General features: G+C 54.6%; 7 protein-coding genes, 1 long non-coding RNA gene and 1 pseudogene across 25 annotated transcripts in view; 6 read left to right on the top strand and 3 right to left on the bottom strand.

Moving 5' to 3' along the window:
• The first annotated feature begins 31,500 nt into the window (after positions 1–31,500).
• Positions 31,501–34,490, top strand: LOC138847622 (translationally-controlled tumor protein-like; annotated as a pseudogene).
• A 457-nt stretch (positions 34,491–34,947) lies between these two features.
• IKBKG (inhibitor of nuclear factor kappa B kinase regulatory subunit gamma) lies at positions 34,948–59,695 on the bottom strand. Of its 7 annotated transcripts, none has more exons than XM_051837452.2 (10): positions 59,548–59,695; positions 55,399–55,597; positions 51,970–52,181; positions 49,324–49,442; positions 48,407–48,559; positions 45,777–45,873; positions 43,940–44,074; positions 43,546–43,688; positions 42,868–42,929; positions 34,948–42,588 (listed from the first exon to the last, which is right to left on the bottom strand). In XM_051837452.2, exons 2-10 carry the CDS (start codon positions 55,583–55,585, stop codon positions 42,446–42,448), a joined length of 1,251 nt encoding a protein of 416 aa, XP_051693412.1. In that variant the 5' UTR covers positions 55,586–55,597; positions 59,548–59,695; the 3' UTR covers positions 34,948–42,445. The 7 variants fall into 7 exon arrangements, with proteins under 7 accessions (XP_051693412.1, XP_051693410.1, XP_051693411.1 ...); XM_051837450.2 differs by having other exon boundaries at positions 43,940–44,083; positions 59,548–59,693; XM_051837451.2 differs by having other exon boundaries at positions 43,940–44,083; positions 49,324–49,439; positions 59,548–59,693.
• Positions 59,696–59,708: 13 nt separating this feature from the next.
• On the top strand, positions 59,709–73,457 carry G6PD (glucose-6-phosphate dehydrogenase). Of its 4 annotated transcripts, none has more exons than XM_008250287.4 (13): positions 59,709–59,772; positions 61,155–61,285; positions 69,113–69,150; positions 69,227–69,335; positions 69,979–70,196; positions 70,963–71,121; positions 71,245–71,370; positions 71,463–71,556; positions 71,653–71,839; positions 71,963–72,198; positions 72,278–72,354; positions 72,482–72,574; positions 72,680–73,457. In XM_008250287.4, exons 2-13 carry the CDS (start codon positions 61,166–61,168, stop codon positions 72,768–72,770), a joined length of 1,548 nt encoding a protein of 515 aa, XP_008248509.2. In that variant the 5' UTR covers positions 59,709–59,772; positions 61,155–61,165; the 3' UTR covers positions 72,771–73,457. The 4 variants fall into 4 exon arrangements, with proteins under 4 accessions (XP_008248509.2, XP_008248507.3, XP_008248508.3 ...); XM_008250285.4 differs by lacking the exon at positions 59,709–59,772 and adding an exon at positions 59,980–60,287; XM_008250286.4 differs by lacking the exon at positions 59,709–59,772 and adding an exon at positions 60,413–60,570.
• On the bottom strand, positions 61,262–64,164 carry LOC127488381 (uncharacterized). The gene is made up of 3 exons (XR_007916079.2): positions 64,062–64,164; positions 63,889–63,943; positions 61,262–61,309 (listed from the first exon to the last, which is right to left on the bottom strand). It is a non-coding gene; the product is annotated as an uncharacterized lncRNA (long non-coding RNA).
• A 10,718-nt stretch (positions 73,458–84,175) lies between the features above and the next one.
• FAM3A (FAM3 metabolism regulating signaling molecule A) lies at positions 84,176–91,839 on the top strand. Of its 4 annotated transcripts, none has more exons than XM_008250290.4 (10): positions 84,176–84,345; positions 84,646–84,718; positions 86,751–86,864; positions 87,420–87,443; positions 89,147–89,345; positions 89,447–89,505; positions 89,881–89,931; positions 90,183–90,267; positions 90,343–90,469; positions 91,158–91,839. In XM_008250290.4, the coding sequence occupies exons 2-10, from the start codon at positions 84,706–84,708 to the stop codon at positions 91,251–91,253; spliced, it is 768 nt and encodes a 255-aa protein (XP_008248512.2). In that variant the 5' UTR covers positions 84,176–84,345; positions 84,646–84,705; the 3' UTR covers positions 91,254–91,839. The 4 variants fall into 4 exon arrangements, with proteins under 4 accessions (XP_008248512.2, XP_002722693.1, XP_002722694.1 ...); XM_002722647.5 differs by having other exon boundaries at positions 84,177–84,345; positions 89,222–89,345; XM_002722648.5 differs by lacking the exon at positions 86,751–86,864 and having other exon boundaries at positions 84,190–84,345; positions 89,222–89,345.
• Positions 91,840–91,857: 18 nt separating this feature from the next.
• SLC10A3 (solute carrier family 10 member 3) lies at positions 91,858–99,051 on the top strand. 5 transcript variants are annotated; one of them, XM_070066863.1, is made up of 4 exons: positions 91,931–92,123; positions 94,066–95,289; positions 95,709–96,092; positions 97,298–99,051. In XM_070066863.1, the coding sequence occupies exon 4, from the start codon at positions 97,436–97,438 to the stop codon at positions 98,822–98,824; it is 1,389 nt and encodes a 462-aa protein (XP_069922964.1). In that variant the 5' UTR covers positions 91,931–92,123; positions 94,066–95,289; positions 95,709–96,092; positions 97,298–97,435; the 3' UTR covers positions 98,825–99,051. The 5 variants fall into 5 exon arrangements, with proteins under 5 accessions (XP_008248517.2, XP_069922964.1, XP_008248514.2 ...); XM_051837498.2 differs by lacking the exons at positions 91,931–92,123; positions 94,066–95,289 and adding an exon at positions 95,371–95,459 and having other exon boundaries at positions 95,709–95,860; XM_070066864.1 differs by lacking the exons at positions 91,931–92,123; positions 94,066–95,289 and adding an exon at positions 95,371–95,459.
• Positions 99,052–99,853: 802 nt separating this feature from the next.
• On the top strand, positions 99,854–100,867 carry UBL4A (ubiquitin like 4A). The gene is made up of 4 exons (NM_001171381.1): positions 99,854–99,901; positions 100,103–100,208; positions 100,426–100,634; positions 100,757–100,867. Exons 1-4 carry the CDS (start codon positions 99,854–99,856, stop codon positions 100,865–100,867), a joined length of 474 nt encoding a protein of 157 aa, NP_001164852.1.
• A 12,470-nt stretch (positions 100,868–113,337) lies between these two features.
• Positions 113,338–114,630, top strand: LAGE3 (L antigen family member 3). The gene is made up of 3 exons (XM_002722635.3): positions 113,338–113,633; positions 113,906–114,034; positions 114,315–114,630. Exons 1-3 carry the CDS (start codon positions 113,425–113,427, stop codon positions 114,427–114,429), a joined length of 453 nt encoding a protein of 150 aa, XP_002722681.1. The 5' UTR covers positions 113,338–113,424; the 3' UTR covers positions 114,430–114,630.
• A 6,570-nt stretch (positions 114,631–121,200) lies between these two features.
• PLXNA3 (plexin A3) overlaps positions 121,201–135,797 on the bottom strand; it is a 15,195-nt gene continuing 598 nt past the window's right edge. Inside the window, exons 2-33 of one of the 2 annotated variants that reach the window (XM_008250284.4) lie at positions 133,934–134,556; positions 133,124–133,663; positions 132,557–132,739; positions 131,107–131,235; positions 130,934–131,034; positions 130,506–130,629; positions 130,268–130,424; positions 130,077–130,176; positions 129,786–129,900; positions 129,495–129,695; positions 129,229–129,325; positions 128,933–129,123; positions 128,711–128,856; positions 128,523–128,643; positions 128,298–128,434; positions 128,022–128,192; positions 127,796–127,889; positions 127,476–127,715; positions 127,252–127,395; positions 126,938–127,172; positions 126,697–126,839; positions 126,360–126,616; positions 126,189–126,255; positions 125,945–126,091; positions 125,706–125,865; positions 125,437–125,540; positions 125,137–125,233; positions 124,689–124,879; positions 124,302–124,471; positions 123,654–123,866; positions 123,404–123,554; positions 121,201–122,199 (exon numbers count right to left, since the gene is read on the bottom strand). In XM_008250284.4, coding sequence (XP_008248506.1) covers positions 122,104–122,199; positions 123,404–123,554; positions 123,654–123,866; positions 124,302–124,471; positions 124,689–124,879; positions 125,137–125,233; positions 125,437–125,540; positions 125,706–125,865; positions 125,945–126,091; positions 126,189–126,255; positions 126,360–126,616; positions 126,697–126,839; positions 126,938–127,172; positions 127,252–127,395; positions 127,476–127,715; positions 127,796–127,889; positions 128,022–128,192; positions 128,298–128,434; positions 128,523–128,643; positions 128,711–128,856; positions 128,933–129,123; positions 129,229–129,325; positions 129,495–129,695; positions 129,786–129,900; positions 130,077–130,176; positions 130,268–130,424; positions 130,506–130,629; positions 130,934–131,034; positions 131,107–131,235; positions 132,557–132,739; positions 133,124–133,663; positions 133,934–134,530 — 5,619 coding nt within the window. In that variant the 5' untranslated portion in view covers positions 134,531–134,556 and the 3' untranslated portion in view covers positions 121,201–122,103. Of the gene's footprint in view, positions 122,200–123,403; positions 123,555–123,653; positions 123,867–124,301; positions 124,472–124,688; positions 124,880–125,136; positions 125,234–125,436; positions 125,541–125,705; positions 125,866–125,944; positions 126,092–126,188; positions 126,256–126,359; positions 126,617–126,696; positions 126,840–126,937; positions 127,173–127,251; positions 127,396–127,475; positions 127,716–127,795; positions 127,890–128,021; positions 128,193–128,297; positions 128,435–128,522; positions 128,644–128,710; positions 128,857–128,932; positions 129,124–129,228; positions 129,326–129,494; positions 129,696–129,785; positions 129,901–130,076; positions 130,177–130,267; positions 130,425–130,505; positions 130,630–130,933; positions 131,035–131,106; positions 131,236–132,556; positions 132,740–133,123; positions 133,664–133,933; positions 134,557–135,797 lie in introns of those variants that run through there. The other variant, NM_001171380.1, reaches the window with a different exon arrangement.

The raw sequence follows: 135,797 nt of genomic DNA, 5'->3' as shown, positions 1-135,797 counted from the left end.
GAGTGTGGCATACTCCAGGGGTTGCAGCACCAACAGTGACAATCCCAGAATTCAGTGTACAGAGGGGACTGTCCCCAGGTGCTTCAGGACATGCAAGGGTGATGCTGGGGCCTGTGCCCTGGCCACCCAGCACCTTGTGCTAGAGCTGCAGAAGGGGCGTCCTTGGAGCTGATCCTCCAGGACTGTGTATAGGCTACTGCTGGCCCAGAGCCTCAAGAAGCCCAGGGGAACGTCCCTAGATCATGAGTGAGCAAGTGTAGCTCCCTGGAGCTTGTGCCCAGTAGTGTCACAGCTGCAGGACTCGGGGCAGCCTGCTCAGTTCCCTGGGAAGAGCCCTAGCTCCAGCTGTGTGGCCTCTGTTGTTGAAGGGGGCCTCCTACGCTTGCCTAAAGCACAAGGTAGTTCAGAAGCCCAGGTCTGGGGCCTTGTGGGTGGAGGGAGGCAAGGTAGGTTCCTTTCTTGGAGCAAAGCAAATTAGATTAAAAGTCAGGGATCCCTGGGAGATTCTCATGGAGCTGGGGCTGCTGGTCTGTGGAGGTGTTGGTGGTGGGGGTAGGACCCAGGAACTTTCTGCTTACTTTTCCTGGCAGCGGGCAGCCCCCTAGCCAAGAAGGAGCCAGGCAGAGTCGATGCTGCAGCATGTTCTCTCTCTCTCTCTCTCTCCCCCACCCTCCCTCTCTCCCTCTCTCTCTCTCTCTCTCTCTCTCTCCACCTCTCCCTCCTCCCCCCCTTCCAGCTCCCTCTCCCTCTCCCCATCCCCCTTCCAACTGTGTATCTCTATCCTGCTCCCTCCCCCTTCCCCTCTCCTCTCTCCCCCTCCTCCCTCCCCCTCCCTCTTTCTCCCTCTGCCTCTCCCTCTCTCTGTACCCGCCCCCTCCCCCATCTGCCTTCCCCCCTCTCCCTCTCCACCTCTCCATCCTCCACCCCGTCTCTCCAGCTCCCTCTCTCTCTCACTCTCCCCCTTCCACCTCTGTATCTCTATCCTTCTCCCTCCCCCTCCCCCTCCCCTTCTCCTCTCTCCCCCTCCCCCCTCTTCTCTCCTCCCCTCTCCCCCTCCCTCTTTCTCTTTCTCCCTCCCCCTCTCCTCTCTCCTCCTCCCCACTCCCCCTCCCCCACCCTCTTTCTCTTTCTCCCTCTGCCTCTCCCTCTCCCTGTACCCGCCCCCTCCCCCGTCTGCCTTCCCCCCACTCCCTCTTTCTCCCTCTCCCTCCTGCCCCCCTCTGTCTCTCTCTCCCTCTCTCTCTCTCTCTCCCTTTCTCCCCCTCCTCTCTCTCTCTCCCTCCTCCCCTCCCGTTTCTCTCTCTCTCTCCCTCTCTTTCTCCCTCTCCCTCTCCACCTCTCCCTCCTCCTCCCCCTCCTCTCTCTCTCTCTCTCTCTCTCTCTCTCTCTCCCTCTCTCCTGGATCCTCCCTTCCGGTCCTTCTGGTCATCTTCTGTGGCCGAGGTAAGTGCAGTTCCCGTCTATTCAGCCATCTTTCTCGGCTCTCAGACATTGTTTACATGCTGCTCCACAAACCTGCACCATACATTTCCCCTTCTGGGTTCTGGCACTCTCATCCCCAGTGTCTTCCCGCTACCCCCTTCCCAGCCATGCCTCCCGGCCCATTTCCTAGCAACACCAAAGCCTTTCCTGCTGGCTGGCAGGTAAAAGAGTCCAGGGAAAGCCGTCTTCTGTGCCCAGCCTTACCCAGTCCATCTCTCCCAGTCCGCCTCCCCCAGGTCTGCTGGCTCCCAGCCCTACAGGCCTCACCTTCCTCCCTTCTCCCACACCCACCTCTCCTTCCTCCTCCCCACCAGAAGAGAGCTTACAAAAATACAGACACATCGCTTTAGAGCCCTCTGACTTTATTGACATCATGGGTATGAGAGTGAGTCTTCGGGGCTAGCAACGTCTCCAGAGCTGCCTCCGGAGACACGGGCCAGTTGCATCTCTTCAGTATTTCTGATGCACAAGGCATTGCTTGGAGAGACCCACTTACACAGGCCTTCGGGTTCCTGGTCTGCCTTCGGTCCCTGCTTCTTCTTAAGCCCCCTGCGGTAGATGACGATTATTTGAGACTTGGGCGCCGTTTTGGGTCTTGGGCTGTGTTGCAGGGCAAGCTTCACTTTCTTCATGATTCTTTTCAACTGTAAAGAAACAGAGGGAGCACAGACGGGATGTTAGTTCAGAGGCAGCGTGTGGGGCAAGACAGGAACAGGTGAACGGGAAGGATGGTTTTCTAAAAAGAGGTGCGGGCCGAGGAAGGGCTTTGTGCCAAACGAGGAGAGGCTGGGGAGTTTTGGGTGGCGGGGTGGGGGTGGGGGTCAGTGGTGAGATAGAGGGCCACGGGAAGTATTCTGACCTTTTCAGCCTCTTCGATGTTGGGATCAAGAGGAATACTCTCTTCCGTCCCTTCCGTGATGCTTAGCCTTGATGGGCTGGCAACTGCAGCCATTGGTTCCTCATCACTGAGAGCTTCCTCTGGCTGCTGTGCCTCAAGCTCATCCAGCTCAGCCATGGCTACCAAGAGTGGTCTGCACTAGGGCTCTGGACCTCTCTAAATATATGCTCCGCACAACAATGAAGAGCCAACAACCTCAGCTTTCATTGGTCAGCAGGGTGTGCCCCCCAGCCAATGGGAGTCTTCAGATGCCTCAGACATCATAATGTACAACTGACACTTCTGATGGGTGGGGGAGGAGGAGGCCAAGGAGGCCCAACTCTTGCAGTTAGAGGAAGCGGGGGGGGGGGCATTTCCCCAGCTCCCCTCAAGGAGCACTTCCTAAAGAACTTTTCTCCTCTTTTAATTTCCTCTGGTTCAGTTGTGCTTCTGCGTCACATGGCAGACAGCAGGTGTCTCCTCCAACACTTTCCCGTGGCCACTCTTTCCACTGGCTCATTCACTTCTTTCCCACCAGGCATCACTGTTACTGCACATCATATCTAAATCTCCTCCAAGCTAAGGAGGCTGTGTTGAAGCCTCGCGGAAGATCTACATTGCCCCACTTCCCTCTTAAAGGCCTTTCACTACTTGAATACCATCAGGCATTTTCACTGCGTGTGTGTGTGTGTGTGTGTGCCCAAGCATGCATGCGTTACTTGGAAAGGGACTCTAGACTCTGCTTATGTGTAAAAGTGTCCTTTTCTAGAAAGCCTCAGATCAGTATCGTCAGTGTTACAAACCTCCGATGGCAATAGCTGACTTAATCCCTGGGCTGTGCTACAGGGGTGCCAATGGAAGGAAGATCAAGATCATTTTTGCAGACAGAGCCATAGACAGCAGCAGAAGCACTTCTCTAAGGTCCTAGTAAGACATCTAATTTTAGGAAAGAAACCATGGGAGGAGCCTCTATAATGCACAAGTTTATCAAAATTTTTCCCTGAGCTCTGTATACAACAGTCTAAAGCACAAATGATGAGGAAATATAAATGGGAATATGTCAAAATGTTAAACTTTTTAATTATTTTTTGTTTGAAAGACAGAGTTACAGAGAGAGGTAGAGACAGAGAGAGAGGTCTTGCATCCACTGGTTCAGTCCCCAAATGTTCACAATGGCTTCAGAAGCTAGAGCCAGAAGCCTCTTCCGGGTCTCCCACATGGGTGCAGGGGCACAAGGGCTTGGGACATCCTCCACTGCTTTCCCAGTCACATAAGCAGGGAGCTGGATTGGGAGTGGAGCAGCCGGGACCGGAACTGGCACCCTTACGGGACTCCAGGGCTGCAGGCTGGGGCTCTTTAACAGGTTGTACCACAGCACCGGTCCCAAAATGTTAAACGTTTGCTCTGTACACAGTGCTGTGAGGAAGGTGAGAAGCCGAGATGTATGTTAAAATTCGGGGGGCGGGGGGAGCAGTGCAAGAGGGCAACAAAGGAAGACCCACTTCTGCACAGAGACAACCACTTGAACAAAAACTCACAGTGATCCCAGGTCACCATCACTAAGAGAGCTGAGGAAGCCAGGTGAGAGACGATAGTGTCTGCTTCTTATCATAGTAAGAGGAGACATATTGAAGAAAGCAGGAAAGAAGGGTGCCACATCAACCCTCTCCCATCCCAAGAAGCACAGCATGGAGAGAGGTAGCTCACTTCCGACTCAGGGGAGGCAGAGGTACCTAAGATCATAGATTTGACACCCGTGCCCAGCCTGCTCTGGTGCAGCACAGTGCCACGCTCCGGGTATGTACCTGAAAGACGATCCTTTGGGCTCTCCTTAGCCAGATGGCCAAGGGATCGCCTCAACCACCCCTCCCCCAGTCTTTGCTAGATAGCAGGGAGAGACTCCAGTTGCTGGGAAGTAGGCAGGAAAGTGATCTCAGGACATTGATTTGGGGCTCAGTACCAGGCCTGCCACGGTGACACACCACATGAAGCTCAAAGGCGGCCTCTATCCTCAGGCTACTGCTCAGAGACGGAGCCTCTAGACGGGCCCCAGACTCAGGTGGGTAGATCTGCTATGGTGGGACAGACCTATTTCCGTGGATACCGTTGTCATCTTGACAAACAAACCCAACCAACTAGGACTGAACGTTTCAAATGCTCAGATGAAGGTCCCAAAATAGCTATTTCAGGGGAAATTAATGTACATCAAGAGAACACAGGGAAATGATTTAATAGTCTATCAGAGGCTTAGAGAGATAGAAGTTTGGAAGTACTTTGAAATAAAATCCAACAGAAATCCTTGAGCTGAAAAGTACACTAAGTGAAATTAAAAGTGTGATAGAAAGTGTCAATAGTGGAATAAATCAAACAGCAGCAAGGATTAGGGGGCTTGAAGACAACCTATTTAAAAATACACAGGATGTGCTTACAGGAAACTCACTTCACCTTTAAGGACACACACACTCTGAAAGTGAAAGGATGGAATAAAATGTCCTTGTCAATGAGGTCCAAAAGAAATCAAGACTAGCTATACTTAGAGTGGATAAAATGTTTTTAAAATGAAAAAGCAGCAAAAGGAAGACCATTATATAATGATAAAGGGTTCAGTTCAGCAAGAGGAAATAGCAATTCTCAGTATATGTACACCCAATATTGGAGCGCCCAAATACTTCATGAAAATACTAACATGACCAAAAGCGAGAGAGAGACTCCAGTACAATAATATCGGGGTCCATAACACACCACTTTCAGCAGTGGACAGATTATCCAGACAGAAGAAACAGAACTTAAACCACACCCTAGACCTCATGGACGTGTACAGATCATTCAACGTCTACAGAATACACTTCCTCTACTACAGCACGTGAGATAGTCTTCAGTATTAGATCATGGGGTAGGCCACACGAAACCACTCTCTACTAACTTTTGTTCTTATTTGAAAAAAAGATTTATTTATTTGAAAGGCAGAGAGAGAGAGAGACAAAGAGATCTTCCATCCGCTGGCTCACTCTCCAAATGGCTGCAGCAACCAGGGCTAGGCCAGGCAGCCAGGAGCCAGCAGCTTCTTCCAGGTCTCCCATGTGGGCGCAGGGGCCCAAGCACTCGAGCCATCCTCCACTGCTATCCCAGGCACATTGGCAGGGAGCTGCACTGCAAGTAGAGCAGCCAGGCGTGAGCTGTGCCCATGTGGGATGCTTAACATTCTATGCCACAGCGTCAGCCCCTCAACTAATTTTAGAAAGGCAGAATGATCTCAAAGAAGCATACTATCCCTGTATTTTAACTAAGTAGAAAAACAAGAGCAAACAACCCCCCACATGATATCGTCCCTGCTCAGAGATGACATGATCTTATATATAGAACCCCCAAATTCTCCACCAGAAACTGCTAAAATTAATAAACAAATTCTGCAAAGTTGCCGTATACAGAGTCAATGTACAAACACTAGTAGTGGCATCATTGCACACTAACAGCGGCTCTTCTGAAAAAAATAAAAAAGCCTATCCCATTTCTAATAGCTAAAGAAACCTACAAATTTACCCAGAAAGGAGTAAAAGAAATCTACATTGAAAAGTACAAAATATGGATTAAAGAATTTGAAGGTGACCCAAAACGTGGGAAGACATCCTGTTTACATAGAGGGCAAGAATCAGTATCATTAATATGTACAATATATGATGTGCAACTTGGTGCAATCTAAATCACAATACCTATGGCATTTGCCACAGAAGTAGGCAAACTGCTACTAAGATTTGTATGGAATCACAAAAGATTCCAAATAACCATAGCATTATTCATCAAGAAAGGATAAAGCAAGAGGCATTACGCTACCAGATTTTGAAATGCACTAGGAAGGCACAGCAATGAAGACAGCATGGTATTAGCGTGAAAACAGAAACACAGACCAATGGAGCAGAATACAACACACACTTCTCCAGCCAACGGGTCTTTGACAAAGGTGCTGAGAACATACATTGGAGGAAAGACAGTCTTTCCAACAATTGATGCTGTGAAAATTGGATGGCCACAGGCAGAAGAATGAAACCAGAACCTATCTCTCACCATGTATCATAATGCCACACAAAGTGGATCAAAGAGCCAAATGTAAGACATGAAACCATAAAATTACTAGAAGTAAAATGGGGGAAGTGCTGGCCCTTTAGTGTAGTGGGTGAGGCCGCCTCGTGTGGCACCAGCATCCCCTATGGATGCCAGTTCAAATCCTAGCTCCTCCACTTCCAGTTCTGCTCCCTACTAACACACCAGAGGAATGCGGTAGAAAATAGCCCAAGTACTTGGGCCCCTGCACCCACATGGGAGGCTTGGAGGAAGCTCCTGGCTCCTGCCTTCAGAATGGCCCAGCTCTGGCCATTGCGGCCATTTGTGTAGTGAACCAACTGATGACAGACTGATTTTTTTCTCACTCTGTCTCTGTCTCTGTCTTTCTTGTCTTGTCTTTCTGTAACTCTGCCGTTCCAATAAAGAAATAAATGTGTAAAAGAGAAACAAAAACATAGGGAAATAGCTTCAGGACATTACAATGGGTAAGGCTTTTTTTTTTTTTTTTTTTTTGGATCAGATCCCACAAGCACAGGAAACAAAAACAAAACTAGATAAGAGATTTCTTCAAACTAAAAAGCTTTTATGCAGCCAAAGCATCAATCAATAGAGTGAAGAGACAACTTACAGAGTGGGAGAAAATATTTACCAGCTATACATCTGACAAGGGAATAATATTCAGAAAATTTAAGGAATTCAAACAAATCAATGGCAAAGAAGAAAAAAAAAATCTGTCCAAATAATTCAATCAAGTAACAAACATTCTCCAAAACAAAGACGTGGAAATGGTTAACAAGTAAAAATGTTGAACATGGGGCCAGCACTATGGCAAGAAGGTTAAGCCTCCACCTGCAGTGTCAGCATACCATATGGGCATGGGTTCGAGTCCAGGCTGCTCCACTTCCAATCCAGCTCCCTGCACATGTGCCTGGGAAAGCAGCAGCAGATGACCCCAAGCGCTTGGGTCCCTGACATCCACGTGGGAGATCTAGGTTCCTGGCTTCAGCCTGGCCCAGCCCCGGCCATTGCAGCCGTTTGGGGAGTGTACCAGCGGATGGATGGTCTCTCTCTCTCTCTGTAAATCTTTCAAATCGGTAATTCAATAAATAAAACAATAAATAAATAAGTGGATTCTCTCAACAGGTGAAGGGGAGAGAAGCGCGCTGGTGCTGGGGCGCTAGCTCATGTGGGCTCCCGAGAGCTGAGTGTTCAATTGTCCGAAACTTGGGCGCTGCTACCATTACGGACACTTTTAATCACATACACTCATGTGTACATGAATCACCTCAAACTCTAGGACTACAACACCTGGTCATTTTCTAGGACTGTTACCTAGGCTCTTGGGGTTTCCGTGCCTGCACCTGGGTGGCACGGGCAGCTACTGCTACATAAGGTACGTGACTCGGCATGAAGAGACTGACAGTGAGACCCCCGCCCACACCCAGAAGGGATGCTCACGACCCTTTCCCACTGGTCCTCCCCTCAACAGGCCCTTGCCACGGCTCCCCGCAGGCTGCCTTATCTGGTCTAGCCAGTCCAGGCCGCGAAGGCCTCCTGCTCTTCTCCTGTCATTGTCTCTCTTGCCCATGCCCCTCCACTCAGCGCCAGGGAGTGTCCAGTGCGGCCCACAAGACCCGTGCCCAGCCTGCCCGTTCCCAGTCTGTCCCTGGCCTTGTGCAGACGCCCAATCCCCGCTCCAGCGGCCGCCTCCCCAAAATCGCTGTGCGGGCTGCGTGTCTCCCGGGTGCCCCCTGGAGTCGGGGGCAGGGCGCACGGGGTCCAGGAAAGGAGAGTTCAAGGAAGGCGGGTGACAGGCGCTGAGGCGAGGCCGGCACGAGCCCAGCCTCGTGGCGGGCTTGCAGGGAACCAACCCTGTTCCGAGAGGCCACTCGGCCGGGCCTGGTGGCGCAGGCACCCTGGGCAGCCCAGCTGGTGTCAGGGACCAAGGGCCGGGCTTCGCCAGGAGCCGAGGCCCCTCCGGAACCCAAGGGATCTCCAGGCCCAGCAGGCCGCAGCGCGGGCTCAGCACGCCCGGAACACGTGGGGGCGCCTTCCCAGGGGACAGCAGGCCGCAGTGCGGGCTCAGCAAGTCCGGAACACCTGGGGGCGTGTGGAAGTGCATTCGTTCTGAGAGGAGGAGCGTGATGCGGGCAAGAGGCACGGGGTCTGTCACCACACAGACCCGGGAGTCGCGTGAAAGCGGGCCAGAGGCTAGCAGCCCGCAGACGCGTTTATTTCAGTCGGTTCAGCAGCTTAAATAGCCGAGGCAGCCAATCTGGTCAAGGGGCGGTCTGTGCCCCAACCAATCACAGCCTGTTGCCAGGCAGTATCCGAAGCCATCCAATCACAGCCTGTTGCCAGGCTGGCTCCGTCGCCAGGTGGGTTTCCAAGCCATTCCTGAGTAACTGGCGCTGGCTCGCCAGCGGCCATCTTGGCATGGCCTTCTCATTCCACCACAGGGGCGCCTTCCCAGGGGCCTCCCGGCGCAGGCGCGGGGCTCACCCCTGTGGCGTTCTGTGGAAGGGCCGGAGCTGGGCGCCAAGCTCGCCCCAGAGCCCCAGTCCCTCAGCGGACTCTAGCAGGCGGGAAGCCTTTGCCGTGGGCGTCAGGAGGCAGCAGAGCCTCGATGCATGCCCCCGACAGGGGCTCGGACGATGCCGGGGACGCAGGCGGCCGGGAATGGGCCAGCAGCTGGACCGGCCCAGAAGCAGCGGGCCCTGCTGAGGGGGCGGGCGCTCCTCCAGCCGAGGGCTGTCGCAGGCCGCAGGGCAAGGTGGCGAGGCCTCTGCCTCAGCCCAGGCGTCCACCGCGGCAGGGCGCCAGGTGCAGGAGTGGTATCCTTTCCAAGGCGCACCCCAGGGCGGAGGGACGGGGCCGAGGGACGGGGCTGAGGGTGGCCTCGGGCAGGCAAGGAGCGCCCTGGGGGCAGAGGACAGAGAGAGGAGTCGGGGAGCCGACGGTGGCTGGAGGAGGCAGTCTGAGAGCACCGGCCCAAATGGCGGGAGCGGGTGCTGTGGGCGAGCGTGGCGCCAGGAGACGGTGAGGAGCCTCGGCTAGCCCGGGAGGCCAGAGGCTCGAGCGCAAAGTTGCCTCAGCTGAATCCCCACCAGCCGACTTTCGGCGTCATTCGTGTCTGCCACGGAGGCAGAGGTTGCCCTCAGATGCCTGGCTCCAGGTGCCCGGCCCTTCAGAGGGGCGGTCCGCAGGGCGCTCACAGTGATTGGCAGCCAGCTGCTCGTGTACGTTCTAGAAGGGGCAGGCGGCGGCCCGGGTCGGGGGTGGGGGTCGGTACAGGCAGGCAGGCACGCAGCCGGGGACGGCGCTAGTCTCTGGCAGAGGGCGCCCTCTGGTGGACACCTGGAGACATTTCAGTGTGAAGTCGAAGGAGGGGACCTGGTCACTGCCACACCTGACTACTGAGGCCTGCTGAGCTGCACACTGGAGGGTTAGGCCCAAGGACTGCAGGGGGCCGCGGCAGGGCGGGGAGGGGGGCCGCGGCAGGACTCAGGGCCCTGGGCGTGAACTTAGCCCCTCTCACGTGACTTCTCTTTCCCTTCCCTTTTAGCCGAATAGCTGCCGAAAACTCTGGTCTGCTTCAGATTTCCATAGCCTCCTTGTTCAACCAGCTGTCCTTGGTGGCGCAGGCCATGCAGCGCTTTGTGCCTCCAGGGACGTCTCACCGTGGCACAAGGGTGTGGGGCCCAATCCTGAGTCTGGCCCTAGGCTGAGCAACTTTCTCTAGGGCAGAGACTCCTGGCATTTGGAGAGAGAACCAGTGGGTAAGGGACTCGCTCAGGCTCTTTCTCCCCCACCCCACCCCTGCTCCCTCTCTCAGAAAACTCGCCTGCCATCCAGAAAAGGTCTCCACAAAGCTAGAAATCATTTTTAGTGATTAATATGCATAGCAGCAGAATGGGATGTGTTATCACAGGCAGTCAGTCCACTCAGAGACCATAAAGACAGAAAGAAACTTCATCCTAGCAGAGCAGATACAAACCATTGCATTGATGTTCTCAGGACCATCAATAGCTCGTCCTCCTGTAAGTTGACCGCACCCTCTCTCACACATAGTTCATGATGCATTTGTATCATGACAGCTGACAGTTGTGGTAAATAAATCTTAAAAAAAAAAAAAACATAAATAACATGTGGAATTCCCTTTAAGAAAGGAAAGGTATAATCTACTTCCCAAATAGTGGGTGCTAATGGTCCTTTTCTACTCAAATTACAGAACGATTTAGACTGGGCATAAAATTTTACAATGTTTCAGGGCCAGCACTGTGGCATAGCGGATAAAGCTGCAACCTGCAGTGCCAGCATTCTGTATGGGAGCCAATTCAAGTACTTGCTGCTATATTTCCAATCCAGCTCCCTGCTAATACGCCTGGAAAAGCAGCAGAGAATGGCCCAAGTCCTTGGGTCCCTGCATCCATGTGAGGGACCCAGAAGTTCTGGCTTTGGATCAGCCTAGCTCTGGCCATTGCAGCCATTTGGGAAGTGAACCAGCAGATGGAATACCTCCCAACCAACCAACCTCCCTCCCTCCCTCCCTCCCTTCCTTTCTCCCTCCCTCCCTCTGCCTCTCTGTAACTCTGCCTTTCAGATAAATAAATCTTTTTTAAAAAATGCAAGTACAGGGGCTGGCGCTGTGGCACAGTGGGTTAAAGCCCTGGCCTGAAGCACCAGCATCCTATATGGGCGCCAGTTCGAGACCCGGCTGCTCCACTTCCAATCCAGCTCTCTGCTATGGCCTGGGAAATCAGTAGAAAATGGCCCAAGTCATTTGGGCCCCTGCACCCACGTGGGAGACCCAGAAGAAGCTCCTGGCTCCTGGCTTCAGATCGGCGCAGCTCTAGCCATTGCAGCCAATTGGGGAGTGAACCAGCGGATGGAAGACCGATCTCTCTCTCTCTCTCTCTCTCTCTCTGCCTCCTCTTCTCTCTCTGTGTAACTCTGACTTTTAAATAAATAAATAAAACTTTAAAAAATGAAAGCTAAGACCAGCCATCAGAGTTTTTCTCAAACCCTGAAGCTCCAGTGCCCCAAGTATTCTTGGTGGCTTACACCACTGTACCTTAGATATTCAACCCCTAAGGAGCCTTAAACTCCATGATGGAGTCTATGTTCTGGGGTAGTGCTAACATTCAAGCATCTCCAGATGTTGAAACTGAGAAATCTCAGTGTTCCTATTTCTCTAAGCTGACCTCTGCAGTGAGGAAGGGGTTGACTATTTCTGAACTATTGGGTCCCACTGGCCAGACGAAACAATATTCACACACCAGGAACCAAAAGCCAGCTGCATTTTAAACCTGCTTTCCTCACAGCTACTACTTTTCCTAGAGCAGGGAGGTTGCGACAGCCGTCAAGTCCTAACTAAACTGCTAAGCAGGCCAGCTGCCACTCAAACATGGCTGGCACTGTCCACTTCCTGGAAAGGGAGGCTCTCCTTCCCTACTTCCTGTAAAGAAGAAAGGCTCACGTCGTCAGCAGCAGGACACAGATAGCAGGAAATGGCTCTTCCTGCTTCCCTCTGCCAAGAAGCAAAGGGGAGGGGCAGGGAGCTATGCAATGAACAGAAAGCAATATGGAGAACAAAGCCAGATGTTACAAGTGTTATCCAGCAATTACTGCTCAGTGCTAAGAGCCCATCTGTTCCACACCAAGAACTAGTTCTAAAAATACATTGTCTCTGAAAGACACCCCACTCCAGCACCATGACTGGTAAGGGACAATATTTTTAACGATGTTTCCAGCTTGAGCCTGAGGCTTGCCTCCAACTCTGACCAATGCAAAAAACAAGACTATAAACACTTGCATCTCAGAAGCTCCCCTCAAGACTCCAAGAACAAAGAAAAAAGGAAAAAAAATCTTTATACTGCCCAAGCAGTTTTTCCAAAACACACACAAAAGCGCAACCAAAGTTTATTCACCCACTGCTGTTTTGGAGTTACACATGCCTGGCTATAATAGGCTCACCATTATGATGTGGGCAATGAACTGATTAATATTTCATCCAGGCTCTTGTCTCCCACATAGAATACTAAGTGGAGACTTGTATTGTGTGCAAGCATGAACAGGTTATCTGGTAGTGAGGGGAAAAAACATACATTTATGTACAAGTATGAACCACACTACATGAAGAAACATACACAACGTGAGTGTGCCAAAGGCTGGCCCACAGACCAGGGAGGCAAGGGAAACAAAAACTGGACCTGCAATAGGAGAGTCTGTCCAGGAATAGAAAGGCAGGAGAGAAGATTTTCCATTTAAACTGATGCTCATGTGCTGACAGAAAAAGAAAAAAAGATGAGCGCCAGATGGACAGCTACAGTGGCTTAAAATGAGATCTGTGGTGAAAAGAGGCCACTGTCTCATCTTCCACTTCTTTTATAACCTCTGCACACAAGTCTGGATGTAAAGTGCACTACAGGAGGGCAGGTGCTGTGGCGTAGTAGTTTAAGCCTCCCACCTGCGGGTTCCAGTTCAAGTCCCAGCTGTTTCACTTCCAATACAGCTTTCTGCTAAGGACCTAGGAAAGTAGAAGATGGCCCAAGTGCTTGGGCCTCTGCACCCACATGGGAGAACTGGAAGAAGCTCCTGGCTCCTGGCTTTGGATCAGCCCAGCTCTGGCCATTGTGGTCATTTGGAGAGTGAACCAGCAATGGAAGATAATTTCTCACTCTTTGTCTGTAACTCTACCTCTCAAATAAACAAATAAATCTTTTCTTTAAAAAATAAAGGTGCACTACAGGAAAGTGGATGTTTTGATTGACAGGGGAGGGGGTTTCTTGCTCCACTCCATTCTGAGGGAAGCAGTGCTGACCCCAGCCCAGAACCTGTACCAAGGGGGTGGGGCAGGACTGAGCCAGGCCACGTCCCCATCCAGATCCCACATAATAGTCAGTTGGCACAGACAGAATCAGCCAGATAGCAAAAGGACAGAGAACAGGGGACATGTGTGATTTATTAAGATTTCATTTGAAAGGCAGAGTTACACAGAGAAAGAGGGAAAGAGAGAGAGAGAGAGAGAGATTGATTTCATCTGCTGGCTCAGTCTCCAAATGGCTGCAAAGGTCAGGTCTCGGCAAGGCAGAATCCTGGATCCAGGAACTCCATCCTAGTCTACCACATGGGTGGCAAGGACCCAGTCACTTAGGCCATCTTATTATGCTGCTTTCCCAGGCACATTAGCAAAGAGCTGGATCAGAAGTGGAGCAATCAGGACTCAAACTGGCACTCACAGGCAGTAGCTTAACCTGCTGCACCACGACACTAAAGATCACCGTTGTGATCTCAAGAAACTAAGCCAATGGGCAGAAAAGTAAGACAATTTTTACCTTCAAAAGAGAAAAAACTCGGAAATAAGTGAGATATGGGGCTGACACTGTGGCATAGTGGCTGGAGCCACTGCCTGTGATGCCAGCATCCTGTATGGGCACCGGTTCGTGTCCTGGCTGCTCCACTTCCCATCCAGCTCCCTGCTGGTATGGCAGAGACCTTTGTCTTTTAATTAAACTTGTTTCTAACTGCCATGATCAAAGTTGTAGTAGAGGCCTTCCCAAGGTCAGAAGAGGAAAAAGGCAGGCATCTGTCCTGAGAATGAAATGTGGTTGCTGTCTGCTTGCCTAGGAATGGGGTAACTGCAGTCCCTATCTGCTTTTGTGTAACCATTTCAGGCTCTGCTCCTTAGTACAGAGCAATGATGTTAACCCTTGCTAGACAGCTTACAGCTCAGGATATGTGTACAAAATCTTCAGTAACTGTTCCGCGTGCACAGTATTGTATCAGTCCTGTGGCCACCATGTAACATTAGAATATCCAATCAAATGTATGCAAATAACCATAAAGGGGAGACAAAGAAGCTAAAGCCATATATAAGAGAAAACTGTTCTCTGTTCAGGGCTCAGGATTTGGGATAAGAAATTGCACCTGGCCCTTACGCCGGCATAATAAAAGACTACATCCTGTTAAGAGGCCTTGGTGTCTTGTCTCGGTACAAGAATCCTACTCCACAATGACCCACCTCAGGCTGTCGTGGAGCTCTGAGCCTCTGACAGCAGATACAGTGATAGCCCAGAGACCAGCTATATCCCACACCCTACTGTGCAGTCACAGAGTCTCCAGAGTCCCAGTTCACAAGGCTGCCACAGTCACAGGATACAGAGAATCCCGTCTGCCCTGCGAGCCTGCCCCATCCGTGATGAGAGCAGCAATGTTCCCAGAGCCAACTGCCTGTGGGTGCTCTACCTTGGCCATCTGAGCCTCAGAGCCTGTGATAGATTGAGAGGATGGGGACACCTCACAATCCTAAGTGGCTGCCCAGCCCCCTGTCAACCCTTCCAGCCAGACTCCACATCAGTGGGAAAGGGGGATTTTTCCCTCTGGTAAAATCCCCTGATCAGGTGCACAAAAGCTGCCATAGCCTCTACTGGTGTCAAGATGGCATCTTCTCCCTGCCGGCTGCTGGGCGCCCTTGTGGGGGGATGGGAGAAAGAAATGTGGTTTTCCTTCACTGGATTAGGTGGGTACCCTGCCCCTCACTAGGGATCCAGCCCAGACTCAAATTCAGTATGGTCCCCAAGGACCTCCTCATGCAATATCACCAGTGGCACAGGCTGTCACAGTGCTCCTTCACCTCATTCTCAGAGGCTGCTGTCTCCTCCAAGCTCCCAGCTGCAGGAGTTGTGTGTGGTGTCCCCGTTCATCGCTGTGTCCATTACTTCCACGCTGCTCCACAGTGTCCATCTTCTTTCTGTAGAATTTCCACTGCAAACATCTCTCAAACTCTCCCCTGGGAATACACTTCGTCTGTTTTTCTTCTGCTATTTCCCTCGTCCAAATCAGCATGTCTTTTCCCTATTCAGCTGTCTTGCAATCTCTCTCCAGACTTCCTTTTCATCCTCTCCATCAGGTCCTCCCCCAGGCTGAGGTGGTTTCCTGGTGGGCTTATCCTCATCAGCGGTCTACTAAATGCTTGAGTGGGGCCTGCTGGGGATGTCCAGGCTTCTCGCCCTCTGCAGAGTTCTGCCGTCTGCCCCTCTGCATTGCAGACACCAGCTCCTCGTGCTCGCTGACCCAGCGTCTCACCAGGCTCCACCAGGGGTTTTGTCTCTGGATGGAAAGCTGGGCCAATAGCAGAGATTTTACATTCTGCGCTTCCCAGTTCCCATAGGTCACAATCCCTCCCCGCCAGGTAACCAGTTTCTATTCTGACGTCTTACTTGTTTTGTATGTTTTGGGAGTCTTTTCAAGTGATCCCTCTTAGGCCATACAAAATCTCCCTTTGCACAACCTGAAGAGCTCTACCTTCATGGGCTAGAGGGACAGGGAGGCCATTGCTGGTGATGGTGCTAAAGGTTGTAATGACGATGATGGTTTAAGAAAATGCTTTATGAGGGAGAGAACGATCCAACATGGGAAGCAGGATACACAGCAGACTCATAGAATGGCAGATGTCCTAAACAGCACTCTGGCCTCAGAATCAGCCCTTAATGCAGTCGGATCTGGCTGAAGAGCCCACGAGAGTATTTTAGGCATGGAAAACCAAGACAATATGGCAAAAAAAAAGACCTAAATGAAAGATCTCTGCGAGTGAGATCCCAGTGGAAAGAACAGGGCCATCAAAGAAGGAGGTACCTTTCTCTAAAGGGAGGAGAGAACTTCCACTTTGACTATGACCTTGTCTAAATAAGATCAAAATCAGAGAACTCAAAAGGCTTCCATAGCCTTGGCAATTCATGACTAGAGCCTAGGGAGATTACTGACGCCATAAACAAGAGTGTCAAATCGTTAAGTCAACAACAGGAGTCACTGTGCACTTACTCCTCATGTGGGATCTGTCCTTAATGTGTTGTCCAATGCGAAGTAATGCTATAACTAGTACTGAAACAGTATTTTACACTTTGTGTTTCTGTGTGGGTGAAACTGATGAAATCTTTACTTAATATATACTAAATTGATCTTCTGTATATAAAGATAATTGAAAATGAATCTTGATATGAATGGAATGGGAGAGGGAGTGGGAGATGGGAGGGGTGCAAGTGGGAGGGAAGTTTTGGGGGAGGAAAGCCATTGTAATCCATAAACTGTACTTTGGAAATTTTTATTTACTAAATAAAAGTTTAAAAAATGCTTTATGGTTTATTTTTGAAAAGCCTGACCAGCCTCCTTCCAGCCATAACATAGACCTCCAGCTGCATGTACTATAGTATTAAAAAAAAATGAGACTATAACAAATCTTAACAGCTTCAACAAGTATTCCCATACAAGGTCTCTGCACAGTCCAAACTAATATCCATCCCCTTGCTGTTTGCCCAGCAACTGGTCTGGGCGCCCAATCACATGCCCCACCTTAGGGTGACGTCCAGGAAGATTGTGACTTTCAAACTACTCAGCCATTGAGGAACTGGGGGAAGGGACCTGCGCAGTAGGAAATAAAAGGGTACTTGGTTCCTGTCTAGGGTGTGCCTGCCACCAGACACCACCTTGCAAGCTCGTGAACAAAGCCTCATTTCTCGCTGCAGTAGGTGGTCTCAGGTGGGCTTATTTCCCACAATAGGAACTGTGATGAAGAACTTCAGGCTATAGCAAGGAAGATGAATTGTTGCTATAGGGCTTCCTGGCCTCCCACCCTCACGCCCACACCCCCCTTCTCTTTCCTGTCAGTCTTTATTTAACCAGCTATTTCACATCACTATCCACTTGGCTTCCTAGCCCCATTCTCCCAATACAGACAGTACCATCATATCATACTTATTTAATTTCATTTTTAAAAAAGATTTTTAGGGGATGGCACCATGGCATGGCAGATAAAGCTGCCACCTGCAGTGCTGGCATCCCATATGGGCATCACTTGGAGTCTCAGCTGCTCCACTTCCAATCCAGCTCTCTGTAATGGACTCTACAGCTGCGTGGGACACCTGGAAGAAGCTCCTGGCTCCTGGCTTTGGATCAGTGCAGCTCTGGCCATTGCGGCCATCTGGGGAGTGAACCAGAGGATGGAAGACCTCTCTCCCTCTGTTTGCCTCTGCCTCTCTGTAATTCTGCCTTTCAAATAAATAATATATTTTTAAATAATATTTTTATTCACCTACCATAAAGAGCTACAGAGACAGAAGGAGAGACAGAGAGATCCTCCATCTGCTAGCCCACTTCCTAGAAAACTGAATGGCCAGGGCTGAGCCAGGCCAAAGCCAGAAGCTGGGAGATTCATCCAGGTCTCCCACATGGGCACAAGGACCCAAACACCTGGCCTGTCCTCTGCTACACTCCCAGGCCAAAAGTGTAGCAGGATTTGCATTCCAAGACAAGACACCAAGGTCTCTTACAGGATGTAGTCTTTTATTATGCAGACATAAGGCCCAGGTGGCCCATCACTCCCAGGGTGAGGGAGAAAACTGCAGAGGAAACTCCATGAAAATTGGGGGATTTCAGGCATGGAAAGCCAAGACATAGTAGCAAAAACGGTTCTGCATGAAAGATCTCTGTGAGTGAGACCCCAGTGGAAAGAAAGGGCCATCAAAGAAGGAGGTACCTTTCTCTGAAGGGAGGAGAGAACTTCCACTTTGCACATGGCCCTGTCTAAAAACCAATGGACTTTGTGAACTCAAAAGGCTTCCATAGCCTTGGCAACTCATGTCAAGAGCCTCGGGTGATCACTGACGTCATAATAAGAGTGTCAGTTGTTACATCAGCAACAGGAGTCGCTGTGCACTTACTCCCCATGTAGGATCTCTGTCCTTAATGTGTTGTACTATGAGAATTAACAGTAAAACTTGTTTTCAAACTGTACTTTATATTTTGTGTGTCTGTGTGGGTATAAATAGTTGAAATCTCTCCTTAGTAAAAAGTTGGTCTTCTGTATATAAAGTCAATTAAAAATGAATCTTAATAGAAAATGCAATGGGAGAGGGAGTGGGAGGTACGATGGTAGTGGGGGTGGGAGGGTGGGAATGAGGGGGAAGAAACACTATATCCCTAAAAGCTGTACATATGAAAATGTGTATTCACTAAATAAAAACCTTCAAAAAAAAAGAAAAAGAAAATTGTGGGGACATGGTGGACCTACACGGAAGGTCTGGATGTGCACAACTTGGGAGCCCAGCAGCCGAGAGCTTCACCACCAGCTTGGGAATGAGATGAGACCACATTGCAGCTGCTTGGGGCCACCGCTGTGGCGGAGCAGGTAAAGCCACCACCTGCAGTGCTGGCATCCCATATGGGCACCGGTTTGAGTCCCAGCTGCTCCACTTCCAATCCAGCTCTCTGCTGTGGCCTGGGACAGCAGTAGAAGATGGCCCAAGTGCTTGGGCCCCTGCACCCATGTGGGAGACCCGGAAGAAGCTCCTGGCTCCTGGCTTCGGATCGGGGCAGCTCCGGCCACTGTGGCCAACTGGGAAGTGAACCAGAGGATGGAAGGCTCTCTCTCTCACTCTCTCTCTCTCTCTCTCTGCCTCTCCTTCTCTCTGTGTAACTCTGACTTTCAAATAAATAAATAAATCTTAAAAAAAAAAAAGACTGCAGCTGTCAAAGCCACTGGCAATAAAGCTGCAGGAACAGCCTGGCAGGAGTCTGCCTTGGAGCCCTGTGGAGGACACTATACCTGCCAACCTAGAAGGAAAAAATGAAGGGCACGTTTGTCTCTCCACAAACACCCAGCACTGGTGTCCTGTAACTAGCTGAGAGAGGATGGGTGCCATTTTGGACATACGTAACAGTTGTGCAAGCTCATGTCTGCATGTCCAGCAACCATCCAAAAGGAGACACCTGAGTCTGGCTGGGAGAATGGACAGGGGTCTGGGTGCTCGTGACCCTGGGAACCTCATAATGGCATCGGCTCGAGTCCCAGCTGCTCCACTTCCAATCCAGCTCTCTGCTATCGCCTGGGAATGCAGTGGAAGATGGCCCAAGTCCTTCGGCCCCTGCACCCACATGAGAGACCCAGCTCCTGGTTTCGGATCAGCCCAGCTCTGCCCATTGTGGCCAACTGGGGAGTTAACCAGCAGATGGAAGATCTCTCTCTCTCTTTCTCTCTCTCTCTCTCTCTCTCTCTCTCTCTCTCTCTCCTTCTCTGTAACTCTGTCTTTCAAATAAATGAATGAATCTCTTAAAAATGAATTAAAGACCTAAGTCTATGACCCAATAACATCAAATTATTACAGAACATTGGAGAAACCCTGCAAGACCTTGGCATAGGCGAAGAATTCTTGGAAAAGACCCCAGAGGCAGAGGCAATCAAAGCCAAAATTGACAAATGAGATTACATCAAATTTAGAAGCTTCTGCAGTGCAAAATAAACAGTAAAATGAAGAGGCAACTGACAGAATGGGAGAAATTATTTGCAAACTATGCAACTGATAAAGGATTAATAACCAGTATATATAAAGAGATCAAGAAACTTAACAACAACAAAACAAACAACCCAGTTAGGAAATGAGCAAAGGACTTAAACAGGCATTTTTTAAGAGAGGACATCCAAATGGCCAGCAGACACATTAAAAATGCTCAGGATCACTAGCCATCAGAGAAATGCGAATCAAAACCACAATGAGATGGGGGCCGGCACTGTGGTGTAGCCAGTAAAGCCACTGCCTACAGTGCGGCATCCCATATAGGCGCTGGTTCAAGACCCGGCTGCTCCACTTCTGATCCAGCTTTCTGCTATGGCCTGGGAAAGCAGTAGAAGATGGCACAAGTCCTTGGGCTCCTGTACCCATGTGGGAGACCTGAAAGAGGCTCCTGGCTTCAAATCGGCGCAGCTCCAGCCATTCCAGCCATCTGGGGAGTGAACCATCAGATGGAAGAGCACTCGCTCTCTCTTTCTCTGCCACTCCTTCTCTCTGTGTGTAACTCTTTCAAATAAATGAATAAATCTTTAAAAAAAAACACAATGAGGTTTCACCTCACCCCTGATAAAATGGCTTTCATACAGAAATCAACAAACAACAAATGCAGGCAAGGATGTGGGGAAAAAGGTTCCCTAATCCACTGTTGGTAGGAAGGTAAACTGGTACAGCCACTGTGGAAAACAGTATGGAGATACTTCAGAAATCCAAATATAGACCTACCATATGCCCCAGCCATCCCACTCCCGGGAATTTACCCAAGGGAAATGAAATCAGCATATGAAAGAGTTATCTGTACTCAGGTTTATCATGTACCCATGTTTACTGCAGCTCAATTCACAATAACTTAGATATGGAATCAACCCAAAAGCTCATCAACTGAAGACTAGATAAAGAAATTATGGGATATGTACACTGTGGAACACTATACAGTGTTAAAAAATGAAATCCAGTCATTTGCAATAAAATGGATAAAATTGGAAAACATCATACTTAATGAAATAAGCAGTCCCAAAAGGACATATACCATATGTTCTCCTGATCTTTGATAACTAATAGAGCCACCTAAAAGATAATCTAGGAAGTGAAATTAACAAAGGGCTACAAACTGGAAAGTAGGAAGGTCAAATATGCCTGCTTGCAGATAATAGGATTCAGCATATACGGGAACCCAAAAGACTGTACTAAGAGAATACTGGAACTCATAAAAATGATTTTGTAGGGGCTGGTGCTGTGGTGTACCAGGTAAAGCTGCAACCTACAGTGCCAGCATCCCATATGGGTACCGGTTCAAGTCCCGGCTGCTCCACTTCCAATCCAGCGCTCTGCTATGGCCTGGGAAAGCAGTGGAGGATGGTCCAAGTCCTTGGGCCCCTGCACCTGCATGGGAGACCAGGAGAAGCTCTCGGTTCCTGGCTTCGAATTAGCCCAACTCCATCCATCGTGGCCATTTGGGGAGTGAATCAGCAAATGGAAGACCTCTCCCCTCTCCCTCTCTCTCTCTGTAACTCTTTCAAATAAAATAAATTTTAAAAAATCTTTGAGGCTGGCGCTGTGGAATAGTGGATAAAGCCACTGCCTGCAGTGCCAGCATCCCATATGGGCACTGGTTCAAGTCCCGGCTACTCCACTTCCAATCCAGCTCTCTGCTGTGGCCTGGGAAAGCAGTGGAAGATGGCCCAATTCCTTGGGCCCCTGCACCCACGTGGGAGACCCAAAAGAAACTCCTGGCTCCTGGCTTTGGATCAGTGCATTTCTGGCCATTTTGGCGAATTGGGGAGTGAAGCAGCAGATGGAAAACCTCTCTCTCTCTCTCTCTCTCTGCCTCTCCGTCTCTCTGTGTGTAACTCTCTCAAATAAATGAATAAATCTTTAAAAAAAGAGAGAGGCCAAAGATATGAAAGATCTTTACGATGAAAATTACAAAGCATTAAATAAAGAAATAGAAAAAGTACAAAAAAAGTAAAAAAAAAAAAATCCATGTTTGTGGACTGGAAGAATTAATATAATCAAAATGTTCATATTACCAAAAGCAATTTACAGATTCAATGCAATTTCAAATAAAATATCAATGACATTCTTCTCAGATCTACAAAAAAATGCTGAAATTCATATGGAAACACAAGAGACCACCAAATAGCTAAAGTAATCTTAAATAACAAAACCAAAGTTGGAGGCATCACAATACCAGATTTCATGACATAGTACAGGGGACCAGCGCCATGGTGCACTAGGTTAATCCTCTGCCTGTGGCGCCAGCATCCCATATGGGTGCCAGGTTCTAGTCCCAGTTGCTCCTCTTCCAGTCCAGCTCTCTGCTATGGCCTGGGAAGGCAGTGGAGGATGGCCCAAGTGCTTGTCCCCTGCACCCGCATGGGAGATCAGGTAGAAGCACCTGGCTCCTGGCTTCAGATCGGTGTAGCTCCAGCCGTTGTGGCCATTCGGAGAGTGAACCATCGGATGGAAGACCTTTTTCTCTGTCTCTCTCTCTCTACCTCTATCTCTAGCTGTCAAATAAATAAATTTTAAAAATTTAAAATAAAGACATAGTACAGGGCAATTATAATCAAAAAGCCTGGTACTGGCACAAAAATAGACATGTAGACAAATGGAACACAATAGAATCTACAGAAATCAATCTATGAATCTACAACCAACTTATCTTTGACAAATGAGCTAAAATCAATCCCTGGAGAAAGGATAGTCTTTTTAACAAATGGTGAGGAGAAAATTGGATCTCAGTGTGCAGAAGACCCCCACCTTACACCTTATACAAAAATCAACTCTAAATGGATTAAGGATTTAAATCTACAACCTGATACCATCAAATTATTAGAGGAGAACACTGGGGGAAACCCTGCAATACATTGTCATAGTCAAAGACTTCTTAGAAAAGACCCCAAAATCACAGGCAATCAAAGCCTAAATAGACAATGGGATTGCATCCAGGTAAGAAGCTTCTGCACTGCAAAGGAAATACTCAGCAAAGTAGAGGCAACCAACAAAATGGAAGAAAATATTTTCAAACTTTGCAACTGATAAAGGATTTATATACAGACTCCATAAAGAGCTCAAGAAACTCAAAAAAAAAAACAAATCAAACCAGTTAAGAAATAGGAAAAGGGCCGGCGCCGCGGCTCACTAGGCTGATCCTCCGCCTAGCGGCGCCGGCACACCGGGTTCTAGTCCCGGTCGGGGCGCCGGATTCTGTCCCGGTTGCCCCTCTTCCAGGCCAGCTCTCTGCTGTGGCCAGGGAGTGCAGTGGAGGATGGCCCAGGTGCTTGGGCCCTGCACCCCATGGGAGACCAGGAAAAGCACCTGGCTCCTGGCTCCTGCCATCGGATCAGCGCGGTGCGCTGGCCGCAGCGCGCCGGCCTTGGCGGCCATTGGAGGGTGAACCAACGGCAAAAGGAAGACCTTTCTCTCTGTCTCTCTCTCTCTCATTGTCCACTCTGCCTGTCAAAAAAAAAGAAATAGGAAAAGAACCTGAACAGGCATTTTTCAAAAGAGGAAATTTAAATGGCCAAGACACATGACAAAAATGCTCAGGATCACTACCCATCAGGGAAATGCAAGACAAAACCAAAATGAGGCTTCACCTCATCCCAGTTAGAATGGCTCTTATATATAAATAAAAAAAAAATAATAAACACTAGTGAAGATGTAGGGGAAAAGTTCCCTAATCCACTGTTGGTGGGAATGCAAACTAGTATAGTTATTATGGAAGACAATATGCAGCATCCCATATGGGCACGGGTTTGAGGCCTGGCTACTCCACTTCTGATCCAGCTCTCTGCTATGGCCTAGGAATGCAGTAAAAGATGGCTCAAGTCCTTGGGCCCTGCACATGCTTGGGAGACCCAGAAGCAGCTCCTGGCTCCTGGCTTTGGATTGGCCCAACTCCAGCTATTTGAAGCCACTTAGGGAATGAACCAGTGGATGGAAGACCAACCAACCCCCCCCTCTCTCTCTCTATCTCTGCCTCTACCTATCTGTAACTCTGCCTTTCAAATAAATAAATCTTTTTTAAAAAGTTATTAGAACTAATTAGTAAGTTTAGTAAAATTCTAGAACTCAAGCTCTCTCCACCCCAAACACTTAACCAACTACTCCCATGCTATCCTTCACTAGCCTGAAAGAAAACCAGTAAACCACAAAGTTTTTTTAAAGATTTATTTATTTGAAAGAGTTACACAAAGAGAAGGAGAGACAGAGACAAAGAGAGAGAGTGAGAGAGAGAGATCCTCCATCCATTGGCCCACTCCCCAAATGGCCGGCCGTAACAGCCGGAGCCACGCCAATGTGAAGCCAGGAGCCAGGAATTTCCTCCAGGTTTCCCATGCAGGTGCAGGCACCCAAGGACTTGGGCCATCCTCCACTGTTTCCCAGGCCACAGCAGAGAGCCAGATCGGAAGTGGAGCAGCCAGGACTCGAACCAAGCCCATATAGAATGCCAGCACTGCAGGCGGCGGCTTTACCTATTACAGCACAGCACCGGCCCCCACAAAATTCTTATCTGGTGTTTCTGTGTCATTTACTCTGATCCAGCTTCCTGTTAATGTGCCTGGGAAAGAAGCAATAGATGGCCCAAAAGCTTAGGCCCCTGACACCTTTGTGGAAGACCCGAATGGCGTTCCAGGCTCCTGACTTCAGCCTTGCCCAGTCCCAGTCATTGCAGCCATTTGGGAAGTGAACCAGGAGACAGAAGAGCTCTCACTCAAACACATAACAATTGCTCAGTTTTATTTTCTGCAGAAACAGTTAACACCCACTCCTCCAGCAACAAACAGGGAAACAAGCTGGCTGAGGTAAGAAGGCCGGCACACAGGAAAAAACTTAGAACTCCATAATACAGTGGCAATTACCCCAAATATAAATGCCTATCACTTGCCTAGTAGGGGAAAAAAGGTCAGAACTGGGGACCCTTCCCCCTTCCTTGTTTTGGCAGAGTCAGGGACCCAAGGCGTCGGATGTTCCGGATCACCAGGGAAAGCCGATCAAGGAAGCAGTTGATAGAAATTTGCAAGGGAACAGGATCTTCAGCAGTCCATCTACTAAAAGAGAGGGAAAAGGGAAAGCTGGCTAAAGTAGGTCGAGGATGCCACACCTCCCGCTTACCACCCAGTAAATGTCACTCACCCCACCCCAGATTCTTCAAGAACTCACACAGTCAGGTCACTGCCTTTCACCGCAAACTCCTCCAGAATCACTCCTTGGTGGCGTCTGGCAGCTGGATCCAGGGACCTGCGGGCCATTTCTGCTTCCAGAGGCGATCGGAAAGGCACAGTTAGAGTCCTGGGGGAACGTACGGTTAAGGCACAATCCACTACTGAGTTTGCTTGCGCCTCAAGCCTCCTTACACTTCAGGGGCCAGCCTTCACTCCAGGCCTCGGAAGCTATGCCTCTTGCCAGCTCAGACCAGCCCGAGCTGCTTGCCTGCCATTCAAGCTCTCTCCCCATCCCCCAGGTGGTTCCGGGACAATTTTCTGTCCTTCCAAGATGCCTGCTCCTGCCGCCCCTGGCTGTCTCCTTGCAGAGTCTTCCGTCAGTTTCCAAGCTGCCACATACCTCCCTGGAAACCTCTCCCCGAAGTTTTGCCTGACCTGTACCTCCTCCCCCGGGGCCTCCTTAAAAAGGATACATCTCCAGCGGTTGGCCTCCAGGCCCTCCAGCCGGGACCGCTGTGTCTCCACTGGGTCCTGCAGCGTGTGGTGCTGGATCACCCCGCGGAGGAGCAACCGCTGCTTCAGCCGCTGCTGCTGCCACACCAGGGCTACCTTGGTCGTCAGGGCCACTGGGCGCTTCCTGTCCGCGGGGACCGGCCGGCCGCGCACCATTTCCTGGAGCACTCAAGGGATTCAGTGTGCTCTGGTCACCCTTGCCTTCAGTGCCGCCTGAGCTAACCTGACTGGCAGGGTCTCCGAGGCTCCGCTGGCCACCCCGGCCTTCTGAGCTACCCGTTCCGCCATCTGCGCTGCCATCCGGAGCCTGCATTGGCTTCTCTGCCTTCACCCTCAGGCGTCACCGGCACTCTAACCACCCAACAGTTCACGACGGTTTGCGACTGAGGGAATGAAGCCCCAGAAAAAAGCCCCACCTCTTCGCTCGCAATGCAACTTGGGATGCACACTGCGCCTGTGCAAGCAACCCACCTACATTCCTACCCAACAGCACTTCCGGTGAACCCTGGAGGCCCTCATCAGTTGCCAAGTGAACAACACTCGGAAACTCTTCTGCAGACAGGACACCACCCCAGGGCACTTGCATAAATGCCCCCCAAGTGATTAGTTCCCTGAACACTGACCCAGCCTCAAGGCTCAGGGAGCCCCTCTGCTGTAGAGACAAGTTTCAGGAAGCTTGGCATGTGACTAAATGGTGGGCTCAAGAGCCTTGCAAAGAGACTCTGCTACATGTCCCTTGAGACACTGGCAAGGCTGCCAGGCACGTGACTGGTTCTCGCCAAGCCTGCCCTGCGCGCAAACCTTGGCGCCCTGTGCCACCGCAGTGCGGCTGCGCAAACAGACGCTGTGTCGTCTCCCGCCCTGACTGGGTCCCCGAGACCCCGTGAGGTCTCGAGGAGGCCACGCACGTGCCCGGTTCCCGCCAACAAACCCCGTGGGCCCGGAAGGCTGTACCCCGTCGGCAGGGCCACCCTGACTTGTGACCAGGCTGCCGGCCTGTGCCCTCGCTCGTCAGGAGCCTCTGGGCCCAACTCCTCGGGTCAGGTGCTGTCCTGTGCTGTCCCTCTGCCCCCGCGCCTTGCTCAGCCCTGGGACATGACATGGCGAAAGTCCCGCAATGCCGTACGTTTTCAAAAGTCACTCCTGGGCCCTGCCAGTCCTCGAGGAGTGCCCCACGCCAGTCCGGGTGGCTGAGGTCAGCCTTCGTTTGTCACTGTCCCGTCTGTGATGTTTGCCCCGTGAGGGAGCAGGGCTGCGTGTGCGCGTGTGTGTCTGGGGGGTGCAGTGTCTGTGTATGTGTGTGTGTGTGTGCGGGGGTGTGCGGTGTGTCAGGTGTGCAGTGTGTGTGCAGTGTGTGCATGGGGGGCAGTGTGTGTGTGCAGTGTGTGTGGGGTGTCGGGGGGTACAGTGTGTGTGCAGTGGGGGGGGGTGTGTCTGTGGGGGGGTGCAGTATGTGTGTGTGCGGTGTGCAGCATGTGCAGGATGTGGGAGGTGCAATGTGTGGGGAGATGTGTGTGGTGTCGGGTGTGCAGCATGTGTGCGGTGTGTGTCTGGGGGTGCAGTGTGTGTATGCAGTGTGTGTGGGTGAGTGTGCAGTGTGTCAGGTGTGCAGTGTGGTGGGGTGTCTGGGGGTACAGTGTGTGTGTACAGTGTGGGGGTAGTGTGTGTGCAGGGGGGTGCAGTGTGTGTGTGTGTGTAGTGTGCAGCATGTGCGGGTGTGGGAGGTGCAGTGTGTGTGCAGCGGTGTGTTGGGTGTGCAGCAAGTGTGGGGTGTGTGTCTGTGGGGAGGTGCAGTGTGTGTGTGTGTGTGCGGGGGTGTGCAGTGTGTCGGGTGAGCAGTGTGTGGGGTGGCAGGGGTACAGTGTGTGTGAGCAGTGTGTGTGTTCGGTGTGCAGCATGTGCAGGGTGTGGGAGGTGCAGTGTGGGGGGGTGTGCGGTGTGTCGGGTGTGCAGCATGTGTGGGGTGTGTGTCTGGGGGGTGCAGTGTGTGTGTATGCAGTGTGTGCGGGTTAGTGTGTGGTGTGTCGGGTGTGCAGTGTGGGGGGGTGTCTGGGCGTACAGTGTGTGTGTGTGCAGTGTGGGGGTACAGTGTCGTGCAGGGGGTGCAGTGTGTGTGTGTGTGCAGTGTGCAGCATGTGCGGGGTGTGGGAGGTACAGTGTGTGTGCGGTGTATTGGGTGTGCAGCATGTGTGGGGTGTGTGTCTGTGGGGAGGTGCAGTGTGTGTATGTGTGTGTGTGTGTGCGGAGGTGTGCAGTGTGTTGAGTGAGCAGTGTGGGGGGTATCAGGGGATACAGTGTGTGTGTGCAGTATGTACAGGATGTGGGAGGTGCAGGGTGGGGGAGGTGCAGTGTTTGTGTGTACAGTGTGGGGGGTGTGTGCAGTGTGTCAGATGTGCAGCATGTGTGGGGTGTGTTCTGTGGGGGGTGCAGTGTGTGTGTATGCAGTGTGTGCAGGTGAGTGTGTGGTGTGTCAGGTGTGCGGTGTGGGGAGGGGTGTCTGGGGGTACAGTGTGTGTGTGCAGTGTGGGGGTAGTGTGTGTGCAGGGGGTGCAGTGTGTGTGTGTGCGGTGTGCAGCATGTGCGAGGTGTGGGAGGTGCAGTGTGTGTGCGGGGGTGTGTGCGGTGTGTTGGGTGTGCAGTGTGTGTGGAGTGTGTGTCTGTGGGGAGGTGCAGTGTGTATGTGTGTGTGTGCGGGGGTGTGCAGTGTGTCGGGTGAGCAGTGTGTGGGGTGCCAGGGGGTACAGTGTGTGTGTGCAGTGTGTGTGTGTTCGGTGTGCAGCATGTGCAGGGTGAGGGGGGTGCAGTGTGTGTGTGTGTACAATGGGGGGGGTGTGGTGTGTCAGGTGAGCAGCATGTGTGGGGTGTGTGTCTGTGAGGGGTGCAGTGTGTGTATGCAGTGTGGCGTGTCGGGCACACAGTGTGTGTGGGGTGCAGTGTGTATGTGTGTGAGTGTGTATGCACGAGGGTGTGTGGTGTGTTGGGTATGCAGCATGTGTGTGTGCAGTGTGGGGGGGCAGTGTATGTGTGTGCAGTGTGTGTGCATGTGCAATGTGTGCAGGGGTGTGTGGTATGTTGGGTATGCAGCATGTGTGGGGTGTGTGTCTGGGGGGGTACAGTGTGTGTGTGTGCGGGGGTGTGCGGGGGTGTGCAGTGTGTCAGGTGTGCAGTGTGTCGGGTGTGCAGTGTGTGCATGGGGGACAGTGTGTGTGTGTACAGTGTGTGTGCGATGTGTCGGGTGTGCAGCATGTATGGGGTGTGTGTCTGTGGGGGGTGCAGTGGGGGGGTGTGGTGTGTTGGGTGTGCAGTGTGTGCACGGGGAGCAGTGCAATGTGTTGGGTGTGCAGTGTGTGTTGGGGGGTTTCTGTGGGGGTGCATTGTTGGGGGGGATGTGTGTATGGGGGGTTGTGCAGTGTGGGGAGTATCTGGGGGGTGCAGTGAGTGTGGGTTGTGGTGTGGGTGTACAGCATGTGTGGAGGGTGTATCTGTGGGGGGGTAGTATGTGGCTGTGGGGTGTGGAATGTGGGTGGGGCGCAGTGGGGGGGTGTGGGGGAGTGTTTCAGGAGTGTGTCCTGGGGCCTGGGCTGCAGGGGAATAGAGCCGTGACCCCTCGGGGCAGACCCCAGTCAGCCCACCTGTGCTCTCCCTCTCCTAGGAACAAAGTGTTGCGGCTCTCAGGGGGGCTGGAGGTGCCGGGGGCCCTCAATTGGGCGGTGACCCTGTGTCTGCTGGCCTGCTGGGTGCTGGTCTACTTCTGTGTCTGGAAAGGGGTGAAATCGACGGGAAAGGTACGCTGGGCTCAGGCAGGGGAGGGGGCGGGTCTGGCCCGGAGGTGTGTGTCTCTGCAAGCCAGGGACACTGCTGTAGCAGGAGGGGACCGGAGCTGGGGCTAGGGCGGAGCAGGGGAGAGGAACTTAAGCATGTTAAATGACAATGGAGTCTAGGGACTTGCAGTCAGGTGTTGAGGAATGAAAAGAAACAAATCCTGCAGGATCTGGATGCCCTTTTCTTTTTTGTTACATGAAGTGAGATCTGTGGTGGACAAGAAACATCTCTGTCAAAAACGTTTTGGGGGCCAGAGCTGTGGCGTAGCAGGTAAAGCTGCCACCTGCAGTGCCGGCATCCCATATGGGTGCCGGTCCTAGTCCCAGCTGTTCCACTTCCCATCCAGCTCTCTGCTGTGGCCTGGGAAAGCAGTACAAGATGATCCAAGTCCTTGGGCCCTGCACCCGCGGGGGAGACCCAGAGGAAGCTCCAGAGGAAGCTCCTGGCTTTGGGTTCCGCAGCTCCAGCCATTGTGGCCATTTGCAAGTGAGCCGGCATATGGAAGACCTCTCTCTCTCTCTCTCTCTCTCTCTGCCTCTCTCTGCCTCTCTGTAACTCTGCCTTTCAAAAAAAATAAATCTTCAAGAAAAGTTTTCAACAGAATTCTCACCATCACCATTCTATCACTCCCCTCCCTGCCATGTTTACACTCTGTCCCTGTCACCTTTTTCTCACTTTTTTGGCCCAAACTGCACCACTGCATTTCACATCACATTGGTTAGCTGCTTACTTGACAGATTTTATCCTAGAATTTTTCCACCTGGACCACCGCATCAGCTGCTGTTTCTCCAGTTGACTTGGGGCATCTCCCACATTGACAGCAGGACATGTCCTGGACTAGTATGGTGCTCAGGGCATGGAAGGGAATGGCCGGAGAACTCGCTAGAGGACCGGCATCCTTTATTCTCTGTTTCTGAGAGAGTGACCTGGATCTGCCTATGCCATGTCTCGCCCCCTTAAGAGCACTGGGAGACGGTGACTGCAGCATCTGGGCTAGGCTTCTGCCATCCTCTGGACTCACTTCTAGTCCACCAATCTCTGTGCCACTACCACTGCTCTGATAACTATAGCATTGTAATACATTTTGAAATCAGGAAGTGTGTGTTCTCCAACTTGATTGTTTCAGGACTGTTTTAACCTGTCCAGCAGCCATGCTGATGGGGGAACAAATCATGATGCACTTTCTCCAACACTTCTCATCTAGCTACCTTGAACTTTGATGCAATACACTCTCCCTACCTACACATACTATCAGTATCTTCCTACATGAGATGGGAGCTGTCAAAAGCTCGGATGAAATCTACACTCGAAATTAGTTTACTCAGTGTTAAGTTCTGCTAGTTTATGTTCAGGAACTAAATTATCCACCCCTTGTTAACTAATTCAAGTTCAGTGATTATCTGTGGATAAACTCTTTTTCCAAATTTATCTTTTTCACCAAAAAACATGAAGATATCACTTCTTAGGTTAAGAGCTGTTTGAATTTTTCTAAAAATTTGTTTCAAAAGAGTGACAGGGAGACAGGGAGAGACAGAGATGTTCCATCAGCTGGTTCACTTCTCAGATGGTTGCACTGGCCAGGACTGGGCCAGGCCAGGCCAAAGCCAGGAACTTCTTCCGGATCTCCCACGTGGGCAGGGGCCCAAGCACTTGGGCCATCTACTGCTCTTCCTAGGCCATTAGCAGGGAACTGGGTTGGAAGCAGAGCAGCCAGGACACAAACCAGCACCCACAGAGATGCTGGCATTGCTGGCAGCGGCCTTACCTGCTATGCCACAATGGCCAGCCCCTACTTGAATCTTTTGACATAAGTTTAAGTGTACTTGCGAAAAAATTATCATTCAAAATTTTATTCACTCTCAGTTTCATATCTTAAATCTCAAAATTAGGTTTATGAAAACAGCTATGACACTCATTAAGAAAACTAAGTTAACACAAAGAAATATATACATCTGTTTTCATAGTTTATAAACTACTCAAGCATAAGAATATGTCTGATCTTTATTATATCCCCTCAAAAATATACTGAGAACTTTGCAGTAACATTCTCTACCCCCAAGGCCTGCTCCAGCTGCACCGGCACCGGCTCACTCCAAGTTCCGGGCTTCTGCTAAGCCAGCACTAACATCATTTCCTTCCAGCCGCCACCTTGATTATCTACCAGGACCTCATCAGTTACGAAGAGCCGTTCTCTGACATTGTCAAGATCTAGGAGATCAAGGGCGGGGTATGCCTGGAGGTGGAGGGGAGGATGGCCAGTAGGACCAAGGGTAACACCTATGATTCACTCATTGGTGGAAATGCGTCCACTGAAGTCCTGCAGGATGAAAATCCTGAAACACAGTAATAAGTAACGTTGGGGTCATCACGAACTGTCACCTATAGCATGCCAGTTTCACAAAAGAAGCCTACAAGTACAGCAAAAAGAGGAAGGAATAGGGACTTACAATACAATGGGTGTGGAGTTTCAGTCTTGTAAGACGAGAAGTGTTGTGAAGATGGGTTGCACAGCAGTGAGAATGCACCTGGCACTGCTCAAGGGTACCCTGGAGAACAGTTAGGATGGAAATATTTTATGTTCTCTAACTTTTACCACAATTAAAAGGGAAAAAAGTGTGGTAGGTACTGTGGTGCAGTGCGTAAAACCACCACCTAAAGCGCCGGCAATCCCATATGGGTGCCAGTTTGAAACCCGGCTGCTCCACTTCTGATCCTGGGAAAGCAGAGGATGGCCCAAGTGCTTGGGCCCCTGCACCCACGTGGGAGACCCAGAAGAAGCTCCTGGCTCCTGACTTCGGATCGGCGCAGCTCCGGCCATTGCGGCCACTTGAGGAGTGAACCAGCAGATGGAAGATACCTCTCTGCCTCTCTGTAACTTTTTTTTTAATTTTTTTTTTTATTTTTGACAGGCAGAGTGGACAGTGAGAGAGAGAGATAGAGAGAAAGGTCTTCCTTTGCCGTTGGTTCACCCTCCAATGGCCGCCAAGGCCGGCGCGCTGTGGCCGGCGCACCGCGCTGATCCGATGGCAGGAGCCAGGTGCTTCTCCTGCTCTCCCATGGGGTGCAGGGTCCAAGCACCTGGGCCATCCTCCACTGCACTCCCTGGCCACAGCAGAGAGCTGGCCTGGAAGAGGGGCAACCAGGACAGAATCCGGCGCCCCGACCGGGACTAGAACCCGGTGTGCCGGCGCCGCAAGGCGGAGGATTAGTCTAGTGAGCCACAGCGCTGGCCAACTCTTTCAAATAAATAAATAAATCTAAAAAAAAGGTAAAAAGTTTACCAAGATTAATGGAAAACATTTTATATATTTTAAACGGTTTTCTTGTAATCTATGTGTTTGGTAGATAACTCACACAAGGTCCATCATTTCTTTTGACTTCTGAGGCATCTCAATCTGAAAGAGGCATGCTACCTCCTGTGACTGTTGTGGCTTTATCTATTTCTATTTACATGACTAACGCATCCTTTACTATTTTATGTTATAGTTCAATACCTTCTCATTTTGTCCATAGGTGTTAGTGCCTTCTCCTTGCTTGTTTGTAGCATTGACTCTATCAGCTCTTAATGACTTTTGTGCCTGCCAGCTATAGCTCTATTGTTTATCCTTCCAAATAACCTGTAATCTTCCTTTACAGTACCTCTTCAAAAAAGCATGGAGCAGGTCTTTGGCAAAGCAGTTAAGCTGCTGCTTAGTACCCCCATATCCCACATAGGAGTGCCTGGTTTGTGTCCCTGCTCTACTTTCTCTTTTTTTTTTTTTTTTTTTTTTTGACAGGCAGAGTTAGACACTGAGAGAGACAGAAAGGTCTTCCTTCCGTTGGTTCACCCCCCAAATGGCCTCTAAGGCCAGCGCGCAGTACCGATCCGAAGCCAGGAGCCAGGTGCCTCCTCCTGGTCTCCCATGCAGGTGCAGGGCCCAAGCACTTGGGCCATCCTTCACTGCCTTCCCAGGCCACAGCAGAGTTGGACTGGAAGAGGGGCAACCGGGACAGAACTGGTGCCCCAACTGGGACTAGAACCCAGGGTGCTGGCGCCACAGGCAGAGGATTAGCCTAGTAAGCCGTGGCACCGGCCCCATACTCCACTTTCTGATTTCAGCTTCCTGCTAATGTGTACCCTGGCTGAAGAGTTGGAACCCTGCCACTTATGTGAGAGACCTGGCTTTTGTTCCTGGCTCCTGGCTTTAGAGTGGCCAACCCTAAGTATGACAGGCATTTGGGAAGTTAAATGGCAGATAAAAGATCTTTCAAATAAATTTTTAAAAATTAAATTTTATATATGTCAAATTTGTTTTCTTGCCTACCAGGCGAATTCTGTCATTTAATAGAGAATATCAGGGCTGGTGCTGTGGTGTGGCGTGTAAAACCACCACCTGCAGTGCCGGCATCCCATACAGGCACTGGTTCCAGTCCCAGCTGCTCCACTTCTGATCCAGCTCTCTGCTATGGCCTGGGAAAGCAGTGGAAGATGGCCCAAGTCCTTGGGCCCCTGCCAGAAGAGGCTCCTGGCTCCTGGCTTCAGATTGGTGCAGCTCCAGCCATTGCGGCCAACAGGGGGTGACGCAGCAGATGGGAGACCTCTCTCTCTCTCTCTCCCCCTCCCCCTCTCCCCCTCCCCCTCCCTCTCCCCCTCTCCCTCTTCTCTGTCTCTCTCTGCCTCTCCTCTGTGTAACTCTTTCAAATAAATAATCTTTTTTAAAAACAGAGAATGTCTAGACTTAAATGTGTATTTTCAGAATCGCTATGCTTTATCACTTTTAATGTAAGAGTACAGCAAAAGACTTGTGTAAAAATGGAATTAAAAATAAGGTTTTTTTGATATACTAAAATCTGTAATCCACACATACAATGGGCCTTCAAGGTGTTCCTGTAAAATTTGCATCATGAAAAAACTAGGCATTTGTTTTGCACTTAATAAGAAAAAAAGTAGTACATCAAAGATGACATGAAATCAATCACAGGCAAACTAGAAGAACAGAGACCAGAAAGAGTAAAACCTTTCATGACGGGGCTGCAGAACAAATCAGGCACACACTTGCTAATTCGAAAAACTGATTCTATGTGGGTAAACACATAAATCCAGATGGCAGGCTGCTCTGACGGAGAACCATGAGGATGGTGTGACCCCGTTTGTGATTGTGTTTAAGCCTGGCTTAGACATGGAAAAATGTTAAGAGACCCGGCAGTGTCTTTGTATCTGTCACCGCTCATCAGAAACAGTTGCTGCATGTCATCCACACACCACCAGGGCTTCACAAAAGGAAAATCTCAATAATGCTTGAACACTGATTACATACTGAAATGAACATTTTTATACTGGGGTCAATGAAAAGTTTTAAAAAAACTTTTAAGACTGCTTTGGCTATTCAAAGCCCCTAATAATTCCACATGAATTTGAGGATTGACATTTTGGGGTGAGGGCACTGGGATTGTGATAGGAATGGGGCTTGAATCTTTAGATCACGTTGCCATCTTAGTAGTGTTGCCATCTTAGCAACATGAAGTTGTCCAATTCAGAGATTCCAGAAATAAGCCCATACATCCACGGCTAATCGATTTCCAACATGAGTGCTAAAACTATTCAATGGAGCTAGGACAACTAGATATCAACATGCAAAAGAATGAAGCTGGACCCCTCTACTCCACATTATATACAAAAATCGACTCAGAACAATGACATAAATAGGATGCCTTTCCATTTATTAGTAAGCAGATTGTTTATTGCTGGTACATAGAAAAACAAGTGATTTTTACATGTTGACCTTGTAACCTTGGGGCTTTCCAAATACAGGATCATGTCATCTGCAAATACAGATCATTTTACTTTTTATCTCCAATTTAGGGTTTGTTTTTTTTTTTGCTGTTTTGTTTTTTTTTTCTAGGTGCTCTGGCTAAAAAGCCAGTTTATGCTAAATACAAGTGATAAAAATGGGCATCATTCCCAACAATTGTACGACATTAGCAAAAGGTTTTTCACAAACGTCCATTATCATGGTTAGGAAGTTCTCTTACATATCTAGTTTGCTGAGTTTTTTCATCACAGAAGAGGGGGGCAGTGTGGCACAGCCACTGCCTGCAATGCCAGCATCCTCTATGGGCACCAGTTCATGTCCCTGCTTCTCCAAATGCTGGAGACCCTGCCACTCATGTGGGGGACCTGCATGAAGCTCCTCACTTCAGCCTGGCCCGGGTGCATTATCAGGGAGCTGGATTCAAAGTGGAGCAGCTAGGACTCAAACCAGTGTTCCAATATGGGATGTCAGCATTGCAAGCATGGCTTAACCCAGTATGTCACATTACCAGCCCCCTTTTCTTTTTTCATAAGGACACAACTCATGTTGATTTAGGGACCACCCTGCTCCAGTTTTATTTCATCTTGATTATATATGGAAAGGTATCATTTCCAAACAAAGTTACATTCACAAGTACCAGGAGTTAGGACCTGAACATATGGGGGGGGGGGGGGGGTGTCACACTTCAACCCACAACAGTGGATCTCACTCAGCTGTTCTCAGCTCTTCAGAAAAGAAGACAAAAATCACACACTCTCTCTCTCTCTCTGCCTCTTTAACTTTGCCTTCCAAATAAGTAAATTTTTTAAAGAAATCACAGGATGATCTCCATGGACACAGAGAAAGCACTGTGACCGTTGTCCTCAACTCAAACCTTGACTCTGGCAGAAAACCTAGGTATGTACCACAGTAAACACCTCTTGCTCAGTCACAGGGTATTCGGCAGGTCTTCGATTGAAAACTTCTGCAACCAAAAACAGCCGTAACCGCACGGGAGGAAAGCTTTGAGTTTGTTCACAAACTCTCGCTCCTGATTCTTCCTTTGCATTTCTGTCAGGTCAGTAGCAAACTTAGCAATCTGAGTGCTCTCTCATTTTTCCTTAGTCCGACCGTGTCCCTGTTATCCTCTGAGCACGTCCTTATTTTTCTAAGACAAGATGCTCCAGCTCATCCCGTGCCTTCTCCGCCCTCACCCTAGCCTCAGTCATCTCTCTAGCAAGTCCAATTCTGTGTTTTGAAATTCAAACGCAGGGGTTGGCGGGCTCACTGCTGTTGAGATGTCATCAATCCACGCCTCTGAAGTGATGGCGCTGGGAAACATGTGTACACATAGACCATACCCAATGTGTCCACTCAGCCCTGTTAGGGTTGTTTTCTCTACCTGCCTGTATATTGAAAACCATGAGTTCATACCGATAACTCCAATTCCAATTGCCTTCTCCATTTCCATAAACTCCTTTTCCCAACAGCAAGAAATATGGGTCTCATTTTCATTTCCATATTTACCACAAAGACAATGTCTCAAGCCCATCAGGCTATTACCCAACTTTTCATGTTTCTTGCCAGGGACCCTTACCCCACCCAAGGACACTGCCACCCTCACTGAGTATGCCTTCCTCATACATGTCTCTGACTCTCTCAACAATTTTGTTGCACATGACATTGCTGTACTCAATAGGGACATTCTTCACACTGATCCCCAAATCCCTTCCACTGCCTTTGCCAGATGTCCCCCTCCTTGAGAGGGCTCCAATGCCAAGGGCTTTTGGGAAAAAAGTGGAAGAAGGGCAGGCAAGGGATGGAGGTAGGAAGGCAGGCCAGCAAGGAAGCCAGCAGGAAGTATCATTATTTCTCTTTAATTCAAAAGGTAGAGAGAGAGGGAAGGAGGAAGAGAGAAAATATCTTCCATCTACTGCTTTACTTTCCAATTGCCCACAACAGCTAGGGCTGGGCCAGGACAAAGCCAGGAGCCAAGAACGCAATCCAGGTCACCTATACAGGTGGCAGGCACTCAAGTACCTGAACTTTCACCTGCTGCCTCCCAGGACATGCATCAGCAGGAAGCTGGAATCAGAAGTGGGGGTGTGACTCAAACTCACTGATAGGAGATGCGGTTGTCCCCAGTCAACTTAACCTGTGTGCCAAACACCCACCCCTCTGCTAACAGTTTTATTGCTTGGATGTAAGTCCCTTTCTGTAACTTATTGCCTTTTTGAGCCTTTTCTCTTCAAATTTTTTTCAGGGCAGTTGTCCTGACATCTCTGTGTAATGGCTCAGTGTCTGAAATTTCTATCTAATGGAAGCTTCCCTACTCTGGATACCTAGGGTCACTGTGCTTACTTAGTCTTCACTGGATACTGCTTGTTCTGCCATGCTTTCCAGGGTGGACAAACAGACCTTTAAGCTGGCCACTGCCACCTGGATGCAGGCAGAGGCCTTACTTCCCAGGAAGCAGCATTTGTCTACTATAGCTCTGCCAGACAGAAGTCAGAACCCAGCTCCAGGTTGTAACACTAGGAACCAATGGAATCAATGGAATTCCTCAAAAGCTGCTCTCCCTGTCTCCCAGCTTCCTGACTCACCAGCATCTCCCACCCCGGTCCACTGCATTCTGTTCCTCCAGGGATGCAAGGAACCAGCGGCTGTCCACCCCTCAGGGGGTGCGGAGACTGTAAAGAAAGCAAGCTCAGCACAGCTGAGGGGCTGCTGCCGATCTCTGTGGTTGTTATCAATGCTGAGCTGTGTGGAAAGTCCAGAGTGGGCTCAGCCTGCTTCATGCCACACGGTCAGTCACCCATTCTCCCCTGTACAGGAGCATCCGAGGTCACCTGTCAAATATAGCTTGGGGGGAGGATGTAAATGTTCCTCATTTCTCATGTTTACATCTGCACTTTCATGAGCTATTACAGGAGGCTGCACAGGGCCTGTTAAACAACATCTTTTAAAATAACAGCTTTATGGAGACTGAATTCACACACTGCACAATTCACCCATGTGAAGTAGGAGTCAGTGGCTTGTATGTTCACAGACACGTTCAACCATCACCACGACCAATTTCTCATCACCCGTCAGCACTTGCTCCCTAGTACCCTCAGCTCCTCCAGCCCTAGGCAACCACCAGCTTTCCTTAGCCAACACCTGAAGCCCTCAACATAATTACAACCCACTGGGAACTCGAGGTTTGTGCCTGGTCTAAACCAGTGCTTTCTACCATTGCCCCTTCTCTCTGGGGCTAGGCACTGCTTGAATTGCTTGAGATCCATCATCACATCAAGAACTTTAGATGGCATTCTGCCCATTTTACAGACAAGGAAACTAAGGCTCAGAGAGATTAACTAAGGGGTACATTAGGACTGCTCTGTGTGGCCATGTCTGTGGTCATCTATATTTTATAAGCCAACATGATATACCCACACAAATTCTGAAAAAATTAAAGACAAAAAGCTTCTAAGACGTCTTCCCAAGTTGGTCACCCTACAGTCCCTAGAAAAAGGCTTCCATGTTATCATCTCTAACACATACAGTGGTTTCTACCGAGCATGATTTATGGTGACAAGATGATGTCTGCGAAAATAAGAGTGACAGAGGGGCCAGCACTGTGGTATAGCGGGTAAAGCCACTGCCTGCAGGTGCCAGCACTCCATATGGGCGCAGTTCATGTCCCGGCTGCTCCACTTCTGATCCGGCTCTCTGCTATGGCCTGGGAAAGCAGTAGACGATGGCCCAAGTCCTTGGGTCCCTGCACCCACATGGGAGACCTCGAAGAAGCTCCTGGCTCCTGGCTTCAGATCGGCTCAGCTCCAGCTGTTGTGGCCAATTGAGAGAAGCAGTGGATGGAAGACCTCTCTCTATCTCTATCTTTTTCTTTCTCTCTCTCTCTCTCTCTCTCTCCTGGCTTCAGATTGGCTCAGCTCCGGCTGTTGTGGCCAATTGAGAGAAGCAGTGGATGGAAGACCGATCTCTCTCTCTCTCTCTAAACTTTGACCTTCAAATAAATAAATAATTTAAAAAAAAAAAGAGTGACAGAAATCCTGATGGAGCTTCAAGATAAGCCTGTGCCACTCTGTGCTGAGCATTCATTGTCCCAGGGATTCTGCCTGACCAGGACAAATAGGCCTCTGCTCTCCCTCTAGTGGAGAAAGAGAAAACAAAACAAAACAGAATGGTCATTTCAACTGCCAGGCAAGGAATTAGAACGGGGCAACGGGATTGAAGACAAACACTACGTTTAGATGAAGGAAGTGCTGTTTAAACTTAGACTGGGGTGACAGAAAGAAATCAGCCACACAAAGATTCGTGGAAAGAACCTTCCAGGCAGAGGGGACAATCAGGACAAAGACTTAAGACAAGTGGTACATGTTGGAGGGAAAGTCCAGTGTCACGTGGCTGGCCCAGCAGGCTGGCAGAAGGACAGGAAACAGGGCTCAGCAGCCCAAAGGTTCTGTGAGCCAGGCTTGCGTGGGCCTTCGGTTTCAAGAATGACAGAAAGCCACTGAAGGGCTTGAAGCACAGTAGAAACAGCAGCCAGCTGGCCCAGATGGAGACTAGATGGCCCCACACCTGCAAAGGCTGAACCCATACAAAACTCTGCAGCCTGGTGGCCATCAGCAACCTAAGCAGAGTCCCTCTGGCAGAACTGCCGGACTTAAAAAATCGAAGGCACGTGCCTTCAGTCTGCACTTGCCATAACATGTGGGCCCTGGAACGTAATACCCCATTCTACGGTAAGCAAGGGCCCCAGAAACACACACACATCCAAACCCTGAAGCTGTGAACATGACCTTATTTGTGTAAAGGGTCATGGCACATGCGATGAAGGTAAGGATCCTGACTGCCTAGGTGGGCCCTACATCCAATAACAGAAGAGAATACACAGATAAAAGTAGTAGAGAAGGCCATGTGGTCAGAGAGGCAGAGACCTGCAAGAGGGGTCAACAAGCTGAGAACACCAGTGAGTGCCAGCAACCACCAGACGCTAGGAAGGCAGGCCCAGATTGAATCTCTCAGAGCCTGCAGAAGCAAATACCACTGATGACTAGACGTCCAATTTCTAGCTTCCAAACCCATAGAAGAAAGGGGTTTTCTTGTATGAAGTCACCAAGTTTGCGCTGATTTTTACAGCAGCCACAGGAAGCCCACACACACACACACACTCATACACTCCCCTACAAGTGATGTTGTAGGGACTGGTGTTGTACAGAGGGTTAAGCCACTGCCTGCAATGCCAGGATCCCATATAGGCACAACTTTGAGTCTCAGCTGCTCCACTTCTGATCCAGCTCCCTACTAATGCACCTGAGAAAGCAGCAGCAGATGGCCCAAGTACTCCCTGCCACCCACACGGGAGAGCAGGATGAAGTTCCAGGCTTCTGACTTCAGCCAAGCACAGCCCTGGCCACTGTGGCCATTTGGGGAGTGAACCAGCAGATGAAAGATTGAAAGATTGAAAGATCTCGATCTCTCTCTCTCTCTCTCTCTGTATGACTTTGCCTTTCAAATACATTTTTTTAAACGTGCCCTTATAACAAAACCATAGTGCCCACAGAGAACCTGTCTGCCTTTAACACTTCCCCAAGTACATTGGGGCCATTCCTCCAGGGCAGGCGCTGAGAAAGCCCCCAGCCCAGGCTTTGTTTCAGAAAGCCTTTAAGCTAATTGCAGTCAGCCACATCACTGTCAAGCAACAGGAAAGCCTGTGCAAAAGATCAGGGGTAGATTCACAACACCCCAATCCCAGCTCAAGGAGCTTGGCGGAGGTGGGAAGAGGATCCAGGCACTGAGGAGTCAGCAGTGCGAACACGTCACACTCTTTCTCACTTCCAACCTGTCTTCCTTTACTAGATTTACAGAGCTAACACTCATGGCTGTAAGCACTCGTGCTGGTCAGGAAAACTCATTCTTTAAAAAAAAAAAAACATTAGATTTATTTAATAGGCTATCCCGTTATGCATTTGTATAGGAAACATATCAAATAAAGCATGTCTAGCAAATGACATCAACAGAACTGATAGACAAAGTCCGACTTAAAGTGTAGTAGGTGGGGATTAACACAATCTATATACTATTCATGGGAACTTCAGAAGTGTAAATTGTAGAATGACATACTTGCTTAATTTATTCATTAGCTTTCTTTTGACAATAGAATTCTACATAAACACACACATAAAATTATAGAGTGGCCTCAGCACCCTCCTAGTTAGCATTTCTTTGAGTTAGATTACAAGAATAAAACAATTCAAAAGACATATACTCCCTGTGTACCTCACACACCAACCCAAGTGGTACCCTACTCCTTGTAAGACAGACAATTCATCTGATTCTAGATAGATTCAGCATAAGTAAAAAAAAATCTTATGAACATTAGCATGTTTTCAACACATCATGGAAATACATTCAGAGAGAGGGAGTACTCAGTGTGGTCAGTAAGGCTCTTTGCACGCACAAGAACAGATTTCTGTGTTAGAAAAAGCCAAGTAGACACGTGTGAAGCAGCCTCTGTCAAAGCACGCATGGTCACAGCAACTCCAAGCCCAAAGCAGTGAGAACAAACGGATCAATGTGACGACGTAAAGGTAAACAAATTCAACGTCAAAAATCACTAGCAGCAAAGTCAATGTGGGAAAAGATACTTGCAATTGCTATCACAGACAAAAGCTAACCGTGCTAATGACCAACCACCTTCTAGAAACCAAGGAACAAAACTTAATGACTGAATAGGAAAATGTATAAAAGGTACGAACAGCCCATTCCCAACAGAGGAACTGAAAAGGGCCTTCAACTCTGAAGACACTTAACGCCATTAGCTGATAGCAAAACACAACAGGTTCACCCTCCTGCTCCTTGGCACGGGTACAGACAAACCATGGGAGCAGAAAACCAAGCTCCAGGGAGGCGGGGGTTGCAGTGCTGCTGCCAAGACACGTGAATAATGCACAAGGATGTTTTCTGACAACAAAAGACTGCAAGCAGCACCAACACTGTTAAATACAATGTGGCCTGGTCACACGGTGGACACCACACAGCCCAAGAGGAGAGGCTGAGTCAGTGCTGGCAGGAAGATCTCCCTGAGGGCCCCAGCCTCCACTCTTGACTTGGGCAGGGAGTGGGGGTGGGAGACTGGGGAGGAGGAGAGGGAAGAGGAGGAAAGATCAGCCCCAGAGGCAAGTGGTTCAAGCGGAGGGATGGGTACAAAAAGAGTAGAGCATCAGGCCTAACGGCGGCTCCAGGCACCACGTGAGATGTGACCCGGCAGACCCAAGGGCTGGAGTGCAGGCCCTCGGCCCGCTCCAGGGGACTGACGCAGCAGCCACTCTTTCTCACGAGTCCTTAGCTCTGGGCAAGGTACAGTCCTGGGCGTGGCGTCTGCAGCGGCCTTTGAGTGCGCTGGCCCTACTCGATGCACTCCATGACGTGTATCTGCAGGGTGTCCATATCGGGAGCCTGATATTGGCACTTAGGACAACAGAAGTCAGGCGGCTCCTCTGGGGGGCTTCTCCTCTGGTTGCTCAGCGTCAGATAGAAGGAGTGGTGGGCTGGGAAAAAGAACAGGTGTGGCTGTGAAGGCTTTGTGCTTAGCTCCAGTACAGATCGGAGGGGAGGGTGGACAGGCACTGAGACGTGACCCATGTGTGGCCAGCAGCCACCACCACAGGACTTTCCTCCCTTAGCCTTCGGCCAACACAGCTCCCACTCAACTCCCACCCCGACCCCCGACAGGCTCTGGAGAGCAACAAGGAGGCCAAGACTTGACACTCTTCGGCTCGCAACCTGCCTCCCCCACCTCCTCCCGTAGCCCGTGTATTCTCCCTCACCTGGGGCAGGGGGCAGAGGGGGCTGGGAGACCTCTACATGCCGCTTCCTCAGATCCTCAATCCTGTGAAAACAGAAGTCATTGGATCGGATGAGTAGCTGGTTTTACAAAGCTCCTAGCTGAATTAGCAAGAAAAGCTGTGGGCAGAACACGGGGGCGGGGGGGGGGGGGAGGGGAAGAGAGGGGAGGGGAGGGGAAGAGAGGGGAGGGGAGGGGGAGGGGGGAGGGGAAGGGAGGGGAGAGGGGAAAGGAGGGGAGAGGGAGAGAGGGGGAGGGGAAGGGGAGAGGAGGGGGAGGGGAGAGGAGGGGGAGGGGAAGGGGAGAGGAGGGGGAGAGGGAGGGGGAGGGGAGAGGAGGGGGAGGGGAGAGGAGGGGGAGAGGAGGGAGGGGGAGAGGAGGGAGGGGGAGGGGGAGAGGAGGGAGGGGGAGGGGGAGGGGAGAGGAGGGGGAGAGGAGGGAGGGGGAGGGGAGAGGAGGGGGAGGGGAGAGGAGGGGGAGAGGAGGGAGGGGGAGGGGAGAGGAGGGGGAGGGGGAGAGGAGGGAGGGGAAGGGGAGGGGGAGAGGAGGGAGGGGAGGGGAAGGAGGAGAGGGAGGGGAGGGGAGGCGGGGAGGGCAGTGGCTCCTAACCCGCACGGTTCCCACAGGTGCTGCGCTCGTGCTGGCGCCCCCAGAGGCCCACCTGGCTGACTCCTGACAGCTGGCCTTCAGCTTGCTGTACTCCCTCTGCAGCTGCTCCAGCTGCTCCTGCAGCAGCTCCTTCTTTTCAGCCAGCTTCTCCCGGGCCTGCCTCTCAGCCTGGAAGTCTGCCTTGTAGATATCCGCCTGCCAACGCGAGACAGGGACGTGCTCGCCACCTATCGGCCTCTCTGGGGGCACACTAGGTGGGGCACTAGGGATGGAAGCCGAGCCCGCTCCTGCCCTCCCTGACCCCACATCAGCATGGACCACAGAGAGCTCAAGGAGCGAGGCAGGGGCTCAGGAGTCTCCAAGCGGCCACCAGAGACAAGGCCAGGCTGCGGTGCCAGGGTGGGCCCAACTCGTCACGTGCCACTCCGGCCAGAGGAGAACCTCACCTGGGCCTTCAGGACTGGCACGGTCTCCATCACCATCTTGTGCTGCTCGGCCTCCTCCTTCAACTTGTCAATCACTTCTTGCTTGGCCACCAGGGCCTCCTCGGCCTGCCGGAGCTGCTGCTTCAGATCCTCCAGCTGCATCCCCTAGAGACGGGTGAGCGACACTGACCAGGCCTCCCAGGCCAGCACTACTCCAGTGAGGAGAACTGACAGGGACAAGAGTGGCCCTGGCTGGCCCCAGCCCCTTGCATTTGAAGGCCGATCACAAGAGCTCAGTATGGGCAGCGAAGGCGGCATTTTGTCACAACACAAGAGGGCAGAAGAAATGCTCAAGGTTTTCTTGGGACGTGTTAAGAATCGCAGGACTGCCGGCGCCGCGGCTCACTAGGCTAATCCTCAGCCTTGCGGCGCCGGCACACCGGGTTCTAGTCCCGGTCGGGGCACCGGATTCTGTCCCAGTTGCCCCTCTTCCAGGCCAGCTCTCTGCTGCGGCCAGGGAATGCAGTGGAGGATGGCCCAAGTACTTGGACCCTGCACCCCATGGGAGACCAGGAGAAGTACCTGGCTCCTGCCATCGGATCAGTGCGCTGCGGCCGGCGCACCGCACCAGCCATGGCGGCCACTGGAGGGTGAACCAACAGCAAAGGAAGACCTTTCTCTCTATCTCTCTCTCTCACTGTCCACTCTGCCTGTCAAAAAAAAAAAAAAAGAATCGCAGGACTGAGGGGACCTTGGAGGTTATCCCACAGAATCTCCCACCTGGGCAGCTGTTCACCTCACAGAATCCAGCAGGCCAGGCCTCCTCCTCAAAGGACAGGAGCCATGTGCCTTCCTGAGACTGCCCACTCTGCAGTGAGCCAGTCCCACACACTAACACTCCACTGACTGCATGCCTGCCCACACACAGCCAGAGGTCTACTCAGCCCATCTGGATATCACACCCCTACACACACAGATACATACATTCACAGGCACGCACACACGTGTGCACGCATGTACACACACCACACCACAGCAAGACCTCTCTCTGAAGATTTTCTTTATTTTTATTTTTTTTTATTTGACAGGTAGAGTTATAGACAGTGAGAGAGAGAGAGACAGAGAGAAAGGGCTTCCTTCTGTTGGTTCACTCCCCAAATGGCCACCACGGCCGGCGCTGCACCAATCCGAAGCCAGGAGCCAGGTGCCTCCTCCTGGTCTCTCATGCAGGTGCAGGGGCCCAAGCACTTGGGCCATCCTCCACTGACTTTCTGGGCCACAGCAGAGAGCTAGACTGGAAGAGGAGCAACCGGGACTAGAACCCGGTGCCCACATTGGTTGCCGGCGCCGCAGGCGGAAGATTAACCAAGTGAGCCAGGCGCCGACCCCTCTCTGAAGATTAAGTAGCCATTTTTGTAACTAGCTCTTCCTCGTGTGACCTGGTTTCAGCCTTAATCCTTATAAATCTCCTCTGAGTACAGCCACAGTTGACAATTAGGTCAACTTGAGCCAGCTTAGGGCTGATGAGAACAAACAGAAAAGGGCCCCCATCCATTATCGGGGCGTACCTCAGGTCAAGGAATCCAAGTCAGGAGACTGGCAGAGAATGTCTGGAGGGAGCGAACAGCCAAGGGCACAAGCATGCCCCCAGCTCCACAGAGCTCATCACAAGGCCCTGGGCCAGCACAATGGGACGCCGGGGCAGCCTGCTGACGGGCCAAGGCTGATGTACAACAAGGCCCAAGGCTCCCCATATTCTGTGCTCACAACTGGAACCCTGATAAAGGTCTAGGGCAAGTCAAGTGTCCCTCCCAAAAGCTAATTCTAAGGAGAGGGAGACAAGGCCAGCCCTACTTACCCGCTTCCGCTCACCGCTCACCATGCTGTTCTTGATGTGGTTGTCATAGTCCTGGAAGAGCTGGTGATATGCCACCTGCAACTGGGCCAGCTTCCGCCTGAAAAAAAGGAGCTTTACTGGAGAAATTGCATCGTCCGAGGCCAGCCACAGCTTAGTCTGCCTCCAACTCTATCCTCTTCATTCATACCTTGTCATAGACCCGGAAAAGGAGCTTTCAAGAATGCCTTTGAGGGGCTGGCACTGTGGCACAGCAGGTAAAGCCACTGCCTGCAGTGCTGGCATCCCATATAGGCGCTGGTTTGAGTCCTGGCTGCTCCACTTCCGATCCAGCTCTCTGCTATGGCCTGGGAAAGGACAGCCCAAATCCTTGGGCCACTGCACCCACGAGGGAGACCCAGAAGAAGCTCCTGGCTCCTGGCTTTGGACTTTGGATCAGCATAACTCTGGCCATTGCAGCCAACTGGCCAATTGGGGAGTGAACCAGCGGATGCAAGACATATCTCTCTCTCTCTCTGTCTCTCTCTCTCCTTCTGTCTCTGGGTAACTCTTTCAGATAAATAAATAAATCTTTTAAAAAAGAATGCCTTTGAATGCCTCAGGCTCAATTCTGAGGCAACCCTAGCTGACTACAAGTCTTACTGAACCTCAATTGCTTCCAAAATAGTAAAGATTACTTTCCTTAACACTTAACATTGTTTTTTGACAGGCAGAGTTAGACAGTGAGAGAGAGAGACAGAGAGAAAGGTCTTCCTTCCGTTGGTTCACCCCCCAAATGGCCGCTATGGCTGGTGCACTGTGCGGATCTGAAGCCAGAAGCCAGGTGCTCCTCCTGGTCTCCCATGCGGGTGCAGGGCCCAAGCACTTGGGCCATCCTCCACTGCTTTCCCGGGCCATAGCAGAGAGCTGGACTGGAAGAGGAGCAACCGGGACAGAATCCGGCGCCCCGACTGGGACTAGAACCCGGAGTACTGGTGCCACAGGCGGAGGATTAGCCTAGTGAGCCGTGGCACCTGCCGACACTAACATTTTTAAATGTTTACAGTAAAATGGAACTATCCTGCACTCTTTTTTTAAAGACTAATTTATTTTTTTATTTGAAAGTCAGAATTAGAAAGAAAGAGTGCACTATCATCCATTCACTGGTTTACTCCCCAAATGGCCACAACAGCCAGGGCTGGGCCAGGTTGAAATCAGGAGCCAGGAGCCTTAGTGGGGTCTCCCAGGTGAGTGCAGGGCACCAAGTACTTTCCCAGGCACATTAGCAGGGGGCTGGATCGGAAGTGGAGTAGCCAGGACTCGAAGCCAGCACTGAGGGTAACGGCTTAAGCTTCTATGCCACAGCACCAGCCCCTATCCTGCATTCTTCAAATATGTCAACTTCAGGAGTAAGCATTTGGCCTAGCAGTTAAAACACCTACATCGCACATCAGAGTGCCTAGGTTCAATTCCCAGCTCTGCCACCAATTCCAGCTCCCTGCCAATGCAGACCCTACGAAGCAGCAGTGAGGAATGAATTAGCTGTGTCCTTGCCACCCATATGGGAGACCAGGGGCCACTGGCAGCTTCTGTGGAGTGAACCAGTAAGTGAGAGTGCTCTTAGCTTGCTCATTCTCTCTCTGCTTCTCAAATAAGTAAAACAAGTTTTCAAAAAATTTTAGAAAGATTTCAACCTCACGAAAAACACAAACCAGGGAATTGTTCTAGACACGACACTCAAAAAGCACACCAAGTGGCCGGCACTGTGGCATAACAGGTAAAGCCACCACCCCTGACGCCAGCATCCCATATGGACACCAGTTCGAAGTCCTGGCTGCTCTAATTCCAAACCAGCTCCCTGCTCATGTGCCTGGGAAAGCAGCAGAGGATGTCCCAAGCCCTTGGGCCCCTGAACCCACATAGGAGACCTGGAAGAAACTCTGGGCTCCTGACTCCTGGTTCTGGACCAGCCCAGCTTTAGCCATTCTGGCCATTTGGGAAGTGAACCAGCAAACAGAAGATCGCTGTCTCTCTCTCTCTCTCTCTCTCTCTCTCTCTCTAACTCTGCTTTTCAAAGAAATAAATAAATGTTTAAAAACAAAAACATGCCAAGGAAAGAAACTCAGGGTCCTGGGCAGGATGCTAGTAGAAGGCTTCCAAGAACACGTATAAGACACATGATTGGGGCCGGCACTGTGGCATAGCAGGTTAAGCCTCCACCTGCAGTGCTGGCATCCCAGATGGGCGCCGGTTCAAGTCCCAGCTGTTCCACTTCCAATCCAGCTCTCTGCTATGGCCTGGGACAGCAGTTGAGGATGGCCCAAGTGCTTGGGCCCCTGCACCTAGATGGGAGACCTGGAGGAAGCTCCTGGCTCCTGGCTTCGGCTTGGCTCAGCTCCAGCCATTGTGGCTATTTGGGGACTGAACCCGTGGATGGAAGACCTTTCTCTCTCTCTCTATAACTCTGCTTCTCAAATAAATAAATAAATCTTTAAAAAGAAAAAAAAAAGATGCATGGTTGACTCCACCTCAGCAAGTCTGACGGAGAGTTGGCCCTCACACATAAGCGGTCACCATAAGGGGGCCCAGGAAGTAGGAAAAAAATCCTAGGCCCTCTGGTCACTGCCCCCACCCCACTCTTCCCGCCGACTCACTTTTCCTCTGAGGCAGCCTGGCGCTCCATGCGCAGGGCGGCCTCCACGCTCTGGCTCTGCATGCGCAGCTGGTCCACCTGCACGCTGTGCTGCTGCTGCAGCGCCTCCCGCTCACTCTCCAGCTGCCTGGCCTGCTCACTGGCTGCCCGGGCCCTGACAAAGGGAAGGGAAAGATTGAGGACAGAGGAAAGACCAGCAGCAGGGGCTGTAAGCCAGCAGCAGGCCGAAGGGGTCAGCTTCCGAGCATTTTGTGACCAAAGATGGGAGCAACGGCAGGGGCCAGCACGTAAGCAGCTCTGTAGGGGCCCAGCAGGCCCGCAAAATCACGGCAGGTGGGACTCCAAGCGTGTTCAAAACATCTCTAGCAGGCTCGTTTGTAAGTGGATCGTTTTATACAGCCCACAAGTGATGTTGTAAGTGTCCAAATGGCCCTTGGCAGGAAAAAGGGTCCCCAAGCCTGAAAGCCCTCACTGTCTGCCCCGGGAGTTCTCATTCGCAAGTAGACGTCTCCAAGCTGCTGCTGTCCCTGAGCAGAGTCCCGGTGGGAAGCCTTTTGGGCTGTGCCCCTCCCAGTGGGAGGAGCCTGAGGAGGGGCTTCCCCAGTCCCCATGTGCAGCTGCTGCCCTTTACTTGATCAACCACAGCTGTGGTCTTGGGGAGTGCCTTGAAACACCTCCTAAGGGAATTATCCAAACTCCAGCCCAAGGTCAGAGCCCAAAATCACTAGCTAGGACCCAGGTCCCGCATGCCTGGTCCAGAGCTCTCCCAAACGTGTCCTGATGAGATGGGGGTGTTTCAGGCAGTGACCTCCAGTCCATCCTCTCACAGAGGAGCCCCACAAGCGGCACTGAGGCCCACCCTCTTCTTCTACGGATCCTGGAAGTGGCCTCCAGAGTACACTAGCCCTCCCCACTCACCTGCCCTCCAAAGCCTCTCGCTCCTTAGTGGCAGCCTCCAAGCGACTCTGGCTCTCCTGGAGCTCCCCAAGCAAGGATGTCACCTGAGCTTTCACAGAGGCCTTGTCCTCGGCCATCTGCTGCAGGAGAAAAAGGCAATTCCTGTTAGCCAAGTAGCTGAGGCTTCTCTCCAGCCTCAGCACCCCCAAACCCAGTACCCTGGGATCCCATCAGCCCACAGCCACTTGACCCTCCCCGATCCCCTACCATCACCATCTGCTAATGGTTGAGGCACATTTTTCCCATGGCTTCCTTCCACTTCTCATAGTACCCTCCCCTCCTGATCCCACCATGGCAACTGAGGCAGTGGAAAAGGATGGAGTTCCGAGAGGCCACACTTCCGAGCCCCTTCCCCATCCATCAGACCCCAAAGGGCTGCAGGAGCACAGAGGCCCTCAGTCACAAGACGCTACTAAGGTTGGCCACTGCCCCAGCAAGCAGGCTGTAACAGTTGTGAAAGGAGAAGAGACATAAAGGCAATAAAGAAAATACATGCTCTGCTCCACCCGCCCAGGACACTAGAAGCTGAGAGCCTTTGCAAAGCAAGAGTGGATACTGGATTTTGTTAAATACTGAGAACTGGGGACAGGCATTTGGCATAGTGGCTGAGCAAACACTTGGGACATCCACATTCCATATCACAGTGCCTCGGTTTGAGTCCAAGCTCCTCTTGGGATTCCAGTTTCCTCCTAACGTACACCCTAGGAGGCCACAGGTCACGGCTCAAGTAGCTGGGTCCCTGCCACACAGATGAGGACACAGACTGAACTCCTGGCTCTTGGCTTCAGCTTGGCCCTGCTCTGGCTGTTGCAGGCATCTGGGGAGTGAAGCAGCCTCCCTACTTCCCTCCCTCTCTCCCCCCACCTCTCTCTCTCCCCCACCTCTCTCTCTCCCCCACGTCTGTCTGTCTGTCTGTCTGTCTCTCTCTCTCTCTCTCTCTCATAAATAAAAACAAACCACTGCTCCGAGAGACCTGACCAGACTCTAACAGGCTTCCAGCAGCCTAGGGCCGCATCCTGGGAGACCTCAGCCCCTTTTTCAGCTCCTGTCTGGAAACCCTCAGGGCCATCAGCACAACGTACTGCTCTTCCTGCCCAACACCTGAGCCAGGCCCCAGCCCTCTCTCCTGGGGTATTTTCTAAAAAGGACCCAGCACTGTGACTCCGGCTTCTGTCCCTTTGGCACGTCTGCATCTCTCCCACAGCCCGGAAGTGCCTTCCTCCAGGACCCGAGAGCCATTCCTGTAACAGCGGTCTCCAGGAAGGACGATGGCCGCAGGCTCCCAGGGTCCCTGGGCACAGAATCCTGACTTCCACGGTTGGCAGCTCACAGACACGCTGGCCTCGTTGCATTGACACGGGGCGCCCCCTGTCGCTTTCACTTGAGCCCCTTCCCCTCCTGATCCCCCACCCCCGACCCTCCCTCGCAAACGCCTCTGCAGCCTGGGACGGCCACTGCTCAGTCTGTCCTCTACTGGTGGGAGTGAGTGGAGAGGCTGTTCCCAACATGTGCTTTATCTGTCTCTCACCTGGTGTCCTCATAGAGAGAGAAGAGACACAGAGGCTCATAGGGAGAAGGCCACATGACAGAGACAGGAAGGATGTAGCGAGGGCTGAGGACGCCAGTTTCCCAGCAGCACTAGGAGCTGCGGAGGGACAGAGCACGTTTTCCTCACGGCCCTGGAAGGAGTCTGCCCTGCCACACCCTGGTCTCCGGCTTCAGGCTTCCGGCTTCTGGCTTCCAGAACTGGGAGACAACAAATCTCTGGTGTTTAAGCCCCTGGCCTGGGGCACTCTGTTCCAGCAGCCACGGGAAACTCATAGTATCCCCAAATACACAATAAATACCTTGAGCAGGCACTCCCAGCAGTGAGTCATGCTGGCCCCATGGGACTCGCCTCAAGGGATGGGAGCCCGGCAGCAGCCAGTCTCCTGTGCCTGTGCCTACTTTGACTCTCCCAGCTGTCACAGGGATACTGGGACCAGCCGAGTTCTGACACAAGGGCCCGATACGCCCTCATCAGTACACACCAAGCACACTTGGGGGTCTCACAGTGCAGAACCTGGGGCCACAGGCCCTGTGCCTCCTAGACCCAGGTCTGGCCTGGCCCAGCCACTAGGGCATAACCTCCAACCCCAGAAAACACTGCCTGACAAGGGTACCCAGGTTTACCCAGGGCCTAGGACCCTGTCAGGAGGCCTATGCTAGCAACACAGTGGACAGTGCAGGTCTGCCCTCGGTGCTGCCTGTCCACAGCACCTACAGTCCAGCCTGGTGAGCTTCCCTGGGTGACAATGCCCCATGCCTGGGGGCCCACCTCACTTGAGCGAGAATCAGGCACTGTCTGCACAACACCCTGGGGATGGGGGGAAGACACTGGCAGGCTGGCACCTGTTCTCTCCTGGACCGTGGCCTTTCCCTGTAATAAACCATACTGTGAGTACGGCGGCTCTTCTGAGTGCCATGAGTCCTCCCAGAGAATCACTGGGCCAGAGGGTGCCCTTGAAGACCCCTGAGTTACGCACTCCCCATGGGAACACCAGCATCCCTGAGGGGCCCACAGGCGGGACTAGAGCGCCCGGTTCCCGGGGACAGCCCCCCCACTACCTGCTGGCATCTCTTCAGGTGCTCCACCTCCTGCAGGGCCTGCTCTCTCTGCCTCTTCAGGTCGAGCTTCTCCAGGTTCAGTCTCTCCACCAGTTTCCTGGCCTCCTGGAACTTGCACAGGAGGAACTCCTTCTCCTCCCTCTGGCTGACCTGGAAACGCAGCAGCTCCTCACAGCGCTCCCGCAGCATCTGGTTGCTCTGCCGGATGGCATCTGGCGCAGGAGACACAGCAGGAGGGAAGTGAGCACCAGCAGCCGGGCAGCCTGGCCAACCAGCCCTGCCCATGGCCAAACGTGCCTGAGGCAGGGCCACCCATCACAGCCTCCTGCCCGTAATACCAGGCTTCTCAAAGGAACTTCTCAAAGGAACTGGTAACTTTCAAGTGCTCCCTGTTAGATATTTGCTTAAATGCCTCTGAAGTCTCTCCAACGAAACAGTAAACATATCAGCTTCACTGGAAAGTATGTGCCAAACGTTACTTTCTTTGTGAGCAGCTAGCTCTCTAAGTCACCCGGCTTCTGGTTCAGTCCAAAACACGCCTGCCCTGAGCTCCTCAGTTCGGTCCTCCCCCGCCTACATCTCTGGTGTCTTCAGGATCAAGGGGTCCTAACACAGCTGCATACTCGGGATGGCCACGAAAGCAGACTTCACTGTGGCCTTGCTGGCTTTGATGGGGCAAGGTAGGTGCCTGTCTAAGCTTCAGTGCCTGCCTCTGCGTATTCGACAGGGACAAGAACACCTGCCCTCTAAGCAGCAGCAGCAGACACAGTGTTTGTGCAGAAACTCAAAAAAGAGCAGTCTTTGGCCGGCGCCGCGGCTCACTAGGCTAATCCTCCGCCTAGCGGCGCCGGCACACCGGGTTCTAGTCCCGGTCGGGGCGCCGGATTCTGTCCCAGTTGCCCCTCTTCCAGGCCAGCCCTCTGCTGTGGCCAGGGAGTGCAGTGGAGGATGGCCCAGGTGCTTGGGCCCTGCACCCCATGGGGAGACCAGGAAAAGCACCTGGCTCCTGGCTCCTGCCATCGGATCAGCGCGGTGCGCCGGCCGCAGCGCACCGGCCGTGGCGGCCATTGGAGGGTGAACCAACGGCAAAAGGAAGACCTTTCTCTCTGTCTCTCTCTCTCTCACTATCCACTCTGCCTGTCAATAAATAAATAAATAAATAAATAAATAAATAAGAGCAGTCTTCTTCTCGCCAGACTAAGCCATGAGCATATATCAGTGCCAGCGGCAGGTGGCTGGCAGAGGCCAGAGGAGAGGAAAGCCACATACCCAGCGACCACCCCAGGTAGAGGAAGAAGCATCTGACAAAAGCGATCAGTGACGTGCAAGGTTCTAGGGCAACCACAGAACCGTATCCAACAGAGGTAGACAGTAGTTTCACATCACTGAATGTTCCAAACCCTTGGCCATCACTGCTGCCTGCCCACTCAACCCGAGTCTCAACTTGTGTGCAATGTCTTTTAAATTTCTTTTTAGTGACGTAAAAATTCATGTAACATCAAATTCACCATTTTAACTATTTTAAAGTATAGTCATCCAGTGGTTTTTAGCTAATGAAGCTGTAAGATCATGCAACCATCAGCACTACCTAATTCCAGAACATTCCCAGCACCCCAGAAAGAAACCCCAAACCCAGCAGCATTCTCTCCCGTAGGCCCCCTGCCCGCACTCCTGGCGTCCACTCAACTGCTTTCTGTCTCTGAGACATGTCACGTGAATACAGGCAAGCTCTTCCGGGAAGTTTCTTCATAAACGTTCTGAGCAAACACTGTACCCTCCCTTGTTTGGTTTCACAGCCTACCTATAGACACAATCATGAGCACCTTGGGGGACAATCACCTTCAGGGCCCCGGGGGTCTCACATGCTGCCCCCCAAGCTTTATCCAGCTTCCCAGTTGGAGGCAATATAGCCTCAAGTCTCCACTTGCTGCCAGAGACTTAGCAAAGCTGTTGTGCTGAACACACAGTCTAGGAGGCAGAAGAGCCGAGCCACCACAGGCCATGGCATGAGCCCTGCACAACTGCTCTGAAATGCTCTGGGCCCCTAGGGATGAGCAGAGGCCCCGATCTGGCTGCCAGCTCTATGTGCATGACTTGTTCTGAAGACCCCAGCACAGTGGGTCCCACTCAAGGACAACTGTGACTCCCAGGGGACTGGAGGGGCACTATTGGCACCTGTGAGTAGAAGCCAGGGATACTGCTCACCATGCCACAATGGCTAGGACAGCCCTCACCACAGAGAATTAGCTGGCCCCAGAGGTCAACAGAACTGAGGTAGAAGACACTGCTGCTCTGTGCTCAAGACAGGGCCTCGGGGCCAGCGCCGTGGCATAGTGGGTAAAGCCGCCGTCTGCAGTGCCACCATCCCATATGGGCGCTGGTTCTAGACCCACTGCTCCACTTCCGATCTAGCTCTCTGCTATGGCCTGGGAAAGCAGAAGATGGCCCAAGTCCTCAGGCCCCTGCACCCGCATAGGAGACCCAGAAGAAGCTCCTGGCTCCCAGCTTGGGATCAGCACAGCTCTGGCCGTTGAGGCCATCTGCAGAGTGAACAAGCGGATGGAAGGCCTCTCTTTCTCTGTATGCCTCTGCCTCTCTGTAATTCTGCCTTTCAGATAAATAAATCTAAAAAAAAAAAAAAAAGGCGGGGCCTCTCCAATGCAACCTTCAAGGAAACCAAGCAGTCTCTTGGTGGCTAGCTGTCTCCTAGGAAGAGGACACACATTCCAGACCCAGGTCTGCTCCCTGCGTGCATGGCATCTGCCAGCACCACTCCCTGAGGCCACAGAGCACGTGACTCATCAGCAAAAGACCCTACATCACATCCAACACTCACTTAAGGAGGTGGGGAATGGGACTACAACTGTGGCAAGAGCCACTGGCCAACTAGGACATGAATGGCCAACTAAAGACACAACTGAGGCATCAGCTACCCCACTGCAGCAGGGGTCATGCCTCTCATGCTGGTCAACACCACCTCCTCTCAGGGTGGGCCACACCCACTTCCCAGGACAGGCCACAGCACCCCCCTCTCAAACAAGACCGCAACCCACCCCAGGAAAGTCTGAGTCCCCTCCCAGGGAAGAGGTCCTCTGAGGCTGGGCCACGCTGGTCCAGCCTGGAAGTGTCAGTCCAGCCCCAGAGTCCCTGGGGGTCAGCCAAGGCAGCCCACTTCTGCTGCCCACCCCTGCTTTCTCCCATCTCCTTCCCTTCTCTGCCTCAGTACTGACCCTGCCATGCACCTCGGTCTGCTCCCAGGGAACCCCGCCTGGAACCAGGAGGCAAGGTAGCTACGCTGGAAGCACAAGCTGGCTCTCGGGGTGCCCTCGCCCCACACCCAGCAGACGCAGAGGTGCACGAGAGAAGCCTTGCCTTCAGCAGGACCAGATCCCCTGACTTTGTGCCCCACCTACTTGCTGTCCACCTCACCTCGGAGCTCTTGGTTCTCCTCCAGACAGCGCTGGAGAGCGTCAGGAGCACCCTGCTCTGCGGGCAGATGCAGCATGGCCGGCTTCCCCAGAGAAGACTCTTCAGGCAGCACGTCCTGGTCCCCGGCCGGGCCGCCGCTGGGCTGCACCATCTCACACAGCTGGTTCTTCCAGGGCTGCCTGCTCATCCAAGGCACGCTCTTCGAGAAAGGCAGCAAAGGCATCCCATGAGACCCAGGGGAATTCTCATCCCCAGCAGGATAAGTACACTCTGTGCAGGAGCTCTGGGGCCATGAAGGCAAAATGCTGATCCCTCTGGCCGAAATGGGGTTTCGATCTAAGAGGTCACAAACACCCTCATTCCGAAGGAAGATGCTGAACCACCTCTGTGAGACTTGCACAGGCCATGGCTTAGCACTGGTTACGGACTCTGTACCAGCACCCATCTTCAGGATGCACACCTAAGGCAGGAACTTTGCCAGAGGCAGAAAACTAAGGATTATTGTAGCAGGAGACATCGGTGTGCGCTGGGACCCCTACCCTTACACAGACCCTCAAGCCGGAGGGGATGTTCCCTCCCAAGTACTGTAGGCTGCATGGTAGCCCCAAAACCTATAAATGCAACTTTATTTGGGAAAAGTATCTTTGCAGATGTAAACTAAGGGCCTTGATCAAAATGAGAGCTTGCTGGGTTATTCAGGTGGGCCTTAAATCCATTAACAAGTGTCTTTATAAAAGACAAAAGACAGAGGAAAACATGCAAGGAAGAAAGCCAGGTGAAAACAGTCAGAAGGGGCCAGCATTGTGGTGTAACGGGTTAAGCCACCATCCCATATAGGCACTGGTTCAAGGCCTGATTACTCCACTTCCAATCCAGCTCCCTGCTAATGCACCCAGGAAAGCAGCGGAAGATGGCTCAAGTGCTTGGGTCCCTGTACCCAAGTGCGAGACCCAAATGAAGTTCCTGGCTCCTGGTTTCAGCCTGGCCTGGCCCTGGCCATTGCAGCCATCTGGGGAGTGAAACGGCAGACAGAACATCTCTCTCTCTCCATCCTACCCTCTCTATCTGCCTTTCAAATAAATAAATCTTTTTTTAAAAAAAATGAAGCAGATAGTGGCCAGGGAGTGCAGTGGAGGATGGCCCAAGTCCTTGGGCCCTGCACCCCATGGGAGACCAGGAGAAGTACCTGGCTCCTGCCATCGGATCAGCGCGGTGCACCGGCCGCAGTGCGCCGGCCGCAGCGGCCATTGGAGGGTGAACCAACGGCAAAGGAAGACCTTTCTCTCTCTCTCTCTCTCTCTCACTGTGCACTCTGCCTGTCAAAAAAAAAAAGAAGCAGATAATAAAGAGATGTGGCCACATGCCAAGGAAAAATCAGAGCCACCAGAAGCTGGAAGAGACGAGAGAGAACCCTCTCCTCTCAGCCTCTGGGGCTGCAGTCCTGTCGACTTTTTGCTTTCCAACTACTGTCCTCCAGAACCACGAGATTACATTTCGGGTGCTTTAAGCCACCAAGCTTGTGGTCACTGCCTACAGCAGTCCTCACAGACCTAGCAAGAGGGGCTCTGAGTCCACTAACAGTCTAACAAGTGTAGCCCCTGGAGTCAGATATGCGCTGAGGAATCTTCAAAGTGGGAGCTGGCCTGACACAGTTGAGGAAGAAGACAGGCTGAGCCGCCTGTGTTTTCTTAGAAACCAGAGCTGGTGCGTGGGGAACAGCACCAACCCCAGGACCTTTTAAATCCTGCCAAGAAGACCGAGCACCAGGAGGAAGTGGCCAACCCCAATGCAAGTCTCCAGAAGCAGGCTTGACATGAAGGAATGTCACTTTAACACCAAATAAACTTGGCCACTTGGACTATAACACTGATCTTGTCCCAGTGAATATCCGCTGACCTAACCCTCTTCCTCCACACAGTTTCCTTCCCTGGCTTCCAGAACAGCCAGCCCATTCTCCCAGTTTCCTGTCTACCTTACTGGCCGCTCCTACTCAGGCTGCTTCTCTGGGATGCCACCCCCTTCATCTTGGGATGCTCCACGACTCTGTCCTGGGCACTTCTGCTCTTCCTGAACTCCATTCTTTCCCAGGCAACTTTCCATGAGGCCTCTTGGTTTTAACCTCTAGTTAAATGCTGATAATGTCCAAAATTAGATCTCTATCCTGAACTCCAGGCATGGATCAAACTCCACGTCTACTCAGATACCTAGTAGTCTTGTCAAAACTAACTTCTCTAAAATTCCAGACACTCTACAAACACCAGTTCCACCCAAAGCCTTCCTTATCAGTTGGTGGCAAACCTAACCTCCATTTATCACAAGAAACTTAGAGGAGTCCTTTGCTACTCCTTTGTCTTGCAGTTCACATCTAACCCATCAGGAAATGCTGCCAAAACATATCCCAGGATTCATCTGGTGACTCTAGGCAATTAACCTATTTTAGGTGCCATAGTATTATGCTTATGGTCCTTAAAGTCCTTTCTTAGCAAGATGTATAGTGAAATATTAACAGAGGATATCTGAAATTCACTTCAAAATGAAGAGGGAACTCCTGGATACATAGCCAATAAAAATGAAAACACAAGTCCACATATGAATGCATGAGGGATTACTCATAACAGTCAGAGTGGAAACAACCCAAATGTCCATCAACTCACTAATAAATTAGATGTAGTACATCCACACGCTATCATATGAACCAATCTTGCAACTATTGTGCTGAGAGGAAGAAACAAGTCACAGAAGAGCTCATATGGTATAATCCCACGTGTATGAGCTGCCCAGAATATGCAAATTCATACAGACAGAAAGTAAATTAGTGGCTGCTTAGGAGTGGTAGGGAGGTAAGGTGCGTGGTGGTGACAGTAGCTAACAACACAGGGTTTCTTCAGGAGGACGGGGGTTGTACACTTTAAATGGGTGAATTGCGTGGCATGTGAAGTACTTCATTAAAGCTCTTATTGAAAATAATTCTGGGGGCTGGCGCTGTAGCGCAGCGGGTTAATGCCCTGGCCTGAAGCACCGGCATCCTCAATGGGTGCCAGTTCTAGTCCTGGCCGCTCCACTTCTGACCCAGCTCTCTGCTGTGGCCTGGGAAAGCAGTACAAGATGGCCCAACTCCTTGGGCCCCTGCACCCGCGTGGGAGACCCAGAAGAAGCTCCTGGCTCCTGGCTTCAGATTGGCGCAGCTCTGGCCATTGCAGCCAATTGGGGAGTGAACCATCGGATGGAAGGAAGACCTCTCTCTCTCTCTCTCTCTCTCTCTCTGCTTCTCCTCTCTCTGTGTAACTCTGACTTTCAAATAAAATAAAACAAATAAATCTTTAAAAAAATAATTCTGATTATGGTAAGTCTAAATTAAATTGTGCATCAATTGATCCTTGGAGATGGGTACATTGGATTTAATTAGGCTTATCTTTGCACTTTTGCATATTTTTTAAATTTTCAATAAAAATGATCAAAGCATCATCATCGTTCACCTGGATTGAGGCAATAATCGCTTAATGGGCACGCTGCTTCTATCCTTGCCCCTACAGTCTACTGTCTCTCCCCACCGCGGCCACAGCAATCAGTATAAAAGAAAAGTCCCATCACATCGCTCCTCTGAGAACCGTACCATGGCTCCCTATCACTTTCAGACTAAATAGCCAGTGCCTACAACGGCCTACAAAAAGACCCTGTATCACCCTAGTCCCCCATTTCTTCCTTTCCAACTGTTCTCACCTCCCTCCCTTGGTCTCCTTGCTGTTGCTCAAATGTGCTAGGACGGCCCGTTCATGAAGATCGCAGAAACGATATTAAGATCAGGGAGATAGTAAGTTTTTTTGCAAAACAAGCAAACTGAGGCCCATGGGGTAAGATAGTTTGCTGGCAGACTATAACTGGCCGCCTTTTTTAAAAATCTCAAGCGCTCACAAGTTTGCTTATCAGAAAATGTCTCCAAACTAGAAAGAGTCCTCACCCTAGGGGCATGGTTAGGCTCCGTGGCTCCGGTACCGCCCAAACAACCCGGCCCGCCTTGGCCCGTGCTCAACAAGTGCGGCAGCACCGGCTGGGGACCCAAGAGGAGGGGGAGCCTGGACGTCCGGGGCAGTCTCGAGGGCAGTGCCGCGCCCACCCAAGGGATCCGGTCTTGGCGGAAGAGAACCTCACCTGTCAGCAGAGTTGGTTAGAGTGAGCAGGACAGGAGCAGAAGGCTCCGAGAGCTCTGAGGACCCCGGCGTTCTAAGAAGGTCCGGGTTCGGCAGTCGCCCTTCCCTTCCCCGCTGTTTAACCCCCCGCTTCCGGCTTCCGGTGTCGTAGCCAAGGGAACCGGAAGTAAAACATATGAGCAGGGTCCCGGAGAACACCGGAGACTGGGAGAGGTGCGAGGCCACGGTAAGACTGCATCCTGCTGCAGAGGGAAACACGAGTTCCCCAGCTTTGGCCTGCCCACGGGACGCTCCCCAGTGATAAGCACCACCCGCGTCTTTTCAGGGCTTCAAGACCCACACTGCCCCTCATCTCTCCGGCGACGGCATCCACCCTCGGGGACTCCCCACGGCCCCGCCCCTGCCGCGGGAGGAGCCGGGACGAGGCTGCACCAATAGGGCCACTTTGACTAGAGGACAAGTGTCGGTTCCTCTGGGGAGCAAGGAGGGCTTTAAACGGCCCTGCCATGAGCAAAAGGGAACCCAAGGGAGGCGTGGCCACGCTGCCGACGGAAGTGGAGCCCACTGCTAGGGCGCGGGGGTCCCCCAGGGCGAGCGGGAAATCCGACCATCTGGGCGAGGCCAGCCTAGCGATGAGGACACGGGAGAACTGCGGGGAGCTGCACCCGTGCCCGCAAGGCATTGCGGACGCTCAGCAGCAGCAGAGACCCCAAGGAGTCCAGGAATTGGCCACCGGCGCAGGTGCCCAGGCGCTGGCGGGACTGGGCGGATCGGGCGCAACGCAAACCCGGCCTGCGCGCGCAGCTGCCCTCGCTTCGCCCCGCCCCACCCCACCCCGCCCCGCCCGCGCGAGAGAGCCTGGCTGAAGCCCCGCCCCTCGCGCCTCTCCTGAGGTCGGTCAGCTCAGCCGAGGCACCCGCCCCCGCCGGTTAAATGGGCTGGCGGGGCTCAGCCCCCGGAAACGACCGTGCAGTCCGGGGCAGTGCGCGCGGCGGGCGGCGGCGGCGGCGGCAGCGAGGCGCAGGTAACGGGGTGGGCGGGCGCCGCTCCAGCCGAAGGGAGTGCTTCCCGCGCGCAGCCCTTCCTGCACGCTACTTGCCACGCTTGGGAAACGCGACATAATCCATGGGGTCTTACTGATTCCCTTTGTACCACGCACCGCTCTCACTGGGCCTCTAAGGACGAGACACTGAGAGTGGCGGGGACCTGCTGAGGGCTCCCCAGGGGGACGGGGGAGGGCGGGAGCCAAACTCCGTCATCCACTCACCCTGGTTTCTGCCGGAGCTCAGAGTGAGATGCCCTAGGCACGCGGTGCAGGTGTTCACTCTAGTTAGACTTGATGCTCTAACTGGGATCTTGTGGTGCTCAGGGCGATTTTATAATGCGCTCTCTGGAAGAAGTGAGCCGCGAAGCACGGCCAAAGGCCAGAGCCTGCAGTTTCTGACTCACCGAGCCTACTCTCCCACCCACCCCCAGTCCCCGCCCGTCCCAGCCATCAGGAGGTGGTCAGCCGAGTGAGGACCTAAAGGCTCCCTGATGGGAGATGGGGGCCAACTTCTCAATGGTCTTCTGTTCTCCCATCTTGTCAACAAGCCTTTCCTCCCACAGACAGCAACATCATGGCAGAGCAAGTGGCCCTGAGCAGGACCCAAGTGTGCGGGATCCTACGAGAAGAGCTCTATCAAGGCAATGCCTTCCACCAGGCGGATACTCACATATTCATCATCATGGGTGCATCGGTAAGTCTCCCCAGGCCCCGGATCCTAAAATTGAAAATGTGAATGTGACATTGTGCAAGGCGCTTCCCACTCTGTGCAAAAGCTTTTCCAGCCAATTGTGGGGCCACATGGGCCCTTCCTGTTGCTTCCACCCATGTCCTAGTATCAAGCCCACACTACATAATATGCCCCCACGGGGGTGGTGCTGAAACCTCTGCTCGGCTATCGACTGTAGACCCACGTCCTGGAGCTCCAAGATCCTTAGGAACCACCTAGTTGGACGCCTTCCTCCTCCCCAGGGAAAACTGAGATGGAAAGAGGAATGCTACTGATTCTGTAGTTTTTTCCAGCCTGTTTGTGATTTGACAAGTGGCACACAGTGACTTCCAAAGCCTGCTGAGGAGCGCTTTCCCATCCCACCTGGCCCCGGTTGTCCAGCTGCCGGAACTGCCATTTAGCTCCGCTAGGAAAGGCCAAAGAACAAAGCCCAGGCAAGCATATAGCACATTGATGGCGCTTGGGGACAGCAGAACAGGCAAACATGTAGCATGTTGATGGGGCTTGGGGACAGCAGAAGACAGAGAGGTGGTCCTGGTAGAGCAGTGTCCCCCTGTGTGGCAGCAAGACATAGGCGGCACTGATGAGAACAGAAATTCCAAGTGGTCCCCACTTTGCATTTTTAACTCAGGGAATGCCCACGAATGTGCTTGCAAACATGTGACGGACCATCTTGGACATTAACTTCCCATCACCCTTTGCCAGATCTGCCACTCGCTCCCTGCCACCTCTGTCTCTGATCAGAACTTGGGAAAGGACGGAGACAAGCAAGGGAGAAGGGCCTTGCCTATGAAAGAGCAATGGAGGGCTACCCCAAGCACTGTCTTCTCACTCCAGAAAAACCTAAGACCTGGCACACACAGGGTACAGGCTTGGCCTCAGCTCTGGCCCCAGTCTGATCCCACTAGAGGAGCTACATTGTGTCAGTCACAAACTTTAGTCTCAGTAGCAAGTTGGAGGAGAAAGTCGCTGAGCGCTGAGAATGATTTTTCTAATCCTTCCCCATCCCCACCCTACGCCGTCACAAGGATGCTCCAACAGAGTGACCCGGGCCACAGTGATGGCTTATGTGTCCAGCTTTGTGTGTGACCTGGAGCAGATGTCTCCCCTGCTTCAAACCTCCGTTTCCAGCCAGCAGATGAGGGCTTTTGAAATAGGTGCGAAGGGGCCGGTGACTTTGCCTTGATTGTATGTCTTCTGGCTACCTTCCCCTGTGTGGCCCTGGGGTTGGGCAACTCTGTTTCATTGCAATTGGTAGAGTTCCTCTTTGTTCTTCGCTCTGGGAGTGACAACCAGAGGCTTTCAGAGCCAAAGGGGGAAGTGTAGGCCCTGGCGTAAGCCAGTGGGGAGGACAAGGGTCCTCTGAAGAGCCTTATTGTTTCTTTCTCCCTCCTCCTGGTGGAAGGGGCTAGAGCAGGGGGTGTGCCCCGTGCCTGGGCAACCCCAGAACAGCTCCCACCCTCATGCCTCACTGGGTGCCAAAGGTAGGCAGGGTCCTGTGGCTATGGGAAACAGCCATGGTCCCTGCCTCCTCAAGGACAGACTTTCAGAGTGGCACATGGGACAGAAGATAAAAGTGGCCACTTGTGTCCCCAGTCCCCGCTTTAGCCCTCAGGTCTCACGAGGAGGGCCAGGAGAGCAAGCCCTGCAGGCGAAAGCCAGGGAAGCGTCCCACGCACACCCCAAGCCCTAAGTCAGACGGAGCTCAGCGTGACCCAGAAACCAAAAGGAGGCCAGTGGCTAGTGGGTCCAGAGCCTGGGCAGACAGGCCACTGCGGGGCGCCTAGCCCACGTGGCCAAGCCCTGCCCCTTCCTCCTCCCTGGCTGGCTTGCCCAACTCTCACCTACATGCCCGGCTTCCTTCCCGGGGTGGCCCAATTGCCAGCTCAGAGTTTCCACATGGGCACAGAGCTAGCACTCACTGTCCCCGGCCGCTTCCTCCTTCCCATGACTCCCACCCCAGCAGGAAGGGGGCCGAGGTGCTTGCCGTCCTGCTCCGGAGAGCTCTGGCCTTGAAGACCAAAGAACCTTGAGCCCCAGAGAGCATCTTCCCCCACCTGATAGGAGCTGGGCCAGGCTGCGCGAGGTGCGGGGCACAATCCAGCCGGCCCGGTTCCTCCCTTTCCTTGGGACATTGCTGGGCCGACTCCCCCCAGTGTCGATAAGATTCTTGCTGTGTCATGAAGCTGGCACTCCCCCAAAGACCTGGTGACTCACAAGCCCTGGGGAGTAGGAGGGAGGCCCTTTTGTTGGTTCTGCACTTGCAAGTTAGCTCAGCAGTTCCCAGGTTCTCACTCAAGGGATGGAGAGCTGCCTGCGGCTGCCACCACCAAAACCCGAAGCTCCACCTCAGGAGCGTGCACCGAGACAAAGGGCCAGAGGGGCTTGGGTTTCTAAGCAGCCGCTGCCGCCAAGCCACAGGTGACCCAGGCAGCTGACGGCCTGCGTCCCTTTGCTCTGGCCTGGCCACTCTAGGTGCTGGAGATCCTAACCAGGGCCTGCTTCTCCTGGGGTGCACAGCACTCCCGCCCTGGTCCTCAGGCAAAAGATGAGAGGGTCCCACGCACCTCTTGTTGCCACCGCTGCCACGCAGGCTGTCCTGAGGGCTTCCTGTATGTAGTCCTGCAGAGTACACGGTGAAAACCTTTTGGGGACTAGCTCTCTCCACGTCCTGAGGGCCCCACCAGAGGGAGCAGCGTATCCTGCCCCTGCCCCCGCTGGCCTGGGTCCTCGGTCCTACCTTGCCTCTCAGGTGACTCAGGAGCGCAGAGCTGTCCATTGTGCGCGTGGAGCTGAAACAAGGCAAGCAGGTTCTAGCGGCTAATCCCAAAGGGGAAGGCGAGAGCAAACAGCTGGGGGTGTGGGGCCGTGTGACTCAGCAGGACTGGCCCCTGCCACCCCGTGTGTGGCCCGCTCCCTCCCAGTTTGTTGGGATTTGGTCCTAAGCAAACACAGCCCACTGTTAGGAAAGCCAGAGGTTTCCACAGCCTGGGGTTCTCAGTGTTCTGCTCAGGATCTGGTTCCCAGCGTGCTGGCCCTGTCTGCAGAGTGTGGGCTGCCGGTGCCTCCCGGCCCACTAAGGGGAGAAAGCAGACGTGGGCATTGGCAGGTGCCTGTGGGGTAGGGAGCTGGGCCCTAAAGCAAGGGCAGCATCTGGTGTGATAGAGGCAGGAGCTTCTCCCAGGAGCGGGGGGACTGAGCAGTGTCAGCAGTGAGCAGTAGGTGTCACGTAGGGAAACCCCTCAGAGTGGTTCACGTGCGACACATGGCTAAGATGACCTCAGGAAAAGCGGAGGCACAGTGCGACTACTGAGAGCCCGGCACTGAAGCCCCAGGAGGACCGAGAGCAGGGGACTCCGCCCTTAAAGAATGGCCCGCCAGGAGCTCCCCTCGCGGCTTCAGGGCTGCCGTGTTCTGGTGACACAGCCTCCGCGTTCGTGTTCAAAGGCTGCTCGATCTGTCCCCTTGTCACAGTACTCAGCTGTCACTCATACGTACTGGAGGGGACAGTAGGTATCTTCACCCTCAGGGGCCCCTGGGGCTCGGGACCAGGGCAAGGAGTATCCTGCCTGCCTTCCGTACAGTTGTCCATGGCTACCTCGAGACACTTGCCCCAGACTCAGGGACAACTTGAGTCCAAAACACTTGTTCGATGGCGGTTCAGGGCCTCTTTCGCCTAATCTGTCTGCAAGGAGGACTGAAAAGCTACCTTCACATTTCCTGCTCAAGTCCTTAACCCCTGGCATCGGTTTTTCTGTCCCAGATGAGTCAGACCTGAGCAGGGACAGGCCCAGTGCCCTGCCACTGGGTAGACGCTGCATAGTCACCCGCCCCTGCAGGCCCATGCTCCTGATTATAGGGGTAGAGATGAAAGGGCAGGCTCCCTGTGCTGTTACGTGCCCTGGCCTGGCCTCTCCTGCCCCCTTCGTCTTCCACCTACTTTATCAGCTTCCAAATTAAAGTCTGCCTGGCCCTTGCTGGCGCCGGCGCTGGGTGGGCACATCAGCCCAGAGGGAAAGAACTGTGAACCTCCTGCCAGCTCCACCCCACATCCTGGTCATGTCTGTGACTGAGCAGGGTGGCTTCGCTGCCATGGCCCTGCACTTGTGCTTCATCAGGTTACTTTCTAGGCTCTTTGTCATTTTTTTTTCCTTTTGTAAGTGGCAGAATTATTTTGAATTGCTTTTTCTCAACTGCTTGCTAGGAGGACAGTTGACTTTTTAAGATTTATTTTATTTATTTGAAAGACAGAGTTACAGAGAGAGGTAGAGAAGAGGTCTTCCATCTGCTGGTTCACTCCCCAGATGGCCACAACGGCCAGAGCTGCACCGATCCGAAGGAGCCAAGAGCTTCTTCCAGGTCTCCCACGTGGGTGCAGGGGCCCAAGGACTTGGGCCATCCTCTACTGCCATCCCAGGCCAAAGCAGTGAGCTGGATCAGAAGAGGAGCAGCCAGGACTAGAACCGGCACCCATATGGGATGCCAGCACTGCAGGCCAAGGCATTAACCTGCTGCGCCACAGCACCAGCCCCGTGTCTATTAATTTTTATAATGTTTCATTGGAATACCTTGTGCCTTCTCACCAGCTCAGCGCAGTCACATGAGCCGCTCCCATCAAGAAACTGTAATTTCTGACCTTCCCTTTGCTTCCTCCTCCTTCCCACCGTCCATTTTGTGTACACATTGCAATGCCAATTGGTTACATACCTTCATGGCGAGATGGGACATTTCCATCTCCCCAGAAAATTCTGGGGTGCCCCCTCCCAGCCAGTTCCTCCCTGCTCCAGGCAAGTACTCGTCAAATGTCTGCCACAGCAGGTTGGTGTGGCCAGGCCCACAGCTTTATTGACATACATTCCTATTTAGTGTCCAGTTTCTCCTTTGTTCTTTGGCTCAGCATGATTTTTTTCCAGTGTACTAGCATTGGGGAGGTCTATAGCTGGTTCCTTAATGTCACTCAAGCAGTGTCCTGTCAAATGGACAGAAGATTTGTCCATTTACCTGTTGATTAATTTCACCATCTGGGTTGTTCCCGTTTGCGGAAAATAAGACTGCCTTGAGCAGTTATGCTCTCATTTCTCCTGAGTAGCACAAGGGAGTGGATTGGCCGGATGGCACAGTAGGCGTGGCCTTCAAGTGATAACAGGCTGCCAGACTGTCTTCTGCATGGGGACACTGGCCCCAAACACCTAAAAACACTTGGGTCTACAGAACTTGTTAGATGGAGGTTGGTGTTTCACTGGATAAAGAAGCATGGCCTTCACTTAGTAAGAGACTGCCAGACTTGTGTGTGTGTTTTTAAGATTTATTTACTTATTTGAAAAGCAGAGTGGCAGAGAGAGACAGAGATCTTCTATTCACTGGTTCACTCCCCAGATGCCCACATCAGTCAGCGCTGGGCCAGCCCGAAGTCAGGAGTGAAGAGCTCCATGTTGGTCTCCCATGTGTGTGGCAGGAACCCAAGTACTTGGGCCATCATATGCTGCCTCCAAAACACATTAGTAAGAAGCTGGATCAGAAGTCAAGGAGCCAGGACTTGAACCAGGCACTCCAATACAGGATGCGGGTGTCCCAAGGGGCAGCTCAACCTGCTGCACCATCTCCATCGTCTACCTACAGCATCTGTGAGGTGTTCCCCACACACAGTGTTGCCGGGCTTGGACTGAAGCCATCTAGTGAGTGTAAAGTGGTATATCATTGGATTGTTTTTTTACTGTGTTAGAAGAGGCCCATCTATTTTTTCAGTGGCATGTGTAGATGAAGACTTCATTTCTCAATCATTGTGGTGGTTTTATGTCCTAAGAAATCTTTGCCTACTATTAATTTTTTCAATCTATCAAATTTGCTAAACTCATTGATTATGATGGCTTAACCTGTAGATTGCCTTGAAGGCTATTTTCGTAGACAAACTGTCATCTATAAGAATAGCAGTTTTGTTTCTTTTCTGCCAAACCTGAGGCCATTTTCGTTTTCTTGCCTTACTGCACTGGTAAGGGGCCTGTATTCTAGCAAGCTTTTCTTGTTCCTGATTGTTGAAAGGGAATTATTTCAACATTTCCCATTAGATATGGCATTTGCTGGGTGTTTTACAGATGTTTTACAGAGGTTTCCTTTTATGCCTACTCTGGTACCCATTTTTACTCTGTCTAGATAATTTCTGAGACATTCCGTCTACATCTGAGGAGTTGATCAAGGCTGCTAGATCTCAAAAGGCAGGGATTAACTGTCAGAGTGGTTCTCCTTTAATCTCTTCCTGTGATTTGCAGTGACTGACTTTTGTGTCTTAACACCAAGCCAACATTTTATTTCCAGGGTAAACCCTACTTGGTTCTGATGGATTAAGTCTTTAACATTGCAAGATCCACTTTGGGGTGTCTTTTGCATCTGCCTGAGTGTGCGTGAATAACTGACTTTCCTGTGTGCCTTTCTCATCAGAGCTCCGTACTGAGGTTCTGTAGACCCCGTACAGTGGCTTGAGGGTGTTCCCCTTTCTTCTGTCTGCAGGAAGAGTTTGCTTCAGGGGGGATTCCTCTCTTCCTCCCGTCCTGGGAGAACCCCCGCGATAGTTTCTGCGCTGGGGATTGTCTTGGTGGGAAGGTTTGTGGCCAATGTTCCACTCGGGTCACTTGCTCTGTTTTAGTAGGTTGGGTTTTTTTCTAAAAGTGTGTCCATCTCATCTGAGTTGTCAATGACTTCTGGCTTCATCAATTTTTGGATTAGTTTTCCATTGTGTTCATTTTTAATTGCATTGTTTCCTTCCTTGCGATTTGTTTGGCTTTAAAATTCTACTGTCCTGGGGCCATCACTGTGGCACAGTGGGTTAAAGCCCCGGCCTGCAATGCCGGGGTCCCAGCTGCCCCACTTCAAACCCAGCTCCCTGCTGGTGCACCTCAGAGAGCAGTGGAGGATCGTCCAGGTCCTTGGGCCCCGTGCCCTCGTGGGGACCCGGAGGAAGTTCCTGGCTCCTGCCTTCAGATCGGCTCGGCTCCACTTCAAATCCAGCTCCCTGCTGGTGCGCCTCAGAGAGCAGTGGAGGATCGTCCAGGTCCTTGGGCCCTGTGCCCTCATCAGGGACCCGGAGGAAGTTCCTGGCTTCTGCCTTCGGATCGGCTCAGCTCCACTTCAAATCCAGCTCCCTGCTGGTGCGCCTCAGAGAGCAGTGGAGGATCGTCCACGTCCTTGGGCCCCGTGCCCTCGTGGGGACCCGGAGGAAATTCCTGGCTCCTGCCTTCGGATAGGCTCCGCTCTGGCCATTATAGCCAATTGGGGATTGGACCAGCAGATGGAAGATCTCTCTCTCTCTCTCTCTCTCTCTCTCTCTGTGTGTGTGTGTGTGTGTGTGTGTGTGTGTGTGTATCTCTACCTCTCTGTAGCTCTTTCAAGTAAATAAAATAAATGCTTTAAAAAGTCTACGATCCTTTTTCTAACTCCTGAGATTGCACCCTTAGCTCGTGGCTTTCAAACCATTCTTTTTTGCTAGCGGAACTACTTCAGGTCACCCCGCACAGGTTGGATACAGGGCACTTCCATCCTCATTTGGTTCTAGTGAGTTGATTTTGCAGGTTTCCTTGAGCGTGGGCAACACACACTCCATGCCTTGTTGGTCAGAGTACAGGGCAGATCAGGCTCCCACCTCAGAGCTCCTGTGGTGGGAGAGGAGGGGAGGGAGGTGTCACATAGACTCACTTGGGACAGAGTGCTGACCCGGAGTGAGTGCCCAGATCACCCAGGGCAGGGGCCGACGTGGCTCATGTCCCCAGCTTCTGACCACACCTGTTTCCTCTGCCACAGGGTGACCTGGCCAAGAAGAAGATCTACCCCACCATCTGGTAAGCACACGTCTCCGGCGGCCCTGTACCCTCTCCGCCTCAGACAGGCCTGGCCACAGCTGTGCTCTGCCCTCAGGTGGCTGTTCCGGGATGGCCTTCTGCCCGAAGACACCTTCGTTGTGGGATACGCCCGCTCCCGCCTCACGGTGGCCGACATCCGCCGGCAGAGTGAGCCCTTCTTCAGGGTGAGTGGCTGCAGGGTCTCCCCTGTCCTTGTCCTGCCCTCTCTGCCTGGAGCCCACAGGGGGACACCCCCGCCCCCACACCAGCCCTGTCCTGACTTGCTGTGGGCTGGCTGCCTGCCTGCGGTGCTCCTGCCCTAGCCTGTCACTTCCTGGCCCTCCCCAAAGCCGCTGCTGCCTGCCAACCTGAGCGTGGCTATAGAGAGGCACAGGGCAGGGGCAGGGGTCCTTGCAGCCTGAGACACCATTTCCCAGCCCCGCCCCCCCCCACCCCTGCATGCCAGCTGGGGAAGCCCGCAGGTTGGCGTTTTCTTAACAGTCACAGGTTGGTAGAATGTCAGTCTCACAGCTGAGAGTTTCCTGAAATACGACCTCCTTGTTTGAGGCACAGGGTCCCCAGGGATGTGCAGGGGTCACATCACTGACTGGCTGCCTGGGTTTGCACTGCCTGCCCAGAGATGTGCAGAGGTGCTGAGATGAGCGTGACCCCGGCATGCAGTCAAGGGCAGTAGACCTGAAGGGAGTCTTCGCCGGGCTCCAGGGAAGGCCACCTGGCAGGGGAGCGAGCACAGGCTGGGGCAGAGCAGACCTGAACGTGTGACAGGGGCAGCGGCAGGGCTGAAGTCAGTGCCTCCCTCTCTCCCAGGTCAACCCCGAGGAGAAGCCCAAACTGGAAGAGTTCTTTGCCCGCAACTCCTATGTGGCTGGCCAGTACGATGACCCTGCCTCCTACCAGCGCCTCAACAGCCACATAAATGCCCTCCACCAGGGGCCACAGGCCAACCGCCTCTTCTACCTGGCCTTGCCCCCCACCGTCTACGAGGCCGTCACCAAGAACATCCATGAGACCTGCATGAGTCAGACGTAAGGCTGGTCCTTTACCCCTTTCCCTCCCTGGAAGCCAGTGGGCAGGATCTGTTTCCCACTCCTTTGAGGAGCCCCTGGGTGAAGCTCTAGGCAGTCTTTTGAAAAGGATGTCTCCTTTTTGTTCAGTCATCGCTGAAAATGCTGCCACCCGCATTTACCATTCAAAAAGCTCCCTTACCAGCATGGATCTCTCTAGAATGGTCTCTGGCAAGTGCCCGCCAGGACCGCAAGATGGCAGTGTTGCTCCATGAAAGACTTGCAGCCGCCGCCCGCTCAATTGTGACCCTTTCAAGTCCTCGCCGGCCGCCAGGTGGCGCTGCTGCTCCATGAGAAACGCCGTGCTGCCTTTCAGCACTGCATCCCTTTCTCCTGTCCCTGCCTTTGAATACGGAGGTTCTGTGGGAGACGGCCAAGAAAGGGGCCTTTCTCCTTTGAGAACCAGTGGGGAAGCTATGCCCTTGTCGCCACCACCCACCCCGCCAGCTCCACTGCAGACCCAGGGGAGGGCAGGAAGAAAGAGGGCCACACCCAGAAATGCTACCATTGCCACCCTAGCTGCCAGGCAGGCGCAAGAGCTGTTGCAGACGCCAGCACTTTGACTAAGAAGATCTTGAGCCTGGCCTTCAGGGAGGGGCATGCAAGATGCCCTCAGATATGAGGAAGTTTTGTACCGAGGGAGGGGCCCCGTCCAGCCCGGCAGAGCTTCCCTGGGTCACGCGCTCCTGGCAAGGGTCGGGGTGACGTGGCCGTGGGCTCCCGGCAGAGGCTGGAACCGTGTCATTGTGGAAAAGCCCTTCGGGAGAGACCTGCAGAGCTCGGACCAGCTGTCCAACCACATCTCCTCCCTGTTCCGCGAGGACCAGATCTATCGCATTGACCACTACCTCGGCAAGGAGATGGTCCAGAACCTCATGGTGCTGAGGTGAGGGCCTGGGGAGCCCCGGGCCTGCTGCTGCCCTGAGGTCAAGTCCTTCCCGGGTGCAGGCGAGGGGGCTGGGGCTGGGCCTGGCCCAGCGTGGAGCTCAGCTGTGCGCTCTCCCTGCAGGTTTGCCAACAGGATCTTTGGGCCCATCTGGAACCGGGACAACATCGCCTGTGTGATCCTCACTTTCAAGGAACCCTTCGGCACTGAGGGCCGTGGGGGCTATTTTGATGAATTTGGCATCATCCGGTAAGAGCCACCCTTCCTGTTCTGCGGGCTTCTTCCTCTCGCCAGGAGTTTGGGAACCTGAACGTCTGTTCTCCGGCCTCCTCTCCCACCAGGGACGTGATGCAGAACCACCTCCTGCAGATGCTGTGCCTGGTGGCCATGGAGAAGCCCGCCTCCACTGACTCCGATGACGTCCGCGACGAGAAGGTAGGCGGGGTGCAGCCTCCCGGAGCCCTGCCGCCCTGCACCCTGCCCTGCTGCCCCCGGGGCTCACCCTCCCCTGGCGCCTCTCCCCTCCCCCAGGTCAAGGTGTTGAAGTGCATCTCAGAAGTGCAGGCGGACAACGTGGTCCTGGGCCAGTATGTGGGGAACCCCAATGGAGAGGGGGAGGCCACCAAAGGGTACCTGGATGACCCCACGGTGCCCCGCGGCTCCACCACCGCCACCTTCGCAGCCGTCGTCCTCTATGTGGAGAACGAGAGGTGGGAAGGTAGGCGAGGGCCCTGAGGAGTGGGCGGGCCTGGCCGCTGTGACACACCGCTCTGCTCTGCCCCGCCCCTCGCCCTGCACTCAGGGCAGAGCTGCTCCCAAGGCGGCCTTGCTTCCCACGCAGGGGTGCCCTTCATCCTGCGCTGCGGCAAAGCCCTGAACGAGCGCAAGGCCGAGGTGCGGCTGCAGTTCCGGGACGTGGCCGGTGATATCTTCCACCAGCAGTGCAAGCGCAACGAGCTGGTGATCCGCGTGCAGCCCAACGAGGCCGTGTACACCAAGATGATGACCAAGAAGCCTGGCATGTTCTTCAACCCCGAGGAGTCCGAGCTGGACCTGACCTACGGCAACCGATACAAGGTGCCGCGCCGGGCTGGGGCCGGGCACCCCTGGGGGGGGGCCCTGCGTGGCAGCCTCAGCAAGGCCCCCTCCCCCACAGAACGTGAAGCTGCCTGACGCTTACGAGCGCCTCATCCTGGATGTCTTCTGCGGGAGCCAGATGCACTTCGTGCGCAGGTGAGGCCCCAGCCACCCGCCACGCGCCGGCCCACGCGGGGGCAGCAGGCGTGGGGGCCAGCGAGCCCCCGCCCTGCCCGCGCCCCCACGCCCCCACGCCCCCCACAGTCGCACTGTGTCCCCTCAGTGACGAGCTCCGGGAGGCCTGGCGGATCTTCACCCCTCTGCTGCACAGGATTGAGCGGGACAAGCCACAGCCCATCCCCTACGTTTACGGCAGGTGAGGCCCGGTGCGCCGGGGAGCAGAGCCTGCCGGGCGGGCGGGGCAGTGGGGGAACGAGGGGCGGAGTCCCTCACGGCTCCCCTTCTGCCTGTCACCGCCCAGCCGAGGCCCTGCGGAGGCAGACGAGCTGATGAAGAGAGTGGGCTTCCAGTACGAGGGCACCTACAAGTGGGTGAACCCCCACAAGCTGTGACCCCTGGCACCTGCCCCCCTGCACCCCGCCCCCAGCCGCCCCATCTGTGTCTTGTCTTTCACAACACCCGGCCCCGCGTCGGGATGACTTTGGGACCATAGGCCTCAGCCTCGCATTCCTGGCCCCTGGCTTGGGGCACCCCCTCCACCCACCGCGGCTGCCACCGCCGCCGCTCCCGGAGCCCGGCTACATTCCTCAGCCGCCAAGCACTTGAGACTCACTGTGACCTCCCCAGGCCACCGCAGCCCTGCCTGAGCCAGCTGGCTCCACAGGACCTAACCCATCTTCCCCTCACTCGAGCCCCAGCAGAAGGAAGAAGAGAGCGGCCTGCCTCTCTGCCCCAGGGCTCCTTGGGCCAGTAATGGCCGGAGCAGGAAGTTAGGGACACGGAGGAGAGCCCATGGGCCTCAGTGGAGCAGTGGCCGCACCGCACTCCCTCACGGCTGTGGGCAATCCTCTGGTGGGAAGGGCACGCATGTGGCCACGTGAGAGCGCCTGCCTGCAACCATGCCCACCTCAGTGCCACTCCACATTCCTCGTCGCCAGCCGGAAGGGACCTCGTGCTGCCTGGCAGTGTCTTGGGCCTCCTGCACTCCACAGCCTCTCCACCGCAAGCGCAGGCAAAGCAGAAGCAGCAGCTGGGACCCTCCACTTTAACCCCTGCCATTAAATTTGCAAAGAGCCCCACCTGTCCCCTTGTCATTACCTCCCTAGCACCTGTGGCCGTGAAGGAGCGAGCCTACAGCCACCTGCTTGCCTGGGGACCCAGCCCTTTTTCTGTTCCCCTTGTTGCCTGCTGTTCCTCCCCCTGCACTTGCTCCGGGCCTGCTCACCTCCAGTCTCCCGTGGTGCCTCTGCAGGGACCCAAGCCTGTCCCATGTCCACGCTGCCTGCCGAGTCTTCCTCACTCCGCCTCTGCTCATTGTTGCGACCACAGCCTGAAGCAGGAGGGCAGGTCGCATTTCCTTTCACTCTGCACTCGACACTTGCACTGCTTGTCATCCGCACTGTCCCTCCCTAACCAGGGCCCCTTCAGGGATGGGGATGCGATCAAACGTGTGACTAACGTCAGAGGTTAAGAGGCAAAGAGGTAGGCCGAGGTCATGTCCAGCTTTCGGGCCTAGGCAGCCACTAAGGCACCAGAGGTATGAGCTCCTGCATCTGTTTCTGTTGCCTCCCCGGGGTACTAGAAAGTAACAGGGGGCTGAAAACCAGAGATGGATTTTGGACCTTTACCAGGACTTCAGACATTGTGGAAGAGGGCCCCACCATGCTCCAGGATAGCCTCATCCTAACTCACGTGCACCTACAAACACCCTGTTGCCATGAAAGGTTGCTGTCTGAAGTTCCAGGTGGACTTGAATTTGGGGGACCCTTCACTATACCGCACCTAGTGGGGGCCACAGCATGTTCGCCAGCCTCCATCCTGGGCTGAGTGAGGACACGTGGCAGGAACTGACCCTATGGCCCAAGTTCTCACGTAGACTGAGGCTGCCAGGGAACAAAATGATCCGATGGGGGGGACAGAGTGGCCTGGAAAAGAGCCAGGCAAGGAGTGCTGCACTCCCGACAGGGGAGGCTGTGTGTCATGACCCTGCAGGTGACAATGGTCACATCACTCTGTCACCAGGAGTTAAGCAAAAGAGCTCCTCCCCGTACCTATGGTTTCACTGCTGGCCACACGACCCCACTTGGAAACACAGTCATCTGTTTTCCTTATGCTATGTGGGAATGAGCTAAGGAAGAAACTCAAGTGGCAGGCAGGCCTGTGCCTGTCCCATGAGCTGCCCGCCCCATACACATGCCCAAGCTACAACCTTGTGTGCCGTGTGTGTCTACAGGAGGGAGCACCTCCCAGTCGTGGGAGGCCATTACCACGGTCACCTAGTCCAAATCGGGAAGGAAGGAGGAAGTCTCGGGTCCTTGGGCGTTGTTAGCCTGGGCTGCCCTAGAACAGTCTCCAGGGCTCTGTGCTCAGGAGCACAGAGGCAGGGGCCTTAGTCCTCTGTTCTGTGGGTGCCCGTGGCCGCCTGGGAAGAAGAGACATGACTCCAGCTGAGAGCCATCTTTCCGAGCTGATGGGGCCACCAAGGGTGAGCCAATTTATATACTAGTGACGAGGCTGCCGCCCCTTGTCCTCTGGGCTCCATGTCCTAGCCAGGCCTGCTGCCTTCCATAGGAAACCGGGTGCCCCTACAGGGCAGCTGGGCCAGAGACTGCCAGGACAAGACGTGAAACCGCAGTGAGTGCACATGAGTGCCAGGGTTTCAACACCGCGTGCACACAGTCGCCTCCTCTGGGTCTTACGAGTGTTGCTGGGTGCTAGTGTGGTTAGAGACCCGATCCTTGTCCCCGAGGGGTTTCAATGCCACCTGGCTGCGTTGACAAGTCCCAGGATGACACACAAGGTCTATGAACTCCGGAGATGGTGGACTCCCTGCCATCCCCCAGCTGGCCACCAGAGGGCACCTCGCATCAGCTCCCGGGAGAGAGCCATGTGAATCCCAGCCTGCCCTGGCCAGCGTGCTGGATCTGCAAAGTTTCAAATAGGAGCCTGAGATGACATGGAACCCTTGGTGGAGAACGAATGCTCAGAGGCCCGTCGTGACCCTGCGGGGGGTCTTGGTGCTGACAGCCCCTTGTAGAGCCCCTGAGTGAGCACCCCACCCTTGCTGCCCGCCCCTATGCCAGCCAGCTGTGTCCAGGGGCGTGGCATCCCTCAAGGGGACGAGCAGAAGCAGGCGGCAGAGAATCAAAGCAGCCGGGCGAGGACATGCAGCTGTCACCGCAGCCCTCAGGTGCCTCCACTGAGGCGCAAGTGCGAGGGGCAGGTTAGGGCAGTCAGGGAGTTGAGACTGGTGTCACTTCAGCTCTAGGAGCCCCCACTGAGGATGCAGCAGAGCCTAGGTGGCCTCTGACACACCTGTCACCTCAGTCCTGGACGCCGTATGGGTGCAAGTCCGGGATGTCAGCTGTTCCTCAATCTCTGCGCCTGCCCAGGGACAGGGCAGGGGGACCCAGGTGGGGACAATCACCTCGGCACTGAGTGAACAGGAGCAGCATTAGGTTCAGGTGTCAACATCCAAGTGTCACCTAAGTGCTGGCTGCCTAGACAGGGCAGGGCTTGATGGCTTGGGGTAGAGCATCACCGTTCACCTCAACTCGGCATCTGGCCTTTGGTGCAAGCATGAAGGCCAGGCGAGGACACTCAGTGTGACCTCGTGTCCAGGTCCCTGTGCAGATAAGCACCAAGACAACATGCCAGGAGCACTTCACGGACGGGTGCTACACAGAGGCTGAGACAATACCCAGCAGACAGCAGCCGAACGCTACACAAACCAAGACACGCAAGTCCAGGTGACAGCATCTGACTGAAAGCCCAGACTTTGGTCCCTGCATTGTCCCGTCAGCTTGGCCAGGGAGAATCAACTGTCACCTCAGCTCAGAACAGCCGCTCTGTGGGCTTGGGCCTCGAGTTACCCCCACTGTCACCTGAGGCAAGCAGTCCGGGGAAGTCACTGAAGCCACCAACTATCACCTCATGTGGGGTGCCTGTGCTGGGGCTGGAACGTGGGGACCCAGGTGAGAGCACAAAGCCTGCTGCCCACACTGGGCGGGGTAACGAGGGGCCACTGACGTCATCCAACTGTGGCAGGCGGAGCCACGGCACAGGTGGTGGCACTCGACTGTCACCCGAGATCCCAGGACAGGACAGTTGGCTGTCACCTCACCTCTGGCTGCCTGCTGTGGGACACAAATGACTCCCACCATCTGTGTCTGCACTGGGCAAGGGGATTGCACTGTCACCGCCTGTGGGGTGCCTGTGCTGGGACAGACATGACACGGCACAGGTGCTATCTGTGAACTGACGGCGCATAACTTTTTTTAAGACTTATTTATTTATTTATTTATTTATTTGAAAGGCAGAGTTACAGAGAGGCAAAGACGGAGGGAGGGAGAGAGAGTAAGATCTTCCATCTGCTGGTTCACTCCCCAAATGACCACACAGCTGGGGGTGGACCGGTCTGAAGCCAAAACATTCTGCCAGGTCTCCCACGTGGATGCAGGGGCTGAAGCACCTCGGCCATCTTCCACTGCTCTCCCAGGCACATTTGAATGGAGCTGGACCACAAATGGAGCGGCCAGGACTCCAACTGGGGGCCATATGGGATGCTGGTGCCTCAAGCGGCAGTTTTACCTGCTATGCCACAGCGCCAGCCCTAGGGGCCCCCCATCTTGGCCTGTACTGGCAACAGTCAAGGAAGCCCAAGTTAGCAGTCACCTGGCCCCTCGGCACTATATATGCAGCGCTGTGGGAACCAGGTGAGGGAAATCACTGTTAACTCCGATTTGGGAAGCAAAACATACCCAAGCAGTGAAGCCCAGGAAAAAAACAATCACCTGTCGCTTCACTTACTGTCCATGACAGAGGCATCAGGGCCCTATGCATGTAGTCATCTCTCTGTTCTAGTGGTTTACACCCCTACAAAAGTATGCGTCAGAGCCAAGGCAAGTATCATCCACTGCTGCCTGCATGGGAAATTGTCAGACCCTCGAGAGAGAAAACGGGCTGGGGGAGGGGACGAATGCAGAGACTGCTAACAGATCCAGAGGCAATGGGAATGTTCTAGAACTAGAGAGTGGTGACAGCTGCACAACTTTCTGGATGTACCAAAAGCCACACAACTGTACAGTGTAAAACAGTGCATGTTATAGCATGTGGGTGTATCACGTGCCGGTTTTTGAAAAGAATGAGAATTGGGGTGGGCATTGTGTCACCAGCATGCCATATCAGAGCATCAGGTTCGAGTCCTGGCTGCTCCACTTGTGATCCAGCCCCCCTGCTAGTGCACCTGGGAAGCAGCAGAAGATGCTGCAAGTACTTGGATCCCTTCCACGCATGTGGGAGATCCAGATGGAGTCCCTGGCTCCTAGCTTTGACCTGGACCAGCCCTAGTTTCCTGGCTGTTGTGGCCACTCAGAAAGTGAACCATCAGTTGGAAGATCTCTCCTCTCTCTCTCTCTCTCTCTCTCTCTCTGCTTTTCAAATAACTAAATTAATCTTTTCTAAAAAATATAAGAAGGGGATTTGAGTAAAGGGTGGTTGTTTGCGCTGGCTCTGACCATCAATCTAGAGGTCCTGAGGCACACCATCCTCCTGAAATGAAGGTTTTCCAAATAAGTATGTAGATTTATTTAGTTAGTTATTCAAAAGTCAGAGGTACACAAAGAGAGAAGGAGAGGCAGAGAGAGAGAGAGGTCTTCCATCTGCTGGTTCACTCTCCACGTGGCTGCAAACGGCCAGAGCTGCACCAATCTGAAGCCAAGAGCCAGGAGCTTCTTCCTGGTCTCCCACGTGGGTACAGGGGCCCAAAGACTTGGGCCATCTTCCACCGCTTTCCCAGGCCACAGCAGAGAGCTGGATCAGAAGTGAAGCAGCCAGGACTCAAACCGGCACCCATATGGGATTCCGGCACTGCAGGCGGCGGCTTCCACCAGCTACGGCACAGCACCGGCCCCAATATGTAGGATTTTATAAAATGTGTTTGACCTGTTTTTTCATCTCGGAGTTACCATGCTATCTAGACTGGGGAAGACCCAGAAACTCCATAGGCACTTGCGCCAAGGCCATGGCAGTGTCGGTGAGCCCTGGAAGCAGCCAGGAGATCATCAGCAGATTCATGGGGCAAGTGCATACTAGAACAATCGCCTCACACAATCAGGTACACACATTGTCACTCCTAGACATTGCATTGAAAAGTCCGCGCTTTTAAGTCATTTCATTCTCCTTTTGGTTACAAAGGGCTAAGCAATGGTCTCCTCCTGAGGCTTCGCCTACAGATGCCTATACTGACTCCTCTTCCTTGGGCACTGCAATGATGGTGCCTGTGACAATTTAGTTCTTAGATCACACACTGTGAGCAGGGGGCAAGAGATCTCCTGCTTTTGGAAGAGCCTTTTTTGGGAAATAGCATGCTAGCATGCTTCCAACTGGGGCCAATGGGAACAAAGAGAGGCCCCAGCCCCGTTAGTTGCTGAGTGTCAGCACACAGAGAGAGGCTCACAAGCTGCAAAGAGATGGGAGAGAATTAGCCAGCTTGGCACGTGGCAAGGAAGGGGCTTCGCGATGGACTGGCTGACATATCCCGGCAGGGCAGAACTGCTAAGAGGACAGAAGCTTTAGGTCCTCTGCCTCTCCTCTCTCTGTGTAACCCTGACTTTCAAATAAATAAATAAATCTTTTAAAAAATTTAGCTCATTTGCAGAATGAATAAAAGCATGCCATTTCTACTTCCCAGTACAGTGCATTCCATACGTGTGTTTTGGTCCTATCAGCAGTAGAAACTGCATAAAACTAACTGAACTGCATTTCTTCCATTTCATGAAGAGGAAACCAAGAGTCAACTGAACTCTGGCTTTGTGAAAGGATAGTAAGCATGTACGAAGTCAGGGGCCAACATTGTGGCACAGCAGGTTAAGCTATTGTCGGTGGTGCTGGCATCCCATATGGGCGCTGGTTCGAGTCCTAGCTGCTCCACTTCTGATCCAGTTCCTTGCTAATGCCCTGGGAAAGCAATAAAGATGGCCCAAGTCCTTGGGCCTCTGCACCCACATGGGAGACCTATAAGAAGTTCCTGGATGCAGAAGTTCATGGATGCTGGCTTTCACCTGGCCCAGCCCCCAGCTATTGTGGCCATTTGGAGAATGAACCCTTTCTCTCTCTCTCTCCCCTTCCCTCTCTCTGTGTAACTCTGACTTTCAAATCAATAGATCTTTTTGGAAAAAAAAATTTACCACGTCATATTTTCAGAGAAAAGTGGGATCTGCTGATACATTTCACCTGTCCTTGACAGCCTTATGAAGCAAAAGGGCTAGAAATCACATCCTGAAGCCCCAAGTGGCTACACTGGCAGGTTGAGAGTGAACCTGGAATTGCACTGAACCAGAGCTCACATTGCCCAGATACAGGGCTAGTGAAGTGGCACAGCAGGTTAAACCACAGCTTGCATAATGCTGTCCCATATGTGGGTGCCAGTTCTACTCCCAGCCACTCCATTTCCAATCCAGCTTTCTCCTAAATGTGCCTGAGAAAGCAACAGATGATGGCTCAAGTGCTTGGGCCCCTGCCACCCACATGAGAGACCTGGATGGAGTTCCTTTTGCCATGGCCCAGCCCCAGCTGTTGTGGCCATTTGAGGAATATGCCAGTGGGTGGAAAATCGATCTCTCTCTCTTTCTCTGCCTTTCAAATAAATAGATTTAAATTTTTAAAAGTGATAAGAGCCAAATTCAATGAACTAAATTAAAAAAAAAAAAAGAAAAAAGAAGAGGCCAGCGTTATGGTATATTGGGTTAAGCTGCAGCCTTCAGTGCCAGCATCCTATGTGGGCCCCAATTCAAGTCCCTGCTGCCCCACTCCCTATCCAACTCCCTGGTAATGCACCTGGGAAAGCAGCAGATGATGTTCCAAGTGCTTGGGCCCCTGCATCCATATGGGAGACCCAGATAAAACTCGTGGTTCTGGCTTCAGCCTGGCCCAGCCCCAGCCCCAGCCCCAGCCATAGTGGCCATTTGAGGAGTGAACCAGAGGATGAAACATTTCTCTCTCTCTCTCTCTCTCTCTCTCTCTCTCTCTCTCTGCCTTTGCCTCTCTGTCTTTAAAATAAAAATAAATTTTTTTAAAAAAGTAGATGAGGGGCCAGTGCTGTGGTGTACCAGGTTAAGCTGCCGTCTGCAGTGCCAGCATCCCACATGGGCACTGGTTCAAGACCCGGCTGCTCCACTTCCAATCCAGCTCTCTGCTGTGGCCTGGGAAAGCAGTGGAAGAGACCCAAGTCCTTGGGCCCCTGCACCCGCATGGGAGACCCTGAGGAAGCTCCTTGCTCCTGGCTTCAGATCGGCCCCGCTCTGGCCATTGTGGACATTTGGGGAGTGAACCAGCAAGTGGAAGACCTCTCTCTCTCCCTCTATCTCTTTCTTTCTGCCTCTCTGAAGCTCTACCTTTGTTAAAAAAAAAGTAGATGAACTGGTTTAATGCAAATCTGAAGCAATCCGATGTTAATCAATCAGCTATTTTTCTATTGTTCTGTCTCCTGGTTCCAACTTTGTTCCTGCTTTCTTCGATCCTTATCTGTCTATAATACCAATAATACCAACCTCTTCTACTGGGCTCATTGGAACACTTAATTTCTAGCTTATGAAATGAAGTGTTGCCCAATTCTAGCACCAAAAATAAGGCAATTAAGACTGCTAGGGAGTAGTCATTTGGCCCGGCAAGTCAGATGCTGGAATCACCTATCAAGACCCAGCTCCACTCTTGATTCCAGTTTCCTGATGTAGACCCTGGGAAGCAGTTCAAGTAGTTGGGTCCCTGCCACCCATGTGGGAGACGCAGACTGAGTTTCCAGCTGTTGGCTTTGACCATTGTGGGCATTTGGGGAGTAACCAGTGATGGGAGCACTGTGTGTGTTTTTTGTGTGTGTGCGCGCACACGCGTGCAGCTCAGAAATAAACAATTTCTTAAAAGATCATTAGACTAGGGGCGGGAGTGAGGAAAGGGAGAGGGGACAGGCCAATTAAAGGAGTGACTTCTGCTATTCTACAGTTGGTAGGGTCTGCAGTTGACAACAGACATGTCAAAATGGCTAGTATAGTAAAGAGGCTCACGAATGGTCCCAACACCAAGTAATGATACATGTATTTTAAAGATTTTATTTATTTATTTGAGAGGTAGAGTTACAGACAGACAGCAGGAGAGACAGAGAAAGGTCTTCCATCCCTGGGTCACTCCCCAAATGGCCACAATGGCTGGGGCTGGGCCAATCCAAAGCCAGGAGCCAGGAGCTTCCTCCAGGTCTCCCATGTGGGTGCAGGGGCCCAAGCATTTGGGTCATCTTCTACTGCTTTCCCAGGCCACATTAGAGAGCTGGATCAGAAGAGGAACAGTCAAGACTAGATCTGGCACCCATATGGGATGCCAGTGCCTCAGGCGGAGGCTTAACCTACTACACCACAGCACCAGCCCCCAGTTAAACATTTTTAAAAGATCACTAAAGTGAGGCCTGGGCATGGAGCAATGACACTGAGGGCAGAGTTAGGCAGTCACACACATTACTGTGTGTATGTTGCCTGATGCATACATGCTATCTAGTGGTGTGTGTGTCACCACGTAAATCTGCACTCAGTGTCATTGTCTCCTTGCCAGACCTCAGGAGCCTTGTGACCATGGACTGAAAGGTTCTCTGGGGCCAGCACTGTGGTGTAGCAGGTAAAGCCACTGCCTACAGTGCCGGCATCCCATATGGGTGGCAGTTTGAGTCCTGGCTGCTCCACTTCTGATCCAGCTCTGCTATGGCCTGGGAAAGCAGTAGAAGATGCCCAAGTCCTTAGGCCCCTGCACCCGTGTGGGAGACCCAGAAGAAGCTCTTGGCTCCTGGCTTCAGATTGGCCCAGTTCCAGCCATTGTGGCCATTTGGGGAGTGAACCAGCAGGTGGAAGATGTCTGTCTCTACATGTTCACTCTCTCTCTCTGCCTCTGTAACTCCACCTTTCAAATAAATAAATACATCTTAAAAAGGTTCTCTTTGCTAAGGACTCAGTTTCACCTTCTCTTTTACTTCATATGCTTTGTCCCAAGCAGGTGCTTCTACAAGTTTTATTTGAGTGTGTGGATTTTTGTTTCTCCAGAAAACTAACAGAAAGTCTAGAGCTGTCTGTCACATTGGAGTCGCAGCTTCAGTCTTGATTCCAACTTCCTGCGGATGTGCACCTTGGGAGACAGCAGGTGAAGGCTCAATTGGTTGAGTTCCTACCACTTACGTGGGGAACCTGGGTGGAGTTCCCAGCTCCTGGTTTCAGCCTGGCCTAGTCCTGGCTGTTGTGGGCACATTTGGGGAGTGAACCAGTGGATGGGAAATTGGGAAATTTCTCTCTCTCTCTGTCTCTGTCTCTTTCTGCATTTCAAATTAAAAAACAGAAAAGTCCCAGAAAAAAAAAAAAAAACAAAAAAAAACAAGGAACCTGTGCAAGTCTACTCACTAAGGTACACAGGGCCTGGATGAGAATCTCAGTGGTGTTAGAAGTACATTTGAGAGTATGTAGAAACTACTGGATTCTAACCAGAGCTCTGTTGTGTCAGGCTCTTGAAACTTTCTCTGTATCTCCTTACAGGGCTTCCCATAAGTGGGGTCTGGGGGTCAAAGGGCAGGGGTGTATTTGGGATTCCCAAACTGCCCTGCTGCTGCCCCGCAGACAGATGGGTCCGACTGACAGGGTGGCCTCAAGTGTCCCAGGAAGATGGGTGATCCGAGTCACTTGGTGCAGTCATCAGGGAGCTTCCTGCAGAGGGCAGTGAGCTTGACCCCAGCTCTGACCAACAAAAAGCCTGAAGCAGAATGTCAGATTTGTTTTCTTTTTTTAAGGTTTATTTATTTGTTTGAAAGGTAGAATGGTGGGATAGAGGAGGGACCCAAGGACTTGGGCCATCTTCCACCACTTTCCCAGGCCATTAGTAGGGACCTGGATTGGAAGAGGAGCAGCCAGGACCCTACCTACTGCCCATATGGGATGCCAGTGCTGCAGACAACAGGTTTACCCGCTATACCACAGTGCCAGTGCCAGAATGCCTACCCCCAGGTTTGTTTTCTGGCAGAAATACACTTATGTAAAGATGAAACTGGGGTGGAGCCAGCACTACCGGCATCCCATATGAACACCAGCTCGAGCCGTGGCTGCTCCACTGCCGATCCAACTCCCTGCTAACGCACACGGGAAAGCAGCGGAAGATGGCCCAAGTGCTTGCATCCCTGCAATCCACGAGGAATGAAGTTTGCGGCTCCTGGCTTTGGCCTGGCCCAGCCCAGCCCTGGTCGGTGCAGCCATCTGGGGAGTTAATCAGAGGACAGATCTCTCTCTCTCTCTCTTTCTCTCTGCTGCTCTGCCTTTCAAATACATTTTTAAAAAATGAAACCGGGAGCCCTCACACTTTATTCCTCTGTGCTTGGGGTGGGTGCCCTTCACATGGCCCCTCCCATTGCAAGAGTGCTACGTGAGACAGTGGGAACGTGCTTCTAAAAATACTGGGAGGAAAGCAGCCAAAGCCTTCCCCAGGTTGGTTCGGGCTCATGAGATTCTGCAGTTTTTCCCCATACACGCTTCTGCAACTGCGTGTTCCTAAAAGGCACCTATATCAACTCCGGAGCATTTTCTAAGTATCTTCCCAGACCCATCTGCCTCAGTAATCCTACCTGGCGAGGCGGGACCTCCCTCCACCCTGGAATGCCAGAGAGACTTCCGGGGCGGGGCCAGCATAGACCCCTCCTCTAGGCCCGAAAAACGGTGCGCGCGGGCCAGAAGGTGGGGCCTGTGAGGGGCCCCCGAGGCCGGCGCGCGGCCCCCGCTGACGACCGGGGGCGGGGCGGGGGAGCGGGCTGTGGCCCCGCCCCCGGCCGCCATTGCCGGGCCTGTGGGGCCGCTCTGCGCAGCTCGCTGGCCATCCGTCGCCAAGCGGAATAGCGGGGTGGCCCGCTGGACAGGGCACCCGTCCCTGACCGAGCCCGCGTCTCTCCACAGCCAGGCAAGTCCCCGGCGGCCCGCCCGGGGCTCCATCCCTGTGGCCTGGAAGAATGGCTGGAGCTCGGGGCCTCCCGCAGGAGGGGCGAATCGGTTCCACGTCCCTTCTCTGGAGGTTCCGGTGGGCATGATTGTGAGCTGATGGCTTCCCGGGACCCCTCCTGGCCACGCAGGGCTTCTCCCCGCGTTTCCGAGGAGCTCGGCCTGGCCGGGTGGTTAGTCGGAAGAACAAGTCGGAACGCAGATGGCACGGGCTTGCCCCTGACCTCCACCCAAACCTGCTCTTCGGCTTTCTTCCCCCCAGCGCGCACGGTCCCCAAACAGTGCACCTGCCGGCGGTCCCAACCCAACGGGAGAAGTGGACATGAGGTTGGCAGGTGGGTGGCTTCCACAGTGAACCGGAGGGAGGCCCAGGTGTCCCGACATCCTGTGTCTGGACAGGCCCCGGGTGGCCCGCTGGGTTCGGTTTTGGAAATGGACTCTACGGGCACACTCATTCGGTGACCTTGAGTTAACCCTCTCATCTCTGAGGACTTCAGCTCCCCAACTTTGAGATGAGGATTCGTATAGTCAGTTGCTCCCAACTCAGTTGTCAGGCCAGCCGCTCTTTTGGAAAATGAGCTGAGGCTCCAGGAGAGAGAGAGGATGTGGTTTGTTCTTTGCTTCCTTTTTTTTTTTTTAAGTTAGTGTTACTTGGTTTAAAGTGTTTATTTTCATTTTATCCAAAAGTCAGAGATTTGTCTTCCATCTGCTGGTGCACTTCTCAAATGCCCACAACATCCAGGGCTGGACCAGGTTGAAGCCAGGAGCCGGAACTCCATCCAGGTCTCCTACGGGGTTAGCAAGGACCCAAGTACCGGGGCCATCTTCTGCTGCTTACCAGGGAGTGCAGTAGCTAGAAATTGGATCAGAAGTGCAGGTGGGACTTGAACCCAGGCACTCTGATATGGGCCGCATATCTTTTTATTATTTTTAAAGATTTATTTATGTATTTGAAAGTCAGAGTTACAGAGGGGGGGGTCTTCCATCTGATGGTTCACTCCCCAGATGGCCAGAGCTGGGCCGATCCGAAGCCAGGAGCTTCTTCTGGGTCTCCCACGTGGGTGCAGGGGCCCAAGCACTTGGGCCATCTTCCACTGCTATCCCAGTCCATAGCAGAGAGCTGGATCGGAAGAGGAGCAGCCAGGACTAGAACTGGTGCCCATATGGGATGCTGGTGCTTTAGGCCAGGGCATTAACCCAGTGCGCCACAGTGCCAGTCCCCAATGAAGCATCTTAACCAGTGCATCAAACACCTGCCTCTTCTTTGCTTTAAGATGACAGATGTTGAAAATTGAGGAGAAGGAACAAAATAGACTGTTACAAGAATTCTGCCATGGAGGAGATCTTAGGATCCAGCTCACAGCAGGAAAAGGCACTAGTCTTAAAAAAAGGATTACAGGAGTGGGTGTTGTGGTGCAGTGGGTTAAGCCACCGCTTGGGATGATTGCACCTCATATTGGCATGCCAGTTTGAGTCCTGACTACTCTGCTTCTGATCCTGCTTCCTGCTAATGCGACTTGGAGGCAGTAGATGATGACTCAAGCGTTTGTGGATGGAAAAATCTGTGTCTCTTTCTCTTTCACTCTGCCTTTCAAGTAGATGAAAATAAACATCAAAAAAGATTCCAGAACAGCCTATTTTTGAAAGAAATGGCTTACAAGGACATACAATGGGAACAGGAGGAAAGAAAACAAAGGCAGGTGGATGAGACACTGCAGGTAGGAAGTTGAGGAGTGCCTGTGGGCCGCTGGAGCCCCTCCCAAGCAGTGAGCTCTGGAAAACTGCTGCAAACCTGCCAGGGAGAAGGAAACATGGCAGCTGTGGAGTTGTTTTTTTTTTTAAAGATTTATTTATTTGAAAGAGTTACACAGAGATAGGAGAGGCAGAGAGAGAGAGAGAGAGAGAGGTCTTCCATCTGCTGGTTCACTCCCCAATTGGCCACAATGGCTGGAGCTGCACTGATCCGAAGCCAGAAGCCAGGAGCTTCTTCCAGGTCTCCCACGTGGGTACAGGGGCCCAAGGACTTGGGCCATCTTCTACTGCTTTCCCAGGCCACAGCAGAGAGCCAGATCGGAAGTGGAACAGCCAGGTCTCGAACCGGCGCCCATATGGGATACCAGCACTTGTGGACGGCGGCTTTATGTGCTACGCCACAGCGCCGGGCCCCAGTGTGGAGTTTGACTCAGTTCTTCCTCCCGTCTCTCAGAGCTCTGCCTCCCAGGCCCACAGTGTGACAGCTGGTCCCACCTTGCTGGCCCCTAGTCCCTTCCCAAATGGTAGAGAAGATCCGGTTAGCAGAGGCCATGGGGTCACTGTGGAATTCCCCAGCCTCTGAGGTGGGCTTGCCCATGTCTGTCCCGCCTCCAGGCCCCCTGCGCATTGTGGCCCTAGTCGTCACTGTGGGTCTCACTTGGATCATAGGCAGCATCCTCCTGGGTGGGCCTGCCAGTGGCTTTCCTCGCATCCAGCAACTCTTCACCAGTGAGTGTGGGCCCCTTCCTTGCCCCGCTGCGGAGGCCAGCAGAGTGGCCTCCTGGGCCTCTGGCTGAGGCTCAGGGCTGGGCTGGGTTGGCTTGGGTTCTCTATTAGTCCCTGGCAGGCTGCCTCCTGCTGCCCTCCGCCTGTCTCCTGGCATCAAGCATAGTCCTCCCACCACCTCCCAGTCGCTGCAGCCGGGAAAGCCAGTACCCACTACTGATAGTTCGGTGCCCCCCGGGGAATTCCGTAGGGTCAGAGTGCGGGGCGGGGGCTTCCATGGAGCACAGGGGACGGTGCCTTAGTTTCCCCTTGCAGGCTTTGTGCTGGCCTTTGACCCAAGCGAGGAGGAGCCTCTACACTTTGTTACTGCGATGCTTCACAAATCCAGCCCCCCTTTCCCTGAACGGGGACTTCTGCATCTGAACAGCATGTAGGCTCGAGCAGGCCACATAGCAGCATTGGCCTGGCCTAAGCCCTGCCCCAGGCTGCCTGCCCGTCCGCATGCTGCAGGCCCTGGGAGGCCTCACTGCTAACAGACACCACTCTTTGTACCCACAGGCCCCGAGAGCGCTGTGACTGCAGGTAAGGCCCCTGTTACCCCCCTGCTCCTCCCGCGTGCCTGCCCCAGGTCCTCCAGGATTTCTGTTCTCTTCACTCCTCCCCCGACTAGCTACCCCTGCCCAGTGGGGTTGCTTGCACACCGCACATCTGGAATGCAGTGCTGGGACAGGCATCGCATAGACGTTCCCATTCCAAAAGGGAGCTCTTAGAAGGAAAATGGAGTCACCAGTTCCATGTAAATCCAAAACCAAGCAGGGTGAACGCCAGGAGTGTCAAAGCCTACGGAAGAACTCTGTGGCCTGCTGGGCGGAGAGGCGGCCCTCCCTCTCCTTCCTTGCCACTTTGGCCCTGTCAACCAAGCTGGCAGTGTTTCTGCTGGTGTAAATTTCTGACAGAAACCTTGATGGTTTCTTGTACAAGCCAGCAGGGTGGGAGAGGAGAAGAGCCCCCCACCCAGGGCTTCCTGGATAATGTCATCTCTAGTCACATACCGCACCTCAGCCAGCCACACCCTGGGTGTTCTCTGTGGAGGACGCTCGCTCTGTCATTGGTTTGCAACGTGATGGGGTGGAGAATGTTTCAAGCTTCTGATTCTGATTCCTAGGTGCTTGGCAGCTCTCTCAATTGGTCTCTTTCCTCTCACATTTTACTATATCTGGCAAAGGGAAACTAGGCATTGCCTTCAATACTTTGCTGGGAAATCTAAGATAAATATACAAAGTAGCACTTGTATCCTGTCTGCAAAAGGCAACACACAAGTCAGCCAAGTTCTTTGCTACCTTGTAACAAGGGTGACCTTTCCTCCAAAGTTCCAAGTGCTCTTCAATTCCCTCCGATTCCTGGTAGCATTCGCCTGAGGAGATAGATAGATACATAGATAGATATTGTCTAAGATAATTTAAGCTTTGTCTCTGGCTTTCTTCTCTATGAGCCCTCACCTGTACTGTACATATATCTACCAACAGTCTCTTAAAAGCAATTCAGGCCTTTTCTAACGTCTCAAAAGTCTACAGCCTCTACCCACTGATTACCCAGTTGCAAAGCCATTTCCACATTTGTAGGTATCTGTTACAGAAGCACCCCCACTTTGTGGTACCAAAATCTATCCATTTCCCATGACTGCCCTAACAAAGTTCCACAAACTGGGTGGCTTAACCAACAGAAATGGGTTCTCTCCTAGTTCTAGAAGCCAGAAACCTGAAACCAAGGAGCCGGCAGGGCCTGCTCCCTCCCGCAGCTTTAGGGGAGGGTCCTTCCTTGCCTCTCCTCAGCTGGCGGCTGCCTCTCCTCTGCACGTCTTTGCCTCTTTTCTTCTTATAAGGACATCAGACATGTTGCACTAGGGCCCAACCGATTCCCCTGTGATGTCATCTTCACTAATATATCTGCAACAGCTGTATTCCCAGACAAGGGCGCATTCTGAGGTAGTGGGGGTTAGGCTCACATATCTTTCGTGTCCTGCCTCTCCCTGCCGTGCTGTGTGCCTTGTCTGTGCAGGCTCGCCAAGCCCAGCTCTCCCCACCCTTGCCTTGTCAGTGCCCAGGCCAGCCCTCCACCTCCTTCCTCTCCCTCCACGAGTAGCAGAAAAGCTTTCTCCCTGGGGTCCCTGTTGCATCTCCAGTGAGACACAGAGTATCTGTAGAAGTGTCCCTGACCTTGGCCTAAGCCACACTCTCCATGCTGGTTCCCTGCTCTGCGGTCACTCGTTCCAACCTGTGGGTCAGTCCTGACCTTCCCCTCTCAGATCTCAGGTGACCCCAGGGCCAGGCCCACAGGTCACACCTGCTGTCCCCGCCCAGAGCCACGGGCCAGGAAGTACAAGTGTGGCTTGCCCCAGCCATGTCCTGAGGAACACCTGGCCTTCCGCATGGTCAGTGGAGCTGCCAACGTCATTGGGCCCAAGATCTGCCTCGAGGACAAGATGTGAGCTTCCTTGGGGTGAATGGGCTTGGGGAGGCGCTGGGTCTTTGAGGGCTGAGGGCCGTGTGTGGGAGAGCAGAGCAGATCTCCTGTCCCCCCGCTAGGCTAATGAGCAGTGTCAAGGACAACGTGGGCCGTGGGCTGAACATCGCCCTGGTGAATGGTGAGTCACCTGGACTGTAGGGTCAGAGGTGGGAGGGAGCCATGCTGTGACCTGCTGCCTTCCTTCCCCACGCCCCTACCTGGACGCATCCAGGTGTCTGCCCTGGCCCTCCCCTTCACAGATTCCCAGGGAGGCCTAGGAAATGGTCTGATGAACAAAAACAAGAGGAAGTTCCAGGACATTGCAGGGTGCTTCTTGGGAAGCCTCAATTACTAGACTGAGGCCCCAATGGTTTTGAGTGGGCTGGGCCTGTCCCAACACAGGGATGAATATGGGGCAGGGGTGGGGGGTGGGAGGGGCATCTGAAAAGCTTACAGAAGGGCTGTACCTAGCTGCCACCCTCCTGCCATGTCCTAAGTCCCTCTCTTGACACAGGGGTCAGCGGTGAGCTCATTGAGGCCCGGGCTTTTGACATGTGGGCTGGAGGTGAGTGGCAGCCCCAGCCCCCTGCTCTTGCCTCTCACGGAATGCTGCCTTCTGGGTCCTAGCACTGGGGCTTCTCAGCGCTTCCTGTGGGGCTTTGTCCAGGGGCTATATATGGCCCCAGGGACAGCTCTGTCTTCTTACTCTGGTGTGTCCCTGCACGCGCCTGGCCCAAGCTCTGCCTTGCTTTTCTCACTTGGTGAACAGGGCTTGGTGGGGGAGGGATGCTCAGTGGGGTCCCCTGCCCCCCACAGATGTCAATGACCTGTTGAAGTTCATTCGGCCACTGCACGAAGGCACTCTAGTGTTTGTAGCATCCTACGACGACCCAGCCACCAAGTAAGTGACTGCCCAGGCCGGCCTCAGCTTCGCCCCTCTCCGGTGACAGCTCACGTTTCTTCCTTCTGTGCACAGGATGAACGAAGAGACCAGGAAGCTTTTCAGCGAGCTGGGCAGCAGGAATGCCAAGGAGCTAGCTTTCCGGGACAGCTGGGTGTTTGTGGGGGCCAAGGGCGTGCAGAACAAGAGCCCCTTTGAGCAGGTACAGTGGGAAGCCCAGCAGTTTAGCCTCCCAGCCCCAGGCTCTGTCTCTTCACAGCACAGCAGGAGCCCTGTGCCACCACCCCTCCACTGGTGGCCCTTGGCCCCCTTGCTCTTGGCGTTGGGGGTAGGTAACATTGGCCTTCGCTGCCCTCTATGTATTTTATCCTATAGGGTCTGTAAACAGCAGCACTTTCAGACTGGCAACACTCAACAGCTAGGAGACCTTCCTCCCCAGTGTCTTCAAGATGCTTAGGCTTTTCCCGGTCCTCCCAGACCCCAGCATCTCTGCTTCCCACTGCACACCCTCCTGCCGCCAGCCTGCACTGCCCTCTGCCACAGACCACATGTGGCAGGCTCTGTGCTGCAGGCTGGGCAAGAGGGGAGCCCGGGCACCATCTTCACCTTGGAGAGGCTCCTGCCTCACCAAGCCTGGGCCTCCATGACACACAAGCAAGCTGCTCTGACTGCCCAAAGAACAGCTCAATACCCCCGTTGCCCCCACCGGGCCTTGTGCTTGCTGCGGCTTCTAGCAATTCCGTGCGGGCCAGTGGGGGCAGGGTACACGCCCCCTCCCCTCCGCTTGAAGTTGATCACCCGGCACAAGGCAATAGCAAGCCTGGGCCCTGGCCTGCTGCTGTTCGTGTCCCCAGGGGCTAGCCCATGACATCCTGCTCTCCCGCCCACAGCATGTGAAGAACAGTAAACACACCAACAAGTATGAGGGCTGGCCCGAGGCGCTGGAGATGGAGGGCTGCATCCCGCGGAGGAGCATGGCCAGCTAGCGTGGCATGCCAGGCTCAAGGGGCGAGACGCCACCGGCGCTGCCAGCACAGGGCCGAGGCACCTACCCCGTGCCTCACAGTGAGGCAAGAACATTCCCTGACCCCAGCACATCGGACTCCGAGATGGCACCATATCTTGGACGCACAACGTGAGGTTGCAGGGGCTGGCCCCATTGCACTTTGTCATGGGAACCCAGGTAGCTGTCGCCTCCTTTTCTTAGAGCTGCTTCCCTGATGAGGCCCCAGGCCCCCTTTCCTCCTGGGCCCCTCCTGCCTGGAGGGGCCCTGGGTGCTCACCCCTCTCCCTGGATGAAGTGGCTAGCGGCTACCTGGCAGGCTAGAGCATCTTCTGGAACCTCCCAGCAGTGCAGGCTGGATGTACTTCCAGAACGAGTCCGCCCTGTGAGCCATACCTGGTGGCCACTTCTGAAAGCCCAAGTGCAGGCTGCCTCCTGCCTCATCCTCCACCTGAGATGGAGAGGTAGCCTGAGCCTGATCACACCACGTGGGGTGGCTTCTGTGCTTTGTCAGAGGGCTTGCCTTCTAGATGACCTCTTAATAAATTCTTGGCCCTCAGCGGAATAAAGTGGATTCAGATGTCATCAGTGGAGAGTCGGGGTGGTGCTCTGGGGAGGAGGGGCAGATGTCAGCAGCTCAGCCTCCACTGCCTTCCACAGCCAGCCTTTGTCTCCGGCCTCCCTGCAGGCGGCAGGCCCTACCCTGGGTCTGCAGCTGGTATCACATAGCCTTATCCAGGAGAGATGGTTGTACGCCCTGAGAGTGCAGCAAACTCACCCTCTGAGCACAGGCCTGTAGGGCAACTGTGTTTCCCACAGACTCTGGCTGCCTTTGGAGTTGGGGATGCAAAGGGTGAGTTGCGTGGGTCATTTGGGGTTTCGCTTGGGTTGGAGTCAAATGCTCTTTTTAAAAAATTTTTTTTATTTATTTGACAGGCAGAGTTACAGGCAGTGAGAGAGAGAGAGAGAAAGGTCTTCCCTCCATTGGTTCACTCCCCAAATGGCTGCAATGGCCGGAGCTGTGCCCATCTGAATCCAGGAGCCAGGTGCTTCCTCCTGGTCTCCCACACAGGCGCAGGGGCCCAAGCACTTGGGCCATCTTGCACCACTTTCCCAGGCCACAGCAGAGAGCTAGACTGGAAGAGCAACTGGGACTAGAACCAGCACCCATATGGGATGCCAGCGCCACAGGCGGAGGATTAACCTGGTGTGCCATGGCACTGGCCCCACAGTCAAATGCTCTTTATCAAGCGAGAACCACTAAAAGCTGAGTTAAGTGCCAGAGTGGCAGGATGTGGAGTTAGAGCCATGTGGTGTCCAGGACAAGGGGCCAGGGACAAAGCGAGTGTGATGCCACCTGTAAGGGCCATGCAAGAAACGTGAGGATGGCCCAGCAGCCACCAGCCAGTCCTGGCCCCATGCCAAGCACTCTATCTGTTGAGCAAAAAGCACAGAGCTCCCCCAGAGACCCCCTAGCTCCCAAATCTCCCGTTTCTTACAATCAGTGAAGCTCCAACTGTCTGCTTCCTTATCACCCAAAGCCCATCATTGCCTTTGAGGTTCACTCTGGGCGTACATTCTAGGAGTTTCGACAAAATTGTTTAATGGCCTGTATCCACGATGGTCATATGTATGCATTCATTTTTTAAACCTCTCCTTATGGGAAATTTGAAGCATTTCCAAAAGCAGAGAGAATGGTTCCAATGTGCTCGTCATGCACCTTCCATGGCACTCACCTGTACCCACCACAGCCCCCACATGCTGAAGCAAATAACTGAGTTCTCCCATCAATAGTTCAGTTAGGCACAGGTTTCCTACAAGTCCTCAAACAATGCTAGCTGTAAGTACTGCCACGATCCTCTTACACAGAATAGTCAAGGTCCTAGAGACCGGAGGAAAGGAGCCAGAAGTCCACATTCGTAGCTTGCCCCAAAGTGATGCCACTTCCCAGAACACCCCAAGCCTGGGAGGGGCATGGACTCCACTGTGCCTCTCAGACCATGCCTGTGATGGCCTGACCTTCCTCCCTTGGATCATTCAGTTCTCTTGTTCACCCAACATGCATTTATCAGGTGCTTGCATCGGGCTACACATTGTGCTGTATGCTCGGGATGCAGGAGTGAGCCACTGGCCCAGCCCCAGCCGCTGTGGGGGTGTGCCGGTGCTGAGGGTAGCCACCATCCCAGATGAAAGCAGCAAGTGGCTTTATCCGCAGCTCCGCCCCACCACCCCTGTGCCACACCTACCCTTTTGCAATTAGGACGTCATCTTCAGTTACCAGGGCCAGAATCCAAACTCAAAGTAGCATAAGCAAAAAGAGGAGGGGTCTTGATTGTTCCTACCCCAAAGCCTTCATGTGATTTCAACTCCAGTAAATCCGCGTTTGCATTTGCCAACATCCTGTCTCACGTGGGGGGCAATAATAATATGAAGCTACTTCACAAAATTCATGGAAAGTGGAATGACAAGTTTAGGGGTGGGCATTTGGCACAGCCATTAAGACCCCTCTTGGGATACCCACGTCCCATCCAGCATTTGCAGGGGCGAGTAGGAGCAGCCGTTAACTTTTGCCTGCCCAACATCAGGGTTCCGAGCTGAAGCGCATCTGTGTTGTCCAAGCTGTTGCTATTATTGGTTCTATCTGTTCTTAGTCCACATGACTTCTCTTTTATGCCTTCTCTTTGCATGCCTAGTCTGTGCCTCCCTTACTCATTCTCTTCTGAGATAAATTATTAACCTCCCAAACAAACTATGAACATTATCTCGCTTTTAATTTTTTTCCCTTTTTTCTGCAGACAAAGCCAGGGAATTCTTCATGTCAGACATGCCTCCAGCCCACTGTGCCCTTTTAGGGAAGGCTGATGTCATTGACTGACTGGCACCCAACAGATTGGTGGCTTTCAAGTGGCCAGGTCCTTCCAGGTGAATTTCACTGGACCCTCAGGCAGGCCCAAGAGGAGAGGCAGTTGGAATATGCAAATTCAGATTTCCTGCAAGGATACCACATCTTTTAGGTTTTCCTTCGCTGGCTCTTGCAGCTGACACACCCTTCTCAGTTTTATCCCAAACTCGGCCCTCTCGCCTGTGCTAGCTGTTAAGTGCTCCTTTTTTTTTTTTCTTTTTTTAACCTGAGGCCCGAGGAGGGGAGGAGAGTGGACTGGAGAGAAGTCCTCCCTGTGGGTGGCAGGAACCCAGACAATTGCCCCATCATCGCTGCCTCGCAGTGTCTGCATTAGTCAGAAGTTGGAGTTAGGCGCTGGCGCCGGCAAATGGAACCCAGATCCCGTCATGCAGTTAAGACACCCATCTCCCCATCCCGCAGCGCCAGTAAAAAAGAACATGTAAACATAAATTGACTATTATGATTATTGAAAAATTAAGTAGTACTATGGGCGCCCGCCAGGCATCCCCATCACAGCGAAACGGGAGGGTTGTTTTTTTTTTTTTTTTTCAGAGAAGTGTAGACGGAGCGTGTTGCCCCACAACTCTGGAGAACATCCAAATCCCGTTTAACCCTGCATTTTTTACTGCCTTTCGACATCTTTTCTGCACCGCCCCCTCCCCTTTCCATTTCATTTCTGCAAAGCCTCCAGTCCCTCTGCTGGTGGCGCCAAGCCCTGGTGAACGAGGGGCGAGTGCACTTAATGTTGAACAGTATGGAAATAGGCGCTGAGTCAATCTCACCAAAGCAGTGGGAACTCGACCCTAAACATCAGCGTGCCCAGAACCCTAACGCACGCAAGGCTCCCGTCCCTAGCGGCAGCCCGTGGGCGTCCCAGCCCTGGCGGCTGGCCGAGTGTCTCACTGGCCCGAGGTCACAGCGTAGTCGGGAGTGTTCGGGGCCCTCTCTCGGAACGGAATCAAGCCGGCAGTGGGCACAGGTTTGACCCGCAGCCACAGCCAGACTGAGGCCGCGCCTCACCAACCACGACTCAAGAAGCCGCCTCCCGGCACGCCCGCCGCGGCTCATGGTTCCCAGAAACGTCACTTCCGGTCTGAACCCTACGCAGCCACCGGAGGTGAGGAGGCCGTCGCGAGAGGGAGGAGCCCTGACGCGCGGGGCGGCACCCGCGCGGGGCGGGAATGGGCGGGGCCTCGGCGAGTGGGGCGGTGCCCCGGCGGGCCAAGCTCGCGGGTTTCGGCCGGCCCCGGCAGGCTCTGGTCTCAGGCTTCGCGGCCGCGGCGGCAGGTGAGAACCTGTGGCCGGGAAGGGGCAGGCGGGAGGCGGCCTCTGGCCCTGGCCCCGCATCGCGATCGCCCGCTCGGGCGTCCAGCTCGGCCGGGCCCGGCAGGGGAGGGCCGCCGCGCGTCGAGAGGCCTGGCACGGCTACAGGGCCCGGGAGTGACGCGAGGGAGCCTCCCGACCCCGAGAGCGCCCGGCCGGATCGCCAGCTTGCCAGCTGCAGGACGGCGACCCGCTCTCCCTTCCCACCCCCAGCTCCTGCCCCACCTCAGATCTTCCGGACTCCGGCAGTTACCCTAAGCCCGAACATTCGGCCGGCTTGTGTGGAGAAAGCATCGGGGCGGGAATTCCCTCTTATGCCTTGGGATGCATCTGCTCAAACTCTTCAGGCCCCTCAGGCAGACATGGTGAGGGATCTCAGCCACCCCGCCGCTGGGACTCAAAGCCGCCAGCCCCTCTGGAAAGATTGGTTATGGGGTGGATGGCCCTTAGCCTCTCCCTTCTGAACCGGTTCACACCACCTTGGTGGCTTCAGTCCTGGTGCCTTCGTCTTTCTCCCTCCACTTTGCTTCTTCCCCACTCTGGTTTCCCGGGCTCCCTCTTCAGCAGTGAGACACCAGGCTGGATCAGGCCTCCAGGGTAAGTGACCCAAACTGCAAGCCAGCAGAGGCCATGTCATCCTGGGTTAGGGACAGGGGAAACTCTCCAAAGGATAGGCCCCCTGCTTAACCTGCCCTCTACCCCGGTCTCAGGTGAGGAAGGGCCAAGGCCAACGGCGGCTGCAACTGATCGGCTGTAGAGAGGCAGGGGCTTCTTCCAAAACCAGGACATTACAGGGCATGAGGCACCTGCCAGGAGTGATGTAAACTCCTGTATCCTCAGCTTGGTCGCCCCACTTCTAGCACATGATGAGACAGGAGGCTGATGGCTGCCCGAACTGAAAAGCGGGAAGAGGTGAACCTCCTCCTTTCTCCAAGGCACCCGCCCCCTAGAAATGCTGGCAGTCCCGCTGAGCTTGTAAGGCCCTGCAGGGCCACATGTGAGGTGGGAGGGCACTCTGGAGCCCGAGCAGGGTCTCTCCGGTGTAGCAAAGAAGGCCTAGGCACTCGAAATCTGGGAGCAGCCATTTCTCTGGCCATTTCTCTGACAGGAGGAAAAGCCCTCCTACTGCAGTGGCCATGTGCTTTGACCTGACTCACTCCTGCTGCTCCTTCCTGCTCGCTGCCCCCCAGGACCTCCATGTCATCACTGTAGGGAACCAGAGCAGCACTGTTCCCAACCCTGTGTTGGGGGCAAACATCCACCCCCGGGGCCTGTGGCACAGTGGCTACCCACTGCTCACACAGCTTCGCCAACCATCTTGCACCTGCCAGATGACACCGAAACCCCCAGATCTGCTCTCTGGGGCTGGCTCAAGTCTCTCTTCCCCATTAGCACCTTTTGTTCTCATCCAGCAGTTCTCCTTGCTGCCCCCACTGTGGTATCCCGCAGCCCCGCTGTAGCGGCATCCCGAAGCCAGCGGGGATGGCACTCCCAAATCCCTTGGTGTTAGCACATCACTGCAAGGTCACCGTGATGGGCAAACTCAGGGAAATCAGCAGGCAGGGCAGCTGCATGGGAACGCCTCTGTGTAAGTGACCCCTTTAGAAGAGGCAATTTTGGTGGCAGAGGGGACAGCCAAATGGCACTCAAGGGCCAGCACTAGTCACTGCCTTTCCACGGCCAGACTTGGGGCAAGGGGCCCTGCCCAGTCTTCTGTCACGTGCACTTCTAGATCCCTGTGCTCCTGGGCTCCCACCTGCTCATCCTCACCAGCCTCCTTTCTGTGTCACTTCTGTCCCCAGGGAGAGCTCTGCCAATAAGAAGGGCAGCACAGGACCAGGACCGGCCCATGGACCCTCCTCAAGACAACACGGTGGGACTGGCAGGGATGCCCTCCTAAGCCGCCAAGGGCCTGGGCACACTGTCCTCCGGGAAGAGCCATGCTATTAAGGAGGGGCAGAGGTGGCTGCCAGCGTTGGCCTGGCTCCCTAGACCTGCTCAGAGCTGTCCTGCTGCTCGCCGGCCTGCTATGGGGTGCCCGTGGCAGCACAGCCCTGGGCCACACCATGCCACTGACCGAGGGCCGCTACCTGAGCATTGGGGACGGCTCTGTGATGGAGTTCGAGTTCCCCGAGGAGAGCGAGGGCATCATTGTGATCTCGAGCCAGTACCCGGGCCAGGCCAATGGGACAGGGCTTGGCCCCACACTGCGGGTCACATCCCTGGACACAGAGGTACTGACCATCAAGAATGTGAGTGCCATTAACTGGGGCAGTGGGGGTGGCTTTGTGGTAAGCATCCACTCTGGCCTGGCCGGGCTGGCCCCGCTCCACATTCAGCTCGTGGACCCGCACAAGGCGCCCCCCACACTGATTGAGGAGCGGAGAGATTTCTGCATCAAGGTCTCACCTGCTGAAGATGCCCCGGCCACCCTTGGCACTGAGCAGGCTCACTTCTCGGAGAACCCAATACTCTACCTGCTCTTGCCGCTTATCTTCGTGAACAAGTGTTCATTTGGCTGCAAAGTGGAACTGGAGGTTCTGAAGGGGCTCATGCAGAGCCCCCAGCCCGTGCTGCTGGGCCTCCTGGGCCAGTTTCTGGTCATGCCCTTCTACGCGTTCCTGATGGCCAAAGTCTTCATGCTGCCCAAGGCCCTGGCTCTGGGCCTCATCATCACCTGCTCATCTCCTGGCGGTGGGGGAAGCTACCTCTTCAGCCTCCTTCTCGGAGGCGATGTCACCTTGGCCATCTCCATGACTTTCATATCAACGGTGGCCGCCACTGGTTTCCTGCCGCTGTCCTCAGCCATCTACAGCCACCTGCTCAGCATCCATGAAACACTCCATGTGCCCATGTCCAAGATCCTGGGTACCCTGCTGTTCATCGCCATCCCCATAGCAGCAGGTGTGGTGATCAAGTCCAAGCTCCCCAAGTTCTCCCAGCTGCTGCTGCAGGTCATCAAGCCCTTCAGCTTTGTGCTGCTGCTGGGGGGCCTCTTCCTGGCCTATCGCATGGGGGTCTTCATCCTGGCAGGTGTCAGGCTACCCATCGTACTGGTGGGCCTCACAGTGCCGCTGGTTGGCCTCTTGGTGGGCTACTGCCTGGCCACATGTATGAAGCTGCCGGTGGCCCAGCGGCGGACAGTCAGCATTGAGGTAGGGGTGCAAAACAGCCTGCTAGCCCTGGCCATGCTGCAGCTGTCCCTCCGCCGCCTGCAAGCCGACTATGCCTCCCAGGCCCCCTTTATCGTGGCGCTGAGTGGCACCTCCGAGATGTTAGCCTTGGTCATTGGCCACTTCATCTACAGCAGCCTGTCCTCAGTGACTTGAGGCTCCTGGGTCAAGCTTTGTTCACCCCCAGCCCCTGTACTCCACCATCCCCACTGTTCTTGTGTACCAAAGGCCTTTAGTTCTCATGCACTATGCACTCTGAAAAATCCAGGCTTATTTTTTTTACTGATTTTTTTATTCTCCAGCTTTCAGTGCCAAAGAGGCCATGCTGAATTAGGTAGATGGGCACTGCCCAGAAAATATATTTCAATAAAAGAGAGAAACGAGCCTGGGTCCCTTCCAATCTTTGTCCTTTGGGACCTGGGTAGCTGTGGGCCAGGGAGGAGGGCCGACTTGGGTGACAGCGCACCGTGTGCCCCCTACCTCTGAGAAGTGGGCCTGGCTGGTTCCCCTGCCTGCTGCGAGGCACCGATGGGTTTTTGCAGCTATATAGTCTGGGAGACAAGGAGACAGGAAGACATCAGGCAGTGGGGCAAGCCTGGCAGCACTGGGTCATGCTTGGACTCGCCGAGAACCAGAGAATCGGGGTTTGCATCGACCTGCTCCACCAGCAGGCTGGGAATTGAGGGCGGGCCTGGCTGTCCGCGGGGGCGAGTGCGCCTCCTGGCCGGTCCTTTTCCCTAGCCTGTGTTCCCAGATGAAGCAAACCTGTCCCAACTCGTTTCTTCTCCCAGTTCTGGAAGTCTGAACCGGCTGCTTTCCCCGTACCGTGGCCGTGGCCAGCGGGGCGGGGCGGGGTTGGGGGCTGGGGGCAGAATCCGTCAGCCTGGGCGTTTCCCCCGTGTTTGCTAGGCGGGACCCCAAGGCGACCCCTCCTCCTGGGGCGCCGGCCCGAGGCGGCACGGAGGGGCTAGCGTGTGTCGTGGGTGACCAGGCGCGAGCTGGAGGCGGGACCGGGAGGTGGGGCGAGGCGCGCCCTGGGGGCGGGGCCAGGTCGCGCGGGCGGCGGGCGCGCCCCGCGCCGCTTCCGGCGGCGGCGGGCGGTTCCGGCGCGCGCCCGGGGCGGCGGCGCGCGGTGGGGGGCCGAAGGGGTGCGCGCCGGCCCTAGTGGACGCCGCCGTGGCCGCCATGCAGCTGACTGTGAAGGCGCTCCAGGGCCGCGAGTGCAACCTGCAGGTAGGGTCACCACCAGGCCCGGACCACTGTGCCGGGCTTGCGCATTCACGCCCTCTTGGAACAGGGCCGAGGGCGGGAATGGGACGGGCGGGCCAGCCAGGTCGGGGAGGCCGGGAGAGCTGCGCTCAGGAGGGGGACGCGAGGGCTCTGACGCCCTGGGTCGCGGACTCAACCCCTGCCTCCCACCCTCGGCCCGCTCAGGTGCCGGAGGACGAGCAGGTGTCCACGCTTAAGCAGCTGGTCTCCGAGAAGCTGAACGTCCCCGTGCGCCAGCAAAGGCTGCTGTTCAAGGGCAAGGCCCTGGCAGGTAAACCAGGGAGAGGAGACGCCCAGGGATCCCCGCAGGAAGTTGGGGGACGGATACACAGGCCGAGCCCGGGTAGCAGCGCGCCGACGCCCCTGCCAAGTACAGCTTGGCCTTCGCAGAGGTGGCTGAATCCACCAGAGCCAGATGCTACATCGTCGGTTCCCCCCGCCACCGCTGCAGCCGTGGGTAAGAAACCCCACCGATTTTTCTTTGGCAGATGGGAAACGACTGTCGGATTACAGCATCGGACCCAATTCCAAGCTGAACCTAGTGGTCAAACCTCTGGAGAAGGTGTTACTGGCGGAGGGCACTGCCCGGAGACTGGCCGACTCACCACCCCCGCCCGTCTGGCATCTGATCTCCAAAGTCCTGGCCCGCCACTTCAGCGCAGCCGATGCCAGCAGGGTCCTGGAACAACTACAGAGGGTGAGAAGGGTAGCCCTGGACTTCCGCTCCAGTCCCAGCTGCTCCCAGCCCCTAGGCGCCTCTGTCACAGTATCCCCTCCCCCACTGGCACCCCCTGAGCCCTCCTGGCCTTCTCTCCTCAGGATTATGAGAGGTCCCTGAGCCGCTTGACCCTGGATGACATCGAGCGCTTGGCCAGCCGCTTCCTGCACCCTGAAGGGACTGAGGCTATGGAGAAGGGCCTTTCCAAATAGCACTCGTGGACCGTGGGGAGGACCCGAGGCCGGGCCACAGCTGCATGTGCATTAAATGTGTTCTCATGTCGCAGTTTGGCTCATGACAATAGTAGCTCCCACGGACCTGGCTCTTGCTAGGTGCTAGGCACTGCTCAAAGTACTCGGCCTGGGCTCGCTCCCACACCCTGCAGAAGAGGTGAGACAGCACAGTGGAGGCCCCTAGCGATGAAGTGGGGAGCCGGGATCGCAGTCCAGCCAGCTCCCAGCGGTGCCTCACTGTGAGGAGAAAGGGGCTGTTTGGAAGCACGGGCTGTGGCGTTTCACATTGAGCCCACTGAGAATCAGCTTTTCAATGAGGCCTTGCCAAGCCTGGCCCCTGCCGCCCAGGCCTGTTACCCGACCCCTGCTGGGTCCAGCAGAGCCCTCGGCTCACCTTCACAGGACGCCAAGGGGCAGGCGGCCCTGGGCTCCCTCGGCTGCTCTTGATGAAGGAAAGGCAGGTTGGGAGCCTGGGAGCTGCAAAGTTACCCCAGCTTGGTGGTGTCACCTTGGGCAAGGCACGCTGCCATTTCGGTTCCCCAGCCACCGACTCTGTACAGTGAGGGCCAGCCCTCCAACCTGAATCCAGTTCCTTCATCCTTACCCCAGCCCGGGGCAGGAGTCTGTGTAGTGCTCCTCTCCTTGTGTTCAATAAACAAACTGAAGCCAAAAATGACACAGTGGCCCGAGATGTGGTGTCCTAGGCCTTGGTGACACAGCTCTTCTTTGGGGCATGCTGTCTGTTCAACTCCTGGAAGTGGGTCATTCACGCCCATTAGGATCTGGCATGTGACTTAGCAAGGCAGTGTCACAGCTAGGAGTCGCCCACAGCCTGGAAGGTAAACAGATGCTTCCCCCTCACTGGGGTGCCAAGGCTTTCACTTTGCATGGCCCTCCCTGTCAGAGAGGAAAACTCAGGTTGCTGGGGAGGGCACAGAGGTGTGTGCTGGTGGCACTAGCTCCTCTCTCACCCTGCCCAGATGCGCTGCAGGGCGTCTGATCACCTGCTCCCTGGAGGAGGACCCCTGGGACAGTGGAGTGGCGCTCAGCGTGCACAGGGCTGCACCTGCCTCCCGGGCCTCATGGGGCCGACACTCGGTCCCCAGGCTGGAAGAATGGACAGAGGCCTGACGGGTGAACGCTTTGAAGAGCAGCCAAAAACCTCTGGGGGTCTCAAGCCACAGGGCTCCATTTAGGAGAATTCTGGTCTGGTCACTCAGAGCATAAACTTAGCACTGCTCTCATTTATTCTGAGTCGGGAAACTTCTTTTGCACCAGAAGGAACCATGATAGCTAGACGGCTTTGGGTTTCCGATGGTTGGTTTAATACTAAAGGGAATTGGTTCTGTCAATTATGGAAACTTGCTGGCTTCTGAAACTGAAAAACCCAGAAGTACTGGCCGTGGCTGGGTAGTTTCCCCAACTACCGAGTTTCTTCTTGCCTCCCTCTGCGTTTCCCGCTATCTGCTTCATCTCAGGCCGCTACCTCCAAGGATTGAAAAATGGCTGCCTGCTACTTCCATGGAAGCCCTGGTTCGCAGCCCGCACTGAGGAGCACCTTCTCTCCTGCAGCTTCTGTCTCAGATGTCCCCAGCAAATAAACACTGTCATCTCATTGGTCAGAACTGGATGGTGCGTCCAATCTTTTGGTGGGGGTGCAATCTTGGGTGAGGGTTAGCATCCTATCGGGCTGCCCCTGGGGCTGGACATGGAGCCGGTTCGGTGGACACAGATGGGCCACAAGAGGGAGGAGGAGGTTGTGGAGGAGAGCAGAATGGTGGCTACAAACAGCAGCTGTCCACTGCTGGGAGCACTCGTGCGTCGGAAAGATGCCGACCACGTTGCAGGTAGTGAAAGAGGAAGGGCTGGAGGGAGCGAGCTCATGCGAGGGGAAGCGTTTTCTGAGGCACCGTGGTGTGTGTCTTCAGCGTTTGTACCTCTGACAGGAACTCACTGCCCCCAAGCAGGCAACGAGAGACTCACGAGAAGGTTGTTGAGTTCGTTATGCCAGTGCCTTCCCGCTCGGAGGGTGACAGGTTGCATGTCAGGTGGTCAGGAGACTGAGCTGGGCCAGGGAGGAGACAGCTTTCCCGGTGCACTGTCTGTATGGTTGGCAAGTGTGGTGAGTGGCTGCCTGTGGGGTGCGGACCACGCAGGGGGGTTCCTGCCGCCTCCAGGGGGAGCCTGGGAAAGAGTGGCCAGATGTGGTTTTGTCACCTTTGGAAAAGCTCGGTGGTGGCCATCTGCTGGATGGTTGAACATGGATGGGGAGAGCTCAGAGGGAACGTGGGCTTGGACACAGCCATGGAGGCGTGAGGACTCTTCAGGGTGGTTGCCAGGGCCTCACTGATGCAACTGATCAGAAAAAAGCTAAAAGGAAGACTAGGTGCCACTTGGTAGATAACATCGCACGGTTCCAAGTCCTTCCTGTGCAGAGTTGTCTCACGTCAGCCTCGCGTCGCTGCCATCTGCTGGGAAATGGAGAGTCAGCACTTGAATCTGGCTGTAGTCCAGTCCGAAGTCCTAACGACAAGCCGTGTCCAGCAGTCATCTGCGGGCAGGAAGTCCTAGAAGCCGTGAGGTTAGATGAGCTGTTTTTCCCGAGAGTGGCGTGAAAAGAGGGCACAGGATGAGTGCTGAGGACCTTCAACAACTGCAGGCGTGGAGGCTGCCACCTTCCACCCAGAGGTGCAGCGGGGGCAGAACTAGTAACCACGGGGCCGCTGCTGACGCTGAGGGGAGAGGACCCGAAGACGACGAGGAGGCAGTGGTGCTGACCAGGGCCCTCACGCTCCAAGAAGCCTGTGTTGTGTGGGGCTCGGGGGTGGGGTGGGAGTGGGTGTCGCTGGAGTTCAGCAGGCCGGGGAGGTGCCATGGGAAGCAAAGGCAGAAAGGTGGCACAGGCTTCCCTCCCCAGAGTCAGGGGAGCCATGCACACCTGCAGCCCCAAATACTGAGATCCTCCGCGAAAGGCTGGCGTGGTTACAGCAGGCACCCTGCCGCTGCAGGTTGCATATCTACCTCTAGAGATGGCACCCCCTGCCCCATGCAGAGCCCTTGGGGAGGGTCCCTGGGACAGTCCTGGAATCCCCAGCAACAAAGTCTGATCTCAGAGGGCCCAGATGAGCAGCCTCTCCAAACCAAGTGTCCTGGCGGCCTGCAAGGCCTCCAGGGTGTGCACTGTGGCAGGGCCCATGGAGTCTAGGTGCTCACCATCGGCTGGCACCTTGCAGGCATCCAGCACGGCCTCACTAGCTCCAGCAGGTTGCCTGGCAAGGTGCAGTTGGCAGAGAAAGCAGCAGCTAGGACGGCGGGATATGGGAGGCGTGCTCTGTCTCCCACTCACCCTTCTCCACAGGCGATCAGACACCAACAGTCTTTGAGGGCCCTGAGCCTTGATGCTGTGTCCTCCCTGCCCACACCCCTTCCAATGGCATCGGGCTGTTCCCTGCTGGGGCTGTAAGGTGCTGGCCGCCAGATGGCCCCTTGCAAAGTTGTTCACAAGGGAAGTGCCTAATGCTTGGAGATTTCATGAATACTCTGCTCCCCGACAGCCTTTATGATGGTCTCACCATCTGCTGGTGACCTGTGCCTCAACCAGTTATTAAAAACTGGGGGCCGGTGCCACGGCTCACTTGGCTAATCCTCTGCCTGCGACGCCGGATTCTGTCCCAGCTGCTCCTCTTCCAGTGCAGCTCTCTGCTGTGGCCCGGGAGTACAGTGGAGGATGACCCAGGTCCTTGGGCCCTGCACCCACACAGGAGACCAGGAGAAGCACCTGGCTCCTGGCTTCAGATCGGCACAGCGCACCAACCACAACACACCGGCCATAGCGGCCATTTGGGGGGTGAACCAATGGAAAGGAAGACCTTTCTCTCTCTCTCTCTCTGTCTCTCTCTCACTGTCTAAATCTGTAAAAAAAAAAAAAAAAATTTGGGAACTTAATCAATTAGTTTATTGGTGATTGCAAAATGGTGATTTTCTGGGCTTGCTTTCTACACTGCTTTGTTGTCACTTCACTATAAAGAGCATTCCTTTTACTCTGTTCTCTTCTTGATCACAAACTCATGTTTACTCAACAACTGAGAATCCAAGATTGTCATTTTTGGCCTAATTTTCTATTGGACTATGCGTAGAGTAATGTGCATAAATCATGTGTACAGCTCAGTAGATTTGCAAAGTGAGCACACCCATGCACACATCACAGTGCAGAACATTGCCAGCACGAGAGAACCACCCTCATGCTCACTCCCAGTTTTACTCCTGTCCAAAAGGTCTAATATCTTTTTGAGTGCTCAAGTTGTTCTAATGCTATTCTTTCAGACTGGTTCCTGTGTTGTTTTGCCATGGCCTATCCATCCTTCTGTTTTTCTTTATTTCTAATTCTTTTTTTATTTTTTTTTTTCAAAAGGCAGACAGAGAGAGATGGATCTTCCACATGCTGGTTCTCTCCTCAAATGTTCCCAACAGCCAAAGCTGGGCCAGGCTGAAGCCAAGAGCTGGGAACTCAATCCGGGTCAGTTTCCCATGTCGGTGGCAAGGACCCAAGTACTTGAGCCGTTATCTGCTGCCTTCCAGGGTGCACGTTAGCAGAAAGCTGCATCAGAAGCAGAGTGAGTAGCTGAGAGTGAAAGCAGGCACTCTGACATGGGATGCTGGCATCCCAAATGGCGATTCGACTGCTCTGCCAAATGCATGCCCCCTCTTTCTGTTTTTCAGTCATACCCTTACTTATGGGCACTACAAGATGCTCCAGGCTCATCTTGTGCTTCTTCCTGCTGCAGCCTAGGAACCAGCCATCTCTCCAAAGAACCCTAGCTCCTCTTAGCGGAAAATGGTACTTACAAAGCAAGATCTGCACATAGGATATGTTCACTGTTACTGGGATGTATGTCAGCTTATCACGACTATAACACAATACCCAAGCAGACCAACTTTACAAGGAAAAGAGGTTCACTTTGGCTCCCAGTTCTAAAGCTGCAAGATAAAGCCTCATCCAGCGATGGGCTTCTTGCTGGCAGAATCCGGAGGCTGTGCAGAGCTCCACATGGTGACAGACAGGGAATGTGTTTGTCTCTCTTGAAAGCCACTATGGGTTTGATTATGGGGCTCCACCCCAGCAACTTAATCCAATCCAATCACTATGCAAATTGGATTGAGTTTCTGCCCTGTTGGTACCATTAATGCAAGCCTTTGGGATTTAAACTTCTGTAGGAGTTCAGGGGCCAGGTGATATTCAAACAACAGCATAAGGTGCCACTGCTTTTAGATTCTTTCCTTATCTTTTTAAAAAGATTTATTCATTTGAGGGGCTGGTGCTGTGGCTCACTTGTTTAATCCTCCGCCTGCGGCGCCAGCATCCCATATAGGTGCCGGTTCTAGTCCCACTTGCTCCTCTTCTAGTCCAGCCCTCTGCTGTGGCCTGGGAAGGCAGTGGAAGATGGCCCAAGTGCTTGGGCTCCTGCACCCCATGGGAGACCTGGAAGAAGCACCTGGCTCCTGGCTTTGGATCGCACAGCACTGGCCGTAGCGGCCATTTGGAGAGTGAACCAATGGAAGGAAGACCTTTCTCTCTCTCTCTCTCTCTCTCTCTCTCTCTCACTGTCCATAACTCTACCTGTCAAATAAAAAAAAAGATTTATTTATTTGAAAGGGAGAGAGAGGGATAAATAGAGAGATCTTCCATCTGCTGGTTTACTCTCCAAATGGCTGCAATGGCCAGGGCAGGGCCAGGCCAAAGCCAGGAGCCAGGAGCTTCATCCAGGTCTCCCACTTGGGTGGCAGGAGCCCAAGCACTTGGGCCATTTTCTGCTGCTTTTCCAGGCACATTAGCAGGGAGCTGGATCAGAAGAGGAGCTTCCAGGACTGGAACCAACTCTCATGGGATATGGGTGTTGTAGGCAGCATCTTCCAAAAAAAAAAATTTGATTTTATTTATTTGAAAGAGTGGCAGAGAGAGGTAGAGACAGAGAGCAGAGAGAGAGAAAGAGAGAGAGAGGTCTTCTATCCGCTGGTTCACTCCCCAAATGTCACAGCAACTGGAGCTGAGCCGATCTGAAGCCGGGGCCAGGAGCTTCTTCTGGTTTTCCCACACAAGTGCAAGAGTACAAACACTTGGGCCATCTTCCACTGCTTTCCCAGGTGCATCACCAGGGAGCTGGGTCGGAAGTGGACCAGCCAGGACTTGAACTGGTGCCCATATGGGATGCTGGCGTTGTAGGCCGGAGCTTTAACCCAGTGAGCCACAGCACCAGCCCTGCAGGCAGCATCTTGACCCTCTGTACCACAACGTCAGTCCCCAGCTTTTAGATTCTCTCAATGCACAGAGAGAGTTAGGAAATTCTCAGGATGATTTCATTTATTTATTTATTTATTTATTTTAGAGGTAGAGTTATAGGTAGAGAGAGGGAGAGACAGAGAGAAAGGTCTTCCATCCACTGGTTCACTCCCCAAATGGCCACAACAGGTAGAACTGGGCCAATGCAAAGCCATGAGCCAGGAATTTCTTCCAGGTCTCCCAGGTGGGTGCAGGGGCTCAAGCACTTGGAGCTGGATCAGAAATGGAGCAGCCAGGACACGAACCGGCGCCCATAAGGGACGCTGGCGCCTCAGGCAGAGGCTTATCCTACTATGCCATAGCACCAGCCCCAGGAAATATTTTAAGAAATCACAAGTTTTCACACTTAAACCTCCAATTCCATTCCAGCATCACAGTTCTTTCTCTCCTTCCCCCCTTCCACAGTGAAAATTCTCATTTCTAACAACATTGAAATATTTGCTCCTTTGCTGTAGCAGATAGAGTCTGTCTTAAAGTACACCCAAAATAGCTTCACACTCATCACTGCATTATCAACAGCAAACATGCTAAGAGCAAAGCCAGTTTTCATTATCCTTAGACTATATCCCACAGAGGAATACAGTGAGAACAGGACTTAAAAGACAATTATAGCATTTGATTTTTTTCATTCTTTTAGTTTTTAAACAGCAAAGAATAGATATGGTTTAAAAATCAAAACTACATAAAAAGGCATATTCCAAGAAATCCCATACAGCAGCCAGCGCTGTGGCCCAGCAGATTATTAAGCTTCTGCCTACAATGCCTACATCATGTATGGACCCCAGTTCAATTCCTGGCTGCTCTCTGCTACTCCGCCTGGGAAAACAGTAGAAGACGGCCCAAATCCTTGGGACCCTGCACCCACCTGGGAGACTCAGATGGACTTCCAGGCCCCTGGATTTGGTCTGGCCGCAGCCCTGGTCGCTGCAGCCATTTAGGGAGTTAGCCAGTGGATGGAAGATTGTGTGTGTGTGTGTGTGTGTGTGTGTATGTGTGTCTCCTTTATCTAACTCTGTCTTTCAAAAAACAATCTTAAAGAAATTGCATACATATCTCAGCCCCTATAAATGACTATTTTTAATTAGTTTCTGGTTTATCCTTCCTATATCTGATTTTTTTTTCTTTTTTTAATATTTATTTATTTTACTTGAAAGTAAAAGTTACAGAGAGGCAGAGGCAGAGAGACAGAGTGTCTTCCATCTGCTGGTTCACTCCCCAAATGACCACAATGGCCTGAGCTGGGTGGATCCGAAGCCAGGAGCTTCTTCCAGGTCTCCCACGTGGGTGCAGGGGCCCAAAGGCTTGGATCATCTTCTACTGCTTTCTCAGACCATAGCAGAGAATTGGATCGAAGTAGAGTAGCCGGGATTTGAACCAGCGCCCATATGGGATGCCGGCACTGCAGGCGGCGGCTTTACCCACTGTGCCACAGAGCCGGCCCCCTGATTTGTTTTTCAATAAGCATGTGTATCTGCGAGTGTGTGTTATGTGTGTGTGTGGGGGGGGTGAGGGTATGTGTCCACTGCACTTTTTGTTACATGACAATATACTCGAAATCCTTTCGTCATTAGAGATTTTCATTCTTTTTACTCTTTATAAAGAATTTTTTATATTTATATATTATATTTTATTTATATATATTCTTTTATTTATTTATTTGAAAGGCAAGGTTACAGAGAGGCAGAAGGTGGGGGGGCGGGGGAGAGAGAGAGAGGTCTTCCATCCGCTGATTCGCTCCCCAGATGGCCGCAATGGCCAGAGCTGTGATGGTCCAAAGCCAGGAGCCAGGAGCTTCTTCCGGATCTCCCATGTGCTTATAGGGGCCCAAGGACTTGAGCCATCTTCTACTGCTTTCCCAGGCCATAGCAGAGAGCTGGATGGGAAGTGGAGCAGCCAGGACTCGAACCAGTGCCCATATGGGATGCTGGTACTGCAGGCAGAGGCTTAGCCCATGACACCATAGCGCTGGCCTCAAGATTTTCATTTTTATTTGATTGCTGCATAAGACTACTGTGTGAACATAATATATTTTATTTTTCCAGGCTCCTGCTGATGGATGTGAATATACAAATGTGTCCAATAGTTTCGATTAGCATTTATGTTGCAATTGCTTGGTGTTTGTGAAGTAGTCTCACATGTAGGATTGCAGAGTGCAGACACACATGGAGCACAGCAAGGCTTGTACTTCCTACTTTGTTTCATTCAACAAGCAACAAAGTGGCTACTGCATCTACTAAGTACTGGAGATCCAGCACTGAACAAGATGATTAGGAGTAGCATGCAGCAAAGTGAAATCAGCAAATGCTGAAGAGTGCCTGGGGGTACTGGGTTATCCTAGTGACTGGAGGCCTCTGGGAGGTGAGGTGGAAACCAAGTTCCCTATGGTGAGGAGTCAGCCATGGGAAACACTGGGGGCAGAGCCTCACAAAACACATACAAAGGGCTGGGTGCGGGGCAGGCCCCCGGAGCTGCAGAGAATGAAGGGCAGGAAGGAGAGGTGAGAGGCATAAAAGGAGCTGGGATCCAGGTCACATGGGCTTTTCTAAGCCACAGCAGCAAGTCTGGGTTGTTTTGGTGTTTAAGCAAGAATGTCATCTGATGTGATTTTTACTAGAACTTGGAAACTCAAGTTTCAAGCCTGTGGAGAGCAGGCTGTGGAAGGTAAGTGCACGGAATCACCAGTCATAAAGCTGTCGAAGGGGGCTGGGAAGGCAGCAGAGGATTCCCAAGTGCTCGGGTCCCTGCCGCCTATGTAGGAGACTTGCATTGACTTCTCGACTCCTGGCTTCTGCCTGACTGAGCCCTGGCTACTGTGGGCATTTGGGGAATAAAGCAGCAGATAAAAGATCTCGCGCGCGCGCTCACTCTTGTCTTCCAAATAAATAAATCTTTTCAAAAAAAACCTGCAGAAGGGCCAAAGTTGTGGCCGAGTGGGTTAAACTGCCGCTTGTGACACTTGTTAGGCCGCCACAAAACACACCAAACACCGGAGTAAGGGAAAGGGGTTTATTGGGGAAACCCCGCAGGCTGGAGGGGAGGGGCCAAGAGGAAAAAGGGAGAGAAGGAGAGTATAAGAGAGACAGAGAGGAGAGGAGCTAGCGAGGAGAGAAGAGAGAGCGAGCAGGAGAGACAAGAGGAGGCGAGGGGAGGAGAGGAGAGCAGAGGAGCCAAGAGAGCCACGTGTTCCGGAGGGCAGGCAGGGAAGCAGGAGCAGCGAATTAGGATGGGGGAGGAGCTTGACACCGGTGGTTGGGCCATGTGGCCACCTGGCTTCCCGCAATGGCGGCTGGGGCTAGAGCCTAGGATGGTGTCAGGGTGTAGATTGCGCCATAGATAAAACTGCGCCATTTTCCTAACTACACTGGCATCTCATGTGGGTGCCAGTTTGAGTCCCAGCTGTTGCACTTCTGATCCAGCTTCCAGCTAATGCGCCTGGAAAGCAGTGGAAGATGGCCTAAGTACTTGGGCCCCTGCATCCACGTGGGAGACCTGGCTCCTGACTGGCCGGGACCTGACTGTTGCAGTTGTTTGGGGGGAGTGAACCAGCAGATGGAAGACCTTTCTCTCTCCCTCCCTCTCTGTAATTCTGCTTTTCAAATAAAGGAATAAATCTTGGGGGGGGGGGATTTATTTATTTATTTATTTGAAAGGCAGAGTTACAGAGAGAAAGGGAGGGAGGGAGAGAGACTGCTGCACTCCCCAAAAGGCTGCCACAGCCAGGTCTGGGCCAGGCCAAAGTCAGGAACCTGGAACTCTGCTACTAGTGGAGGGGAGTGCTGTTGCCGGGGTTAGTTTCTTAGGTTCTTTTCCTCCCTTTAGTATAGAATTAAAAAACAGGAAACAGTATGCAAAGAAGCAGATACTTTTATTTGATTGGAGGTGCCCATCAGATGGGAGGTGGTTTCACATACTATATGTTGATTGGCTTAGGAATCATGGAGATAGTGGGGGGCTCCTGGAAGCAGCCTGACTCCCTCTAAAGGCTCAGCCCCCTCCTCTGCCGGCTCTGGGTGAAGGATTGCCCCCCCCCACCCTGAAGGTGTGATGGAAAGCTGCAAGGTCACACATGCGCAAAGAAGCTATTAGTGGGGGGGGGGGGGGCTGCCGGTCGGTCTAGAGACATTTTACCTATATCTGAGGGGCACACGTGCCCCCAGCCCCACTGGACGGGCTCAAATTCCATCCTGGTCTCCCACAAGGGTAGCAGGGGCCCAAGGACCTGAGCCATCAAATGCTAAATGCCCAGAGCGCAGTGTTTCTGGATACAGGCCCTCTGCTTCTCCATCCCCCTCCCTCTGTGGGATAAGGCTGCCAGGAGGGTTTCCGGGGCATTGAATTCCTGAAATTCCTCCCAGACCTTCATCAGCACAGTGTGGCTGGACCTTAATAGCCCTCTTGGCTGGAGGTGGGAAAAATTCCCTCAAGCTGCCCCTGGGGGAGGGCTGGGTCTGCTAAGGAGGTGATGCAATGTGCGAATGCACGTTCTGGTGCAGATGCTGGTCTGCTTCCAAGGCTCGCATCTACACTTTTTCTCATTCATCCACACCAAAAATCCCACTTTCTCTGGCCCCTCTTGTTAGCAGAGTTGTGTGGAATGGAAGTTCTTGCCTTCACGCAAAAGAGAAGTCAGATGTGAGAGAGTCGTCAGCAAGGCGTAACACTAGGCAGGGCACGTGTCGGAACTGGGCACCTGAGCGAGTGTCCAGTCATTCAGAATGGGGAGGGCAAGGTTCAGCGGCTAGAACTTTCCTGATGGGCCAAGCGCCAAAGAACCAAGAGCTGAGCTGAGAGCCCAGTCCGCACTGAGACCGGGCCTTCTGAGGGACTGGGGTCCAGTTCTTCCCTGTTTCTCTTCCCCGCAAGGGCTTTGCTGGGTGTGAAATGGGTGAAATCCCTCCCAAAGTTTTATTACCCAGTTATCAGACTGAGCAGCCTGCTTAGCGCCAGACAGAGGGTTCTCCTGGGGTGCCTTTTTGGGAGGCAAGGCTGGGGCCACCAATAAAGTGACGGGGGTGGACAGGGCTTTGTCGTGTAAAAAAATACAGGACTGCTGCCCAAGTGCACGTCCCAGGCTGCTACATTGCTTTCCACCAGGGCTTTGTTTTCCTTAGGCCCTCTTCACACACACAGCTAATCTCTCCCTTGCTACCTAACAGCCTCACACACAGTCTGAGATCGATCTTGTTACCTAACAGAACGAACTGATACAATGGAACTACGATACATTTGGCAAACTTCAGCGACGGAAAAAAAATCTAGAGCCAAGGTGGCGTTGTAGTTTACCAGGTAAGGCTGTAGCCAGCAACGCTATGAAATGGTTGCTCCTCTTCCAATCCAGCTCTCTGCTGTGGCCTGGGAAAGCAGTAGAAGATGGCCCCGGTCCTTGGGCCCCTGCACCTGTGTGGGACACCCTGAAGAAGCTCCTGACTTTGGATTGGCGCAGCTCTGGCAGTTGCGGGCAACTGGTGAACCAGTGGATGGAAGACCTCTTTCTCTTTCAAATAAATCTATTTAAAATTTATTTATTTGAAAGATAGGGTTAGACAGTGAGAGAAAGAGACAGAGAGAAGGTCTCCCCAAATGGCCGCTACGGCTGGCGCTGCGCCGATCCGAAGCCAGGAGCCAGGTGCCTCTCCTGGTCTCCCATGCGGGTGCAGGCACCCAAGCACTTGGGCCATCCTCCACTGCACTCCCGGCCACAGCAGAGAGCTGGAGAGAAGAGGAGCAACCGGGACTAGAACCCAGCGCCCGTATGGGATGCCGGCGCCGCAGGCGGAGGATTAACCAAGTGAGCCACAGCGCCGGCCCCAAAATAAATAAATCTTAAAAAAAATATATATTGCAGCTCAGTTTCTCCAGGGCCTGTGGGTACCAGCAGCGCTGTGTTGTCGGGAACCGACCACGCATCTGCCTGCTTCACTGGAGGTATGTTCTGGCTAGCGCACTAGCATCGAATCACGAATGCAGTGTTTCTGAAGCTGCCAGGGTCTCCAAGAGCCCCCACGTTGGGCCACTATCGCGGGAACTCACGAGGCGTCCCAACAGCCTCGTCAAAGGTGTGTTTGCGCAGGCGCGCGTGGACGTGGTCGTGCGCGAGGGGCGGAGCTTCAGGAGGGCGGGCAATCTACGAAGCTCCTGGAGATGGCGGGCCGTGGCGCAGCGCCCTGAGGGTGGGGTTGAGGGCGGGGCAGCGGCAGCCATGCAGGCTGCGGACGCAGGCGCAGGCGGCGTGGCGGGCGGCGCTCACACCCAGCGTGGACGGCGTGGCCGCGACTTTCCCGATGGTACCGACACAGAAGCAGCTGCAGCCCGTGGAACTCGAGAAGTCGCGCAGGCACCGCACGCTGCCGTTCCGGGCGGAGACGCCGCGACAGCAGCCGCAAGCCCGGGAATGCGACCACACTCCTTGTATCCTGCGGGAGGGGCACAGTGGGGGAAGGGGGTGGAGGCTGCCCGTGGTGGGGGCAGGGTAGCCTGGAACAGAAGGTGGGAAGGGCGAGTGGGAGGACCGGTAGCACAGAAAGAAGAGCAGGGTAATCGGAGCCGCCCGGATGGCTGTGGGATTAAAGCGTTAGCCAGTGGGGGGCGCCCGAGAGAGGTCATGGAAGCCGTCAGAAGAGCCAGGGAAACAGACTCGGGCAAAGTCGCTTCCGATGGTGCCTTTACCAAACCTCCACCAGTACCCTCAGTGTGCCTTTTCCCACCCGTCTGGAGGCAGAAATCGCCTGTGAGTCCCTGGCTCCAGATGCTGAGCCTCACCCAGAAGCGATTGGAAAGGACCTCGCAGTGACCGGCACCGTCCTGGCGGTGTAAATGCTTCCGGGGGCCGGGGGTGGGGTGGCAGGAGTGGGGGAGCGGGAGGCGGTGAGGGGAAGGCAACAGGGGATGTGGCCATTCTCCACTGAGAGGTAGGCTGGGAGGCCTGGAGGCACTCCGGGGGAAGTCTAAGGAGCAGGTCTGGGACGCTGCCCGAGAGGCCCTGTAATACCGGGGCTTCCAGGATCTGCTGCACTGGATGCCTGAGGGGTAGAGCAAGGGATGTGGGCAGCTACTGTCCCCGACTTGATTTTCTTGTTCCTTCCCTTTTAGCCGCTGGACAGCTAAAGATCCTCGCCTCCTCCGAGTTTCCATCATCAGCTTTCTTGAGCAGCTTTCCCTGGTGGTGCGCACCCTGCAGCGCTTCGGGCCTCCCGTTGCCCGCTAAGACTGGACTGGGTAAAGGGGCCCAGTTGTTACCTTGCTCGCCTCCTAGAAAATGTGTCTCCCTAGGGCGATCATGCCCGAAGCAGGATGGGGCCTAATGGCTTGCCTGCATTGGGTTCTGGGTGCTCAAGATCTGTTTGTTTTCACCAGTGCTTAAATGTTTGCTACCACAGAAAATAAAACTGACCTCTTCCCAGTTTCATATCCTTTTCACATACAAATATCCTTGCCATTGTCCTGGAGTTGCAGTGGAAGAAACGAGATTCACATGTTTAAGAAATGCAAGTTGGGGGCCGGCGCCGCGGCTCACTAGGCTAATCCTCAGCCTTGCGGCACCGGCACACCGGGTTCTAGTCCCGGTCGGGGCGCCGGATTCTGTCCTGGTTGCCCCTCTTCCAGGCCAGCTCTCTGCTGTGGCCAGGGAGTGCAGTGGAGGATGGCCCAAGTGCTTGGGCCCTGCACCCCATGGGAGACCAGGAGAAGCACCTGGCTCCTGCCATCGGATCAGCATGGTGCACCGGCCGCGGCGGCCATTGGAGGGTGAACCAACGGCAAAGGAAGACCTTTCTCTCTGTTTCTCTCTCTCACTGTCCACTCTGCCTGTCAAAAAATAAAAATAAATAAAAAAAAATGCAAGTTGGGGCTGGTGTTGAGGGACAGTGGGTTAAGCTGCCACCTACGTTGCTGGCATCCCGTATAAGTACCAGTTTGAGTCCCAGCTGCTCTACTTCCCATCCACCTTCCTGCCAATGCCCCTGGAAAAGCAGCATAACATGGCCCAAATCCTTGGGCCCCTACCACCCATGTGTGAAACCCAGATAGAGTTCCAGGTTCCTGGCTTCAGTCTGGTCCATTTGTGTGGTGAACCATCACACCTTTCTCTGTGTCACTTGTTCAAATAAATAAATCTTAAAGGTAAAATTTAATTGTAGACAATTTAAGAAATAGAACAGGAAAATAAACAATTGGCCTTACCATTCAGCATTTGCTGTCAATGTTTTTGAATATTTCCTTCCTTTTAGACCTGTACTTATATAGCAAATATGCAGTGGTAATATATATAAAGTTTTACAAGTTTAGCACTAAGCTTTTCCTGATATCTTTAAAAGTCAGCATGAGGGGCCAGTGCTGTGGCGTAGTGGGTGAAGCCACCCGCCTGCAATGCCAGCATCCCATGTGGGCACTGGTTCAAGTCCTACTTGCTCCACTTCCGATCCAGCTCGTTACTAATATACTGGGAGAGCAGTGGAAGATGACCCAAGTCCTTGGGCCCCTGCACCCATGTGGGAGACCTGGAAGAAGCTCCTGGCTCCTGGCTTTGGTCTGACCCAGCCCTGTCTGTTGTGGCCAGTGTGGGAGTGAACCATCGGATGGAAGATTCTGACTCCCCCCCTGCCCCGTAACTCTTTTTTATTTAAAGATTTATTTATTTGAGAGGCAGAATTACAGAGAGAGACAGAAAGGTCTTCCATCTGCTGGTTCTGTCCCCAAACAGTTGCAACAGTGAAACTGGGCCGATCAGGAGCCCGAGTACTTGGGCTATCTTGCACTGCTTCCCCAGATCACAGCAGAGAGCTGGATCGGAAGTGGAGCAGCCAGGACTCGAACCAGCACCCATATGGGATGCCAGTGCCACAGGTAGAGACTTAACCCGCTATACTATAGCACCGACCCCTGTAACTCTTTCAAATAAATCAATCTTTTTAAAAAATAAAGTCTACATGAATGTTTACTCTTTCTTAGAATTCTTCAGAAACATTAATTTATCGATACATAAAAGGTGTTACAGGAATAGGCATTTGACCCAGCAGTTGATATGTCTGCATCCCCTATCAGAGTACCTGGATGCAAGTCCTTGGCTCCACTTCTGAGTTCAGCTTCTGTTGGGAGCAACCCGGACTGGACTGAGTTACTGGAATTAAGACTTATTCTATGCATCTGCTCTCCCACAATATGGCGCTGGGAGAGGAGGCAACAGCTTCTACCCAGCTGCCTCTCACCAACTTGACAAGCTGCAGGACCTGCTCCTGATTGGAGGAGAGCAGCGTACTCGGCGTGTGGGCAGCCGAGTTAGGATTGGCGGAGGAGGACTATAAAGGAGGAGAGAGACGGCATGCACCAGGAACATCTAAGGGGAACATCTAAGGGGAACACCTGTGCAGCCCCCGAGAGAGCCGGCCGGCGGTGTGCCGCTCCCCCGCGGAAGTGGGGAATGTGGCAGGGGGAACCGCCCTTCCACGGAGGTGGAAGGACCAGCAGCCAACCCGGGAAGGACCAGCAGCAAACCCGGGGAGGGCCGAGCAGACATAAGAACAGCGCAGGGTCCTGTGTCGTTCCTCCACGAAGACGGGGAGCGACATAATGGTGCCGTGACTCGGATATGAAGCCTAGGCAGGGTTCAGTGTTGCTCCTCCACGAAGACGGAGAGCGACAAGCTTCCTGTTACTGTACACCCTGGGGAGCAGCAGCTGATGGCTCAAGCTGGAGTCCCTGCCACCTGTGTGGGAGACAGATTAGGTTCCTGGCTCCTGGCTTTGCCCTGGCCCAGCCTCAGTTGTTGCCAGCCTTTGGAAGGTGAACCAAGAGATAGAAGATTTTTCTCTCTTTCCCCTTGAGGGGGAAAATATATAAATACATATATATATGTATATATAAATACAATTTTTTGAGCAATATGTCTTAAGTTGCACATTTCAGTTGTTGCCAACTTTTTTCCCTGCTGTGTTGATTCAGTAGAATTTTTGTCTGTCTTTGCATGTGTGATTGTTTTCTTAACGTAGATTCCAAGAGATAGAAATGAGTTAAATGCAGTAGAACCCCTTTATCAATGAGTTGTATGTTTCCCACAGTGAATTCCTGAAAGCATGGATAGTACCAAGCCTAAGCCATGGTTTAGATGTAGTTTGTCCCTCAAAGGTCCCCTGTGGGTGATGCCAAGAGGGGGTGGATCCTTGAACAGGTGGGGCCCAATGGGAGTAGAGTAAGTTGGAGAGATTAGTGCTGGAGAGGGCAGATTGTTATATGAACCTGGCACCTCTCTCCCATGGTGTACCTTAGCAGGAGACCAGTCTTGAACTTGCAGCCTCTAAGACTGAAGAAAATAAACGTATTTCCTTTATAAAAGTACCTAGGCTCAGGTATTTTGTTATGGCAACACAAAACTAACTAATACACCCCTACATGTACTATGTTTTTTTCCTATATATATAAATACAAATTTAATACCTTGTCCATGTTTTTTTAAACATTTATTTGAAAGAGAGACAGACCTCCCATGCACTGGTTCACTCCCCAAATGCCTGCAACAGTCAGGGCCGGGTCAGGCCAAAACCAGGAGCCGAGGGCTGGCTCTGTGGCGTTTAAAAAAAAAAAAGAAAAGAAAAAGCCAGGGCCAGTGCTGTGGCGGAGTGGGTAAAGCCGCAGCCAGCAGTGCCGGCATCTCATGTGGATGCTGGCTTGAGTCCTGGCTGCTCCACTTCCAATCCAGCTCCCTGCCTATGGCCAAGGAAAGCAGTAGATGGCCCAAGTCCTTGGATCAGCACAGCTCTGGCTGTTGCAGCCATCTGGGGAGTGAACCAGCAGGTGGAAGACCTCTCTTCTGCCTCTGCCTATCTATAACTCTGCCTTTCAAATAAATAAGTAAATAAATCTTAAAAGCTAGGAACTGTGTCTGGGTCTCCCACAAAGATGGCAGGAACCCAAGCACGTGGGTCATTTTCTGCTGCCTGCTGATGCTTCGGAGCAGGGAGCTGGATAAGAAGCAGGGACCAGCATAGCCATCAGTGTAGCAGGTTAAGCTAATGCTTGGGACACCTCATCCCTTATGAAAGTGCCAGTTTGAATCCCAGCTACTCTGCTTCCAATCCAGATTCCGTCTAATGCATTCTGGGAGGTAGCAGATAATGGCTCAAGTGCTTGGGTCCTTGCCACCCACATGGGAGACCTGGTGGAATTCCTACCTCTTGTCCTCAGCCAGGGCCAGCCTGGCTATTGCATTTAGGGAGTGAACCAGTGCATAGGAGATGTGTTGGGGACTGGCGCTGTGTTGTAGCAGCTAAAGCACCGCCTGTGATGCCGGCATCCCATATGGGTGCTGGTTTAAGTCCCGGTTGCCCCGCTTCCAATCCAGCTCTCTGCAAATTTGCTTGGGCCCCCGCATCCCCATGGAAGACCCAGAAGCATCTCCTGGTTCTTGGCCTCAGATTGGCCCAGCTTTGGCCATTGCAGCCATCTGGGGAGTAATTTAAGATTGATTATTTGAAAGAATTTACAGAGAGGGAGATCTTCCATCCACTGGTTCACTCCCCAGATGGCCGCAACAGCCAGAGCTGGGCTGGTCCAAAGCCAGGAGCTTCTGTGTCTCCCATGTGGGTGGCAGGGGCTGAAACACTTGGGCCATCTTCTGCCGCTTTCCCAAGGACATGGGCAGAGCCCGATCAGAAGTGGAGCAGCGGAGTCTCAAAGTGGCACCCCTAGGTGCTGCTGGCGTTGCAGGTGGCAGCTTTACCCACTACACCACAACATCAGCTCCTATTTTATTTTTAAATATTTTAAAGATATTTGTTTGAAAGGCAGAGTTACACAGAGAGAGAGGGAGAGACAGAGGTCTTCCATCTGCTGGTTCACTGCCCAAACAGCCACAGTGACCAAGGCTGGGCCAGGCTGAAACCAGGAGTAAGGAACTTCCCTACTTTCCTGGGCGCATTAGCAGGGTGCTGTGTTGGAAGCAGAGCGGCTGGGAGTCCAAGTGGCACCCATTTGGGATGGCAGCGTCGCAGGCAGTGCCTTAACCCACTCTGCCACAGCGCTGGCCCCGTGCTACTTAAGTCAATGCTATGTCTGTTTCCTGCCAAAATGAAAAATCGCAGTTTGCCTGCTCTTTTGTGGCCGTGGTCGCATGTTCTCCACAGGTGAGCATGACGCTGTCTCCGTGTACCGGCAGTTGGGCCTCTTTGCAGCCTGGCTGACTTTCAGTGCTCTGTGCCCCCATCAAGGGTGGGGTTTCCCGGCTTCTTTGTGTGCCTGCTGGTTTTGGAGCGCCTGTCAGGCTTCAGGCTTTTTTCCTTGCGTGCTGGGGATGTCTGGACTCCCAGGTGCATCTGTGAGCTGTTGAGCGGCAGGGAAATGGTGTGGGCCTTTTGAGTTTGGCTTGGAAGATGAGCAGCGTGGGGGCTGGAGCTGCTGCGGCTAGACCCTTCCGAGTGCTCTGCTTGATGAAGGCTGTGTGCTGGGCAGACTTCCTTTTCCTCGCGTGGGCCAGGCTGTTTCCTGGTGGGCTCATCCTCATCAGGGGTCTGCTGAGTGCTTGCGTGGGACCCGCCGGGGATGTCCAGGCTTCAGTGTCTGTAGCGCTCTGCTCTCTGCCCTGTAGAAACTGACCCAGCGCCTCCCTCCTACACTGCAGGTGTCAGCTGCCAGCTCCAGCAAGCAGCTCACTCTGCCACTCTCACTGCCTGAATACACGGGAACTCTCTTCTACAACTCTGCTCTGCTAACCCTCTCATTCTCCCATTCTGCTCTTAACAGATCCTATTCATTTCCCAGGGATAATTTGGCCCCCTGAGGTGAAAACGTGGCCTGGCTTTTCCCGTTCGCGTGATTTCTGTAATCGCACGTGGACAGCATTTTACCCCACCTGCCTGTCGTCTGTCGGGCTGGTTCTGTGCACAGTCATCCTTGCACTTGGCCTTTGTCCGGGCCTGCAGCCCCGCCTGTGCGTCACACACCTTTCTCCGTGCTGTTTTACGCCCTATTTTTGTTTGATTATACTTGTCTGTGAACGCAGGTGACATCATTCAGATGCCTCGTTTTAGGCAGACAGCTGGTTACTGGTTACCACCCCTAGAATCTGCTTGCCTGCCTCCAGTCCTTCGCAGGTGTCACTCCCTCAGAGAGCCCACGACCTTGCTCTCAGCTGTCGCCCAGATGCCATGCTCCCAACTTGGCCCTGCTGCCACAGGCTGCAGTGTGCGGTTGCCAAGTGTACCAGATGCAGACTTCACCAGAGCAGTAAGGCGTTGCCCCATGTAAGGTGACAGGTGCTCCTGGAACTGCTTGGTGGGATCTCCCGCGTGGCGCATTGGCTGACTGGGGCCAGGGCAGAAGCCGGGTGCTGGGGGAGCTGGCATCCAGGCAGGAGACAGCAACGCCTGCATTGTGAGTGAGGCAGCACAGGGTGGCAGGGGGCAGACTCTTGAGGACACGTCACAGGCAGAGCCGCCAGTGTTTGCTGATGGTCCAGGCACGCTCCTGCCCTTGCTCACGTTTTTTTTTTTTTTTTTTTTTTTTTTTTTTTTTTTAATATTTATTTATTTATTTATTTGAAAGGCAGTTATACAGAGATAGATCTGTGCACTGGTTAACTCCCCAGATGGCCAAGGCTGGGCAGGTCCAAAGCCAAGAGTGCAACTCCATTCGAGTCTCCCACGTGGGCGCGGGGGCCCCAGCTACAGAGAGGGAGACAGAGAGGTCTTCCATCTGCTGGTTCACTCCCCAAATGGCTGCTACGGCCAGGGCTGTGCCAATCCAAAGCCAGAAGCCAGGAGCTTCTTCCAGGTCTCCCACATGGGAGCAGGGGCCAAGGACCTGGGCCATCTTCCACTGCCTTCCCAGGCCATAGCAGAGAGCTGGACTGGAAGAGGAGCAGCCGGGACTCGAACTGGCGACCACATAGGATGCCAGCGCCACAGGTGGCTCAGCCCACTACATTGCTCACATTCTCAGCAAGCAAGAGCTCCACCCACATGCCCCAAAGACAAAGCCACACATGAACTCTGTTTTCCCACCATTTAATTAGGAAAGAACATTATGTGAACAAAGAAAAACTCATGCAACAAAAGAGGGGAGAACTGGGGACCACAGAGAGGGCCGGGTTGCTCAGAGGAGGCAGAAGACACACAGCAGTAAGGCACTGCCGCCTCAGCCCCTCGGGGCGGGCACGGCCAGGGCAGTGGGGCTGAGAGGTGCAGGGCGAATGCAGACAACACTGAGGACATTTGGCAGCAGGGCCAGGAAGAGGACGGGTCTGGAGCCCCGGGCCCGGGCCAGGCCCCAGCACAAGGCTGGTTATAGCCGTGCTGGTGCTCAGAGGGAACAGGGCCCCGGGAGAGGGAAAGGTCTGGCCCCCGAGACGCTGGGACGGCCACGCTGTGGCCCAGGGTGGCACAGCCAGAGTCGGAGGGCAGCTTCAGATCCGTCAGCACTGAGGCCCTGCTTGGGACAGGGTGAGGTGCTGGACCCTGGGCCGAGGCTAGCACTGTCACAAAGGAGCCAGCACAACTCCAGGGCAGAAGGTAAGTGAGGTTGGCAACATCCCATGGGGGCACATTCATACAGAGGGAGACAGTGAGGGCGAATTCAATGCAATAAATAGGCGGTCGGGGTATAAATAGCAAGGGGGAGGGGCTGGCCCAAGACCTCGGGTGCAAGGGCTGGAGGGTGGGGGTATTGCTGCTGCTGGATGGGGGCGCTGGTCCTGTCACCCCGTCCTCCCGCAGGGCCCAAAGCAAGGCACTAACGAAGGGGGCCCAGCTGTGCCGGGGGCACCTTGCCCCGGCGCCCGCCCCCAGAACACCTGACACGGGGCGCAGCCCAGGACCCGCGCTGGGAGCAGCCACTCCGCGTGCCAGAGGACAGCCCCAGAGGGACAAGCCCCTCGCCGCCGGATCTGCAGCTCTTAGCTGTCACTGGACACGAGGCTGATGATGTGCTCCAGCTTGTGGCGCAGCCTGTGCTTCCGACAGGACGCGTCTCGGTCCAGAGCGGTGAGGATCTGTTGGGGGGAGGAGAGGTCCCTGGGGCTGGGCTGTCCGGGCTGCCCGGCCCAGCCCACTGCACCCTCACACAGCACGGGGTTCAAGTGTGTTCTCTTCCCTCCGTGAAACCCACCGGCTTTCCTGGATACCAGCCCCCTCCAAGGACAGCTTCCTTCTGTCCACAGCCGGGGCACAGCCCGTTCCAAGCGCGCCCAGGGCTCACTGTCCCCACTGCGCTTTCCCAGTCCCTCCTGACCCACAATGCCCCATGCAGCCTCTCCACGACCTCGTGGCCAGACTCAGGGAGCTGTGCTGTGGCGACGGCATCTTCCTCCGCTGGCAGAGCCCGCCACCCCTCCTCTCGGACCCGTGAGGATCGCAGGATGCCAGGAGGTGCTGTTGGGTTCCCTCCCACCTGTCCCGGCTGCCCCTGCTTCCCTCTGCCCACGGAGCATCCCACGGGCCCAGGGCTCAGCGCTCAGGCCGCCTCTCCCTCAGCACCCACCACGGCCTCCCGTCTTGAGCCCAGCCAGGCTCAGGGCTTTCACGGCCATCTATGGGCTCACAAATGTGTGTCTGTGGCCCCACCCATTCCCCACCCTGCATAGCCCGTGTGCAGCCACCTGCCTGCCACCTCCCATCACGTGGCTGTAGCCTGGAAGCTGGGTGCTACCACCCCAAGTCCAGGTAGTCTGCCGTGATGCCACTTCTTCCACCCGTGCTCATGGGGCTCGAGCTTTCCCCGGGGCTGTCCCACTTCCCAGGGAAGGCCTGCATGCTCTGACGAAACCCTGAGATCTGCCCTGACCCGCCATGGGTCTGTCCCCCTCCCCGTCCTCTCCCAGTGGCTAAGGTGAAAAACCCCAAAGTCGCCCTGGCTCCTTGCTTCCTCCTCTGGCTCACGGGCAATCCCTCAGCTAAAAATACATCCTGAAGTTCATACTTAATCATAAACCTCATGAGCCCTACCGATGTCCGCCCCCTCCCCTTCTCCCTGGCGCCATGCACCTGCAGTTCCACCTGACACCCCAGCCCAGCAGGAACTGGGACTCTGGCCCCTTAACAGAGTTCCCGGTAGGAACTCTGTACTCCAGCCACTGGCTTCATGCCTGGGTCCCTCAAATGCTAGCCCCAGCACCTGGTCAGGAGATGGGCTCCAGGTCCCCACTGTCCCTTCCATCACCCCCACCAAGCAACGGGGCCTGAAGGGGCAGCACATACCTCCTGGCGATACTTGGTGACATAGAAGTAGAGTTCGCTTAGTGCGCTTAGGACATTGAAGTCACTGGCATGGAGGCGGGATTGCTCCACCAGATAGGCATCCATGTCCTGGTCACTGATGGACGCCATCTTTGAAATGTCTCGGTAATACCTGTTGGGACCCTGAGTCAGTCCCTCAGGCACACGTCACGAGAGCCAAGTGCCTGCCTTTGTCCCCTCACCCGCGGCTCCGCCTCCTCTCAGGGCCCACCTCTCCACCCAGCTCTTGTAGTTGGGGATGTCCTTGGCGTAGAGCAACTTGTTGGAGGGGGAGTCCTTGCCCAGGCGATGCTCGGACGTGGAGCAGGAGTCCATGAAGGTCTGGGCCACCACCGACAGGCAGGCGTCCGTGATGCTGCTCTTATGAATGTCGAACACGAACTGCGGGTTCTTGATCACGTTCACCCAGAAGCGCAGGGGCAGGCTGCATGGGGGGACACATGTGCGTGGCTCCCAAGATGCTCCTGGGAGCCCCTCCCCTCCCCTCCCTATCTTCTTCCTGTCTGGCTGGCTCACGTCATGCTCAGGAAAACAGTCTGTTCTTTAAGTTTTTGCTGGACTGCAGGCAGAAATAAGAGTACAGGCCTGTCATACTCTTAGCAGGTGCTGGTCTCCCCTGCAGCTGCCACCGCCACTGCCAGGGCCAAAGCCGCCAGGCACCTCTGCCCTGCGCAGGGCCGCAGCAGGCATGTGGCCACGTCTCAGTGCTGCTGCCCTCATGACCAGCACCTCGCCTGCTCCAGTGTCCGGCAGAGTCTGCCTTCCTGGCCAAGCCACACTGTCTTTTCCTGACGGTCACCCTGCCCCACAAGACCCGGGTCTTGGCTAAGCCACAGCTCCTTCTAGCACAGGGTAGTACCAGTTGCTCTTCCAGGTGTGGCGCACGTCAGGGTCACTGATCTGGCGCTGGTCAGCCTGCTCATCCAGGAAGTCAAACATGTACTTGATGGCCAGGGGCAGGGCTGAGCCCCGGTGGGCCGTGCTGAACACTGTCTCGAAGAGGTCGTCCACGAACTTCTGCAGCGTGCCCTGTGGGAAGACGGCCAAGGCAGCACAGAGAGGCTCGGCAAAGAGCGGGGCTGCCCTGCAAGGGCCAGTGTGTCTGAGGCAGACCTGGCCTTGACCTTAAGCTGGGAATTCCTGCAGCAATGGCCTTCAGAAAGGCCCACTGGCTCCCAAGCACCCAGGGCCAGGGCCAGCCTAAAAATCTACGGAGGCCCAGGTGCTACGGGGACACACACCCTACCTTGGTGGCCAGCAGCCGCGTCAGATAGATCTCCGAGACCATCTTGCTGCCACGGTCCCCTTCCCGGTGGTCAGCGTGGTCATGGTTCTTCACCAGGTGCCACAGCTTGGTGCCCGTCTCCTGGTCAGGTGTGATCATGGGTGCCCGCGAGCGGAGGCTGTCAGGGCTGCTGGCCGTGCGGAGCAAGCTCTCTGGGGCGCAGGAAAGGCTGAGGTCACCAGGGCCACGAGGGGTTGCCCAGCCTCTTCCCCATCCTCTCCCAGGAGCCACCGCCTGCTCTCGCTGCCCACCCTACTTCTAGACCCGGCCCGAGGAGACACCTGCCGAGGGCACGGTGCAGGAGGCTTCCAGAGCTGAGCCACGTACCTACATGGGGGAGCCCCAGGGTGCCTTATGCAGCCTGTGGGGGCACAGGGCCAGCAGAGGCCTCTGCGCTGGGGACACCTACCATAGCGGCTGAGGGAGCGGGTAAAGGTGAAGGAGTTGGCCATGTTGTAAGCAGACACTTGTTTGGGCACCAGTGCTACCAAGGAACCATCTGTCACCTGGAGGCCCCAGAGAGAGAGAGAAGGAACAGTGCAGGAAGCCCAGATTCCCAAGGGCCACCCCCAACCCAGAGTTTTCAGTGTGCATGTGGGTACCACTGGAGGCCCCACGAGAAGGGCCTGGACATGAGGAACAAGGACTGGGACAGCCAGAGCCCCTGGCTTCTGGGTGCTCCTGGGTGAATGGGCGTCTAGCCCCTCACCTGGTAGTGGGCCAGGGAGTTGACCCTCTTCCAGTCACACTCGATCTTGGTAGTGACGTCTTCATCCTGGAGAATGATGCGGGCCATGCGGCCCTGGCGCCACTCTGCAGGCCACAGACAGTCCTTGAGCTCATGCCCGGCACCCCCCCCTCGGCCCCTCGAGACCCTCAGCCCATTCTTCTTTGAGGACCGGGCTCAGGTGGGGAGCAGCACAGATGGCAAGCCGCCCTGGAGGCTGTGGGCAGCAGGGCAGGAGGAGGAGGCCTCACCCAGGTCCATGTCCTCCGCTTTAGGGCGCTGGGAGTACGGGATGCCTTTGTACACGGTGTCCAGCAGCTTGTCTTTGGCCTGGGTAATGCTGTCGCAATTGAGAACCTTCACTGGGACCTGGGCGCTACCCTCGCTCTCCGGGCACACACAGTGCAGCGTCTAGAGGTGGAGGGGCACAGCAGAGTTGGTTCAGGGCGAGCGCCTTCCCCACGGCCATGCCTCTTGGCCCCAGGCTCACCAGCGTCTTGTAGTCGATCTGCTGGCGGATGAGCTTGTCCTCGCTCAAGGAGTAGCGCGCCTCGCCCGTGATGGCGTCGATGGGGCCCTTCTCCATCTGCTGCTTGATGGCGCAGTAGAGCAGGAAGAGCGGCTCCCCGGCACACTCCTGCAGCCAGGTCGGGGGCATGGCTTGCTGCCGCGCCTCGCGGCCGGGTGTCCCCTGACGTCCCCTCCCTTACTGCCCGCCCACCCGCCAAGCGCACCTTCAGAAACTTATGCAGCAGGAACGTGAACCAGTTAGTAAGCATCTTCTCAGCTACCGACTCGGTCCTAGGGCAGGACACGGGTCCTCAGGCCGAGCCTAGAAGAGGCGGGGCTCGGCCGAGGGGTGGGGCCGTGCAGGGCAGAGCCTCACAGGGCTGCAGAGTACGCACCTGCGCAGCAGCAGCTTTGGGTGGTTCTTGCTCTCCAGGTTTTTCTCTATGAGGTCGGCGAGCAGTTGCTTGAGCAGCCCCGTGGCATAATCGAGGCGGCTCTGCAGGGCCACCATGGTGAGTGAGGCCACAGTGCCACGGTCGCGCATCGAGAAGCTGCTCTGGGCCTCCAGTGTATGGATGAAGGTGAGCACGAAGGCGCGGCTGTGCAGCAGCTGCCCAAAGAGGCGCAGGGCCTTCTCGACATTGGGGGGGGTCTGTGGGGAGCAGCGCGGGTCTCAGAAGGTGGGACAGGCCCCGGGGGGAGTGGGCAGTGGGCAGGCCAGGAGGGACTCACATCCAGCTCCTTGAGCACGGGGTGGGCCTCGATGCCGGGGAAGAGCACACGCACAGCATAGGTCCTGTAGTCCAGGAAAGGGATCTGCACCCCGTCCATGTGGTTGGTCAGTTCGTTGATATCAGTCTGCAGCTCTGCAAAAGCTGGGGACAGGCGGAGAGGTGAGCTGAGCAAGACAAAGGAGGCCCCCGGCCCCATGCCCTGCCCTGCGCTCTACTCCCCTCCCCCCAATCCCAGGCACCTTCCTTGCATTCCAGGGCCACACGGGACTCCAGGTTGTCCATCTGCAGCTGTAGCCGCTTGAGTGTGCGGTCTGCATCCTGAGTCTTGCGCTTGTAGGCAACCAGCACTGCGGTGATGGCCAGCAGCAAGAACCCGCCCCCTGCTGCCAGCCCCACCATGGCAGGCAGGGTCAGCGCCCGCTCGGCCGTGATGTGCAGCGTGCCCAGCCAGAACTCCAGGCCGCCCACCAGCACCTGCGGAGACAGGCCTGGGGTGAGCCCTACCCCATGCCCACTTTCAGTTGCCCTGGAGGCTGGCCCATCGCCCACCTACCATGACAGGCTGCCGGCCAGTCTGGCTGGGCGAATCGCACAGCAACTGCGTGTCCGAGACTGTGAGCGCACACGGCTGGCCTCCAATCAGCACCGTGTAGTTGAGGCGGGAGCTGCCGGCTGCTGCAGGGATCAGGTTCTTGCCCTGGGGGTGGGAGCGCAGCTCAGTCTGGGGCTCCACCTCCCCGCCTCTCCCCTCCCCTGCGGACCTCACTCCACTGGCACCTTCAGCACCACGTGGGAGCCAGGCTTGACATCCAGGACGCCGGAGGGCCCCAGGGGCTCGAAGCTGGGGTCTGGGTAGTAGGTGAAGGATGAGCGGTTGAGGGAGCGGGCTGTCTGCACGTGGTCCAGCAGGAAGCCAAATTCATCAGGGTGCTCGCCTTGGGCCCGCGGCTGGGGCCGCCCAAGGAAGATGCCGGGGGCCTTACACAGCATGGCAGTGTCATTGATCACCTGGCATGTCTGTGGGGACAAGAATGGGCAGCCCAGCACAGGAAGCCATGGGCAGCAGGGTCAGGTGGGGGAGGGCGGCTGGTACTCACATTGGTGGTCTCAATGCCACGGTACTTGGCCCGCACCCGGGGCTCCTGGACTGTGAGCAGGTGAGTGCCACTCACAGTGATGGCGGTGCTCCCACTGGGGACAAGGGAAGGGTCCTCAGGCTCTCTCCCCCACCGCCCCTCCCACCCCTCCCCGACCCTGGAGCGGCCCCTTCCCCCAGAGGTGACTGGCAGGTACTGTGCGTCAGCAGGCTCAAAGGCAGCTCACTTGATGATGCTCCAGGTGGGCTCCAGGCGAGTGACGGTGGGATCCTGGGTGTAGGTGTAGATGACTCCAGGGCTGGAGATGTTGGCACGGTCAATGGCGAGCGTGATGGGGGCCTGGCTGGGGCCCTGAGTGGAGCCGGGGGAGATACACACGATCGCCTCAGCGTCTCTCCTATGTGGGCAAGCGTAGCGCTTGGAGCACGTGGCCCCCTGGGCTGCCCTGGCCCCGCAGCCACCCACCCAGTGCACAGCCTGAGGCTGGGGGGCCCCGAGCCACCTCACAAACTGGCACTCGCCGTCTCTCACGGTCACCGTGACTCTGCTGCCGGCGTTCAGAGAGCTGCCAGAGATGGTGAGGCGTGTGCCCCCCGAAGCCGGGCCCCGACTGGGGCTCACACGGTCAAACGTCGGGGTCTGGGGGAGAAGCAGTCACGAGGGGTGAGAGGGGCCAGCCTGCTGCTGGGGAGAGGGGGCAGGGAGGGCTGGGGGACAGGCCACGCACCACAAAGCTGTAAAGCTGCTCCGATTGGGTGCGGAAGTCAGCAGAACAGTCGCCGACGCACAGCTCAGCAGGCCCTGGCGGCGGGCTGGGCACCAGCGACTCCTCCATCTCACACACAATCCTGGAGGTGAGAGGCGGTCACGGCCAGCCGGTCCCAAGGGACCCGCCGCCCATGTGGCCACACTCACCTCTCGGCACTGACGTACTCGGTGGGGATGGAGTTGCAACGGACACCTGCCACCCGCAGGCCCACCTCCCGGGAGGCCAGGCCCAGGTTCTCGCCCACGATGGTGACCCGGGTGCCTCCTTCCTTGGGCCCCATGAGCGGGTGGATCTGCACAAGAAGATGGCAGGCGAGGGTCAGTTCACGCTCCTGGGTGCCCTGTGGGTGGGCAGGGCCGGGGGCTGACCTGGGCAATGCGGGGGTGGCTGCACCGGGCACCCTTCTGGCTCGGGTGCATCCAGTTGGTCTTGGGAGCCGGGCAGTGGGCTCGCAGTTGGCACCTGTGTTCCGAGATGCACCAGCCACAGTTGAAGCGGGGGTCGGCCTTGAGGCAGAGGCCGCAGCTGGCCCGCTGGGCCCAGCACTTATACAAGAGGGCTGCAGACAGAGGGGACATCGCTGACGGAGGCGGCGAGGTACTGGTGCTGCACGCCTGCCCCGTGAGGCAGACTGCTCAGCCCCCCCGCTGATCCTCATGCTCACCTCGGAAGCTGGGAGGCTTGTCAATGGGGAAATCGCCATCCCAGACCACGGAGAAATCCAGCTCAGTGTCACCATACTCATCACCTTCATAGGAGTACTGTGAAACAGGGCCCCATGACCTCAGCTAGATGAGCAGCCCTCGCCCCGAGATGTGTGCCCATCACCGCATCTCCCAGCCTCAGGCCGCCCCAACAGGCTTGTAGACCAGCGCCCTCCCCTCGCCCGGCCTGCTCGCCACGCCGCGCCAGGGGCGGCACAGGCCTCACCGAGGCGTTCTGGCACTGCACACTGCTGCTGTTGAAGCGCACGGCGGGCACCCGCTGCTGCCGCCCCTGCACCCGCAGCACACACTCGTAGTTCTTCTGGCCTGACTGCGGCTGCGGCAGGTTCTTGGCCCGCAGGGTGAGAGGCTGCATGACGCCGACTGGGATCAGGAGGTCCCCGCTGGGCAGGAGCTCAGGGCAGCCCTGGGTGGGGGGGAGCACCTGTCAGCTGCAAACGAGGAGACCAAATGCCGAAAGGCCAGGGGCCAGCCCGCACAGAGCCCAGCGCCTCACCTCCGGGCTGTGGACCCTGCCCTCCTGGAAGGAGCACTCGTGGGGGTGGCTGGTACACACGTGGCGGTACTTACACCAGTGGCAGGGGTAAGCACTGCCAACGCAGGACATGCACCTGGCGGAAGGTAGAGCCTTCAGCGCTGCCCTTCCCACCCCTCCGAGAACCCACACAACAAGGCCACCTGCACCGCCCACCAGGGGATGTGGGGACACCGGCCCAGGGCTGAGGAAGGCCACCCGGCCAGCTCTGCTGTCTCACAGTCCCCTGTGTCCCGTGGGGTAAGTACTCACGACTGCAGGACACTGCAGTTGTAGAAGACAAAGTCAGCCCCGGCAAACCTCACGCCAGTCTCCTTGGAGAGCAGCTGCAGCCGCACGGTGCGTGTGGCCCCTGTGACAAGCCCAGGGAGGCCTTGAAGCAGCCGGCGGCAGGGAGCACCCCTCCACGAGACCCCCTCCCACTCCAAACTCAGCCCACTGACCATGCCCCCTGGTAAGCGCCTGGAGCTCCTGGAGAGAGGGCGAGGCGCAGCGCAGCTCGCCGGAGGGCAGCAGGACAGCTTCACTCTCCGCCACCTCCTCGAAGGCGCAGCTCACGCCCGCGCTGAGGTCTGGCACGTTGCGCATGGCTACAGTCAGCTGGGGGAGGCAGAGGGTTCAGGGCAAGGCGTACCCCCGGCAGAGCTCACGCGGGCCCCGGCACACCTCCATGCCACTTACCTGCACCCCAGCTGATGTCACCGACACGTTGTTGGGCCGCACGCGCACCTGGACGCACTTGCTCAGCTCCTCCGCAAAGCCACGTGGGGCTGAGGCACCCGGACAGGCCCCTTCCCGGCAGCACCTGGTGGGGTCAAGCCAGAGCTGTCCCAGCACTGCCGCAGAGGGAAAGAGCAGGGGATGGCCTGCCCAGCTGACGATGCCAGGCAACAGCGTGCCTCAGCCTCATCCCCTGGGGTCCGAGTGACGTCGCTCGGGGTGGAGGTTCCGCTCATTAGCTGGAGAAAGCAGAGCAGGGCCGGAGAGGGGAGGCTGCCAGGGCGCGGCTGGGGAGAAGTGGGCACGACACATGGGACCGGCTCCTGCCTGGCGGGCCCACTCCTCCTGGATCCCTGCAGCTCCACGGAGCCTGCGCCTGCTGTCCTCACCTGTGCTGCAGCACACACCAGCCGCAGTGTGGGTCTCCTGAGCCCAGGCAGGCCTCACAGCTCAGGTACTGCTCACAGGTCTCCACCGGGAGCTGGCTCACCTGGGGACAGCCACACGTCAGCACCCGGCGCACGCCCGCCCCCTCACCCACCGCCACCCACCGCGGGCCCACCTGCTTCTCACTCAGGAGGTAGATATGCCGGTGGTCAGGGCTGAAGAGCAGGTCCCGCAGGATGGGGCTGCCGTCCACCACGGGGACCGTCTCATACAGGTGGGCATCCTGGGAGCTGTCGACCCGCACCTGAGCCACAAGAGCAGCCTGAGGCCACTGCAGCTGCCTGCGCCCAGGCCACCCTCCTCCCGAGCTAGGGCCTTCCTAGCCGCGGACAGAGCTGAAGTCAGGGCCTGGTCAGGCTCAGCACGGGACTGCGGAGGCCAGGGGAAGGAGGGTGCAACGAAACTGCTCCCAGGAGGCGGAGACAGCGTGACTCATGCTGCTTAAAGCCTGGGGCACGGGGGAGCAGGGGTGACAGTGGATGACGGACTATGGGGCTTTTAAGAACAATGAAAATGCCCTGGAATGAGACACTGGTAATGCTTATACAGCACTGACTTTGGCGCTGTCCATGGCTGGGTGGCTGGACTGTAGGGAATGTGAGTGACAGCTTTTGCAAATGAAAGTTCCAGAAGCAGAGCACCCCGAGCACAGCATCTTCCTGCAGAAACCCTCCCCAGGGATCGCACCACATTTGCCAAGACAGCCCTCGCCCTGACGGCTGTCCCTTCAGCACGTGTGAGCTCCCAAGAGCCCATCCCGCCTTCATGGCCGGCCAGCCCCAGCCCCAGAGCGGACAGCTACGGTCCCGTCTCACTGCCCATGGGCAGAAGCACAGTCCCAGTGCCTGTGAGGGAAAGACGGATGTGGCTGAGGCTGGAGGGATGGGATGGAGTTAGCAGGGAGAGCGCTAGAGGCGAGTGGGGCCTGTGGCTGGCAGGCTAAGGAGCAGGGTGGCTGCAGGCCCAGCATGCTGGGCTGTGTCTGCATCTGCTCCCTCATCCTTCCAAATGAGGACCAAGCGACGGCAGTTCAGCCCCAGCCCCTGCTGTCATGGCAGAGGGCCCGTAGGAGGTCGGTATCTAGTCCCGGGCCACAGTGGGGGCTGGCAGCGGCAAGCGGTTGAGGGGCTATCCGAAGAGCAGGGGAGGTGGCCCTTGCCCCATCCTCCATGCCCTGTGCAGGGGGCTCCCAGGCCTTGTCCGCATGCTCTGCCCCTCACCCCTTGTCCCATATCTCAAGAGCCTGGCCCCATTGCCTGTTCTAGTCCCGGCTGCTCCACTTCTGATCCAGCTCTCTGCTGTGGCCTGGGAAACCAGTGGAGGCTGGCCCAAGTCCTTGGGCCCCTGCACCCACGTGGGAGACCCGGAAGAAGCTCCCAGCTCCTGGCTTCGGATCAGCACAGCTCTGGCCGTGGCGGCCATTTGGGGAGTGAACCAGCAGATGGAAGATCTTTCTCTCTGTTTCTCCCTCTTGCTGTCTGTAACTCTACCTCTCAAATTTTAAAAAAATGAATCTTTAAAAGAGACTGGCCCTAGCCCCACACAAGAAGGGATCCCGGACCCACCTTTTTCAGACTGCCGCTGCGTGTGCCAACAAACACCACGGAGTGCTGGTGGTAGGTGTAGGCAGCCACGCTGGCCATGCCGTCGGTGCTGTCGGCCAGCAGGGGCAGCCCCTCGATCACGTGCAGGCCGCCCAGGGGCTGGTTCAGCACCAGCCCACAGAAGTTGCCGTTGATCTGCATGGGCTGGTGAGACAGAGGACAGCGACTATGCCCCACATGCCACCCTGACAGAGGCCGGCGGAGCCCACATTCCACCACGGAGCAAGGTCTGGGACCCACAGGCCTGACAGCTCGCCCCGGGACCCCGTGGGACACTGGCAGCTGAGTGGGGGAGAGCAGGGAGAGGCACAGCCTGGGCCTGGTCGGTGGGGACAGGCTGGGAGGCTGTCACCAACAGGAGCGGCCAAGAGGGAGAGCCGGGGGAGGTGGCAGTCGACAAACAGCGCGCCGGGTAGAGACAGACAGGGAGAAGAGGGGAGGGCAGACAGAGCACGGGAGAGCTCCAACAAGGAGGCCAGGGCTCGGGGTGAAGCTGCCAGTCGCGGCACAGCAGGGCCGGGCGCTCACCGTGTTGATGCAGGGCATCTCCTTGTTCAGCAGCCAGGGCAGGGCCAGCGTGCCCTCCCCACGGTAGCACGACTGGATGCGGCGCCGGATGTGGGCGTTGATGTTGCTGAGGGTGAAGAGGCAGAGGATGGTCTGCCGCGGCGGGCTGGCCCGGTTCTTCTGGCCCTGAGAGAAGATGGTGAAGAGCACGTCCTCGTCGGCCGGCACGCCCAGGGCCTGGGCCAGCAGCGGGCCGGGCTTGGCCAGGTGGGCGCTCTGTACCAAGCGGTACTCCACGCCGTGCCAGGAACAGCCGATGGGGAACTCCACGTACGAGTAGAACTCGGAGTCGCCGGCGCACATGCGCACTATCTTGGACGTGAAGAATTTCTCGCCGGCTGTGTCCAGCAGCGTCTGCTGGGTATCCAGCTGCAACGTCAGGAAGTACACGAAGGAGGCACTCACAAAGCCGTAGACGTAGTAGATGTCAAAGGCAGGGTACAAGGACAGCGTGTCTGAGGGAATCTTGATCTGCGAGGAGACAAACTCGTCCTGGTATACCTGGGGACCAAACGGAAGGGACAGCGTGGGGTGACGCCCTGGGCCCACTCCGCTCTCCTCGGGCACTCAGATGGCGCCACCAGCCCAGGCCACAGGGGCATCCGAGGGCAGGGTGACTGGCCTCTGTCCTCCCACCCTCAGCCGCTCTTGCACACGGCAGTGACAGTAAGGGGCCAAGCCTCTGGGAGCAGGGCTCGCCTCCGAGGGGAAGGAAGGAGGGGAGGGGCGGGGCCCGGCGCATGGCAGGGCAGAGATGCCTGGCTCACCCACCAGGCTGAACATGTCGGCGCTGTCCTCGTTGCTGATGAGCTTGCGGGAGCTCAGCGTGGGGAAGTACTCAGACTTGCCGTCAACCGCGGTGCCCACGAACAGCTTGCTGGGCCCCTGGTCCTGCTCCACGATGACGCCAGCCATGGAGTCGGGCTCCTGCGCGCCTGACAGGTAGTGCTCCTTGCGGTGGTGCGGCTCCCCCAGCTTAAAGAGGTCGTCGAGGCGCAGGAACTGGCAGATGCCCTGCCACACGCTGCCGCAGGCCACCAGGCGGCGGGCCGCATAGTCGATGAGCAGCAGCTTGTTCACGTTGTCTGCAGGTGCCAGGCGGTGGGCACACACGCGCATGCTGGGAGGTGGGTAGCAGTGAGCGTTGTCCTCCACGGGCCCGGTGACATGGGCCCGCAGCTCAGTGAGGTTGGAGGCCAGCTTGAAGACTCGGTTCACAGCACCCACGAACACCTCCCCAGTCACTCGGTGCACGGCCAGGTGAGTGAGCGTGGTGTCTGTCACCACAAAGGCACGGAAGGACCTGGTGCTGCCCACAGCCCTGCCCACCGTGAGGAAGAACAGCAGGAGGACGCAGGCAGTGGGCATGGCCGGCAGTTGCACCCGGGACAGGCCTGAGGAGAGAATGGCAATGGAGGCGCAGGGCCCGGGCCCAAGCTGCTAGCCCTCCTCCTGGGGACACGCGGCCCAGGGCTGAGCTCCGTGCCTCAGAGAGCCAGAGCCCCAGATGGTGACAGCGGCTGGGAGAGGAGGGGCCTCCACCAGGGCACATGAGTGAGCAGCAGGCGCAAGCAGGCCTGGGGGCCATCAATCATCCCCCACCCAGGGCTACTGGGCCACACCCAAGGGGGGGCAGCGGAGGCAGACGCATGGGAGCTTCTCCTGGAACTCAGATCCCCAGCACCACCTCCCACAGCTCAGGGTGGCCTGCTGCCCAGAAGAGCAACGATGGGGAAGCCCAGGCCACAGAGATACCCGGCAATCACAACCAGGCGGGAAGGGAGGGGGTGGGGGCTGCACTGGCCCCCAGAAGCCCTGCACAGGAGTCTGGGAAATCAAGACCTCAGGCTGAACCCACAGCCACCACATCTCCCGCTCCCGGCCGCAGCTGCCTCCTGGCCCCGAGGGCCTCAGCTGGCTGTCCAGGAGCCTTCTGTCTGGGCTGCCCGCTGCAACACAAAGCCGAGTGGCGCCTGCCCCCACAGCCATGCGCTGAGACAGACGTAAGTCAAGCTTCGCTCAGGCACAGTCAGGCTGATGCCCAGGCAGTCCTGTGCAGCTCTCCTCCGAGATTCAGAGGTTAGCTGGCGAAGGGAAGGTAGAAGGAGTCCCAGGAGCCTTGTGGAAGGGAGTAACACCCCCCAATAGAATCAAGGCCTTGGAGAGATGGGGTGGGGACCACAGGGACAGTGCAGGGACTGGCACTTCGCCCCCAGGCCACACCCAGCCAGTCCCAGGCTGCAAAGACAGCAAAGCAGTGTCGTGGCAGCCAGCAGGGCAGGCTCAGTGCCGATCTCTCGGCGCCTAAACCCCAAGGGAGACAGAAGGTTCTCAGCTTGGGAGGGTGCAAGGAATCAAACCAAGGGAGCACAAAAGAGAGAAAGGGGGGGAAAATGCATTTGTTAGAACAAGGGGCAGGCCCAGCTTGAAACTGCAAAGTTTCAGCTTGGATTGATCATCTCTGGGGCTCTTTTGTCAGGCCTGCCTCCTGGAGCCGTAATGCAACAGCCGGAGAAGAAAGGAAGGCGAAGGAGGAGGCTGCTTGCACCCTACCCTCACCTCCTCCGCATCCCCACAGCAAGATAAGCCTGACAACAGGCTAGGCTCAGGACAGGAGGGAGAGCTAGAGCCCAAG

Source organism: Oryctolagus cuniculus, chromosome X (assembly GCF_964237555.1).
Source record: "Oryctolagus cuniculus chromosome X, mOryCun1.1, whole genome shotgun sequence".
NCBI lineage: Eukaryota > Metazoa > Chordata > Mammalia > Lagomorpha > Leporidae > Oryctolagus > Oryctolagus cuniculus.
This window is presented reverse-complemented; position numbering and strand designations above follow the sequence as displayed.

Coding starts and splice junctions, on each gene's coding strand:
- IKBKG (XM_051837450.2), bottom strand. CDS start 55,585: ATGAGCAGGCAGCCCTGGAAGAACCAGCTGTGTGAGATGGTGCAGCCC. Junction 48,560..49,323: donor CGAGAGGCTTTGGAGGGCAG/GTGAGTGGGGAG, acceptor TCCCTTTGTCAG/GGCCCGGGCAGCCAGTGAGC. Junction 45,874..48,406: donor CAGGCTGCCTCAGAGGAAAA/GTGAGTCGGCGG, acceptor CCTTTTTTTCAG/GCGGAAGCTGGCCCAGTTGC.
- G6PD (XM_008250285.4), top strand. CDS start 60,053: ATGAGCAAAAGGGAACCCAAGGGAGGCGTGGCCACGCTGCCGACGGAA. Junction 61,286..69,112: donor TCATCATCATGGGTGCATCG/GTAAGTCTCCCC, acceptor CCTCTGCCACAG/GGTGACCTGGCCAAGAAGAA. Junction 72,575..72,679: donor ATCCCCTACGTTTACGGCAG/GTGAGGCCCGGT, acceptor GTCACCGCCCAG/CCGAGGCCCTGCGGAGGCAG.
- FAM3A (XM_008250290.4), top strand. Junction 89,346..89,446: donor ATCTGCCTCGAGGACAAGAT/GTGAGCTTCCTT, acceptor TCCCCCCGCTAG/GCTAATGAGCAGTGTCAAGG. Junction 89,506..89,880: donor GAACATCGCCCTGGTGAATG/GTGAGTCACCTG, acceptor CTCTTGACACAG/GGGTCAGCGGTGAGCTCATT.
- SLC10A3 (XM_008250295.4), top strand. CDS start 97,436: ATGCTATTAAGGAGGGGCAGAGGTGGCTGCCAGCGTTGGCCTGGCTCC.
- UBL4A (NM_001171381.1), top strand. CDS start 99,854: ATGCAGCTGACTGTGAAGGCGCTCCAGGGCCGCGAGTGCAACCTGCAG. Junction 99,902..100,102: donor GCCGCGAGTGCAACCTGCAG/GTAGGGTCACCA, acceptor CGGCCCGCTCAG/GTGCCGGAGGACGAGCAGGT. Junction 100,635..100,756: donor TCCTGGAACAACTACAGAGG/GTGAGAAGGGTA, acceptor TTCTCTCCTCAG/GATTATGAGAGGTCCCTGAG.
- LAGE3 (XM_002722635.3), top strand. CDS start 113,425: ATGCAGGCTGCGGACGCAGGCGCAGGCGGCGTGGCGGGCGGCGCTCAC. Junction 113,634..113,905: donor GGAATGCGACCACACTCCTT/GTATCCTGCGGG, acceptor AACCTCCACCAG/TACCCTCAGTGTGCCTTTTC. Junction 114,035..114,314: donor ACCGGCACCGTCCTGGCGGT/GTAAATGCTTCC, acceptor CTTCCCTTTTAG/CCGCTGGACAGCTAAAGATC.